We start from the raw sequence: 144,179 nt of genomic DNA on the forward strand, positions 1-144,179 counted from the left end.
GATGCCTGGTAAAGATCGACTAGGTGCCTTGGGGTACGGCAGGTACGAGACCAATGGCCCTTTCCACCACAACAGAAACACTTATCCTCTGTTGATTTATTCTGCCCGATATTTCTTTCTTTATCCCACTTCTGGTGAGATCCTTTCTTGTGAACATAATTTCTTTTCCTTCCATAATTTTTCTTGTTATTAAAACCTTGCCATTTACCTCTTATGGGGTAATTTGCCGCATTTACTTCAGGAAATGGGGCGGCGCCAGCTGGGCGCGCTTCATGATTTTTCAATAGCAATTCATTGTTGCGTTCAGCAACAAGAAGGCAAGAAATTAACTCAGAATATTTTTTATACCCTTTTTCTCGATACTGCTGCTGCAGGAGCACATTCGAGACATGGAAGGTTGAGAAAGTTTTCTCCAACATATCATGATCAGTTATCTTTTTCCCACATAATTTCATTCGTGAGGTGATTCGAAACATTGCAGAATTATATTCATTTATAGATTTAAAATCTTGTAGACGCAAGTGCGTCCATTCATATCGAGCTTGAGGAAGTATCACCGTTTTCTGATGATTATACCTTTCTTCAAGGTCTTTCCAAAGATCTGCAGGATCTTTTAATGTGAGATATTCATTTTTCAATCCCTCGTCAAGATGATGACGAAGAAAAATCATGGCTTTGGCTTTATCCTTCTGGGATGCATTATTTTTAGCCTTAATGGTATCTCCAAGATCCATTGAATCAAGATGGATTTCAACATCTAATATCCATGATAAATAATTGTTTCCAGATATATCAAGAGCATTGAATTCAAGATGAGAGAGTTTCGACATAATGAAAATTTGTTACCTGAGCCTTCCTAAAAAATTGATCAGAGTCTCGTGCTGATAACGTATTGTAAAATAAATAAAAGATATATTAAATATAAAATAAAGATGTATAAATAGAAGACTCTAGTATTAATATAATTAGTTCAATAATGATTTATATATATATAATAATATTATATGTTGTAATGTGTATATATATATAAAGATAGAAAGAAGTATTAAAAGTAAAAAGAGAGAGAATTGTATTTGTTTATTGTTACTGTTGTGTGTGTTCAGAGGCTAAAACCTCTCTCTATTTATACACATATGGAACACCTTTTTTCTACAACTTATTTATTGAAGAACAAAACAATTTCTTCATTGAGAAACTGAGCTGCCCATATATTAACGGGCATCCAACTCAGCTTCTTATCACAATAGGATTTACAATACTTATAGGCATATTTTTGTCAATTTAAAAATATGTTGTGTTTTTTTTTAAATAGAATATTTATAAAATAACTCTTATATCAATTTTTCATAATTTTTTATAAAGATATACAAATTTCTGTAATTTTATATAACTTTTATTAATTACTTCTTATTTATTACATATCTTAAAAAGAGTTGAATTTTAAAAATAATATCATTAATTAAATTTTGTTTAAAATTTTTTTATATTTTATTCGTAAACATTTTATATCATTAAGTCACAAAAATAATAATCCTAATAATAAAACATTTATTAAATATCATCTAAGTAAACAATAAACATATATAAATGTCCTAAAATTTTTACACCCGTGCTACTAATGTGTTTTTAAGGAGATAAATTTTGAATCTCCTATTGGAATTGTTTATGATAAGGTTCTGAAAATCGAATTGGTCATCCGAACTATTTTCATTATTAATTTATCGGTTTAGAATTCAACCGATTCAATTATGATTCAACCAGAATAACTAATTATAATAAAATAATGTATAAAATTATAAATGAATTCACAAAAACATGAATACAAATAATTAAATATATTCTTATGATATTATTTAGTATTTTATATTATAATCTTTAGTATAAGATTTTTATATTAACATCATATTATAATTATAATCAATTGGTTAAAATCATTTGATAGTTTATAATATTTTAATTTAGATTAAATTTATTAAAAATTTTAAAGTTTTAGTCTTTTCAAAGTTACTTTTTTTTCCGTTTAAATTAAAAAAAAAAAAGTCAAATATCAAAGCTCAATATAAATGTTTATATATGTATGAAATTTATGATATTACATATTACATGAGATATAAAAATTAAACACACAAAAATATTTATCCGTTTTTTATTTGAAATAAATTTAAAGTAAATTCTATACCGTTTAATATATATATTTTTTAAATTAAATGAATTATACCAGTATTTTTTTAAAATTAAATATACTGTATAATAAAAACAAAAAAATAAATATTAAATATTAAAAATAAAAGTCTTATATGTTTTCTTTTTTTTTTTCGGTAAAAAGAGGGGCATAAGCCCAAAAGAAAAATACAAAACAAGGTTTAACTAAAGAAGTACAAAGCGGGGCATTTGAACCCCTTTGGCATCATCATTCAGTTTGGAAACAAGTTCTTCAGGCGGCACATCAACAAATTGAAATCTTTGCTCACAATCAAGACTACGTTTAGCTAACCAATCTGCACATGTGTTAGCTTTTCTATATATGTGTTTGAATTTAACTTGCCAAGGCTTCAATTTCATTTTCTCTATATTTCTGATTAAAGCATTGTGACATTTGCAGGAAGGTCTGGACTTGGATATGCTCTTGAAGGAGATCTCGGAGTCTGTTTCCACTATCACACGGCGCATTCCCATCTGCCACACCATCTTAAGTCCATGAAGAATTCCCCATAGTTCAGCTTCATCGATGCTACATTGCCCCAAATTCACCATGAATCCCCCTATCCACTCTCCAAGGTATGTTCTGATTAATCCTCCATACCCCGTATTTCTTTTTGTATTTTGTTGTGCACCATCTATATTAAGTTTAACCCAATCTTTGGGAGGAGGTTCCCATTTAATTTGAATTTGAGTTCTTGTTTGTTTGTGCTGTATGAGCTTTTTCTTGTTGAATGCTTCTTTACTGTTTACAATATAGTCCCTGATGAGTGACACTGCATTGTTGGGTCTAGAGAAAGGGGGAGAGAAAAACTCTTTGCACCTCCATTTCCATATCCACCAGCAGGTGGTTAGAAATTCTTCTATCCAACTAATATTATTGGATTTTCCTAAATTATTTTTCAGATTTAGGCTTATCCAATCCTCAAATTGGATTCCAAAAAAAGAGGGGTAGAGCTGGGGTTTAAGATTTGTACCCAAATAGGAGCTGTTTTGGGACAATCCCTTAGAGCATGTAATATAATTTCAGAGTGATGTTGACAGTTTTTACATCTTGGGTCAGTTTTCATCAGATTGGCAGCTCTGTTTGCAGAGAGTAGTCTGCCATGTGCGAGTTGCCAAGCAAAGACTTTGATTCTTTCTTGTCCTGGCCATTTCCATATTATTTCCCATATATCATTTTCTCTTCTCTATTTTGATTCAGTACTTTGTATGCTGTAGATACAATAAACTCCCCATCTGTGGTATGGCTCCATTTGATAGTGTCCATCTCTGCTTCTCTAACAGGGGCTGGGATGGCTCTTATTTTATCTATCACTTCCTTCGCTAGAAAATGGGACATAGTCTCTAAATCCCATTCTCATTCACTCTTTGTATAGGCTGACACCTTCAAGTTTAGTTGCTCTTGTGGAGGATCTTGAGTAGCTATATTCAATAACGGGCCTATTCCGGTAACCTAGTTGTCTCTCCAAAATAAAACTTTTTCTCCATTTCTAATTAGCCAAGTTGTGTTTTCCTTAAATTTTTTCCAAAGCTTGGATAATTCTTTCCAAAATGGCGAATCTGGCCTTCTGCAATTGATTCCTTCCTTTAAGTCTTGATTTCGCCCATAGAGTTGTTGAAAGACTTGGGAGCATAGGGTTTCTGGTTCAAATATCATCTTCCAAATCACTTTAAGAAGAAATGCATCAATAACTGTGTTGAGTTTCCTGAAATCGAGGCCTCCGGCCTTCTTTGGAAGGCAGATTGTCTCCTAATTGATGTGATGCACTTTTTTTTTATCATCCATCTCCCCCCATATAAACCTGCGCTGTGCTTTTTCTATTTCACTGCATACTCCTTTAGGAATTCTTGTGTGTTGCATCTCGTAGTTGGCCATCAGAGCAATAGCAGTTTTAGCAAGGGTTATCCTACCTGCTAGGCTTAAGCATTGTCTCTTCCACTCACTTAATTTATTCTTCACCCTTTGTAGGATGGAAATGAACTTCTCCTTCCCTTTCCTCTGATTGGTGAAAGTAGCTCCTAGGTATCTCCCTAGGCAATGTTGTTCTTGATAGTTACATAAATCAATAATGACTTTTTTTTCTCTTGTGGGACATTTTTTGAGAAGAATATGTACGTTTTAGCTTCACTAACCTTTAAACCCGATGCTTGACAAAATTGCTTCAAAACCTCACAAACAATCCTAATTTGCTCTTTATTTGCTTCGGCAAAAACGAGTAGATCATCTGCAAATAGTAGATGTGAAATGGCCGGTCCCAACTGTCCCACCTTTATAGGCCTCCATTGTTGGTTTTCCACGCTGCTCTCTATTATTTGTGACAGTTTATCCATAGCTATCACAAATAAATAGGGAGAAATAGGATCCCCTTGCCTTAAACCTCTAGATGGGGAAAAATCCTCCGTTTTTCCTCCATTCCACAAAAGGTTATATGAGACTGAGGTCACACATTCCATTATAAGATTCACCATATTCTAATTGAGACCAAACTCAAGGAGGCATGATTTGAGATAGCTCCACCTTAGGCGATCATAGGCTTTTTCAAAGTCAAACTTGATTGCCATGAATCCGCTTCTTCCTCTTATTTTCTTCATTATATGGACCATCTCCTTTCCAATTAAGATATTATCTTGAATTTTTCTTCCAGGTATAAAACTTGATTGGCAAGATGAACCGTCAGTTGTCCAAACTCAAACAATCCTCGGCAACGGCACCAAAAACTTGGGGCACGAAATCGTGATCTATATGTGAAATTGTTGTTCGAAATTGATTCTCTGGCAATGGCTCCAAAAACGTGTGCACACTACCATGGCCCAAACATAACTTCACAACTTCGCGCAACTAACCAGCAAGTGCACTGGGTCGTCCAAGTAATACCTTACGTGAGTAAGGGTCGAATCCCACGGAGATTGTTGGCATGAAGCAAGCTATGGTCATCTTGTAAATCTCAGTCGGGCGGATTAAATTGTTTTAAGAAATTATAGTGGATGAAAATAAATAAAATATAAAATAGGATAGTGGTACTTATGTAATTCATTGGTGAGAATTTCAGATAAGCGTATAGAGATGCTTTCGTCCCTCTGAACCCCTGATTTTCTGCTGTCTTCATCCAATCCTTCCTACTCCTTTCCATGGCAAGCTTTATGTAGGGCATCACCGTTGTCAATGGCTACATCCCATCCTCTCTGTGAAAAAGGTCCAAATGCTCTGTCACGGCACGGCTAATCATCTGTCGGTTCTCGATCATACTGGAATAGGATCCATTGATCCTTTTGCGTCTGTCACTACGCCCAGCACTCGCGAGTTTGAAGCTCGTCACAGCCATCCCTTCCCAGATCCTACTCGGAATACCACAGACAAGGTTTAGACTTTTTGGATCTCAGGAATGGCCATCCATGGGTTCTAACTTATACCACGAAGACTCTAATATCTCAGACTCGGTCCCCTGTATTAGATATCCAAGAGATACTCATTCTAGCTTGATTGCATGTAGAACGGAAGTGTTTGTCAGGCACGCGTTCATAAGTGAGAATGATGATGAGCGTCACATAATCGTCACATTCATCATGTTCTTGGGTGCGAATGGATATCTTAGAAGCGGAATAATTTGAATTGAATAGAAAAACAGTAGTACTTTGCATTAATTCATGAGGAACAGCAGAGCTCCACACCTTAATCTATGGTGTGTAGAAATTCTACCGTTGAAAATACATAAGTGATGAAGTTCAGGCATGGCCGAATGGCCAGCCTCCAAACGTGATCAAAGGATCAAAAGGTAATCCAAAGATGAAAATACAATAGTAAAAAGTCCTATTTATACTAGACTAGCTACTAGGGTTTACAGAAGTAAGTAATTGATGCAGAAATCCACTTCTAGAGCCCACTTGGTGTGTGCTTGGGCTGAGCTTGAAGTTTACACATGGAGAGATCATTTTTGGAGTTGAACGCCAGTTTGTAACGTGTTTCTGGCGTTTGACTCCACTTTGCAACTTGTTTCTGGCGCTGAACGCCAGACTGCAACATGGAACTAGCGTTCAACGCCAGTTTGCGTCATCTAAACTCGGGAAAAGTATAGACTATTATACATTGTTGGAAAGCCCTGGATATCTACTTTCCAACGCAATTGGAAGCGTGCCATTTGGAGTTCTGTAGCTCCAGAAAATCCACTTTGAGTTCAGGGAGGTCAGAATCCAACAGCATCTGCAGTCCTTCTTCAACCTCTGAATCTAATTTTCGCTCAAGTCCCTCAATTTCAGCCAGAAATTACCTGAAATCACAGAAAAACACACAAACTCATAATAAAGTCCAGAAATGTGAATTTTAATTAAAAACTAATAAAAATATACTAAAAACTAACTAAATCATACTGAAAACTATGTAAAAACAGTGCCAAAAAGCGTATAAATTATCCGCTCATCACAACACCAAACTTAAATTATTACTTGTCCCCAAGCAACTGAAAATCAAATAGGATAAAAAGAAGAGAATATACTATAAATTCCAAACTATCAATGAAACATAGCTTCAATCATATGAGCGGGACTTGTAGCTTTTTGCCTCTTGAATAGTTTTGGCATCTCACTTTATCCATTGAAGTTCAGAATGATTAGCATCTATAGGAACTCAGAGTTCAGATAGTGTTATTGATTCTCCTAGTTCAGTATGTTGATTCTTGAACACAGCTACTTTATGAGTCTTGGTCGTGGCCCTAAGCACTTTGTTTTTCAGTATTACCACCGGATACATAAATGCCACAGACACATAACTGGGTGAACCTTTTCAGATTGTGACTCAGCTTTGCTAAAGTCCCCAATTAGAGGTGTCCAGGGTTCTTAAGCACACTCTTCTTTTTGCTTTGGACCTTGACTTTAACCGCTCAGTCTCAAGTTTTCACTTGACACCTTCACGCCACAAGCACATGGTTAGGGACAGCTTAGTTTAGCCGCTTAGGCCAGGATTCATTCCTTTAGGCCCTCCTATCCACTGATGCTCAAAGCCTTGGATCCTTCTTATTACCCTTTCCTTTTGGTTTTAAGGGCTACTGGCTTTTTTCTCTTGCCTTTTGGTTTTAAGAGCTTTTGGCTTTTTCTACTTGCTTGTTCTTTTTCTCTTTTTTTCGCTATTTTTTTTCTGCAAGCTTTGTATTCACTGCTTTTTCTTGCTTCAAGAATCATTTTTATGATTTTTCAGATTATCAAATAACATGTCTCCTTGTCATCATTCTTTCAAGAGCCAACATATTTAACATTCTTAAACATCAAATTCAAAAGACATATGCACTGTTCAAGCATTCATTCAGAAAACAAAAAGTATTGTCACCACATCAAAATAATTAAACTAGTTTCAAGGATGAATTTGAAACCATGTACTTCTTGTTCTTTTGTAATTAAAAAATTTTTCTATTTAAGAGAGGTGATGGATTCATATTCACTACTTTAAGGCATAGACACTTGAATACTAATGATCATGTAATAAGACACAAATATAGATAAACATTTAACATAAAAACGAAAAACAGAAAATTTAAGAACAATGAATGAGTCCACCTTAGTGATGGTGGCGTTTTCTTCTTGAAGAACCAATGATGTCCTTGAGCTCTTCTATGTCTCTTCCTTGTCTTTCTTGCTCCTCCCTCATTGCTCTTTGATCTTCTCTAATTTCATGGAGGATGATGGATTACTTTTGATGTTCCATCCTTAGTTGTTCCCAATAATTGTGTGGAGGAAAATGTATCCCCTGAGGTATCTCAGGGATCTCTTGATTTGTAGTCAAATATTCTACCACTGAGCTATAGACCCTCGAGATGAATCTCTCCATCTTCTATGACTCGAAGGTGAAAGCTTTTGTCTTCCCTTTCCTCTTTCTAGAGGTTTCTGTGGCCTTAGGTGCCATCAATGGTTATGGAAAAACAAAAAAGCTATGCTTTTACCACACCAAACTTAGAATATTGCTCGCCCTCGAGCAAAAGAAGAAAGAAAGGATGAGAAGAAGAAGAAATGGATGTGAGTCGTGAAGAGGTGATGGGGAAGAGAGATTGAGGTGATTGGTGAAGGGTTCTTGGAAAAAGGGTGATATAGGATTATGAGGAGGGAAGGTGAGTGGATGTATGTGGGGATCCTGTGAGGTCCACAGATCCTAAGGTGTCAAGGATTTACATCCCTGCACCAATGAGGCATGTAAAATGCCTTTGCATGCATTTCTGGCGTTTAAACGCCGAAGTGATGCTTGTTATGGGCGTTCAACGCCCATATGTAGCATATTTCTGGCGTTGAACGCCAGCTCCATGCTTGTTTCTGGCGTTCAGCGCCAGCTCCATGCTCTGTTCTGGCGTTGAACGCCAGCCAGATGCTCCTTACTGGCGTTTGAACGCCAGTGAGTGCTTTCTCCAGGGTGTGATTTTTCTTCTGCTGTTTTTTATTCTGTTTTTAATTTTTTTATATTTTGTGACTCCACATGATCATGAACCTAATAAAATATGAAAGAACAATAAAAATAAAAATTAGAATTAAATAAATAAAAATTGGGTTGCCTCCCAACAAGCGCTTCTTTAATGTCAATAGATTGACAGTGGGCTCTCACGGAGCCACACAGGTGATCAGGTCAATTTTATAGACTCCCAACACCAAACTTAGAGTTTGGATGTGGGGATTCAACACCAAACTTAGAGTTTGGCTGAGGCCTCCCAACACCAAACTTAGAGTTTGATTGTGGGGGCTTTGTTTGACTCTGTACTGAGAGAAGCTTTTCATGCTTCCTCTCCATTGTTACAGAAGGAGATCCTTGAGTTTTAAACACAAGGTTGTCCTCATTTAGTTGGAGGACCAACTCTCCTCTGTCCACATCAATCACAGCTCTTGTTGTGGCTAGGAAGGGTCTTCCAAGGATGATGGATTCATCCTCATCCTTTTCAGTGTCTAGGATTATGAAATCAGCAGGGATGTAAAGGCCTTCAACCTTTACTAGCACATCCTCTACTTGTCCATAAGCCATCTTCATGGATTTGTCTGCCATCTCTAATGAGAAATTGGCAGCCTGTACCTCAAGGATTCTCAGTTTCTCCATTACAGAGAGTGGCATGAGGTTTATCACTGACCCAAGGTCACATAGAGCCTTCTCAAAGGTCATGGTGCCTATGGTACAAGGTATTAGGTACTTTCCAGGATCCTGTTTATTCTGAGGTAATGTCAGTTGATCCAGATCACTCAGTTCATTGATGAGCAAGAGAGGTTCATCTTCCCAAGTCTCATTACCAAATAATTTGGCATTCAGCTTTATGATTGCACCAAGGTACTTGGCAACTTGCTCTTCAGTAACATCCTCATTCTCTTCAGAAGAAGAATACTCATCAGAGCTCATGAAGGGCATAAGGAGGTTCAATGGAATCTCTATGGTCTCTAGATGAGCCTCAGATTCCTTTGGTTCCTCAAGGGGAAACTCCTTGTTAATCACTAGACGTCCCAGGAGGTCTTCCTCACTGGGATTCACGTCATCTCCCTCCCTTGTGGGTTCGGCCATGATTCATATATCAATGGCCTTGCACTCTCTCTTTGGATTCTCTTCTGTATTGCTTGGGAGAGTACTAGGAGGTGTTTCAGTAATTTTCTTACTCAGCTGGCCCACTTGTGCCTCCAAATTTCTTATAGAGGACCTTGTTTCACTCATGAAACTTAGAGTAGCCTTGGACAGATCAGAGACTAAGTTTGCTAAATTAGAGGTATTTTGTTCAGAGTTCTCTGTCTGTTGTTGAGAAGATGATGGAAAAGGCTTGCTATTGCTAAACCTGTTTCTTCCACCATTATTAAAGCCTTGTTGAGGCTTTTGTTGATCCTTCCATGAGAGATTTGGATGATTTTTCCATGAGAGATTATAGGTGTTTCCATAAGGTTCACCCATGTAATTCACCTCTGCTATTGCAGGGTTCTCAGGATCATAAGCTTCTTCCTCAGAAGATGCCTCTTGAGTACTGTTGGATGATTCCTTCAATCCATTCAGACTTTGAGAGATCATATTGACTTGCTGAGTCAATATTTTATTCTGAGCCAATATGGCATTCAGAGTATCAATTTCAAGAACTCCCTTCTTCTGAGGCGTCCCATTATTCACGGAATTTCTCTCAGAAGTATACATGAATTGATTATTTGCAACCATGTCAATAAGTTCTTGAGCTTCTGTAGGCATTTTCTTTAGGTGAATGGATCCACCTGCAGAATGGTCCAGTGACATCTTGGAGAACTCAGACAGACCATAATAGAAGATATCCAGAATGGTCCATTCTGAAAGCATGTCAGGAGGACACCTTTTGGTCATCTGCTTGTATCTTTCCCAAGCTTCATAGAGGGATTCACCATCTTTTTGCTTGAAGGTCTGAACATCCACTCTAAGCTTGCTCAGCTTTTGAAGAGGAAAGAACTTAGCCAAGAAGGTCGTGACCAGCTTATCCCAGGAGTCCAGGCTATCCTTAGGTTGTGAGTCCAACCATGTTCTAGCTCTGTCTTTTACAGCAAAAGGGAAAAGCATGAGCCTGTAGACTTCAGGATCTACTCCATTAGTCTTAACAGTCTCACAGATCTGCAAGAACTCAGTTAAAAACTAATAGGGATCTTCTGATGGAAGTCCATAGAATTTGCAGTTCTGTTGCATTAGAGCAACTAATTGAGGTTTCAGCTCAAAATTGTTTGCTCTAATGGTAGGGATGGAGATGCTCCTTCCATCAAACTTGGAAGTAGGTGTAGAATAATCACCAAGTATCCTCCTTGCATTATTGTTGTTAGGTTCGGCTGCCATCTCCTTTTCTTGTTCAAATTTTTCAGTAAGGTTGTCTCTGGATTGTTGTAATTTAGCTTCTCTTAGTTTCCTTTTTAGAGTCCTTTCAGGTTCAGGATCTGCTTCAACAAGAATGTTCTTATCCTTGCTCCTGCTTATATGACAAAGAAGGGAATAACAAAGAAAATATGGAATCCTCTATGTCACAGTATAGGGATTCCTCATGCAAGTATGAGAAGAGAAGAATATAAGAAAGATGAGAGGAAAAATTCGAACACAGAGAGGGAGATGGGGTTCGAATTTTGGGTGGAAGAGAAGTGTTAGTAGATGAATAAATAAATAGAAGAAGATGAGAGAGGGGAAATTTCGAAAATTAATTAAAATAAAATTTAAAATTTTAAGGTTAAATTTCGAAAATTAAATTTGAAATTAAATTAAATTAAAATTAAAACAGTTAGTTAATTAAAAAGAAAATTTAAAAAAGAAGGAAGGGATTTTCGAAAATTAAAGGTAGAGAGTTAGTTGGGCAGTTTTAAAAAAGATATGATTAAAACAAAAAGATATGATTGATTAAAAGAGAATTGAAATTTGTTTTTGAAAAAGATATGATTGAAACAAAAAGATAAGATTGGTTGAAAAAGATTTGAAAATCAATTTTAAAAAGATAAGAAGATAAGAAGTTAGAAAAGATATTTTAAAATCAAATTTTTTAAAAAGATATGATTTAAAAAGATATGATAGAAAGATATGATTAAAATTAGTTTTGAAAAAGATTTGAATTTTAAAATCAAAATTAATGACTTGACTCACAAGTAATCACAAGATATGATTCTAGAACTTAAAGTTTGAATCTTTCTTAACAAGCAAGTAACAAACTTGAAGTTTTTCAATCAAAACATTAATTGTTGATAATATTTTCGAAAATTATGAGATAAAATTAAGAAAAATATTTTTGAAAAATATTTTTAAAATTTTCGAAAATAAATAAAAAATGAAAAAGATTTGATTTTTGAAAAAGATTTTGAAAAAAATAAGATTTTTAAATTGAAAATTTGATTTAACTCATAAGAAACAACTAGATTTTAAAAATTTTTGAAAAAGCCAACTCAAATTTTCGAAAATTTATGAGAGAAAAAGGGAAAGATATTTTTTTGATTTTTTTGAATTTTTAATGATGAGAGAGAAAAACATGAAAGAGACTCAATGCATGAAAATTTTGGATCAAAACATGTGATGCATGCAAGAACACCATGAATGTCAAGATGAACACCAAGAACACTTTGAATGTCAAGATGAACACCAAGAACTTATTTTTGAAAGATTTTCAAGAAAAGAAAACATGCAAGACACCAAACTTAAAGATTTTTAATTTTTAGACACTAAGAATTCAAGAATGCATATGAAAAACAACAAAAGACACAAAACAAGAAAATATGAAGATCAAACAAGAAGACTGGCCAAGAACAACTTGAAGATCATGAAGAATGCAATGCATGAAATTTTCGAAAATAATTTTTAGAAAATTAAAAAGGATGCAATTGACACCAAACTTAAAAGTTGACTCTAGACTCAAGCAAGAAACACAAAAAATATTTTTGATTTTATGATTTTGTAAAAAAAATTTGTATTTTTCGAAAATTAATTGGGAAAAACGAAAAAGAAGAAATATATATTTTCTTTGATTTTTTTTTTGAAAATAAAACTAAAAAGAAAATTACCTAATCTGAGCAACAAGATGAACCGTCAGTTGTCCAAACTCGAACAATCCCCGACAACGGCGCCAAAAACTTGGTGCACGAAATCGTGATCTAGATGTGAAATTGTTGTTCGAAATTGATTCCCTGGCAATGGCTCCAAAAACGTGTGCACACTACCATGGCCCAAACATAACTTCACAACTTCGCGCAACTAACCAGCAAGTGCACTGAGTCGTCCAAGTAATACCTTATGTGAGTAAGGGTCGAATCCCACGGAGATTGTTGGCATGAAGCAAGCTATGGTCATCTTGTAAATCTCAGTCGGGCAGATTAAATTGTTTTAAGAAATTATAGTGGATGAAAATAAATAAAATATAAAATAGGATAGTGGTACTTATGTAATTCATTGGTGAGAATTTCAGATAAGCGTATAGAGATGCTTTCGTCCCTCTAAACCCCTGCTTTCCTGCTGTCTTCATCCAATCCTTCCTACTCCTTTCCATGGCAAGCTTTATGTAGGACATCACCGTTGTCAATGGCTACATCCCATCCTCTCTGTGAAAAAGGTCCAAATGCTCTGTCACGGCACGGCTAATCATCTGTCGGTTCTCGATCATACTGGAATAGGATCCATTGATCCTTTTGCATCTGTCACTATGCCCAGCACTCGCGAGTTTGAAGCTCGTCACAGCCATCCCTTCCCAGATCCTACTCGGAATACCACAGACAAAGTTTAGACTTTCCGGATCTCAGGAATGGCCATCCATGGGTTCTAACTTATACCACGAAGACTCTAATATCTCAGACTCGGTCCCCTGTATTAGATATCCAAGAGATACTCATTCTAGCTTGATTGCATGTAGAACGGAAGTGTTTGTCAGGCACGCGTTCATAAGTGAGAATGATGATGAGCGTCACATAATCATCACATTCATCATGTTCTTGGGTGCGAATGGATATCTTAGAAGCGGAATAAGTTGAATTGAATAGAAAAACAGTAGTACTTTGCATTAATCCATCAGGAACAGCAGAGCTCCACACCTTAATCTATAGTGTGTAGAAACTCTACCGTTGAAAATACATAAGTGATGAAGTTCAGGCATGGCCAAATGGCCAACCCCCAAACATGATCAAAGGATCAAAAGGTAATCCAAAGATGAAAATACAATAGTAAAAAGTCCTATTTATACTAGACTAGCTACTAGGGTTTACAGAAGTAAGTAATTGATGCAGAAATCCACTTCTGGGGCCCACTTGGTGTGTGCTTGGGCTGAGCTTGAAGTTTACACATGGAGAGGTCATTTTTAGAGTTGAACGCCAGTTTGTAACGTGTTTCTGGCGTTTAACTCCACTTTGCAACTTGTTTCTAGTGCTGAACGCCAGACTGCAACATGGAACTGGCGTTCAACACCAGTTTGCGTTGTCTAAACTCGAGAAAAGTATGGACTATTATATATTGTTGGAAATCCCTGGATGTCTACTTTCCAACGCAATTGAAAGCGCGCCATTTGGAGTTCTTTAGCTCCAGAAAATCTACTTTGAGTTCAGGGAGGTCAGAATCCAACAGCATCTGCAGTCCTTCTTCAACCTCTGAATCTGATTTTTGCTCAAGTCCCTCAATTTCAGCCAGAAATTACCTGAAATCACAGAAAAACACACAAACTCATAGTAAAGTTCAGAAATGTGAATTTTAATTAAAAACTAATAAAAATATACTAAAAACTAACTAAATCATACTGAAAACTATGTAAAAACAATGTCAAAAAGCGTATAAATTATCCGCTCATCAAAGCGATTTCAGCCTTTCCACTATAATCTTAGTAACTCCCTTGTAATTGACATTGCACAGTGCTATAGGGCGAAATTGAGAGATAAATTCGGGAGCTTGAACCTTTGGAATGAGAGTTATTAGAGTTTGATTATAGTGTTTTCTAAGGCTTGGATTCTCCCAAATCTGATGCACAAATCTAATGCAGTTTTCCTGTATAATATCCCAGTTTTCTTTATAAAAAAGAGCCGGAAATCCGTCATATCCTGGGGCTTTTAGAGACCCAATGGAAAAGAACGCCTTTTTTATTTCCTCCTTGCTAGGCCTTTCATACATACGGGTTTGCTGGCTAATCTCCATCTCCTGGTACAAGCTTCTTCTGTAGTTGCTATCTGGATTTCTTTCTTCCTCATCGTAGAGCCATTTAAAAAAATTGACTGCAAGATGCTCCCGTTCTTCTTGATCTTCCTCCCATGTACCGTCTTCTCTTCTCAGCTTTAGGACCCTATTTTTCCTCCTTCGAATTATAGTTCTCGTATGGTAATATTTAGTATTACGATCTCCCTCCACAATCCAATTTTCTCTTGATTTTTGTAACCACAACACTTCTTCTTTTTCCATGATCTCCTCTAACTCTTTATTCAGCTGCTTCTCGAGATCCTCCAAGAACCGATTTCTTCCATAGCTTGGGCTCCTTTGGATTCCTTCAATTCTTCTCAACAATTCTCTTTTTCGTTTATGGATATTACCAAAAATATCTTTATTCCATCTCATCAGCACATTGGTGAGGGAAAATAAGGATGAGTGAAGATCAGTGTTCCCATTCCAATTCTCCTTGACGCAATCTTTGAATTCTGGGTGTAAATTCCACATAGCCTCAAAACAAAAAGGTCTTTGTCTGTTGTTGATGAGCTCTGGTTCTAGATTAATAAGCAAGGGGTGGTGATCCGAGTTAGATCTCACTAGAACCTCCACCTTTGCATTTGGGTACCTCATTCTCCATTCCACATTAGACAATGCTCTGTCCAATCTTTTAAAGACTCTATCAAGTCCCTCCTATTGCGGATCCTTCCAGGTGAATTTGGTACCTATGTAACCCAAATCAATGAGATTACATCTTTGGATCTAATCAGCAAATTTTCTGCACGCATTAACATCAACTTTGGCGCCGCCTTTCTTTTCCATAGGGTCAGCTATCTCATTGAAGTCCCCTACCATCATCCATTCCCCCCTAATCTCATTCGCCATTAATTGGAGTTCATCCCATAGTCTCTTTCGCTCTGCCTCTTGCGGGCTAGCATAGACAGTGGTTAAGAGCCAATTGCCTCTATTACTTTCCTTAACTTCCATATGCACGTATTGACTTTTCGATTTTATTATATTGATCCTTAGGTCAGGATCATTCCATAGAATCCAAATCCCACCACTAAAGCCTGATGCTTCCTCAATATGATGAAAATTCATACCAAAACTTCTAATAATATTAATTGCTTTATTACCACTACACCTTGTTTCCAACAACACCACTATATCTGCCTTAGTTTGTTTACAAAGTTCTCTTAGAGTACGACAAAACTTTCTACTTGCCGCTCCTCTACAATTCCATGATAAGACTATCATTTGAAAGGAATAATGAAAGACAAATACCTCAGTAAGTTGCCTTGTTCTGCTCCCCCTGAAGAAGTGCTTCATTCTCTATCATGTTATGATTCTCTATGCTCATGTGAACATCTTCACATTGCATGTTGCAAGCAATTGCATCCTCATGGCAATCTGTTTTCTCTTGGATTTCCTGCTCCTTTTCAAGCTCCATAGCTGCTTCTAGCATGATCTCTGTTTCAATAGAATGAAGGTCAGGTGGCTTGGGGTCAGGAGGGTGGTTTATCTCTTCTTCCATAGGTGTTGATATGGCGAGAAAAGAATCTTGTATGAAGGTATCTTGTATATCTATTTGGGTGTTGCTTTGAATGCATGTCCAATTTTCAGGATGGTGGCTATGTTGGTTTTTGACTATTTTTGTTTCAGAAGAGGCTATGTTATTTGGCTTGTTTGGTACTGGGTTAAAAGGGCTAGGTAGAGGTCCTGGGTTTGAACTGATAGGTTCATGAATTTTCTGGGTTGTTATTGGCTCATCTGAATTAGAGTTAAAGGTCTTTTTTGGTTTTGGGTTAGTTGGGTTAGGTTGGTCTCCAGGTCTTGGACTTGCTGGTTTAGAGGTTTGAGCATGATTTTGTGTTTTATGGGTCCTGTTGGAGGTGATCAGTTTATTCTCTTTGTTTAATGCCTCTGTTTCAACTTGAATTTGCTTTTATGGAATATTCTGTTGACCGTTACTTCCTTCTAGTTCAACCTCATCCTCCTGTGTTCTTAGCACTGCGTACCTGGTACCACTACCCCAGCCTTTTCCATTCGCTCCTTTTTCCATTCCTCCACTACCCCCTGTAGTATTGTCTTTTTTTGCCCCTTTTCTGCCACGTGTGGATCTCTGGACCAACATCCAGGGTCCATATGCTTCATTCCTTTCTTCAATAACCTGCTAACCCTTATCTTTTTTTGAAATATCCGGATTACCCTCCTCTACTCTGTCCACAGTGGTTGTCTTCTCTATTCCCTCTACACCCTCTTTTTCTTTCTCTGTCACCCTCACCTCTATTCCTTCTGAATTTTCTAGTATTGTCTTCGGGCAATTAGACTTCTCATGCCCTACTACCCCACAACTGAAACAGATGTTGTGGATTCCTTTATATTCCACCTTATATTTAACTCCATTAATGGCATATTGAGAGATTAGGGGGGCTATTAGATCCAATTCCACACAAAGTCTGGCAAATTTTTCTCTACTTTTATCTGCAATGTTTGTATCAACTTTCAAGGTGCGTCCAATCACGTCTCCTATTTTCTTCATCATGTTCTCTTCATAATATTCAATAGCCAAACCTGGGAGTCTAATCCAAGCTGCGATTTTGTCTATGGTGGCTTCAAGAGGATTGAAATCTGGTTGCCAAAAACGGATGGATAGATAGTGGTTTAGAATTTTCCAAGGACCCTCTGTAAGAGCAAAATCGAGATCCTCCTGAGAATAAAACTTGACAATGAAAAATTCATTGCCTAAGTCAATGACCTCAATGCTACCCATTTTTCCCCACATAGCCTCCAGTCTTCTAGTAAGGGCCAGTAAGGATATACGCCTCCCAAAAAGTTTAACAATAAGAGTATCCCACCATGGGTATCTAAGTTCCTTCATGGCTACTTCGTTAATCCTGAAATTGAAGATACCTTCAATCTTCTCTACTGTAATTTCTGGAATTTGGCTTCCTTCCATATTTACCTCTGATTCCCTCGAATTCCTGCGGTCCTCGTCCTCTTCCATTAGCTCCTTCCCAGAAGAAGAGATGTGGCTCACTTTTTCTGTATCCATCGACACTCTACCTTTTTTGACGGTGTCGCTGAAGGATCATTTGGGGTTGGTGGTGAAATTGCCTTCCTCTTCCCTTTCTAGCATCCACTCCTCCTCTCTAGGGGTAAGGTGAGAACTAGAGTCCCCAGTAAAAGCATGCCCTTCCAAATCAGTTCGGACCTTTTTTCCCGGATTGTGTGACCGGGAATGTCCTCCTCGGACATAGCCGCCTCTCATGAGGTCGGAATCAGCTAGTTCGCGATTGGAAAAGAAACAGAAAGAAATGATTGTTATATGTTTTCTATTTTGGATGGTTTGAGAAATTGTTAAAAGCATCAACTAGACAGGGTCACTTCAAAAACAGACTGCAGATAGTAAAAAAAAAAACTTGATTTAATGGGCTTAAAAACTTGGCCCATGCACCAAATGTAATTAACTAATTATAATTTAAAGTTGTGTGAGTGTGTAGTGCATGGATATAATGTCTAGGATTGGAGCTGTATTGGACAAAAAATAGATTGATAACCTAATAGCAACTAGCCGCATAGCAAAACATGATATGTTCCAACTTTTAATTCTTCCTCTCCCTCAACGTCTGATTTGTTCCAACGGCAGCAATAGCAGCCGTTGCCGCCGTTTTCTATCCCTCTCCCTTTCGTGTCTTTTTACAACCTTCTCTTTACTCATGTCTACCTCATTGTTTCTTCTTCTTTCCTCATTGTTTTGTTTAGATATGTTTCTACTTATGCCACAATCAATTTAGTATCTCTTTCCTCTTGCATTTGATAATCTACATTCCAATTTTTTTCGGAGGATGTCCCGAAATGAACTGTGAGATGGCAATGGGTTTTTTATTTTTTCCTATTTTTAAAATCGAAGGGTCCTTGGTTTGGTGCGATTGATCGATTTCTGGCCGATTTAGCGGTTCAACGACAGTTTCTCTCCAGGCAGTTTTGCATTGCAAACCGAATCGCATAAGCTAGCGATTCTCGGTCCGACCAGCTAGTGCAGTCCGATTTTCAGAATATTGGTGTATGGTGCTCATCTTAAAGAGGATAAGATTAAAATTTGGGAAGAATTTAAAGAGGTTAGAATAGAGGTTGGGGTCCCAATTATGCTGGGGTTGATTTCAATGAGATTCTGTGTTTTAAGGATTGACATGGATGTAATAGTCTAAGCCAAAGTAGCGAAGATTTTAACCATTGGGTAAACTCCATGGAATTGGTGGACTTACCTTTGTGTGGAAGGAGGTACACATGGTACAGAAGTAGATCGTGTAGTTGTACTGATAGAATTCTAGTAGATTTTGAATGGTTGCCAAATCCTTGCCTTCTCCTTGTTGGCACAGAGAAAGTGAATTGGGGTCCTAAGCCTTTTTGGTCCATGAATGTGTGATAATCTCATGGGAGCTTTAAATCTATGGTGAAGGAGGAGTGGTTGAAATTAGAGGGAATGTGTTAGATAAGATGAAGGCGCTAAGAAAATGGTTGAAAGTTTCGAACAAAGAAAAATTTGGATATATTGACAGAAACATTGACAAGCTAAAGAAAGAAATTAATGATATTTGATGAGAAGAGGGAGTTAGAAGACAATGATGAATATCTTATGGCTAGGTACACTTCTTTTATTGGTTCAAACAAGATCACATTCAATCTATGTAGAAAACAAAAATCATTAATATTAGGATAAATACCCTTTTTCGGCCCAAACAATTTTTCTATGAGACATAGTGCATTCTAATCATCGTTAAATCTTAGTTAGGTTCTCACCCATAAAGAAAATTAGACAAATCGACTCTGCTACTAATTACCAAAGAGTTGTCCACATGACATGTTAGATGGAGTCTAATGTGTCAAAGTGTCAGTGCCATGTGTCAGATCTTTTGGTTGGAGGAATTAAAAACTCCCTCTTGATATCTTCTCCTTCTTCTTCATCCTCCTTCTCTTCTCTTCCATTTTCTTCCTCTTCTTCAGAGCCATCATCAATGGCTACCCATAAATTAGAAAATAACCCCTAAAAACCCACACAAAACCACAAAATTCATACCTTTGTTCGGTGCCACTTCTTTTCTAATTGCACTACTCCTCCACAGCGGCCACCACCAATGTTAGAAGAAGCATCAGAGAGGGAACAACAACAATGACGAAGAATCACAAGTGGAATGTATCCACCCGCTTCGGGCACATCACGTCTTTAAGGAATTCGGCCAAGAGGCGCTCTCTCCTCCGCATCAAACTCGTTTTCTCCTTCCCCTCCTATCTCCACTCTGCCACCATCACCTCCTTCCACTGCCCCTTCTTCACATTCATTGTCATCTATGCCCTCCTCTTCCTATTCTCCCCCCTTCCTTCACGTTCTCGCCGCCCTCGTTGTCCCTTCCCCTGCCCTAGCTTTCCTCGTGCCGACTATGGCCTTATTTCTGGAGATATACTTGATGGCTATGATGCACGGACACTGACACGGACACGGGACACGACACGACACGGGACACGCCGACACGCGAATTTTAAAATCTTACATGACACGGGGACACGCATATATATAAAATATAAAGTATTTTTTAGATAATTATAATGATATTTTGATATTTTATTGATATTAAATTATAAATTAAAATTTTTAATTTTTTAATGTCTTATTTTAATTATATCAAGTATTTAAAATATTTTTTATTTTAATAAATAATAATATATACTATATCTAAATTTATTTTAAAAATATATGTTAAGAATAAGACTAGACACGCAGACACGTGATTGTATTTAGGTATGTCTAGAAGTGTTCGGAGAAGATTTTTTTTTATTAAGACACGGTTGGACACAGCAGACACGCGTGTCGGACGAGTGTCGGTGAGTGTCGTGTCCAAAATATGTCCGACACGCGGACACGATAACCCAGCGAAGTGTCCGTGCTTCATAGCTTGATGGCGATGCTAATCCTGGAGCTGGTGGTGTTCGTGGCGGTGGAGAGATTTGGATGGGTAGCGATTCGGATTGGGCATGACATCATGGTGAGGAGGAGGATGTGCACGTGGTTGCTGTCGAAGATGTTTGTGGCAGTTTTGGGGCTATTCGGTGGAAGGTGGTTTAGGGTGATGGTGGTGGTGGTTTAGGGCGAGAAAGAGAAGAGTGGGAGGAAGAGGAAACCACGGTGGTAGTGGTGAAGGTGAAACTCGATGATGATGGAGATGGAGATGAGAAGAGAAAGAAGAAGAAGAAAAGGAGGAAATGGAGGAGAAGAGGAGGAGGATAAAGAAGAAGAAGAGGAAGATGTCAAGAGGGGTTTTTAGTCCCTCTAACCAAAGGATTTGACACGTGGCACTAACACTTTAACACATTAAACTCCACCGGACACGTTATATAGGTAACCCTTTGGCAATTGGTAGTAGGGGTTGATTTGTCCAATTTCTTTTTATAGGCGGGACCTGATTGAGGTTTAATGATGATTAAAGTGTTATATATCTCACGGAAAAAAGGTCAAAGCCGAAAAGGATATTTACCCTTAATATTATTATTCCTTTCTCATCCTTTAAATTGTTCACTACTTAATCACACTAAAACTATTCAATTTTCTTCCACAATTTATATATTAATTTACTCTTAATTAATTAAAAATTGATATATTCCAAGATTATTGTGTAGTAATACGATAATAATTAATTAATTGAAGGGGCAAGTTCTGAAATTAGAGCTGAAACAGCAAGGGTGTTAGCAAAGAGAGGAGTAAGAGTAGTTATTGCAGCAAAAGAGTTAAAGAAAGCAAAAGATGTGATAGAGAATATCCGAAAGGAGACATCAAATGCTAAGGTTTTTCTGTTAGAGATTGATTTTAGCTCTTTTGCTTTTATTCATAGATTTTGTTTTGGGTTCTTAGCTTTGAAACTCTCTCTCTCTCCTTATTAAAATTCTATATTTAGGATGCAATGACTTTTGTTTTGACAGAAACAATATAAAAATATTCTCTCCAAACCTTGAATTCTCTGAAGATAAATTTAAAATGACATTTTCTACAAATTATTTAGGTACAATTTTCAATATTTATATATAATTACATTCTTCAATGATCGAATATACTAAAAAACAGAGATAGACTAATACGTTCAATTAACAATGTCTCAAATTAAGTAAACATGACAAAGATCTTAGTCTCTATCCCACCAAAAAAAACTAATATGTATTTGGATAATATATATTCATCTGCTTAAGGAAGTATCCAAAAGTTGAATTTCACTAAGTGAATACATAGCAATTACTCATCCGCTTAAAAAAGTATTAAGGAGGTTTAATTCCACCTAGTGGATATATAGCAATTCATTGACTACTAACAAATCATTAATAACAAACCCTTACATAAAATTATGATCTTTGAGAAATTAGTTATTGGTATATAAAATTAGAGAATACCGACATACAAAAAATAAATTTTTTGAATGATTTTTTACAATACACTTGATTAATGATTGTAATAGTTTTCTATTGTCAAACCGCCATAGTATAATTTATTTTATATAAAGAACATATTTAAAAAGTTATTATTTAATAAAGTTGTGCTATTATATTTTATGAATTAATGTATTTAAACATTTTGTAAAAATGGGCTATTAAATATCCTTGTTATTGGTCAATCTAATCTCCTATCTTCATTAATAATCAGTAGACACTTCTTAATTAGCTGAGAAAAGTTGATATCATATGAAGAAAAATGAGAAGCAACATCTAACATGTTTATATGTTTAAAGCCTTCTAAAATAAGAAAAGGAGCAATATTGTAAACAATACTTTTTTATGCAGGACCATCATTTTATTATGGAGCAAGCTTTGAAATACTTTAGCCTTCATTCAGGATGACAGGGTCCTCATATCTCGCATCTCTTGTTTGTTGATGATCTGTTTTTATTCATGGAAGCATCCCCAGAACAGATGAGAATTGCTATAGAGAGTTTGGAGGAATTTAAAAAGGCTTCGGGCTTTAAGGTAAATCCAATGAAAACTTCACTTTATTTCTCCAAGAATGTTGTTGTACGGACCAGACAAGAGATTGTTAGATTGAGTGGTTTTTCTGAAGTGGAAAGTCTAGGAAGGTATTTTGATGCCATATTTAATAATAAGAAAAAAGAGAAGGATAAATTTAAAAACATTATTGATAGAGTGGCTGGGAAGTTGAAAGGGTGAAAAGCAAAGTGTCTTTCGTTGGGAGCGAGAATTACTTTAGTGCAGTTTGCCATAAGTCCTTCAATTAACTTTGATATGATGTACACCTCCATACCAGAGGGAGTTTGTTTGGAAATTGAAAAAATGCAAAGAAAATTTATATAGGGAGAGGAGACTAATAAGAGAAGAATACACAATGTTAACTGGGAGGTTCTATGCAAACCAAAAATAATTAGAGGAATGGAGATCAAAAGGCTTGAGGCAATGAATGAAGTTTTTCTTGTTAAACTGTTATGGCATCTACTAAAGAATGAGAAGGCTTTGTGGTCTGAGGTTCTAAGAAGTAAGTACGGGAGAGGAAAAAATTTACTCCATGAACTTCAAATATGCTCATCAGATTCAACACTATGGAGAAGCTTGGCCAAAGTTTGGAATTGCTTGATCCAAAATACTTACATCTCTATTGGGGATGGAAGATCAACTAAGCTTTGGACTGATAAATGGATAAAGGGAGGCTCCCCTTTAATCCAATGCATTGCTGCGGGAGAGGAGGTGGATCTCAGTCTAACAGTGCATAATGCCATCACTGTAGCAGGGGAATGGAATGTAACTTATTTGCAGAATTTTCTGACTGAAGACATCTTAAGTACCATCAAAGCCATGCCGCCAGCGATGGACTCTATGGGACAGGACACGTTAACCTAAGAGCTCACAAATGACGGAGAATTCTCAGTATCTAGCGCCTATAGCGCACTAGCTCAGCATGAGGAAGAGCAAGACCAAGTTTGGACCCTGATATGGAGGTGGAAAGGACCTCACATAATAAAAATTTTTCTTTGGATGGTGGTTCATAAGAAAATACTCACATCAAAGAGAAGAGCAAGAATGTTCTTCTTTAGAGCTCCCTTCTATTCTTGAATTCGGTGGAATCTGACTGCGGATCAGACCAAAAGCGATTGGATGACGTAATTTTTTGTAACTTGTTGGTGGATATGGTAGTGGAGGAACAAATAAATCTTCACACTTCCTTTTTGTAGATCTCAAAATGCCGACCATCTTATTCAGAAATACATTAAGAATATAGAAGAAGTCTTTGAGAGGACCAAACCCTTGGAGAATCAGCAAACGCGGGAGGAGATACATATTGGCTGGTTGAAGCCACCAGAGGGATGGTCAAAGCTCAACTCAAACGGAGCTGTGAGCGGGAATCCAGGAAAGGCGAGATGTGGAGGCTTAATTAGAGATAAGAATGGAAGGTGGATCGCTGGGTATATATAGTGAACATAGGAACATGTACCTCAATTCAAGCCGAGTTGTGGGGAATATTCCATGGTATTAAAATTGCATGGAAGTTGGGCTTAAGATTTTTGGTAGTGGAGTCAGACTCCAAGGTAGTAGTGGATATGATCAACAAGGCAAAGGATTCAACACAACATCCAGTGCCTTTAATAAGAAGAATTGGTGATTATCTCAAAAGGAATTGGTGTATTCAAATCAAGCATATCTATCGAGCAGCAAACCAATGAGCGGACTCGCTTGACAAGGAGAGTTTTAAAATTAATCCTGGCTTTCTTTTTATAGATCAGTTCCCGACTAGATTAAGACTAATTTTTACTAATGATTGTAGAGGGATATCTTTTTCTCGAATAGTTGCTGCTTTATAATTTTTAGGCTTTGGCCACGTCACAATACAAAAAAAAAATACTTTAGCCTTCATTTTTTTTTTTTTTTGGTCATGCCTTCATTTTTAATAAACAAATATATCAATCACCGAGCAAGAGCAAGCATGCGCCATTTTTTAATTGATTCCAAATCAAAACAAACTACATGGCCCATTCCCATAATATAATACTTCTATTGATTATGTTTTGTTGTTCTCCTTATCTGAACCAAAGAATCGAAGACAACAAAAAGAGAGGGGGTAAAGAAAAATAATGAACAAACAGAAAAGGAGACATGATTAGAGGACACAATAAATAAAATACAACAAAATTCAAGATGGGTCGTAAAGAAAAAGAAAAGTCACATAATTCATTTGTTTACTATTTTCCAACTTTAATTGCAGGACATTTTTTGTTAACGAAGATTCTATTAGAGAAATTGATAGATACAGCAAAGAAGACAGGCATTGAAGGAAGAATAATAAACGTTTCCTCTGTCATCCAGAGGCTGTTTTCGCTTCAATGACATGGTCGCCGGAAAAAAGTACCACCATCACTTGCTTCTTATATGCTAAATTTTCAGAACATGTCTAACAATTGCACTAAATGATGGATACTAACCATTGTAATTCTCTTCCCCATGACAAATGCAGCTATAATGGCACACGCTTATATGCTCAGTCAAAATTGGCCAGCATTCTACATGTGAAGGAAATGGCTAGACAGCACAAGGTTAGAATGACATCATAATAACACACCTAAACTTTATGTTTCATTATGCTACGAAAGTTAAAACTTTGCATGTCCCTCTAAAATATTCTTGGAAATTGGGTGATAACACAGCCAAGGAATGCTAGAGTAACTATCAATGCAGTTCATCCAAGAATTATTAGAGCTCATCGGGGCTTAATTACGGGTAAGAACAAACGCTAATTATTTTGGCATCGGTATGGTTGTTTCACACTTTGATATAAGATTGAAGAAGTTACTCAACGTTCACATAACTTCCTTGCAGATTCCCTATTTTTCATCGCATCCAAGTTACTCAAATCAATATCGCAGGGTGCGGCAACCACATGTTATGTTGCTCTAAGTCCACAAGCAGAAAGGGCGAGTGAGAAATATTTCAGATTGCAACAAATGTAACTGCTCAAGAATAGAGTACACTTTATGTGACTGGCAATCATAATCACTAGGTGTCTAGGTCACATGGTAATTTTACAGCAACTTTCACACGCAAAAGCTTGATACATAATGGTTAACAATAAGAAAATTCACACAAAAGGGTAGCCAAAAAGAAAACACAAAAACCATGGAGATCTAACTGAATACACTGCTTCATTTACAAAGCCAATGCAAGATATTGGTACCATAAGTCCATAACGACGGATATCAAGGGAGGGAGAGGGGGATATAAAAAGAAGCAATTTCCACATAAGGAACACGGCTTTTCAAAAAAGCTACATTAAATTCCTGTTTCCCAATACATAATAAGATACAATATCCATTTTTTGGAGATCTCTAATCTGCTATATACAGACATCGAGAAGGTAAATAAATCTGAAGTGTCTGTTAGCTCTTAGCAACGTTAACCATAAGTCATGCCTATAAAGATCACTTCAGCAAACTCAGCATGCATCATAAAATGAGGAGGCAAGCATCCTCCATTTGGATTCATCTCGTGGCCTGCATATAAGGATATACCACACCAGTAACTGTCATATTCAGAGAGACATACCAGAACAACACAGTTTTCTAATGTAGAAAAGTTGCCACTAAAATGAATTTCTCATTAAACAGTGACAGAATCCCAGAACACTCCCCCCCCCCCCCCCCCCCCCAAAAAAAAAAAAAAAAAACCCTCCACATTTTACCCCAGGGTAGGTGGGGAATGGGAGGGGATGCAACATTGCCGAACTGAAGAATGGGTAAAGATATAACCTCAAACATATCGTGGCAGCATGTGTCTACATGCTTGCAATTGACAATATCAAATTCTGAAGACTTCTTTTCTGTGCTGGGAAGAGTTATATTTACATTTTAGTTATAATCTACTTGATTCTGACTTTTCATTTTGGTTTAGTATTGAGTTGAATTTTCTTATATTACAACAAAAAAATCAAAATGAAAATACTAATTAATGTTTTCTATTTTAGGCCATCGAATATGAAAACAGAGTCATAATCATACTCATACTGCTCTACTTTATTCAGGTTGAAATTTTTTCAACGTGGGACCATTTTACCTGTTTATCCATTGATAAATGAATCAAATATATACAACAACAATAAAGCCTTATCCCACTAGGTGGAATCGGCCACATGGATCAAACGACGCCATGTCCAGTAATTTATTATGCAAAACAAAATTTGAAAATCGATACAAACATACATTTTTAAAATCACTTTTCAAGTAATATATCCAAACACAACTAATTGCATCATACCTTCAAACGAGGAGACCGGCGAATGGATGATGCGGAACCAGGAGATAGAATTCCTGAATTTACCCTTCTTTGAATATGTTGTTTGTTAATATTTGAATTAACTTTGACAGGCTCAACATGATCATTGATTCCCTCAGCCGTAGTATCACTTCTAGCAGATGACATTGATAAAACTGGAGCAGATGCAGACATCAACATAGATTCTTCATGTTCAACTGTAGTCTGAACAAAACCCCCTGTTTTTTCATAATTTTAGAATATAACACTTATAAGAAGCCCTTTTTCATCAATGTTCCAAATACTATTTAACAAGTTGAGAGAAGGGTAACATGTCAGAGCTTGACAAAGATAGAACTGCAACAGACTAGGGTTCATAATATTATCTTAACAGACAAACAACAGAATATATTTGAAAAATAACATTCATATAATAAACAATAAGAATAGTAATGATAAACTGGACTAACAAATAAAACATCATTTGACCAAGATAAACATGATGAATAGCAATGACTCAGTTTGACAGAATACCATCTGGTTTACTCCTCATAAAGACAAATTCATGGTTTACATCAAATAATAATTAGATTGAACAAAAGGTCAGCTCAATTGTGATGTGATTGAAGTGGCCGTTCCAGACTTCCAGCCTCATAATATATAGGAACCCCATGGTCTTAATGGCTTAATGCACTCATATAAAAGACTAGAGATATGACTATACCTTGTGTCACTGCCTCCTGGAACTTTTTCCTCATTACTCTAGCAAATTTAAATAACCCATTTGTCTTGTTTAATTCATGGATCAGATCTTCTGTGTTTTCAAGGGAAGGTTCACAACTTAACACTGATACAAAAGACAAAATTCAGATTTCTTGAGCTAGTATATCAGTATACTTTTAAGATCATAGATGAAACCGGATATCCTGCTTACATGTGTAAGTATTGTTTTCATGGCGGATGGTAAAAGAATATTCCTCATTTGGGTTGTTCATGTTTATATTCTTGAATGTGAATTTTACTCCTGAAGAGCAGAAGAATTAGTGATAGTAAGTTTGAAAAGAATAATCCATGGACAAAAATATTGACATCAATTACCGTGTCCACCTTCAACATGAAAGCCAAGGACCCTATTGTACCAAGAGATGGCCTCCTGTGTTTCATCTTGTTCAATTCTTTCATTTGACCTCCCTTCAGATGCTGCTAAAGCTATTTACAGAAGAAAAAGGAAGCTAGGAGAGATGAGCTCAGAGTAGTTCATAATATCTCTTACATCACAGAATTTCAAACATCAGTAAGTCGGTCAATAAAGATAACGGAAAAGGGAAATAGAGACGACATAGTTACAAAACCATTGTAAATCATCCTTCAAAACTTCTTTCACAAGAGTTGCAACCAGAAATCATGTGTAAATAGAGAATATAGATTTCTTGATATTATAGTATGAAATTACTCAGTCTAAATGTTTAAACTAAAAAAGGGATGCATATGAATAATTATATTTTTAACATGTTTTTTAAATTTTCTTATACTATTTTTCTTTTTTTTTTCTTTTTTTTTTTTTTTTTAGAATAACAAATATTAAACTCTAGCTTTTTTTTAGTCATAAAAATTTTAATACTATGTCATAAAATCACTCAACCAAAAGATTAAATTGATAGGATATACATGAATGGAAGACCAGGATGAAAGCACTTTTGACTCGTGCTAAAAACATGATTAAAAATCAACATTCCAGAGATCAAAAGGATTAAGAGATGAAAAGGAAATTCGCACTATGCTGCATTCTGGCAAGTAATGATACTAAGGGATAACTATTTTTCTCTTTACAATGTTACTCATTTATAATATTTGCAGCTTGCTATAATGATTTCCAAGATGAATTGCAGATAGTTGGTGGCACCAACACCTTTAATTATAATGCACAATAATAATATAATATATAGTAGTAGCATAGTAGCCATTACAAAGATAGAGGCCAGAGGGATTTGTGTTGACAGATGCTAACTGCTACATTTTAAGTTGGTCATTATGGCTTATTACACTACACCAGTGCTAATATCTAATTATTATCTTTACCATGGAAAATGAAGGGCAATAATGCAAACTTAATCTTCGTATACTTCCCTTTGAAAGTGGTAGATGCTGTCTTTTCTTTTCTTTCTAATTTAGTACGTTTATAATTTTATGTTGAATTTCTTTAAGATTTTATTGTTTTTAATTTTACTTTGAATTTAATTTTTTATTTTCTATTTTATTAATATGTATGAAATATGGAATGATTGAATTTTATATTTGCTTGAAAATTTTAATTTTCCTGCGGATAGGGTAAGGTAGGATAGGATTGAGAACTTTATGGTGCAGGTAGAGTTACTCAACCCACGGGTAGGGTAGGATTGAGTTTTAAAAAAGTTTTCAACCTGCAGGTAAGATTAGGGTAGAGTCCAAACCCTACCCTACCCTATCCATTGCCAACCCTAAATCTAGCCTTATCCCACCATAACTTGGGTTTCTTTTTTCTTTTGTTTATTTGCTCAAACCTGTTTGTTTGAGTTTGAAACCATCTTTATTTTCATTTAAGTATTATTTGTTCCGAGTTGATTTTAATATCATATTTTGTTCCTTTTAATCCCGCCCCCTATGCATTATTTCTTTTTCTGATTCTATGACTTGTGTTTTTCACTTCTGCATATTTGAGCTTACTGCGGTTGAAAATTCCCCATATGTTCTTAAGTAATAGACCAGAGATTGCTGCACTAGCACTATGGCTAAAACCATAACTTCAAATACCTCTCACAAAATCTGGAACTGTACGCTCCCTTGAAATAAACAGCACTAACTTTCTCTATGTAATACTCACCACTGAGTATCCTCTTATGACAGAATAATGCAACAATAATGTTACAATCAAGACAACTTTTATTGGTCCCAATATCTAAGATATATCCATTTATCTGTCCACCCATGTAGTAGAGATTCAGAATGTATGTTGATGTTATGAGTAGCATCTTTTTATAAACGTAAGTTAAAGTAGCATCTTTGTCATTGGCCAGCCCACTTTGATCCATAACTCAATAATCAAGGATCCATAGAGTATCTTACATCAGGAATTTCAATAAAGAACTAAACCTCAAACATAAAATTCACACATTTTTCACAATATTTAAATCTTCCAGTGAATTATAGTTCAAGTCAGAAACCTTTCTGTACAAATTACATATAACAAAACTTTTGTAACAAAATCTTTGACAATTCTGCTATGTCGACCCAGCCAATGTATTATTTAGTATAACTTGATTCCATTCAACATATAATTTGTGAAAGTTTACACATAACTACATAAGTTTTAATCCATCACGTAAAATACAATCATACTAGATGTATACTAAAATCAGTCACCAAAATTAGCCAACAGTATAGAATATACATTGAAATACAAAATACACATTGAAAATGAGTTAAACTACATATATATTTATACAAAAGTACAAGGTGACTGATTTTGGTGTGCAAATAACATTTTTGCGTAAAATATGCCCACCAAAAACAACCAAGTACAAACACAAGAAAAATTATCTACAACCATGTGATTCAAATGTCAATGCCAGAACAACTGAAAATCTTTAAACAAATTACGTATTAGGTGTTAACAAGTTATAAAGCGGATGTTAACAACTTCCACTCTACTACAGAAACAAAACCAGAAACAGCTTATTTATTTAAATAGCTAGAAATAGTTGCAACCACATGCAAAAAAAAGGTAATTACCAAGAGACTGTCGAGCGAGAAATTCCGCAAACTCTTGTTTCTTTGTCTGCTGCTGCTGAATGCTTGCCTTAAGGCCTTCCACTCTAGCCTTTGCAGAGGCAATAGCATCCGACAAGGCCATTCGTTTGGCTTCTTTACGGGTCTTAACTGAACCATCAAAATAATATACAGCAGATCAATTTAATTTTAAAAAACAAAAAAAAAAAAACAAAACAAAAAAAAGGTTGCAGAGAGGTAACACTAAATTATCAATATGTTCCCAAAAGGTTACACGATGATTTATTGCAAACACGAAAACTAGATGAGCGATTTCAATTCTAACTAAAAACCACAAAAATAAAAATTTAAGAAGAAAATCTAGAATGAAAAATAAAAAAGGAAGTTGTAGAATAAAAAATGAGAAAAGAAAACCAGGAGTACCTGCAATTGCTTTGACCAAATCATCCTCGGCTTCCCTAACTTTACCTTTAGCCTCTTCCAATTTCCCTACAAAAAAAAGAATCAGTAAAGTACAAGAATAAAAACTTAACGACAGTAACATTTCTGATTTGTAGCCCAGAGTAAAGCATGAAGTAGAAACCCTAAGACCTTGAAGTTGAGCTGTTTCATGAGCGGTGGACTTGAGGGATTGGAGGGATTTGGAGGATGAAGCGACCAAGTCATCAATTTTGCGCAGTTGAAGAGGGATCTCTGAGTCACATATTGAGCTCACCGACAATTCCATCCTCTTGTTTCTTCTCTCTTTTTACTCTTCCCCACGAATGCTTTTCAGCAAGGCTGCGAGAAATAAAAAAAAATGACATAAACTATGCATTGAATAATAAACCACTCCAATTTCACAAAGTTACAAAAGTTTCCAAATTCAATTTCCATCATTCCCTCGAAAAGGTGGAATGCATCAAAAAAGCAGAACCGTGCAATCTAATAGCCAATGATAGTACAAGATTCAAACTTTAACCAATTCTAAGTTTCTAACAACAAGAAACCACACACAGACACGGAAGGACAAAAATAAACTGAAGAAGCAGTGCTTACGGGCGGCGAGGGAGAAATGGAGGTGACAGCGAGGAGAACACGGCCGAGCAGAGAGAGACACGTTCGCAGTGAACCGGTGAGACAGAGTGAGGTCGGAGAGAGAGAGAGAGAGAGATCGAAGAGAGAGCGCGCGCTTAAAGAAAATCAAACAAAGACGAGGAGAATAGGCTCGAAGAGAGAGAGCGCGCTTAAAAACCAAGGTTGTGACTTGTGAGAACCGAACTGGTCACTGATTCAGTAAAGTGACTAATTTAATGAAATTGGAATGCAATTTTAAATTAATAAATTTTAAAATTTTATTATTTTATATAATAATTTATTTATATTTTATCATTAAAAATTTATAATAAAATTTTTTTATTTAATTTTTAAACTAGAATCAAACTCAACCGCTTGACAATTAAGATAAGAAAAAATATAGGAAGACAATGAAAAATACTAAACAATGTGAATAATGAATATATCGGATATTTATTTTACTATGTGTGCGGATGGTTATTCTAATATTAAAATTTAGGTGGTTAATTTAAAAATATAATGTGTTTTGATTTGATTGGCAATTATTCATGTTATTCAAAAAAGTTATTTGTTGCCTAATATTACCCGAAAGATAAACACTCTAAGAAAAGAATTCTTGTAATATAAGAACTAAAGAAATGAATTCAGAAATTTAGAATGGAAAATATTATTAAGAATCAATACACACTAATCATATTATTTTGAGCTAAAAACTGAATCACACTTCTAAATACAAGATTTGCAATCTATGCTATATACATGAAAATTATTGACATGAAACAGAATAACTAACTAATCAAGATTTTATCTACTTTTCTTTCGCTCTTTTCTTGAACCGAATCTTGTTCTATTACATTTGTATCCTCAATATTAATCAAGTATTCAACAAAAACTCAGAATTTAAAAACTTCTCGGCATCCAAAGTCATCCAAAGCCAGAGAATCCAAAAACAAAAAATTAAACAAAGAATCTGTTATGCAGATTTTTAGCAAAATCTAGGTTGGTTCGATATCTAATGATTTATAAGTGAAACCTACTCCTCTTATGAGTACCAGTTTTCAAATTGTGCACCAAAAGATCCCAATTTTGGACGAATATAGAAGGAAAGGAAAAATTTGAAATGTAAAGGGAATTTAAATGACTTGAAATCAAAATTACAGAACAAAGTAAATGACTTGAAATTAAAATAAAGCAATAAAATACCTTTAACAAAGGTCAAAGGACTTTGAATTCGAAAGACAATACGGAAATGTTAAAGAAGAAAACAAAGACTTTGCAAAGGAAAGTAAATTTGCAGAAAGAGTAAAGATTACAAAAAATTTTAAAGAAATATAAAAGACATGAAAGAAATTTTACGAAAAAAAAAGCTCTTTGCAGACTCAGAAAGTCAATGAAGAATTGGAAATGTGAGTGTGCGAGAGTATTTTTCTAAAAACGAATTTCAACCCTTATTCCTTCCATTCTTCAACTATTTATAAGAATCATTGACCAATCAAACTTCAACATATTTTCCATGTGTAAAAATTCTTTGATAATTGTTCGCGCATTTGTAGATGATCATGTGACTGCTACTAGTTATCTTTACTTGTTAACCTCCTTACCATTTCAATTGTTTCACCTATTTTTTTTAAGAGTTAATCTGATTAAATCCATCTTTCTTGTCGATAAACTCTTCCTGATGAGATTCACAATCTTTGAAGATACCAAACGAGTCTCAAACTCGATTTTTAAAACTTGTTTAATTTTGACTAACAAACTCTCCTTTAGGATTGACGTTCATCGCAATCAAACTGGGAATATAATGTTTAATCCTATATGAACAAGACTCTTTAAATGTTATATTCAATTAATTAATCTAAACAAAGTCCATTAACTACCCATGCCTCCATAAATCCAATAATTATATCCATTACAGCACGTTTTTCCATTAATTACAGCTTCTCTCTTCTTTAGTTTTACTTTTCAAGAATTTTTTTTTCAAATTTGAAAAAACAAACCACAAAAACCCTTCACCTCCAATAAAGAAGAACTCTATTTTCCTTTCACCGTTCTCTTCGGCAACACCTCCTCAATCAACGATAACACAACAGTGACTTCCTTAATTTTCAGGTTCTTTCACTTATTCTTCTCCTCATTCTATCTAGTAATTGTTCTATCTCCAACTTCATCTTTTTTCTTTCCCTGATTTTATTCCCTTTTCTATAACAATGGCTTCATCTAAAGCTCCAGAAACTTCATCATCCAGAGATAAAGGGAAACAAATCTTAAATTGAAACTTTTGAACAACCCGATTTGAAAAAATGCAAGAAATAACAAAAATGAGATTGAAGAAAAAAATGATAAACCTGTACAAAAGTATGTGTTAATTTTCGGTGTATTTTGTCAATTTTATTATGTTTATTTGCATGATGATTGTTTGCTTTTTCAAGATACAGGAAAAAACTACATATATTCCAAAAAGTGGGCTCCACTTGACAAAAGCTCAATATGATTTTTCACAAATGTAAGATTCAATATCTGAAATTATTTCTTTGCCAAAATTTCCTAAAACCTTATGTAATTACTCTAGTTTTACTGAATAATATTTATTTTGTCCTTAGAAAGCCACATGTAAATTTGTCGAGTGAAAATGATTTTGTATTTCAAACACAGACATGCTGTCAGAGTTTTGTAAATCAGTCAAGTGATAACATGTAATTTCTATTTCTCTTACCATTTCCTTTATTTCTTATGCTACCATAATCTGCTTCTAATTTCATATCTGTTTTTTAGGATAAAAACCCCCTTTAAGATTTTATTCAAGAAAAAAAAAAGAAAAAACTACAAATATATAAGTTCTCATACAACAGAAGATGTATTTTTATTACTTGAGGTGTTGTGGTGAGATGATTTCGGTACATTACAAGTTCAACAAACAAGAAGAAACATTGCATGAAGTAAACCTTGTTCATGAAGCAAGAATAGAAAAAGAAATCTAATTGCAGGAAAGGATGAGTAGCACAACTATTGATATCGATAATGATCCTAAAGAACAAATGATTGTTCTTCGAAAACAAACTCATTCTCAATCTAAATCACTGGACATGTGAGTTTTCCAATTCACTTTCAATGTTCTAATCATTGAGTTAATCATTTGCACCTGAATGTTTACTGAATATTAACTTCTTCATTGTATGTCTTTATTAGAGTTCCACTTCAAGTATTTGCTCCTTCTTCGAAAACCCCTATCTCAAGTCTTTCGCAAACTCAACAACCTGCTGCAAAGTCTCCCATAAAGGAATATATAGAAGAAGAAGCCTATTAACGCGTAAGTATTAATTAAATTCTTTTTCTTATAGTTTCGGTGTATTTGGCTTGTCTTTCAATGTGTTTCACGTGATTTGAGGTGCATTTGGTGTTGTTTTTCTCTTTTAGTTGTAACTAGGCAACAGAATGTTATTATAGTGCTTCTGATATTTTTTTTGCATGTTTGAGTGATTTACATGAATTTTTGTCCATTTTTGAGGGATTTTGTTCAGGATTTGTGTAACTAGCCCATAGAAATTTGTTGTAGTGCTTCTGATGTCATTTTGTGCATGTTTGATTGAGTTGTATGTCTTTTTGAATTGACATTGTGTGATGCAATTGAGAAATAATAGCAGCGTATTTAGTTTGTATTTCGGTGTATTTCATGTAAATTGAGGTGCACTTAGTGTTGTTGCATTAATTAAATTCCTTTTCTAATATTTTTGCTGCATAATTCTTTTTGTGTAATCCTGCAATCCTCCACAACCTCAACAATTTGTTGCATTTGGTGTTGTTTTTCTCCCACTTTGGTGCACCATCATTTAGCTGTGCCTTTAGTCAATCAAGTAATGAAGCTACAATTACCCAAGAGGGTGAATCACCAGCTAAAATGAAAAATTCTCAAGACAGCCCAGAGCTGGTTGAAAAGTTAGAACAGTTGGTTGAGGTAATGAATACTGGGGTTGTAGCAGTATTGACATATGCTAAGGAGCAAAGTCCCCCACCAGAAAAGGTGCAGCCTACTTTGAGCTTTCTTGACAAGTTTAAAACTCCGGTAAAGTAAAAGGAAATACCAGAGGAACTTAAAGAGAAATACTATCACTGGGTCCCAAATATCAAGACTTATCAAGATGACAACACTAATGAGTGAAAAATGATATTCAGACTGAACCATGAATCTCAACTCGAGGCAACTAGAATGCACTTTGCATCTTTAAAAGCAAAATCATATATTGAAAATTTGGTAATCCTAGATTAACATTAATGATTTTCTTATGAGTTGTTGCGCCATATATGTAATAAGTTTGGATTTTTTTTTTGTTTTTGTAGGTGGTTTTTGCAATGTGTCTCAATTTTAACAGGAAAAAAATTGAAAGATTTGAAAAACTCATATACTGTCCCCTCTGATATTGTGGTAAGCTCTACAGCCTCTACTACTATTGAACTTTTAGTGTATTTTAAAAATATATTGTGTGCTGAAGCTGTTTCTTTCGGTATTATTCAAATTTTGCAGAATGCCATGTTGGAAAAACATAAGGACAACTACATCGATCCAAAAACTAACAAGCCTTTCCACATCGAAGAGATAAGGAGTATCTGCCATTTCTGAACAAAAAAAGCTTTCATCCCATCCATTTGTAAGTTTTATTTATAAAGTTTCTTAAATAATTCTTTTATTAGGTGCCAATTAGTTTAAAATATTGTTCTCTCTAGCCAAACTTTAGATATTTGTCCCATTTTGCTATACGGATCATTGGTGGCTATGGATTGCGGATGTTCCAAACAAAAATTTTCATGTCCTTAACCCATATCACAAAAAGTTCCCTTCAGAAGCTAGAACAAAAATTAATAAATTTGTTATAAATTATTTATGTGATACATATTTCCATTTTTTTTGTATAAATGCTCTTGCTTTTGTCTATTGTTATCATTATATAAATTTGATGCACTTTGGTTTGAAGCAAGGTGCACTGGTATTTGTTTGTGTGACGTTATCATTTATTCATTTTGGTGTAATTAGATGAATATACTATGTCCCACTTGATATTTGGCTTTCTTTGATTTTTAGGGCTTGATGATTTCACAAATGAAGGTGTTTGCTAGAGTAAAACCTTTAATAGATAACGATGAGGGAGTCGAAGCACCATACATTAACATCAGTGGGCAGCATACAACGTATCAATCTTTCTATCTAAGAAATTTTACTGTGTTTTTGTTACTATCCTATTTTAATGTGTTATTTCATTTTTGTCTTTAATGTTCTTTTTGTGTAATCCTGCAATCCTCTACAACCTCAACAATCTGTTGCGAAGTCTCCCACGGAGGAATATACGGAAGAACAACCTCAACAAAAAGCTCATGAGGAAGCTCTAAAAAAAAATCAGCATGTAGCTCCTCCTAATGTGTAAGCTCTACTTAATAAAATTCTTTTAAAATATTTTCTGTGCATTCTTAAATTATTTTATGTGTCACCATGTAGTCATCCACCCGCTCAAGACTTGAAAGCTGGGATAACGATAGTTGCTAATTAATGCTTTATTGAATGATGACTTTGGTGCACCATCATTTAGCCTTGCCTTTAGTCAATCAAGTAATGAAGCTACAATTACCCAAGAGGGTGAATCACCAGCTAAAATGAAAAATTCTCAAGACAGCCCAGAGCTAGTTGAAAAGTTGGAACAGTTGGTTGAGGTGATGAATACTGGGGTTACAGCAGTATTGACATATGCTAAGGAGCAAAGTCCCCCACCAGAAAAGGTGCAGCCTACTCTGAGCTTTCTTGACAAGTTTAAAACTCTGGTAAAGTAAAAGGAAATACCAGAGGAACTTAAAGAGAAATGCTATCACTGGGTCACAAATATCAAGACTTGTCAAGATGACAACACTAATGAGTGGAAAACGATATTCAGGCTGAACCATGAATCTCAACTCGAGGCAACTAGAATGCACTTTGCATCTTTAAAAGCTAACTCATATATTGAAAATTTGGTAATCCTAGATTAACATTAATGATTTTCTTATGAGTTGTTGTGCCATATATGTAATAAGTTTGGATTTTTTTTTTTGTTTTTTTAAGTGGTTTTCGTAATGTGTCTCATTTTGAACAGGAAAAAAATTGAAAGATTTGAAAAACTCATATACTATGTCCCTCTAATATTGTGGTAAGCTTTACTACTATTGAACTATCAGTGTATTTTAAAAATATATTGTGTGCTGAAGCTGTTTCTTTTGGTATTATTCAAATTTTGCAGAATGTCATGTCGGCGAAACATAAGGACAACTACATCGATCCAAAAACTAACAAGCCTTTCCGCATCGAAGAGTATAAGGAGTATCTGTCGTTTCTGTATTAAAAAAAATCTTGCATCCCATTCATTTGTAAGTTTTTATTTATAAAGTTTCTTAAATAATTCTTTTATTAGGTGCCAATTAGATTAAAATATTGTTCTCTCTAGCCAAACTTTAGATATTTGCCCCAGTTTGCTATACGGACCATTGGTGGCTATGGATTGCGGATGTTCCAAACAAAAAATTTCATGTCCTTAACCCATATCACAAAAAGTATCCTTCAGAAGCTAGAACAAATTATTTATGTGATACATATTTCCATTTTTTGTATAAATTCTCTTGTTTTTGTCTGTTGTTATCATTATATAAATTCGATGCACTTCGGTTTGAAATAAGGTGCACTGGTATTTGTTTGTGTGACGTTATCATTTATTCATTTTGGTGTAATTATATGAATATACTATGTCCCACCTGATATTTGGCTTTCTTTGATTTTTAGGGCTTGATGATTTCTGTAACGCCCTAATTATCCTAAGTCTTACCTCGTGTCATAAAGCAAAGGTTAATCAAAGGTTACGACAGTTCTAAGGCTTATACGTATTATATATAGAAGAAGTAGTATATTCTAGAAGCCCGATGAAGGATACAACTCAAAAACAGGATTTGAAAAGCTCAAAACGTACTCACGAAGCTACAAACTTAACGCACAAGATTTAGACATAATATAACAAAATATGAGAGTATAATAGTATGAAGATCTAGCCACAGCTCGCGGAGTTTAAGCCGGCTAGCTATATATACAGACCATACAGAAATCTGAAAGTTTAAAAATAGCTTATACAAGTTTTTCTCTCAAAGTAAGCCTCTAGGCAAAAGTAAATACAAAAGTGAGAGGTATAAACAAAATAAGTAAAAAGACTCCAAAATACATCCAAGATCCTCCACTCTGTCACCATCAGAACAACTCACCGAGGTGGGTTGTGACTTGTGACCTGTATATGAAAAACAACAACAGAGTATGGTATGAGAACCGGAGGTTCTCAGTATGGTAATAGTGCCCGATGATGTAAGATATAAGACTCCGGGACGCTAGAAGCAATCCTAGAACTTCATATCCATCACAAGATTCATCTTAAAGCATAATTAAAACAATAAAGCATAATGTAAACTTAACATAATAAAATCTTAGGGAATTTTTTTCTAATCTAACAGTTCTCCGCTGTCCCACAGCCTTCACCAATCTATCCTCCATGCGATCCCATCGCCACCGCCTTCCGAACCTCCTCAATCCCAGTAGAAAACATAATTAATATTAATGCAAGTAAAACACAAGTATAGGCATACATGGCAAGTAATTCAAGTAGGCAATTAGACATGTTATACAAATAGGCAAGCAATTTTAAGTCGGCAAAGCAAACAAACAGATAGAAGATGCACATGATGAATGCCTGTCCTATTGGCTGTGATATCACATTGTCGGTTCAATTGCCAACCCGATACATCTACATGGAGATGTCGCCCTTCAGAATCATAGTTGGGAACCCTCGAGATATGGTACTCGGAATACCATCTAGGATTTTGTGCATGCACACTCTAGTGATCCGAAGGGATGCAAACATGATACTCTTGCCACGGACCTCACATCTCAACGCAAGCGGGACGAACCACCGCCTTTACGCTGCTGCCGCTACCTCGACAAGCGGGATCCAACCGCCGTCCCTGCCGGGCACATAATGTCTCAATAATCTCAATTTGAAAATGGTACATCAGTGGTTTTGAAAAATTATTACTTCATTGTATCAATAATTCATCATTTCAAACTCCGAGTCCTCGACTCATCTCAACCATTGTCAATTCAACATTTCCTTTCCGAACTCATTAGTTCATCAATTTCTCAATTCATGTATCTTCCTTCTTTCTCACTCTACCAAACCCATCCTCAGTATACCAAAAACCTAAGCCTCCGTTCTCTACTTTTCTAGAAAAATACCAATTAATTCCACCTAAGACTTTTCTATATGTTTTAATATCCAAAATAAGCCAAAAAGTATTAAATAGGTGTCACAGAAGTTTACAAGCTTGTTAAAAAGGTGGAATAGTTAAAAACAAGAGTTTAGTTGAAAAATAGGGCATGTGCGTACGCACAGGGTGCGTACGCACAAGTGCAAAATTTTTCAATTCTGTTCGCTCGCACAAGGCGTGCGAACACCCTTAACAGAATGCACCTTCCAACGTGTGCGTGCGCACAGCTTGCAGAACTTCGTTGGTTGTGTGTGCGCACAGGTTCAAAAATTCACGGGTTCTGCGTGCGCACACAAACCAAAAATCATAAAATTCTGCAACATTGCAGAATTCAAATTTTGACACCAAATTTTCAACAATCATATCTTCTTCTACCAAATTCGGATTTCCACAAATTTAAACTATTTTAAAGCTTGTTCAATTATCTTTCATTTGATATAGAATGCATTGAATTTCAAACATGGTAGCTCAAGATATGATTTATTGAAGTTCATCAAACTTTCAGTTTTACCAAAAGTTCACAAATTCTCAATTTTCCCATTTCACAACCAAAGCTAAACCACCATCTTATCAGACTCCCAAAAATATCAAATTCACATTTTTCATACCTCAATTCACCACCAAACCTCATGAAATCATCAATCTCCATTATTAAATACATAATAATACATTCATGTCTCAACCAATACATTAATTCAATTATCTTTCCACCATTTCTAACATTCATCATAATCAATTTCAAATCTCAATCTCCAATACAATACTATCAATATCAATATTTCAATTTGTCAACATCCCAAATCATCAAATCATCATACAATAATTCCAACAACCAATTTAATTCAATCCTATCCTATGGGTCACTAGCTTAAGTGTCCAAAAATATTATATATTATATAGAGGAAACCGAAATCATACCTTGGCCGATTCTCAATATGCCAAAAACCCAAAAATTGAACTCCAATAAGCTCCAATTTACCAACAAGCCACCAACTCATATTCAAAGGCTCCCAAATGTCCAAAGCAATTTCAACAAGCTTCAATATTCAAACTAACATTATTCATTTCACATAAATCAAAATCTAACACTCAAAATTAATCAATGTACAAGGGTTCTTGAGAAACCTTACCTCATTCACTGAAATTTGGGATAGAACCCAACATTTTCTCACTAATGATTAGTACCTAAACAACCAAAACACAAATTTTTCTCAAGATCAACACTCACCAAACTCGAAATTCTTAGGGCAATAGGAAGAAGGGAAAAATTCAAAATCTTACCTATGAAAGTTAAATGAAAGTAACGGGCTCGACAAGAGCTTCGCGTAACCGCTGACGGCACGCAAATCGGAGCACTGTAGCTTGAGATATGATGGATTGAAGTTGTATTTGAATAGTAATTTTGGAAACCCTCACTCTCTTCTCACTTCAGCTGCTCTCCCTTTCTTGAATGTGTTTAATGAGCTGAAGTGGGTGCCTTCAAGTGCTTATATATGTTGGGCTTGGGCCTAACTTGGGCCCGATCCAATCCGTTAGCGTTTTTAGCCCGTTTGGCCTAACTTTGGGCCAAACCTTTAAAATTAATGCCTGGTTTTCGAATTTAAATATTTTCCTAAGATTTTCTACTATTTTTAATTTTTCTCGCATAGTACCGGACAGACTTAAATCGGTTCAACCGATTCAGCTGCCAGTTTGCGGTTTTACTCGATTTTTCGCATAAAATGTATTTTTCGGCTCAGAAAAATCTACTGAGTCTAAAAATCATATTTAAATCCTCTAATCCTCATTCTAAATTTTCGGATTCTATTTTGGGTAATATTAATTATTTAATTAGACGATTAATTAGTCTCGATTCTTACAATTTCACAAAATAAAAGTGTTTGCTAGAGTAAAACCTTTGATAGATAACGATGAGGGAGTCAAAGCACCATACATTAACATTAGTGGGCAGCATACAATGTATCAATCTTTCTATCTAAGAAATTTTACTGTGTTTTTTGTTACTATCCTATTTTAATGTGTTATTTCATTTTTTGTCTTTAGCTAGAATTGTGCAATATATGTGATGAAATAGCTGAAAATAATTTATCTGAAAAAAAAATCAAAAAGGAAAAATATGTATGGAGGAATTGGAAATAGGTAACTATCGTTAAAAATAGATAACTTTCTATTACTATATTAACAGAGTTTAATAAATAAATTTCTTTAAACTGTAGGAACAAGTTGATCATTTTAGAGTCGAACATGTTTCGCTCATTCTCTTTGACAAAATAAATCAACTGAGAGATAAAATCTTTCAAGAATCCGAATCCATCAGACTCTCCAAGCCATCTGTTGCATTATTAAGTCCTTATTGTAAATTTTCATAATGAGATATTGTTGGGAATAATACACCATTCCCCCTTGAGAAAACACCTTTGACAGAGAAATAAAATAGACACAATCACAACACAAGAATTTAACGTGAAAAACTCCAATTACCGGAGAAAAAACCACGGCCGTTGTCAAATGACAACCAGAGAATATCACTATGTAAAAATTGTTATAACACATAGACTTCTTTCTCTCACCGGCACCCCAGTACACCCACACTCTCTCAAAGCAAATATCTAACTACACCTCACAATACTCTCTAATAAAGAGTACAGAGAAAAAGAAAAATCAGATACAAGCTTAAAGTTTTCTGACTGGTGCAAAAACAAATGGAGAACTTAGCCTCATATTTATAGCCTAGGCCACCCACTCCATTTGCTATCCTGAGCAATGTGGGACTAATTCAACAAAATCCTAACAGATATTAATAGTAGATAGTTTGAATGTTGTAAATTGTTAAGAAATTTTATATTGGTTGTCTACTAAATTGTCTGTATAATGTATAGTTAAAACAAACACATATTTTGTATATTTGTAAATATTCAATCCAAGATTTTCATAAAATTTCTTTAAAAAATTAAACTTCTATGAACCTGTCTGTACTATATTGATATCATGTTAATATGAACGAATCCAGGTTCACAAAAATGCGAAAAAAGAAAAATAATTTCTATAATATATCGAATTGCTACACCAAATACATCGAAAGCTATTCAAATAAACACCGAAAATGCTTATAAATTTTTCTGTAGATTTTCATGGGAAGATATAGAAATTGTGTAGGTTGAATTTCTACATTGCTTAACTATTGAATTGTCTGTGTACTGTATATTTAAAACAAACAAATCCCTTGAAAAAATTGAAAAAACTAATTTCAAAACAAACAGTAATATGGTAAAATGGAATAAAATAAGAAAATATAAAAAGTAAACCTCATTTCCATAAAAAAAATATTATATAGATTACACTGAAACTGTTACAAAATACCGAAATGCCTTCAAATAAATACCGAGAAATATATCTTATTCTCTTGAATTTCTGAACTGATAATTCACAATATGTCCATGATAATGGCTAAAATTTGACTACACCACTAATCAACCATCTAAAAGGTTCAACTACAAAAAGTAAATCATATATTAGCACAACTATTAACATGCACAAACTCAATTTTTTCTATTTAAAGCACAACACTTTTACCTCACTTAGAGCTTTCTTTTTTTTTTTCTTTGAAGTTTTGCAATTTTTTTTTTCGTATTTGATTCCAATATATTTTTAGGATGGTCTCTTGTTGTCATGCGTGGAGGGTTTTGAAACTCGTTAATATCTTCCAACGAATCATCGTTGTGAGATAACAGACATTTTTCTTTGCTTTTGACTTTATATTCTTGCATCTCAACCATCGGATTATCATAAGCGCGGTGCAGAATCGCTGTTAACCCTCAGATTGTGATGCAAATTCACAAATATTTTGTGACCGAAATACCAAATCATCAAATCTTCTATTTCTTGGCTCCAATAAGGACTCGTCATGGCTATTCTTGATATGTGTGTGTGCCTCCTCTTTACGTTCTTACTTCGTCATTCTAATATATATCTTGGTGACACTTTATCTACTAGCTCAAAACTTAACGCGCTCAGAGAATGACGGTACAATATCCCTGTTGACTTGAATAATAAGCACTGGCATTTAACTTTAGCTGATATCCCATCATATGTAACTACTAACTTGTTGAATGTTGAGTTAGAAACCTGTTCTACAATTTCATATACCGTAAAATCTAGAGCGAACTACGTTGATCTTGTGATGTAATTCACCATTCCTCTAAATTGTGCATGGACTTCTCTAAACTTCTCGTGAGTATACATATACTGAAATTTAGCTTCTATTGATGATTTTGTTGCATACGGTATGATAGTATGAAAATCTGCAGCATCTGATTCTCTCTCTTTACTCTCTATTTCCTAGACAATTATCATACTATTTGACAAATTGGATAAATGAGCTATTGCGTGTAATAAACTTGTTAAAAAAAAGTATGCATGCTCTTGTTCCTTTGTGTGCTTCTCATTCCGATCCATAAGTGGTGATCAAGATAAAATAGGATCCATAAATGACGATTTTCAAAAAACTCTGAAAAAATGATAAAATACCTAAATCATAATCAAATATACCAAAAGATATATAGGTTGACACCTCTACTACACAAGCAAAACACATAAATATTCAGACACTAAAAGTAATAACATCAATTAATCCTAATAAATACATCATTACATGAAAGCCATTTATTATCGCCAACACCATACTTCATCAAAAAATCATTCAAATTCCTATCAAATGCTTCTTTTGTAAAAGAGTTCCAAACAACATGACCTATCTCGTGTTCAATTTCTTCGTGTCGCTTGTAGCCATTTAATTTATGTGGAATCTTCTTCATGATATGCAAATACACCATCTGTGAATTGTTGTGGGCATACAAGTTTCAATAGCCATTTGCATCGATGCACATTAATTAGTAAGAATGCCTTTTGGACCATTTTTTCTCATACAATAAAGCCAACATTCAAATAACCATTTGAATGATTGAATATTCTCGTTTTTCATCAAAGCACATCCCAAAAGTGTTGACTGACCGTGATGATTCGCACCAACAAAAGAACCAAAAACCAAATTATACCTGAAGACAACAACACATAAACAAATCATATATACACCGAAAAACGATATTATATACACCGAAAGTAGTTTCAAAAAACACATAAACTAAAACAACAAATTACTTATTTGTATTGTAATTGGTATCGAATGAAATAACATCTCCAAAATACTCACAAGCAGCCCTACTTCTTGCGTCGACCCAAAAAACAATCTTAATTTACCAATCAACCTCAAGTTCAAGCTCGAAAAAGAAATTCTTATTATTTTCTTTCATTCTTAATAAGTATTTTTCAAATTCTTTTTCATCCTCTAGTTCTGAAACATTACATACTTCTCTCGTAATGTAATTTCTCACATATTTTTAAATAAAACTTAATTTACGATGACTTCTTATTGATGTCACAAATGATTGATATGTTTTGCTTGGTCTGATTCCAATTTTGTCGTTATTCTCAATTGTACGGTGTACAGACATGCTTAATTATCTGTGCCATTTAAGCATCTCAGTTTGATTTGGACAGCACGAATGTGAATGATGCAACACAACTTTCAAAATGATCCAAACACCAACATCATTTAATATATGTATATAAATTCTTGTAGGACAATTTAATCCAGCTGAGGGATTTGTCTTCTGAGTTGGAGATAGTTCAATTTCCATTTTTCCTCTCTGCTATATGTAATCAGTTAGTTCTTATTTTCATTTGTCTTCTTATTTGTGTTCCGAATTTTTGTAGAGAAATATGCAAATTTACAATAATCTTTGTAAAATTTTTCAGCTTCTTCAAGCATGTTAAAAATCATCCCAACCTTTGGCACAAGCTGCTCATTAACATCACACATAAATTGAAAAACACCGAACGCATTTTCAAAAATAAACCAATTTATAATTCTAAATGCACTAAAACTGAAAACGAAATAAATTCATCAAAATAATAATTCAAATTCAGAACTCCTACATTATTACATTCAAATTCAAACTATCAACCATGAACAATAATTTCACAAACAAAAACAAAATTATTCAACTACAAAATTATAAACTACTAACAAACTATATAAACTAGATTCGAACCACACCTCAACTACTTGATTCAATTCAAAATAATAATCCAATTCGCCCTGGTTTAATTGACAGCCTGAACTTGGAAATACACCGAAAGCATTTCAAAAGTAAACCAAATTATAATTTCAAATGCACCAAAACTGAGAACAAAACAGATTCATCAAAATAATAATTCAAATTCAAACCATCAACCATGAACATCAATTTTCTCAAACAAAAACAAAATTATTTAACTACAGAATCATAAGCTACAAACGAATTACATTAACTAGATTCGAACCACACCTCAGCCACTTGATTCGATTCAAAACAATAATCCAATTCGTTTTGGTTCAATTGATAGTCTAAACTTGAATCATTCTCGAAAATGAAATACCTGTTCAAACCTGATTTCACTACTTGATTTCAAAAATTTGATCCAGGTCTTCAAATCAGATAAAAGAGTATTGATCTTGGACGAAGAAAACACAAAAAATGAAAATAACACATAAAAAAGAAGAGAACGCATAGAAGGAAGAGAACGTAGAGAATGCAGGAAATACTGAGAAAATTCAAAAAAGCAAACAAAATCCAGATGAAAAAGACAGTTATATATATTCGTGCGTTAAGTCAAAAATTTGTTAAAAGTAGTAGCGCGTGAAAGTGAATTAGGTTAAAACTACTTGGTTGGACTTAGTTGGTTAAATAACTTAATGTAGAGATTAATTGAATCTAATTTTCTTTCATTTTTTTCATAAAAATAAATTTAAAAAAATATATAATAATAAATATAATTATAAAAATTTGATTAAAATAATAAAAAATTATATCTCTTAATAATATTTTATATTTTTTGTCAAAAAATATAAAATACATTAATTTAATATTTATGAACATAATATTTCTATTTATATCTTAGTTTTTTAAAAGAGACATGCTATACATACAAGCATTTTTGGCTTACAAGCTATACAAGTTGGGAAGTCCAAGAGAAAAACACGCGCCCACTCCTTTAAATTGAGCGTCCAACGCACATGCCCTACAACACGTTCATTATGCCGCACTCTTCCTCTTCTTCCTCAATCAAAACGCAAACCATCAAGATTCAAGCGACATTCGAAACAAACTACGATTCTTCGAAGAGTAGAAGAAATCAAGAAGAAAAGATACAAATCTCCATAAAAAATCACCAAAAAAACGAAGAAACATTATTCAAGGTGCTGTTTTACTGTTCTTCTAGGTTTTTTTTCTAGATTGTCTCTGTCATGTGCCTCATCCTTAACCAGCAAAACATTAAAAGATTTCAAGAAGAAATATACTATCTCCTCTTGATATTGGGTGTATTTCTGTAATCGTTTGGTTTATTTCTGTAACCGTTTGGGTGTATTTCTGTAATTCTTTGAGTGTATTTCTATAATCCTTTGGGTGTATTTCTGAAATTCCATTATCTTCAAAACAATTTCAAAGTTTGATTTCAGAAATCATGAAAATCGAAAAAAATAGAAGGAGATCGAAGGCAAAGAGAGAACGCACGAAGGAGATCGAACAAATTTGGCAAAAAACTCAAAAAAAGAAACAGAATCTTTTGAAAAATGGAAGTTATATATTCATGCGTTAATTGATTTAGATTGATTTAAAAGTTCGATAAAGAAGCCTGTAACATAAGCAGCGCGTTTATGGAGTTTCGTTCTCTTCGGACTTGTAAAATTTGTAAACGCAAAACACTTGTATGGAGAGATTAATCTTTTTAAAAATACTAAAAAGCTAACAATTATATAATAAGATTAAAATTTTATTTTCAATCTCAAGCTAAATTCCGTGAGCATCCGACAGACGACATGTTAGTGTGTCTGTCTGTGTGAGAGAGGAGAAATTTGAAATGAATTGTTTACAATTTACATAGCTTGGACTTTGATTCACCAATCACGCGTTACTTCCAGTGCTCCATTATCAAAGCTCTTCCACAACAATTCAACCTTTCTTTTTTCTCTGGTAAGAATAATCACTCTCGTTCTTCATTATTTTATTTCAGAATCAGAATGTGAATCTAGCCAGTACTTTCGCTTTCGTGTTTTTTTATTTACTAATACTGGAATTTCCTCAGTTACTAGTAGTATTTCGTTGAGGACTTTTATCGAACACGTAGAGAAATGAAACTGAGTCCAAGAGAGATAGAAAAGCTAGAACTGCACAATGCTGGATTCCTTGCACAGAAACGCCTTGCTCGTGGTTTAAGACTCAATTATACCGAAGCTATTGCTCTTATAGCAACACAGGTAGTTTTGCTTGTCTGCTTTTTTTTTTAAATCTTTTTTGCATGAGAAGTTTTGTAATCTGTTAAGGATTCCACTGTCAATTGCATACAGAAGCCAAAATCTTAACCCTTTGAAGGTTGATATATTATATATGATATGGTTTAATTTAATTTGTCCAAATGGAGTTGGTTTAAGTGGTACATACTTAGGGTGCGTTGGTTTCTGATTTCATAAAGTAATTTTACAACTTGATTTCTTTCTCTTTTTCTTTCTTTAATCTTTTTTATTATTAGGTTATACATTATAATCAAATTCTTGAAGTTGATTTCTTTTTTCAGTAAAAATAAATAAATAAATAAGCACACTGAAACAAAGGCACCCTTAATTTCCTTAAACAAGGTCTCAAGTTATACATAAAATTCAAAGACGTGAAAGTTGTTTTCTTTTTTTCTGTAAGAAATTGCTGAAACGAACAAACCCTTAATTTAATTACTGCGGATTGAGTAAATCCCCACTAAGAGAGCTAGCTTTACCATGAAAAAGATTCTAAAGTTCAACATGATTGTCTCATGTTGAAGATACCTGTGATTTTGGGAAATATATAATTTAATTTTTGTTTTTCATATTCCATAGATTCTGGAATTTGTTCGCGATGGTGAGAAGACTGTGGCAGAACTAATGTGCATTGGGAGAGAACTCTTAGGAAGGTACTATGTCAATTTAGGTTATCTGGTGATGATTGCCTATGCTTGCTAATCATAATTATTATTACTAGTTTGAGATTTCATCTCTTTGAATTGATATTGTTCGGTAGTATCAGAAGAGGAATGAACCAGTTCTCTAGTCTTTAAAAATTTTGTCCTCACACCTTTTATTCAACAGGAGACAAGTTCTTCCTTCTGTTCCACATCTCTTGGATGCTGTTCAGGTAATGTGGCTATATTTTTAAAAGAGAAAAGCTTAAGGGCCAGCAGAATTTATTGGTTTTTATCAGCATGTTTAACCATTAGTCCAATTCCTTTAGTCTAGCAATCCAACAACATACTTTTAGGCCACACTTTTAAACATTGCCGGCTAACTGCTGGCTAAAAACAATAAATTATGCTGGTCCTCCGGCATTCCTCTTTTTAAAATTATTTTTGTTGTCAATTCAAAAGGTTAACTTGTTACTGTGAGATGTTGGAGAATATTTGAAAATGCCTGTAAACTAATCTAGAGCATATCCAAAGTATATTGTGGACTCAATTAATTCAATTAATCTTCTAATTGAGTAGGAAAATCTTAGAAATCATTAATGATGTTAGTGGAATTGGGCCTGTACTACTAATACTAGGTTACTAGTATTTGATCTATTCATTAGTTTAATTAAGAGGTATTAGGATTTGATTTTTGTATCCTGTCATCCATCAACAATGTATTCAGTGTTATATGTGTTTTATCTTTCTGTGTTTCCGTGACCCTAAATTCTTCACAATTCTTCAAGATTGGCAATCTTCATGTCTAGTGCCAAGAATACAACAATGACAACAATAACAACCAAGCATTGTAACTAGGCGGAATTTACCTTGTATATGTGATTTAAATCAGATTTGCGAACAAAATTCTTAATATATTTTGACCCCCGCTATTCTCGTTAATATGGCTCTTAAAACCTAAAAGGATAAAACTATACAAGTAGGTCAATCCTTTTGTAATGTGTTAGTACATTTTAGTCTCCCTCATCCTCCTGGTGTCATCTTATTCCATAAATTTGAATGTAGGTTGAAGCCACTTTTCGTGATGGGACTAAGTTAATCACTGTTCATGACCCAGTTGCTTGCGAGAATGGAAACCTTGAGAAAGCATTGTTTGGTTCTTTTCTTCCAGGTATGCCTTGTATATGATCTTAAAGATAGATGTTTCATTATATATCTACTTAATGCTTCCATTTCTAAGCATCTTTTTCTCTAATCAAATGTTGCATGTACCGTCTTTGCAGATTAACAAGATAGGAGTTTTACAAACTATTTCTTTTATAATTTTATTTGTACTTAACCCCTGATTAAAATTCTTATATAATTTTTAGTTGTTGATTAAGATCAATATTTCTAATTTTTTAGGCAAAGGAGAATTCTGTTGTCTTGTTTATATATAAATGTAGTGGGAGACAAAATTGTTATCAGCTAATTTGAAGCATTTTTTCCCCCGAAAAGATCATTGATTTGCCTAGAACTCCAATAGTGTGTGCTTTTAATTTAAATAGTGACTATATATTGTAAGGCAAGAAAACTTATATAGATAAGCCAATATATATTCCTGTCTCTCTATTGTGCACCCAAAATATCTTGCAATAGCATTATAGTGCTCAGACTGCAATTTTTGAATCACCTGTAATGCAGTTTGATATTGGAGAACTTTTTTTTTAGTTGAGTTACAAAACTGCAAAGCACAAATTGAAGCCTTACTTACATTAACATTTTCATTGATGCATGGAAACTGTGTTCACAGTACCTTCACTTGACAAGTTTCCCGATAATGAAGAAGATGATAGAATTCCAGGCGAAATAATATGTAGAGGTGGAAGCCTAGTTCTTAACCCTGGAAGGAAGGCTGTACTTCTCAAAGTTGTCAACAAGGGAGACAGGCCAATTCAGGTGTTTGCTTACAAATGACAAACATGTCTGATAAATTTATGCATCTTTGTTTATTTTTCTTGAGAATGGGAAATTTATTCATGCCATGTTAAAAATGTTTGGAGTATGCAATAATTTATCTTAGTGCCAACACTTCTAATTGCAGCAATATAAACTGTGCACAAATTGAATATCTTAAGTGTTTTCAATCAATGCTACTCGGTACTAGTTATGTAAAATGATTTTTGGATCTATTATCGAGGGATGTATGACAATATGTATTGTGAGCAAGTGCATCTTGTTGATCCCTCTGATCCAGCAATGTACCATCTTTTGGCTATACTTATTTCAAAAAGTAGAGGCTTTTGAGTTTTTCTTGTTAATTTTATATTTCAGTAAATAGTGAAGCTTGTCTAAATATCGTCCTAAAGAGCTTAGTTTCTGAAAAAGAATAATTGCTACATGGACATCAGAAATCAGCCACCCATTTAGGAATATAGAATAACTCTATATTCACATTTATGAAAAAAAGTGCATAAACAATATAATCAAACTAGATTTACATTTATAATTAAACTTTATAAACAATATAATCAAAATACAAATAAAATACAAAAATACAGTGATGGCTGATTGGTGGATGAGATACCTACTATTATTTCATGATCATTTCCTTATTTTAACTAGGATTAGGGTTTCACTTTCATTATTTACATAGATAGTATTCCTCTCTTGTAAACACATCCAATTCTATCAGAATAATAGCTAAAACTTAAAATCTCATTATCAACTACTTTATAACATTCTGAAAAATTTCAGGTTGGCAGTCACTACCATTTTATTGAAGTAAATCCCTACTTAACCTTTGATAGAAAGAAAGCATATGGCATGCGCCTCAATATAGCTGCAGGGACTGCAACACGCTTTGAGGTGGAATTCTAAATCATGATCAGTTTTCAAATTTGATATAGTAATTGGAATGCATATTTCTTTGAATTTCTTACTCTTTTGTACATTTGATAGCCCGGGGAATGTAAAAGTGTTGTACTTGTAAGCATTGGAGGTAACCAAGTCATCAGAGGAGGTAATAACATTGCTGATGGGCCAGTTACTGTTTCCAATTGTGTAGCAGCCATGGAGGCTGTGAAGACACGACAATTCGGGCATATGGAAGAGGAAAATGCAAGGTTTATGATTTGTTATTGATGCAGTTTATATAACTTTTCCTGCATCTTTGTCAAGAGTGAATGAAAATTTCTCAAATGTCAAATTTGAATTTCCCAGGGAAGGTATTACTGGGGAAGATGATTCACTTACTACAGAAATTCCTCTAGAGGAATATGCTAACAAGTATGGCCCTACTACTGGTGACAAAATCCGTCTTGGTGATACCGACTTGTTTGCGGAAATTGAAAATGATTTTACTGCCTATGGTGATGAATGTGTTTTCGGAGGGGGGAAAGTCATAAGAGATGGAATGGGTCAGTCATGCGGCCATCCATCTGCTCACTGCTTGGATACTGTTATAACAAATGCTATGATAATCGATTATACTGGAATTATCAAGGCAGATATTGGTATCAAAGATGGCCGAATCATCTTGATTGGAAAAACAGGAAATCCAGACATCATGAATGGAATACTTCCAAATAATATGATCATTGGGGTAACTTCCCTTAACGATATTGGACACAGCAAGTTGAATTGCTATGATACAATTTAAACTCACATCTTCTATTTTTAGGCTAACACTGAAGCTATTGCTGGAGAGGGTTTGATTGTAACAGCTGGGGCCGTAGATTGTCATGTGCATTTTATATGCCCTCAATTAGCATATGAAGCCATATCAAGTGGTGAGTTTCATAAGTGGAAATAACCTCTACTGAAAGTCGTGGTTACATGTATTTCCAATATTTAACATGTCCTAGTGTGCTGGGAGATACTTGTGATTGTTTCACCGTGCTTCAATATTTTTATCATATTTTGTATTGAAACTCTAGTCTCTATCTGATTTCTTATTAGTTTGGCAATTTTCTTTCTTTCACCAAATTATTAATTGGGATCCTTTTTCTACCTTGTGTATAGGTATCACTACATTAGTTGGAGGAGGAACAGGACCAGCTGATGGAACACGTGCTACTACTTGTACGCCGGCTCCAATTCAGATGAAAATGATGCTGCAATCAACGGATGACCTGCCTCTAAACTTTGGTTTCACAGGCAAAGTGTGTTTTCTTTTGTTTGATGTATAAAATTGTGCTTCTTTTTGAAGCACAAATTTTCTTGTTTTGTGAAGAATATAGAATCTCTTTCTACTTTCAAAATTCAATTAAAGTAAACCTTCTGTTTGTTGCTTCAGGGGAACAGTGCTAAGCCTGAGGACCTACATGACATAATCAGGGCAGGAGCTATGGGACTGAAGCTGCATGAGGATTGGGGAACTACACCTGCTGCAATAGATAGTTGTTTAACCATTGCGGAACAATATGATATCCAGGCACATCTCACTTATTATATTCACTTATTTACTATTGTATATTTGATTGATTTATTAACTTTTGTTATACCAGGTTAATATACATACTGACACGTTGAATGAATCTGGATTTGTGGAACATACAATTGATGCATTTAAAGGAAGAACTATTCATACTTATCACAGGTATAGACTATCTTTGAACTGCTTTTCTTTTTATTTTTTCCTAACAAAATAATTTTGTATAAAAGCAGAGACATGTATATGCTATAGAAAGAGGAATTAATGGAGATGATATATAATTTGACTGCAAAATCGGTGATTGGTCTAAACCTTTGCTTTTCCCATTATATAATACTAGTTCTATACTTGTCCTATGCCTTCACATATATTTATCTGTTTGTCTCTGAACCTCTTCTTTCTGGCCCACAGAAGTTGATGAGGGTGTGGTTTTCATTCTTTGTTTACCCAGGTTGATAGATCAATTCTTTAATTTTATCTGTTGTTTTCTTGGGCAGTGAAGGTGCAGGCGGTGGCCATGCTCCTGATATCATCAAAGTATGTGGTGTGAAGAATGTTTTGCCCTCATCAACAAACCCCACACGCCCCTATACGTCTAATACCATAGATGAGCATCTTGACATGTTGGTATGAACCTTGACATGTTGGTTTGAAGCAAAATTACCAAGAAGTAATGTAGCTTGTGCAATTTGCTTCTGAATTTAGAGTTCAATGATGTACAGATGGTATGTCATCATCTTGATAAGAATATTCCAGAGGATGTAGCTTTTGCCGAATCAAGGATCAGAGCCGAAACAATTGCTGCTGAAGATATTTTGCATGATATGGGGGCAATTAGCATAATATCTTCTGATTCACAGGCTATGGGTCGAATTGGCGAGGTCCTTCCTTTATTCAATTAGTCCATCAATTTAAGACATAACTCTAGACTCTTCCATCATGGAAAATAGAAATATAATGCTGGATAGTGCCGAATTAAATCTTTATATGAAATGATGTGTTCTTGTAGCATTTTTCTCAATTTCTTAAAATATCTCTATGCTATTATCTCATTTAAAAAATTGTGTGGAATACTAACTATGAATGTCTCAAATTTCTCCAGTAAAAATTACTCATGAAAATCAAGATTAATTTTTTGATCCTAGGGAATGTGATGTTGGATTGGTTTCTTCCTTAGGTTATTAGTAGAACATGGCAAACTGCCAGTAAGATGAAGTTGCAAAGAGGACCACTTAAACCTGGTGATTTGGACAATGACAATGACAACTGTCGGATCAAACGATATGTTGCAAAGTACACTATAAATCCAGCTATAGCAAATGGCTTCTCTCAACACATTGGTTCAGTTGAGGTATGATGTTTAAATGTTTAGTGCTTTATCAATCTAACCAAGAATTTTCCAGGGCAAAATACATGCAGAATTTGTGTCATTTCCCATGAAAAGACATGAATGCAAATGTCATGTTTGAGGATTGAGGTATTTAGTGGGTAGTGCCAGTTATACAGCACTAGTATTTAGTGGCTCTTACTGTAACTTTCTCTAAGTAGTTTGCCGCGTTTTTTTTTTTTTTTTTGGTGTTTAGTTTAACTTAATTGAGGTATTAAAAGTTGGGGTTAAAGCTGATGCTGATCCTTTTTTATTTTTTATATATTATTCCAAGTGCCACATTCATATCCAGTTTTGCAGGTGGGGAAGTTAGCTGATCTTGTGTTATGGAAGCCGTCATTTTTTGGAGCAAAACCAGAAATGGTAATCAAAGGTGGGGAGGTTGCATGGGCTAACATGGGTGACCCAAATGCGAGCATCCCAACCCCCGAACCGGTAAAATTTTTAAGTCTATTTTTTAAAGAGCGTTCCGCTTTGTTTAGGGTTGTAGTTGGTTAATGCTAAAAACTTACACATTAACTAGCCTGACATGAATTTTATTGAAATAATTCGGGGTTTGGAGGGGATGAAAGGAAACTGAAGGGCTTGAACTGTAAAGTGAAGTTCTTTTTACTCTTTAAACCCTTTTCTTTTATCCCTTCCCCGCCAAAACTCTAACTCGCAAATACGATCTTAGTCTACACTTCGTTACTTGTTTGTTTTCTCCATGGAACTAGTTCAAACTAAACTATGAAACGCAATTATGTAGGTCATAATGAGGCCTATGTTCGTAGCATTCGGCAAGGCTAGCAGTGCACACTCTATTGCTTTCGTGAGCAAGGTATGCAACCCCTCTTTTTCTCTATCTTTTGCAAGAGAATGGATCCCTCATTAAATTTTAAATGATTTTGTGACGCATAATTTTCACGATTAATTTAATTACTCTATTAGTCTCTGGGGTAATGCCCAATTTAGTTCCTATAAGATTAGTCATTTTGGTCCTTTACTTTTAATTGGATTAAATTAGTCCCCATAGATTACTAACGTGAAGCAAATCAGACTAGAATTCGTTATCACACCCTTAACACGTACTGACGTGGCATGTTTAGTGACATGGAGGAGTCTGCGCTAAACAAAAAATGCTAATTTAGTCCCTGTATGTAACACTGAATCATTTTGGTCATATACTTTTAATTGAACCAAATTAGTCCTTGTATGTTACCATTGGAATCAATTGGTCCTCTCTTCTCGGAAGCTAGCAATTGTTGTGTTGATTGCAAGTTTTAGGTTATTTTGTGCGCACAAAATGTTAATTTCAAGTAGGTTTTTATGGAAAAATATCTTTATTCCAAATTAAGTAATGACACCTTCGATATATGATTTATGTTAGCACAGTTCCAGTTTATGATTTATTAAATATGAATACAAGGCAAACTATAAACGAGTACAATTTTACACAAAAAAGACCATAACTTTTATAATCACCTGGACATAGTTTCCAAAAGGTCATCATATTAGATTATGAATTCTGTGTGTTTGTAAATTTTAATCATTTACAGCTTGATATTCATATTAATATATCAGAAATTGGCAATGCGGTAACATAAATCTCATCTATAAAAGGCTACTTGACATAAAAAATAACCCGAAACTTACAATCAACACAACAGCTGCTAGCTTTCAAGAGGAAGAGAGGACGAATTTGACTCCCTCGGTAACTTAGACTGCGGTTGATTCTGAAAACACAATAAGACAAGACACTGAAAATAAGACACAAAGGATAGAGACACAAATTTTAGTGTTCTTGTATTTTGTTTAGTAATAAACTAGAAAAAATTATGAAAGTCTAATTTATTCTCATTTTTTTTCATTCAAAATTTGAGAAAAAAATATAATTATGAAAAATTAACAAGAATATGAAAGAAAAAATAAAAAATAAGTTGTATCCCTTGTTAGTGTCTCTGTGTCCTTCCTGTTAGGATGGATACAAAATATACTAATTCAGTGTCTCTAGATACAATATTTCTATCCATGTTTCATCTCTCAAATATGATTTTGTGTTTTTGTATTCCTATCTCAATGTCCTGTACCTATAAACAAACGCAGCCTTACAAACTAATTTGGTTCACTTAAAAGTTAAAAGTACAAATGCCAAAATGACTCAATCTTGTTACACACAAGGACTAGATTGAGCATTTTTCATTTAGCACAGACTTCTATGCGGAAAATTTTCTGCCACATCAGCATGTGTATAATGGCAAGATCTCTAATTTTATTCGAGAGACTAATTTGATTCAAGTAAGATAAATAAAAAATAAAAAAATTATTCTCGTTCTTACTAAACTAACACAATAATCTTAAGAGTATTTGTTTTTTGGAATATTCTACTATTCATCGTAAACAAACACAAAAGCGACTATTCGGAGAATATTTCGCAATTTTTAATAAAAAATAGTAATTTAGGACCTAGTTGAAAATTTGTATCTAATATAGAGACTCAGATACAAATTTTTAAACTGTAAGGTCTTAATCCAAAATTTGGTAAAATTATAAAGATCGACTGAATAATTAAGCCATAATTTAAACTATATTACCCATATGTTACACATAAGAGAAATTAATGGATGAAGACACACGCAAGACAGTCATGTAAATTTCAAAATGAGAAGAGTTATTTCCCTAATTCCCTTTCTTAGATAGACGCATGCACAAAGAACATTTATGCTACGTGAACACCAAAATCAGTCATTAGTATAAAATACATGTTAGAATATAAATATATATTAAAAATAAATTAAATCACACATATATTTATGTATAAATATATTGGTGGTTAATTTTAGTGGCTGATTTTGCTGTACAAATAGCATTTTTGTACAAAAATTGTATGTTCCCAAAGCACATATATATCTACAAGCGCTTATTTTCATTTGTAAAATGAGTGAGAGTCCTAACTTATCTTTCTAATTATTCTCCTAATTTTTAAATAAAGTTTTTTTTTATGTTTTTAAAAAAATAACACATATTTGAATTTTTTAGTAGTTTAATTGTGAGCAAGCTTTAAATATACTCTAGAAACATAGAAGTATTTATCCAGTTGAGAACACACAAACACCCTGGACATCCACGTTTTTTTTTCCTCTCCAAAGGCAGACATTGACGCCACAATGTCGATTTGTTGGTATGTTTGCAAGCAGGCTGCTTCACGGAACAAAGTAAAAGACTTGTATGGACTTCACAAGAGAGTGGAAGCCGTTGAGAATGTGAGGAGGCTCACCAAACTTGACATGAAACTCAATGACTCTCTCCCGGAGATCACTGTCGACCCAGAATCATACACCGTTACAGCGGACGGAGAGGTTCTAACCTGCTCTCCGGCCACGACCATTCCCCTTTCTAGGAATTACTTCCTCTTTTGATCTCAAATTTCACATTTTGTTTATTCCGGTTTGTATGAACCTCTTGTGTAATAAACTTTTGGTCTTGGGATGTATCATTCGTCAAGCTGCACTGCCTTCAACATGATTGATGATGCACTTTTTTTCTTTCACAATCCCTTCGGTATGATTCATTTGAACTTAAATTACAGTACAGAAATGAAAAATGATGCATTAGATGCATCATGCAATTTCGAAATAATATAATATCGGGTTCTGCTATTTCAACATCAAGAACTATTTTACAACTACTACAAGAATACATAGAAAAAGGTGCGCAAAATACGTTAACTAAAATGTTAATTTGAAAAAAAAAAATACATATTGTTTTGTTGGATGCTGGATGCCTCTCTCTCTTACATTTGCATGGCGTGTGTACTCGCGGAAAAAATAGCATGGCCCTCCCCGCAGAAGTTTATAAGTTGTAAGTTGTTGATGAAAATTGTAATTAAATGCCTCGAAGTTTGTAAATGTTTTTTCAGTAAGTTAGGGAGATAAAAAAAATATTTTAATAAATATTAAATAAAGTAAATTTTTGTTTTTTAATCAATTATTTTTTGTTATAAAATATTTTTGATATTTTTTAGCATGTAACTTTTAAAAAACTATTTCATGTAATTCCAATAGCAAGTAGTTAAGAATGTGAGGTGATTTTGTGTTATATATATATATAGTGATAGTGTGAAATGTGTCAGAAATTAATTTGGTTATGGATAAAAGATTGGTAAAAAACCTGTATATGGATGCATGGTGTGTTGTCTACAAATGTGGAACTGCGTTGATCAGAAACCTATAAAACGCAGGTAATGTTTTGCAGGCGTTGAAATCAGAAAGTGTGAAGGAGCTTGTTGAAGAACAACAACTGCACGGGATAGGAAAAAAAAATGGTGCGTGACTATACAATACAAAACCGGAAGATTATATTATTGAGTATTTAGATCATCCTCAATTTGTAAGTAATTTTTTTTAATATTTAACAATAAATATATAAATTTATTCAAATTTTATTTATTTGTGTTGTAATTAGTGGTATTGGGGTTATTTATTTCTCATTACGGTTTAATTTTTTTAATACTGTTATTATATTATTATTGTTATTAATAGGCAAATTAATCTCTATATTATTAGTGACGTTATTATTGTTATTATTATTATTATTATTATTATTATTATTATTATAATAATAGTGGGTATGTTAATGAGAATAATTTATTAATAATTTTTAATAACAATAATGTGTAATAATTTATTATTATTTTTTAGTGATTTATTATTATTTTTTATGATAATAATAATAATAATCATACTGTTAACAGTAAACGGTTTTTTTAATAATGTTTAATTAAAAAAAATTATTATGTTTAATACTTTAGTAAAATTTTGTAATAATAATTAATACTGTATGTTAATAACAAACTGTTTAGGTTATAGATAATATAATAAATGGTTATTATTATTGTTATTATTGTTATATTTGAGTAATTATTATAATTAGAGTGTTATTATGATTATTTTATAATACTGGTTATGATAGTGAGAATAAGTTATTATTAGTTTTTAATAATTAATAATACTGTTTAATAAATAATAGACAAATATTTATTAATTTTTAATAATTTATTATTATGTTTTAAGATAATAATAATAATAATAATAATAATAATAATAATAATAATAATAATAATAATAATAATAATAATGTTTAGTTGTTGTTGCTAATTTTTTTTTGAACAAATTATTAACCGATATTATTTAGAATTTAATAATTACCATTTTTCTTTTTGCAGGCTATTAGAAATTTATTGCCCAGAAAATTAGATCCGCCAGATACCTTTAACGAGGTAGCTGCAGCGACATTGGCATTGACTGGGTTTCAACACGTTTCGCGAGTAGGCGAAATGAGAGGTCATTCTCCACTACTGAGTGCTTTGGTGGAACGATGGAGGCCGGAGACTCACACATTTCATCTTCCGGTCGGTGAAGTGACGGTGACGCTGGAAAATGTGAGCTATATTCTTGGTCTCCCGATTAATGGGGAGGCCGTTATAGGTAGATCAAATAGCAACCACCAGTTTTTGGTAGAGAACTGCATTGCGTGTTTTGGTCGGGAGCCCGGTTCGGACGATCACGTGTTCGGGAAGGTTAATATTACTTGGGTCCGGCGGTGCAGAGACACCGAGCCGTGTGATACTCAGGAGTCTCTCGAGCGGTACGTTCGGGCGCACATTTTCTGCGTGCTCGGAACAATTGTGTTTTCGGATAAGTCGACCGTTTCACTGAACTCGAAGTTTCTACCGCTACTTCGGAATTTTCATCGGATTTCAGGGTATAGTTGGGGAGCAGCCAGTCTGGCACACCTATACAGATCGTTGTGTCGTGCCTCACGATACAACTACAAGGAAATGAATGGCTCACTGATACTGCTTTTTGTTTGGGCGTGGGAGCGTATGCCGTTCCTGGCACCTATACCCCGCGATCAACTCGGCGATATTGGTATTCCACTAGCGCGACGGTATTGGCTTTTATCGTTATTGTTATTGTTATTATTATTATTATTATTATTATTATTATTATTATTATTATTATTATTAATTTGTTCTTCTTATTAATATTGTTATTCTGTTTTCGTTAGGTGGAGTCATTGGCGCCGACATACGAGATATATACGGCGGCCTACTGCGCATTTTAGGCGAGGACCACGCATCTCACGCGAATCCATCTCATTCAAGTAGCGGGTGGACTTCGGTCTTCCTTTCGTCGCGCGCCTCAATGTCCAGTTGGCGATCACCTTCGCTCCTTCGTATCTATCTCATGTAGATGGGTCACCCATCGGAACAAACTCGCCTCTGTACACCTTGCAAATTTCAGACATCTTGTACACATCGTGCACGTACACTTGCCAATCGAGACGCTGGTTGGCGCAACATGCAAGCACATGGCGACATGGAAGTCGCTCGACCTGAAAATGGCCACAGTCGCAGTGTCGTTGCGCAAGGTTGACAGTGTAAATGGTACCATTTTGCATTTCGCGAACCTCAAACATCTCGTTGCGCCTGTCGAACCGGTTGACCACAACGTTTCCTGCACGTCGGAAGCTTTCTTCAACTCTCTTCATTGCGAACTCTGAATACGTTAATTTGTTGCGGAGACGCTCATGAGCCTCGGTACTCTTCCGAGTGAACAACTCATTCAGCCGATAGAAAGTTGACCGGACCAGGGCAGTCACAGGAAGGTTGCGTGCACCCTTCAGGACAGAATTTATGCACTCTACTAAGTTTGTCGTCATATGTCCCCAACGATGACCACCATCGAATGCCAACACCCATCTCTCAACACTGATCTCATCGCACCATTGAGTATATGCCTCACCCCGCTCTTTAAGCCTTTCGTAGTTTTTGTTGTACTCCTGCTCCGTCTTAGAATAGCCTGTTGAGAAAAACCATTTAGTCATAAGCAGATGCCACAAATTTACTATGAATAGAACCATAACAGGGAGTTGAAATACCTGTGTTAACCACGAGTTTATGCAAATATGGAGCCTTGAACCTCCTTAAGAAGTTGGAGCCGATGTGCCTGATGCAGTACATGTGCCACGCCCTTGGTGGTGACCATGCACCGTTACTGCGAGCTATTGCAGCGTCGATGGAGGTATGGCGGTCAGAAATAATACCCACACCATCAATGGTAACAACATATCTCCGCAAATTCGTTAGAAAAAACTCCCATGCGTCTGCCGTCTCGCCCTCGACTATGGCAAATGCAATAGGCACAATGTTTTGATTCCCATCTTGTGCAACCGCTACCAGAAGTGCACCTTTATATTTTCCGTACAGGTGCGTGCCATCAACTTTCGCCAGTGGCTTGTAGTGTCTAAATGCTATAATACATGGATAGAAGCTCCAAAAAACGCGGTGCAGAACTCTTACACTTTGAACCTCCTGAGTCTCACGGTAAACGGGGAGCGTTTTGATTTGAACACGAGACCTTGGCATTTTAACCGTCATTGCTTTCAACCATTCTGGCAGAGTCTGGTAAGAAACTTCCCAATCACCGAAGACCTTGGCAACAGCTTTTTGCTTTGCCAACCAAGTCTTGCAGTAACTGACAGTGTAGTTGAATCGGAATTGAACTTCTGCAATTACAGACTTCACCTTTATCGAGGGGTCTGATTCGACCAACAGCCTAATGGCATCTGCAATTGTGTCCGAGTCCAACTTGGCATGATCTTGTGATATCGTTCCCACAGTGCACGTGTGCTTGCCATTCTATCTCCTGATCTCCCAACAAGCTTTCTTTCGAATCAAGCTAGCCCAGATAAGCCAATTGCACCCTGCACCATACCCCTTGTATTTCGCATAGAATGTCTGCGCCTCAGACTCGTACACAGTGTAATCAACTCCTCTAGAGATAGTGTAGCTTTTGATTGTAGATATCACCGACTCTCTCGAACCTAATTCCATTCCAACACTAAACTCGCCATCTTCCGTCGCCGCAGCGTTGCCTTCACCTACGACATGCGCACCACCATCAGTCAGACAAGGCAAATAAAATAAACACTGTAGGAAAATTTAGTTAATAATCATAACATACCCGTATTTGGATACTCACCGGGTCATGCATGGCTTTAAGATCTAGAGTCCGCATAAAAGACGGAACACCAAACGGGTGCTGGCTTACAATTGCATTCGCTTCATTTTGCACCTCCGGATTGTCTGCCAAGTCTCTGTCATCGTTTTCGTTATCGACTTCATAGTTAGCTTCGAACTCCTCTTCACTGTCATTATTATCTTCTTCCCAATCTATATCCCCGAGCTCATCAACATTGACCTCCTCGTCGACCGCGTCCGACCCTGACTGCTGTTCAAACTCAACGTACAATTCTATCATCGGCACGTGAAATCGGATTTGTTGATAAATACAAAACATCTGCTATATACTGGCATCGTCAGTGATGGGCATTAATTGAAACTGTATTAGCCCACCAAATACTTGCACAGGACTTCTGTATAAAAGGTTGCTCACCCTTTTCAAAATGTGGCTTTGAATGTTATTACAAAGCCCATTTTGCAACTCGACAAAACTCATGGTACATGGAATAGCAAATGACAACGGACATTCACAAACAAAAGTCACTCCTTCATGTGTGTTTGGTATAACTTCACCGTTATAATATACTCGCAAATTTGCAATATTTTCCATAACTTCAACCTCACCTACTCCAATTTTTTTGACACACCTAACTGCAAAAAAAAACTAAAAACTACAACATATGTATTCGAAAGAAGAGTATGATTAGTAGAATGGGAGTGAGGCCATTTGGGTGAGGAGTGCTTCATATTTATAGGCAGGCCTCTTCATTAAAATATTTTTTTCTCAACAAACGCAACCTGCGTTTTTTATTTTTCAAAAAAATAATCTGACAATGCGAAAAACGCAGCCTGTGTTTTACCTTTCCCCCCAAAAAAAAGCTGACACTTAGCACAAAACGCAATCTGCGTTTTGTTATTACGAAAAAAAATTTTAACCCATCACAAAACGCAGGCCGCGTTTGGGTTGAAACAAATAAAAAAAATTTTGAAAAGCCTTCAGAAAGCAAAACGCAGCCCACATTTGTTCCCTTTCCTGAAAAAAAAAAAAAAACAGGCCAAAAGTAAAACGCAGGTAGGGATGTCAACGGGGCAGGACGGGAGCGGGGGATGCCTCCCTGCTCCCCATCCCCGCCCTCAGATTTGCTCCCCATCACCGTCCCCATTCCCCACGGGGCTCCATTCCCCGCGGGGACCCCATTCCCCATCTACATAATAGTTCTAACTAATTATTAATTTCCATATGAATAGAGTTACAAGTATCTATCTTATACAAAAATTGCAAGATTTTATACAAAAGTCTAAATGACACGATGGTGACTTCTTTCGAAATGACGCAATGGGGGGACGCAACAACGAGCCAAAGGACAAAGCAGTGGACGAGGTGGGAGACGCGGCAACAGAGAGGAGAATAGACACGACGGCAGAGTTACGAAAAGGAACGCCACAAATAGAAATTACGACACGATAAGGGTGATGACACGGTGAGGTGTGACGATGCGGTGAAAAGGGTGGCGATGGGGTGGCTGCAGAGAGGTTGGATGGAGTATGGACAACGTTAGGGATCTCTGAATTGAAGAAGGTTATACAAATAAAAATTAGGAGTTTTGGGTTTCTATATATATGTGTGTGTGAGAAATGACTAAAAAACATATATGAGAAATAAAATATTAAGAATAATTCAGGAAATTCATAAATTTCGATGAATAGCGGGGACGGGGCGGGGATCCCCGCTCAGGTCCTCGCGCCTGCTTCGGGGGAATTTTGTCCCTCATCCCCATCCCCACAGAAAAAATTCTCCACAATTGGATCCCCATTCGGGGCAATCCATGCAGGGATCCCCGCGTCTCGGGGAGTTTTGCCATCCCTTTAACGTTTTACACCTAACACCATAGCAGAAAAAAAATTGTCCATGCGTCCATTACATTGAAGAACACCAAATTTTGTTCCATATAAAAAAAAATGAGCCGAAATGTGTTTGTGGACATAATACTAGAAAAAAATATTGAAAATTTTTTTTATTTAAAAGTTAGAAAAATAATTTAAAAAATAAGTTAGGACTCCTAATTATTTATTCTAAAAAGTTATTGATAAAAACAAAAATTATATGTCATGATTAAAAAATATTTGAAATAAATGGAAACTGTTGTATGTATTAAAAATTTAATTCTTGACTTAGATTAAGAAAATAAAGTAATATATATATATATATATTAAAAAATTGAAAATTCCAGTTAAGTACAATTACTTAGTGAAAAAATATTAATGAGACAAACACTCTTTTTAACCAATGAGGTCAAATGAATTAAACTGATTGTAACCTGTATTATCGACACATATATAGTGATAAAGAAATTAGAGAATGCACTTTTAATTTGTAGCTTGTCCCTACCAAAAAAAAAAAGGTAGCTTGTCAATAAATTTCTTTTTCATGCAATCTTCCACGGCTAGACTTTATGAAATCAATCATAATAAATCGGCACTAATAAGGGTGAAAATAGCTCAGGACAAGTTAGACTTCACTTTTAATAAATCAAGTTTGTAATCTATTTAATTGGTTTGAATTTAACCTGTAATTTGTTATAAACTTTATTTTAAGTACTAAACATTGTTATTGAACTTAGTCTAATCTAAAACCTAATAAAAAAGTTGATATATATAATTTTTTTATCAAAATAAAAAATAAAAATATTTAAAAAAATATTTTTTTTAAAATATTTATATGTAATATACTAAATTTAATCTTTAGAATAATATCAAAATTTTTAAAATATTTAAAATATAAAAAAATATTTATAATAAAATATAATAAATTTAAAATTTTTAATAACTATTTTAATTATAAATAATATTTTTATATTTTTTTATATTTTAATAGACTCAAACAGACCTGACAGACTTATTAGACTATTTTTTGAGTTTAAATTTGATCTATTAATAGAATTAAGTTTTTAAATTAACTTGAATTTAAAATTATTTTATAACAGGTCAGACCATATCAGTTTGCAGATCCCTAATAGACCACCTGACCTATTTTCATCCTTAAGCACTATCCTTTTAATTTGGTTGAACCGTTGATCCTCAAATTTATATTTTTGCAATCTATACATGTATTTGTCTCGGATTACAAGTATTAGAGCCGAAAGTTATAAGATATGTAATTTTTTAGTACATTTTATTTTACTGCATTCTTTCATAACTAGACTTATAAAATTAATCATAAATTAACCAAAACTACCCTTCCGACCTAGTTCAACATAGGTCTTATCTAAAATTGTATTTTCTATTATGAGACTTGCAAGATCTGCTGTCAGGTGATATTAAAAGACTTGTATAGACTTCAAAAGAGAGTGGAAGCCATTGAAAATGTGAGCAGGCTCATCAAACTTGATATAAAACTCAATGACTCTCTCCCAAAGATTATTGTCGATCCAGAATCATACACCGTTACAGCAGACGGAGAGGTTCTAGCCTGCTCTCCGATCACGACCACTCTGCTTTCTAGAAAGTAGAAACTACTTCCTCTTTTGATCTTAAATTTTTCACATTTTGTTTATTCTTGTTTGTATGAACATCTTGGGTAATAAAGTTTTGATCTTAGGATGTATCATTTTTGATGCCGCACTGCCTTCAACATGATTGATGATGTAATTTTCTTCCTTCATCAGCTTTTCCATCCCTTGGGGATGATTCATTTGAACTTAAATTACAGTACAGAAATAAAAATGAAAAACTAGGTGTATCATGTATCATGCAATCTGAAAATAATATAATCTAAGATTCTGCTATTTCAACATAAAAAAATTATTATGATGAAATAAATAGAAAAAGATAAGTAGAAAATACGTTAGCTAAAAAGTCAATTTTTTTTAATTTTCATTTTTTATATTGATATTGTCATCTAGATTTTCTTCCCCCATCCCAACTCTTCTTTCGTCATGTCACTCACGCCGTCATATTTACACCTAAAGTTTGCTCTCCTTCACTTCTATTTTATATTTTAAATTCTAAATCTACCTCTTAATCTTTATATTTATTTTAATTAAATATAATACTAAAATATAATTCAGTCGAATATTTTTCTTTTGCCAAAATAAAATTGCATTTTCTCAAATTAAACGGATTACATGAGTCTAATAAGACAAAAAAAAAAAACAATAGATGAGGATCTTACAACTTATTATGAAGTGAAAAGAAAAAGTAAAGAAGTAAATACTAAATCAGTATCTAAAAGATTCTAACACTGATAAAATAGTACCTGATCTTTGTTATTGACAAAATGATTCTCGAAAGATTTTAAAATTTGACAAAACTGACTAACCTTCAATTGAGTTACCTAGAGTTAACATTTAAGTGTGACATGTCAGTTAACAATTTTTATAATTAAAAAATTTATCACTTTTAACTTTTATAATTTTAAAAATACCCCAATTTTTATTTTTAAAAAACCTAATCCCTTTTTTCTGAAACTCTCATCTCTTCTAAATCATCATCATTTTCAAAAAATTCTAATATCTTTTTTTTTCTTCTCCTTTTTACTAGAGAGACCTCAAATAAGACAGCTAAAAAGGATGCATCAAATATTTTAGGCAAGATGCTTATGAAAATTGGGAGTGAGGGAAAGTTGACAGCGAAAATCTGATTTTTTTTCGGGTATATCAAGAGATTGAAAGTGAGTTGAACCACGCTATCAAGGCGTCAGTTTCCTTGGATAATAATGGTAATGAAAATGCGAACATTCTGAGTGAAAAATTGATGGGGTTTTGTTAGTTTTGCTACTACTATTTTTGCTAAAAATCCCTTACTGGACATATGTAAAACTGTCTTGATTGACAAAGAAGAAGAAGAAGAAGAAAAAGAAGAAGAAGAAGCGTTAAAGTGTTGGGGTTAAGTCTGAGAGAGGATGCCACTTCTTGGATGGCGTTCTCTTCAGCCTTGGAAGCGGCGAAGCCGCTACTACTGTTGTCGTTTCTATAACCACCCATTATGAGCTCAACAGCTATAGTAGCATCACAATCATTGGGTCAAGAAAAAAAAGAGAAATTAAAAAGGGGTTGAGTCTTGAGAAGAAGGAGTTGAGTCTCAGATAAGCATCTTTTGTTAGAAAAGAGAGAAGAAGGAGGAAGGAGGAAGGCGGCGCTGTTGTAGTAAGCTAGAGCCGGAGGTTGGTCGGAGGAAGAAGGAGGAGGAAGGTAGAGGCGGCGATGCACAAAAATGAAGATGATTTTATTGGGGAAGAAGAAGAAAATTGGAGGGGATGTTGAGGAAAAGGAAGAGACGAGGGTTCAGAAGAAAGGGGATTAGGGTTTTAAAAAATTGAAATTAGGGTGTTTTTAAAATTATAAAAATTAAAAGTGGTAAATTTTGTAATTATGAAAATGTTAACTGACACGTCACCCTTAAACCTTAACTCCAGGTAACTCAATTGAAGATTGGTCATTTTTGTCAAATTTTAAAATCTTTTGGGGATCATTTTGTCAATAACAAAGATTAAGTACCATTTTGTCAGCGTCAGAATCTTTCGAGTATCGATTTAGTATTTACCTCAAAAATAAATAAAGAATATTTATCCATTTTCATTCTCAAAAAGTTTTGGACCAAACACTTTAGTCCCTAACAAAAATTAATTACTTGATTAGTTCTCAACAGTTAACGCTGTCAGTCACTTTAGTCTTTAGTCCAGTTTGTTCCGTCAAATCTAGCTAAAAATATCTTACGTGTCGCGTTAACTTTTCACGCACATGTTTAGTGCCATGTGGAAAAAAGGGACAAAGTGGTCTCTGGCCCAAAATGTGCTTCCAATGCTTCTAGTCAGAAGATGAGTTAAGTCTCAAAGTGGTCCCTAAAGTTACACTCAAGACTCATAGTAGTCCTTTACCCATATTCATCCTTAAAGTAGCACTCCGGGACTCATATTCGTCCTTCCGACATATTCTGTCCATCTGGCACCACCAGAAAGATGGTTTGGATAAGTCCGTGACACATTGGCTAGGTAACGGCTAGCTGACGTGAATTAGTAAACTTTTATGGTGCAATTTGCCCCTAAATCAAAGTTAAAAAACCTTAATCCCCAAATTTGATCATCATTCTCTGCAATAACCCCTCTCTTCTCTTCTCTTCTCTTCTCCATCTTCAAATTAGATGAAATTGGATATATAGAAGACTATTCAAGAACAGATACTATAAATAATGCCGGTTGACAGGTAAATAGAAAGAAATTTGCCAAAATCATCTCTGCTGTACCCAAATGTCATTTGGATAAGGTCATTAGTTCCAAATGAAAAATTCTACTTTCTCTGCAATCTACATGAACATATAATAAAATTCTGAAGTGTGAGAAACCAAAAGCGAATAGCATGCCACTTTAATTGTTCCAGTCTAAGCAAAATGGTGGAGTCGATTGCCATTCTTTATGGCTTTATCATATTTGAAATTAGTAATATGCAAAGCTAGAATCTAAATGTGGTTCTTTGAGTTGATAAATAAGAGAGGATTTAAGTTATAACTCATCTGCAATCAGAGTAGCTCTAGGGACCTCGATCATGGTTCTTACTTTATAGCTTAGAGAGGAATCTATCTCAAAGAACACTTTCACAACAACATTTCTTATTAAACTCACTTGGTACTTCAACTTCTACCAAGGATAAAAAATGAAAGATTATAAATAACCAAGACAAGAAACTAATGTAGTTGTATTTAGTACATACTGTTTAGAAAAAAACTAAAAATACTACGGAGCCTTGGCTCAAAGAATGTATGGTAAAGCTATAACATAATTTTTATGATTAATGGTACATGTAGAGCAAAAAGTAAAGCAAAAAATTAACAAGGGAATAAATGAGGTTGAATAAAGATCATGCTTGAGGCGTACCGACAAGTGGAACCATTATTTTCGGCTGACCTTTAATGCCATGGTTACTCACTGAAACTGCAGCCTCAAAGATTGCACGAACTTGCATCTCAGTTAGTTTCAGGTATGATATTCCTAGCCTGTTGATAGAAAATTCACTAGTCAGATATGAATGCTATGAACCAATCCATAAATTAGGGGGGATGCAAACCTGCAACCTCGGCAACCAAGCATGGGATTCACTTATGATAGTTTTTCAATCCTAGAGAAGATTTTTTCTTTATTGATTCCTGTCTCCAAAGTTAGCTCCCTAACAATATGATGCAACTCACCCTCAGGAATAAACTCATGAAGTGGAGGATCCAAAAATCGGATTGTCACCAGGAGACCATCCATTGCGCGGAAGATCCCCTCGAAATCTAATCTCCGATAAGGTAGTGATGAGGGGAAATTGTCGGTTAAGAATTTTCACTAAATAATCACGTTGCAAGTATAGATGCAAACTAACAATTTATCCTCCAATCAAAGTGTAAAAAATTTGTCACAATACAAATCAAAATAATCGGGAGTATTAATTCCGGGTCGTTCTCCCTAGAAATTGCAATGAAGTTCTCAATTATTGGCTATGAGAGAAATTGGGGGTGAGATAGCAATTGACAAGAAATGTAAATAACAAGGTAAATGACAATTAACTAATAAAGAAAAGGAAATCAAATGGTAAAAAGGTCTTGACAATGGTTGATGGTTAAGGATCTCTATCCTTGTTACCAACCACAATATGATAATTGCAAGGATCAATTCCATTTAGTCATCCTCTAACAATTGGAGGAAGGTCAAATGAGCTTCATTAATCCTAACCCATAAGTCCTAGCCACTCACTAATTGAATTAGTGAAGACTAGTGTCAATGGACACCAATTATTAATCACTTAGACATTAGTAACTCAAGGTCACCCAAGTTACCATCCTAAGCCAAAAATAGGAAAAATCTACTCTATAGCTAAAAGAAATATTTCATCAAACACCTAGAATTCAATAAAAACAAACATCATAAAATGCAAGAATTAATAAAAGCTATAACTATCATAAGCAAGAAATTAATAATAGCAACTAAGGTAAACATGAAAAGACATGGAAGCATAAAATTGCATTAAAAGAGAATTAAAATTGACAAGAGAGTTCATAAACTAAATTGGCAAAATAAAAAAATTAACAAAAGAAGTAGATAAACTAAAGTGCTAGAACAAATAAAAGTAAAGGAGAACTAAATTGAAGCAAAAATAAAATCTAGATCTAAGAAGAAATTGAAATAAGAACCCTAAAATCTAGAGAGATGAGAGAGCCTCTCTCTAGAATTCTACATCTATCTAAAACTAAACTTAATCTAATGTGTGTAATGTGGAATCCCCATCCTCCTTCACTCCCCAGCCTCTAATCTACAGACTGGGCTCGAAACTGAGCCAAAATTGAGCTCTGAAATCGCCCCCAACGTGTTCTCTTTAGTGAGGCATGTGCCGCTTGTCACGCGTACGCGTCGGCCACGCGTACGCATCGTAGAGCTTTGAACAAGGTCACGCGTACGCATAGGTGGACGATGATCCTGGTCACGCGCACGCGTCAACCACGCATACGCGTCGGGACCAGCTTCTCAAATCTTTAATTCTTTGTGATCCTTCCACTTTTGCATAGTTCCTTTCCATCCTCTAAGCCATTATTACCCTATAATTCTGAAATCTTTTGACAAACATATCACGGCATCGAATGGTAATAAGAGAGGATTGGAAATTAGCAATTTTAAGGCCTAGGAAGCATGTTTTCATTCTTAAGTACAAATTAGGAAGGATTCATAAAACCATGCAATTTATATGGATAAGTGTAAAAATAGTTAACAAAATCCACTCAATTCAATTCAAAATAAACCATAAAATAGTGGTTTATCAATCTCCTCACACTTAAACCTTAGCATATCCTTATGCTAAGCTCAAGAAAAGCCATAAAGGGGTGAAGAGGAATGGTAGGATTTATTAAATGCAACCTATCTATATGAATGCAACTACATGCTAAATGCTTCTACCTACTTGGTTAAAAGTAAATCATCTCCAAGAACATATATGAGCAAGTAAGGCTAAGATAGCATGATGATCCATGAATTTCACTAATTCGATCTCAAAATGAAGCACAAATAGACTTGTAAGAAGAAAGCTCATGAAAGCCGGGAACAAGGAATTGAGTATCGAACCCTCACCGGAAGTGTTTACACTCTAATATCTCTAGTGTTTGAGGGTCGATTCTCTCAATTCTCTACTAATCTTGCTTTCTAAGGCTTGCTTTTCTTCTACCAATCAACATATGATCAATGCATGAATACACATATCAAGAGGTCTTTTCATGGGTTGTAATGGGGTTAGGGTCAAGGTAGGATTGTATTTGGCTAACTAGACTAAAATTTAAATCCTTGATTAACCTAAACTTCCCACCTAACCTAAGACAATCCATGTAATCAAAATACAAAACCTAACTACCCATTAACTATCTTTTTCACATATTCATGCATCCCAAATTTGAGTACAATACATATGCATTGCTACCACTATTTACTTTGGGGCATTTTGTCCCTTTTTATTTCTTTCTTTTTCTCTTTTTCTCTTTTTATTTTTCTTTTCTTCTTTTTTTTATTTTTTTATTTTTATTTTTTTTGTTTTTATGTATAAATAGTGGAATATATATATATATATATATATATATATGAGAGATTAATGCATATGATTAAAGTGTTGGATGCATGAGCATGTGCCAAAACTTTTTTTTTTTCACATTTTAACAAAAGAATCTAAAATACCCAATTTTCAAACCAAGTGTTCCCAAACCCAATTTTCCCACACTTAATTCATGCACACTCTCACTAGTCTAAGCTAACCAAAGATTCAAATTAAGGACATTCATTGTTTTCTGCTTAGAGTTAGTGATGTACTAAAATAAAGAACAAATGTGGTTAAATAGGCTCAACATTGGATTGCAAAGATTGATAACAAGGTAAGGCCATTTGGGTATGTGAGCTTAGTGAAATAAATGCCTCAATCACATAAATGCATTCATACATCAAACAATGAAAATATAGAATCAAGCAAGACAAAGATCACAATCTTAGAAAGAACAACACACACCAAAATAAAATATTGGTTGATAAGATGCAACCAATTAATTAGGCTCAAAATCTCACTAGACTTGTGTGTTCTAGCTCTAAAACCATGTTCCAAAATTAATTCCTTCAAGCAAGTTCAACAAAACTTTTTAATTCAATTTAGTGGAATGCCCTGAAACAGTTTCTTGAAAAAGAAATCATCACTTCAACCAAGTAGTCCTAACAAGAAAGAAGTGGTAGAATATGTACAAACTCTAACTATTATGCAATCTATCATGCAATACAACAACTAACTAACAAAGAAGATTAAGAATTGGTGTTGAAAAAGGGAGTAGTTACCCACGGAAGTCGGTCCCCGACCTCTCCACACTTAAAGATTGCACCATCCTCAGTGCATTCAAAGATGAGCAACGGGTGGGATGCTACCACTGATAAGTTTTTTCAAAAGATTATACGGAGGGACTTGTTTAGAAGCCTTTTTCTTTCCATTCTAGGTGGCCATCCTGAAAGAAGAGAAAAAGAAAGAAGATTAAACCCACAAACAAAGATATTAAAACAAATAGAATATAGGTAGGACTAATGCCAAATAAAAGTGGGGTTCTTAACTACATGGTAGCTACAACATGTAAGTAAGAAAGCAATATAAACGAAGAGCATATCAACTAACACTTGATGCAAGAGTAAAATCAAAGCATAAGTAAATGGCATGAAGAGCATTTGGGGCATCAAGTTTAAATAGGAAAGAGTGGGTCATGAAAGACATGCAAGTTCATATCAATGCACAAAGGATGCAAGACTCATCAAAGATTAAACATTGACCTAAAAATTTCATCACCTAATCAATATCAAATAAGTCAAGAAGCACCAAAATGATCCAAGAAATTCTCAACAGTTGCGTAGAAAAATTCAACACCAATGTTAAAATAACAAACTTAGAAAAGAAAATAAGAACAAGCAAAAAAGTTAAAATGTAATGAATAAAATTATGCAAATACAATAAGCAAAAGAGAATGAAAGAAGATAAAGATGAGAAGTAAAACTTTGAAAAGGGAGAGAAGAAGAAAGTAAGAAAGGAAAAAGAATGAGTAGGAAAGAAATAAAGAAAGAAGAAGTAGACTGAAGAATCAAGGTAGAAACAGGGCAGTTGAGGTCGCGAAGGCGACGCACACGCGTGGGTCATGCGTGTGCTCGACAAAGAGGAAAAGGCAGGTGACGCGTACGTGTGAGATGAAGAAAAAGAAACTGACGCGTACGCGTGAGAGCTTTTCATGTCAAGCGCACAACACCCGCATGGTTCTAGCACAACTCTCTGTTCGGAACCAGGCAGCAGCATCCTCCCCGAACCATTTCAGCATGGCGCTCGCATCACCAAAATTTGGGCGTCAATGCGCACGCGTCGGTCATGCCTACACGTGACATCCCCCCCCCCTTTTTTTAAAGAAAGCATAAAAACAGAACAAAATTATCTCAACCACTATATACATTCTTAAAACCAACCAAAATCAAAATTACCAAAATTCCTAACTTTTAAAAACCATTTTAACATGCAACTAACCAATTCAAACAAAAAATGCAATTCAAAACAAGGATACAATTCAAAACAACTAACCTACAAAGTAAAGCATAGAATTAACCAAACAAACTAACAACTAAGGTAATATATACAAGAGTGATATCAAAGTAAGAAACTACCTAACAATGGCAACTCAATTCATTCATTGATTATATCTACAAGAGCATGGAAAGAGGTTATCATGATGGAGTGTCTCCCACCTAGCACTTTTATTTATTGTCCTTAAGTTGGACAATTGATGGGGTCCTTGCTATGGTGGCTTATGCTTGAATTCTTCATTGAATCCCCACCAATGTTTGTATTTCCAATAGCCTCCAGGATCCCAAACTATGTATACCACTCTTCCAAGAAACCTCAAGCAAGTAGCAAGACCCCAAAATTGATTATTGTTGATGTGTATTACGGGATCCCATACTTTCTTTGTCAACACCCTTTCTTCTTGATGATCATGCTTCCAATTGGGTGACAAACTTCTTGAATTCTCCTTAGAACTCTTAATCTTCATCCTAAATCCTTTGAATTGAGTTCCACTCCACCTTTGAATCCTAAAGTTTGAGCTTCTTCCCACTATGCACCTTGATTCTAGTTGCCAACCAACATCCAACTCTTTTCTACTTTCTAACCCACAAATAGCTCTAAGTTGACCATCTGTTTCTAACAAAGCATATTGATAGGGGTTAAGGAAATTAAAGGATGAGATGATTACCCACTCAATTTAATTTGGATGGTGACTTAGCAAGGAAGGTATCCAATGGTTTTGATAATGTGAGCTTTACTCCTTTTGACTCCTCCTTTATGACTTCTACCTTTTGACAACTTTCTTCAACTTTCACTTGTTGTCAACTTCTTCCAACTCCTCCTCATCATCAATCAAATCAAATTTTGGAGGTTATATGAAGTCCACTTCAACCTCAATTTCACATCAAATGGAAGAAGCTTCAACAAGGTCACCAATGTCATTTGGTATAGAGTTGTCTTCAATGATGGAATTTGTCTCTTGTTCAACCTCTCCTAGATCTTCAACTATTCCTTAATCTTCAAGGATCTCTACTTCCTATATACAATAGCCAATAGCATAACACCATTGAAATTCCCCGGCAACGGAGCCAAAAACTTGAAAGAAGAACTTATGTTGATCTAGAATTTATCATTAAAAATGGGATTGTTTTGTTGCAAGCATGGTCTAGACCAACAACCACTCCTCAATCAAAGTTTAGAGTTTTGGTTGTCACAAGTCTAACTCAATAAAAGTAACCGAAGTATTTAAACCTCGGGTCGTCTTTTCAAGGAATTGTAGTGAGGTATGCATATTATTGGTTATGGTATTAAAGGGGGTTGGGTTGGTAAAAAGGGAAAGAAATTAAAGGACAACAAAAGTAAAGTAAGAAACTAAAGCAAACAATAACTAAAGAGAGACATTCATGGCAAGGATTAAGAATCTAAGCTTTCTATCCTAATCACTAATCATATTATAATAATTATCAAGAGCTTATCCTATTTAGTCATCTCCAACAATGGAAGAAGGTACAATGTTATCTTCACACGAGAGAAAGTCAAATAAGACTAGTTAATCTCAATTCAAAAGTCCTAATCAACTTACTAATTGAATTAGCAAAAGATTAGCGTCGATGGAAACAATATTAACTAACAACTCTAGATCACCAACATAAGTTGGGTATTCATAACTCAAGATTGCCTAATTCCTCTTTCCAAGCCAAGAATGCTCAAAAATCTACTCTAACATCCAACCAAGTATTTTGTCAAACACTTGGAAGGCATAAAAGGAAAGCATATTAAATTGCAAAAAATATAAAAACTAACAACTACCCAATGCAACGAATCAACAATAGCAACTCAAAACAACAATAAAAGAATATCAAACATTAAATTGCATTGAAAGAAAATCCAAATCCAACAAAAGTGCATCAACATAAAAGAAGTGTGAAAAGGGAAATTAACAAGAAAACTAAGAAGAACAAAGATGTAAGAACAAGAAATTGTAAAGGAAACAAGATGAAAACAAGAATTAAATCCTAGATCTAAAATGCAATTAACCTAAAAATCCTAATTCTAGAGAGAAGAGGGAGCTTCTCTCTCTAGAAAACTAAACTACATGATGCTAACCTAAAACTAATTACTCCCCCTTGATCCATCTGGAATTCTGCATGAAATAGTCTCAAGAACGAGTTGGATTTGGGCCTGTGCAGCTCAGAAAATCGCCCCCAGCGAATTCACTTTAATGAGGTCACGTGCTGGCTTTGATGTGTATGCATGGGTCACACGTACGCGTCGTCTGGCATTTTCCTTGTCACGCGTACGCGTCATGTCACGCGTACGCGTTGCCTGGACGATGCTCCTCTTCACGCATGCGCGTCGCTCTAAATGCTCCAAATCCTTACTTTTCCATGAATTCTCCACTTTGCATGCTTTTCTCTTTACTTCTTCCATCCAATACTTGCCTTATGAATCTGAAATCACTCAACAAACATATCAAGGCATTGAATGGAATTAAGGTGAATTAAATTTAGCTATTTTTAGGCCTAAAAAGCATGTTTTCACTCTTAAGCACAAATTTAGGGAGAATTACAAAACCATGCTATTTCATTGAATAAATGTGAGAAAAGTTGATAAAATTCTCTAAATTAAGTACAAGATAAACCACAAAATTGGGGTTTATCAAACCCAAACCTCCCCACACTTAAACCAAGCATGTCCTCATGCTAAACTCAAGAAAGAAACAAAGGGTATTAACATTTATTCAATGCAAACTACCTAAATACAACCTATCTACATACAATCTATCTAAATGAATGCATCTACTTAGTCAAAGTAAATCAATTTCCAAGTAAACATGATGAACATGAGGGCTAAGGCAATAGCAACCAAGTCAAATCTACAATTGAATTGAGTTATTGAAAAGATTTTAACAACTTGCAAGAAAAGAGATGATTATAGGTGAAAACATGTAATTAAGCAAGCGAACCTTATCGGATGTGTATCCGCTCTAGTCACTCAAGTGTATAGGGTTGATTCACTCAATTCTCCTCTAATCATGCTTTCTAAGATTTGTTTTTCATCTAACAATCAACAATTATTTTATGCATGCATACAAATATCATGAGGTCTTTTTATAGGTTGTAATGGGACTAAGGTCAAGGTAGGATGCATATGATCAAGTGAGCTTGAAATTTGAATCTTTGATTAACTTAAACTTCCCACCTAACCTATATAACAACTCATACAATTTCAAAGCTAACCTAACTACCCATTCTTCACTTTTTCACACACTCATGTATTCTATTTTTGATTCACATCTCATATGCATTGATTATTATTGAACTTCACTTTGAGACATTTTCCCCCTTTTTATTGCTTTTCTTTTCTTTTTCTATATATATATATATATTTTTTTTTTCTTTATCATTTTTTTACTAAAGTATATACAAACATATCATTGCATATGATTTTACATATTTAATGCATGAGTATGTACCCAATTCCCAATATTTTCAATAGAAATACAAAAACACTCTTTTATCCCAACCAATGTTTCCAACTCTCCCAAACTTGAATGATAAACACTCTCACTAGCCTAAGCTAATCAAAGATCCAAATTAAGGACATTTATTATTTTTCGCTTTAAGGCTTGTAATGTGCTAAAATTAAGAACAAATTGGTTTAGCATAGGCTCAAAGTTGGCTAACAATGGAAGATAGAAGGTAGGCTGATGTGTGAAATCGTGATCATTCCTTCCTTGGTAACGGCGCTAAAAACTCAATGCGCACGTTCATGTTCTTCATTCTGTTTCACAACTTTGTACAACTAACTAGCAAGTACACTGGGTCGTCCAAGTAATAAACCTTACGTGAGTAAGGGTCGATCCCACGAAGATTGTCGGCTTGAAGCAAGCTATGGTCACCTTGTAAATCTCAGTCAGGCGGATTCAAATGTATTAAGAGATTATAGTGTACTAAAAGATAATTAAAATAGGATAGAGATACTTATGTAATTCATTGGTGAGAATTTCAGATAAGTGTATAGAGATGCTTTCGTCCCTCTGAACCTCTGCTTTCCTGCTGTCTTCATCCAATCATTCCTACTCCTTTCCATGGCAAGCTGTATGTTGGGCATCACCGTTGTCAATGGCTACTTCCCGTCCTCTCAGTGAAAATGGTCCAAGATGCTCTGTCACGGCACGGCTATTCATCTGTCGGTTCTCGATCATACTGGAATAGGATCCATTGATCCTTTTGCGTCTGTCACTACGCCCAGCACTCGCGAGTTTTAAGCTCGTCACAGCCATCCCTTCCCAGATCCTACTCGGAATACCACAGACAAGGTTTAGACTTTTCGGATCTCAGGAATGGTCATCCATAGGTTCTAACTTATACCACGAAGACACTAATAACTCAGACTCGGTCCCCTGTATTAGATATCCAAGAGATATCCATTCAATCTAAGGTAGAACGGAAGTGGTTGTCAGGCACGCGTTCATAAGTTGAGAATGATGATGACTATCACGATCATCACATTCATCATATTGAAGTGCGAATGAATATCTTAGAAGCGGAATAAGCTGAATTGAATAGAAAAATAGTAGTACTTTGTATTAATTCATGAGGAACAGCAGAGCTCCACACCTTAATCTATGGTGTGTAGAAACTCTACCGTTGAAAATACATAAGTGATGAAGGTGCAGGCATGGCTGAATGGCCAGCCCTCAAAACGTGATCAAAGGATCAAAAAATAATCCAAAGATGATGTAAATACAATAGTAAAAAGTCCTATTTATACTAAACTAGTTACTAGGGTTTACAGAATGAGTAAATGATGCAGAAATCCACTTCCGGGGCCAACTTGGTGTGTGCTTGGGCTGAGCATTGAGTTTTACACGTGTAGAGGCCTCTCTTGGAGTTGAACGCCAGTTTATAACCTGTTTCTGGCGTTTAACTCCACTTTGTAACCTGTTTCTAGCGTTTGACTCCAGAATGCAGCATGGAACTGGCATTGAACGCCAGTTTACATTGTCTATCCTTATTCAAAGTATGGACTATTATATATTTCTGGAAATCCCTGGATGTCTACTTTCCAACGCAATTGAAAGCGCACCATTTGGAGTTCTGTAGCTCCAGAAAATTCACTTTGAGTGCAGGGAGGTCAGAATCCAACAACATCAGCAGTCCTTTTTCAGCCTGAATCAGATTTTTGCTCAAGTCCCTCAATTTCTGCCAGAAAATACCTGAAATCACAGAAAAACACAAAAACTTATAGTAAAGTCTAGAAATTTAAATTTTAATTAAAAACTAATAAAAATATACTAAAAACTAACTAAATCATACTGAAAACTATGTAAAAATAATGCCAAAAAGCGTATAAATTATCCGCTCATCACAACACCAAACTTAAATTGTTGCTTGTCCCCAAGAACTGAAAATCAAATAGGATAAAAAGAAGAGAATATACTATAGATTCCAAAATATCAATGAAACTTAGCTCCAATCAGATGAGCGGGATTTGTAGCTTTTTGCCTCTTGAATAGTTTTGGTATCTCACTTTATCCATTGAGGTTCAGAATGATTGGCATCTATAGGAACTTAGAATTCAGATAGTGTTATTGATTCTCCTAGTTCAGTATGTTGATTCTTGAACACAGCTACTTTATGAGTCTTGGCCGTGGCCATAAGCACTTTGTTTTCCAGTATTACTACCGGATACATGAATGCCACAGACACATAACTGGGTGAACCTTTTCAGATTGTGACTCAGCTTTGCTAGAGTCCCCAATTAGAGGTGTCCAGGGTTCTTAAGCACACTCCTTTTTTGCTTTGGACCTTGACTTTAATCGCTCAGTCTCAAGTTTTCACTTGACACCTTCACGCCACAAGCACATGGTTAGGGACAGCTTGGTTCAGCCGCTTAGGCCAGGATTTTATTCCTTTAGGCCCTCCTATCCACTGATGCTCAAAGCCTTGGATCCTTTTTATTTACCCTTGCCTTTTGGTTTTAAGGGTTATTGGCTTTTTGCTCTTGCCTTTTGGTTTAAAGAGCTTTTGGCTTTTTCTGCTTGCTTTTTCTTTTTCTATTTTTTTCGGCATTTTTTTTCTTTTCTCTCTTTTTTTTCTGCAAGCTTTTGTATTCACTGCTTTTTCTTGCTTCAAGAATCATTTTTATGATTTTTCAGATTATCAAATAACATTTATCCTTTTCATCATTCTTTCAAGAGCCAACATATTTAACATTCATAAACAACAACTTCAAAAGACATATGCACTGTTCAAGCATACATTCAGAAAACAAAAAGTATTGCCACCACATCAAAATAATTAAACTAGTTTCAAGGATGAATTCGAAACCATGTACTTCTTGTTCTTTTGTAATTAAAATATTTTTCATTCAAGAGAGGTGATGGATTCATATTCATAACTTTAAGGCATAGACACTTAGACACTAATGATCATGTATAAGACACAAATATAAATAAACATAAAGCTTAGAAATCGAAAAATAGGAAAATAAATAAACAAGGAGATTAAGGAATGAGTCCACCTTAGTGAGGGTGGCGTCTTCCTCTTCTTGAAGAACCAATGGTGCTCTTGAGCTCCTCTATGTCTCTTCCTTGTCTTTGTTGTTCCTCCCTCATAGCTCTTTGATCTTCTCTAATTTCATGGAGGATGATGGAGTGCTCTTGGTGCTCCATCCTTAGTTGTCCTATGTTGGAACTTAATTCTCCTAGGAAAGTGTTGATTTGCTCCCAATAATTCTGTGGAGGAAAGTGCATCCCCTGAGGCATCTCAGGGATTTCATGGTGAAGAATCTCCTCATGCTCATGTTGAGGTCCCTGATCTCTTGTTTGCTCCATCTTTTTCTTAGTGATGGGCTTATCCTCTTCAATGAGAATATCTCCCTCTATGTCAATTCCAGCTGAATTGCAGGGGTGGCAAATAAGGTGAGGAAAGGCTAACCTTGCCAAATTAAAGGACTTGTCAGCCACCTTGTAGAGTTCTTGAGGTATGATCTCATGAACTTCCACCACCTCCCCAATCATGATACTATAGATCATGATGGCCTGGTCTACAGTAACTTCAGACCGGTTACTAGTAGGAATGATTGAGCGTTGAATGAACTCCAACCATCCTCTAGCTACTGGTTTGAGGTCAAGCCTTCTTAGTTGAACCGGCTTGCCTTTTGAGTCAATTTTCCATTGAGCTCCTTCCACACATATGTCCATGAGGACTTGGTCCAACCTTTGATCAAAGTTGACTCTTCTACTGTAGGGGCGTGCGTTTTCTTCCATTATTGGTAAGTTAAACGCCAACCTTACATTTTCCGGATTGAAATCTAAGTAATTCCCCCAAACCATGGTGAGTCAATTCTTTGGATTCGGGTTCACACTTTGATCATGGTTCCTAGTGATCCATGCATTTGCATAGAACTCTTGAACCATTAGGATCCCAACTTGTTGGATGGGGTTGGTGAGAACTTCCCAACCTCTTCTTTGGATCTCAAGTCGGATCTCCGGATACTCATTCTTTTTGAGTTTGAAAGGAACCTCAGGGATCACTTTCTTCTTGGCCACAACTTCATAGAAGTGGTCTTGATGGACCTTAGAGATGAATCTCTCCATCTCCCATGACTCAGAGGTGGAAGCAATTACCTTCCCTTTCCTCTTTCTAGAGGTTTCTCTGGCCTTAGGTACCATGAATGGTTATGGAAAAACAAAAAGCTATGCTTTTACCACACCAAACATAAAATGGTTACTCGTCCCCGAGCAAAAGAAGAAAGAAAGAAGTAAAAGAAGAAGAAAAATGGGGGAGAGAGAGAGAGAGATGGTTTCGGCCAAGGGGAAGAAGAGAGGGTTTTGTTGTGTGAAAATGAAGAGGAAATGAGGGGTTTATATAGGAGTGGGGAGGGGTTTAGGGTTCGGCCATTTAGGGTTGGATTTGGGAGGGAAATTATTTTGAATTTAAAGGTAGGTGGGGTTTTTGGGGAAGAGAGGATGGATGTGATTGGTGAAGAGGTGATGGGGAAGAGTGATTGAGTTGATTGGTGAGGGGTATTTGGGAAAGAGAGTTATGGAAAGGTATGAAGAGGAGAAAAGAAGTAGGTGGGGATCCTGTGGGGTCCACAGATCCTGAGGTGTTTGAGGATTTCTCATCCCTTCACCTTTTAGGTGTGTAAAACGCCCTATATATGCAATCCTGGCGTTTAATGCCAGACTGCAGCATATTTATGGCGTTAAACGCCACTTCCATGCTTGTTTTGGGCGTTCAACGCCAGTCCATAGCATGTTTCTGGCGTTGAACGCCAATATGGTTCATGTTTCTGGCGTTAAACGCCAGTCTGATGCTTGTTTCTGGCGTTTAATGCCAGCTTTCCTCTGGGTGCAATCCTGGCGTTTAAACACCAGACTGCTGCTTGTTTCTGGCGTTTAACGCCAGTTTCATGCTCTGTTCTGGCGTTAAACGCCAGCCAGATGCTCCTTACTGGTGTTTAAACGCCAGTAAGCCCTTCCTCCAGGGTGTTCTATTTTCAATGCTGTTTTTCATTCTGTTTTCGATTTTTCAGTAGTTTTTATGACTCTACATGATCATCAACCTAATAAAACATGAAATAACAAAGAGAAAATAAAATAAAAGTGATTAATTAACATTGGGTTGCCTCCTAACAAGCGCTTCTTTAATGTCAATAGCTTGACAGTGAGCTCTCATGGAGTCTCACAGATAATCAGAGCAAGGTTGGGACCTCCCAACACCAAACTTAGAGTTTGGTTGTGAGGGTTCAACACCAAACTTAGAGTTTGGTTGTGGCCTCCCAACACCAAACTTAGAGTTTGACTGTGGGGGCTTTGGTTGACTCTGCAGTGAGAGAAGCTTTTCATGCTTCCTCTCCATGGTTACAGAAGGAGATCCTTGAGTTTTAAACACAAGGTAGTCCTCATTTAGTTGAAGGACCAACTCTCCTCTGTCCACATCAATCACAGCTCTTACTGTGGCTAGGAAGGGTCTTCCAAGGATGATGGATTCATCCTCATCCTTCCCAGTATCCAAGATTATGAAATTAGCAGGGATGTAAAGGCCTTCAACCTTTACTAGCACGTCCTCAACTTGTCTATAAGCTTGTTTTCTGGAGTTTTCTGCCATCTCTAATGAGATTCTGGCAGCTTGCACCTCAAAAATTCCCAGTTTCTCCATTACAGAGAGTGGCATGAGGTTTATCCCTGACCCAAGGTCACATAGAGCCTTCTCAAAGGTCATGGAGCCTATGGTACAAGGTATTAAGAACTTTCCAGGATCCTGTTTCTTCTGAGGCAATCTCAGTTGATCCAGATCACTCAGTTCATTGGTGAGCAAGAGAGGTTCATCTTCCCAAGTCTCATTACCAAATAATTTGGCATTCAGCTTCATGATTGCACCAAGGTACTTGGCAACTTGCTCTTCAGTGACATCTTCATTCTCTTCAGCAGAAGAATACTCATCAGAGCTCATGAATGGCATAAGGAGGTTCATTGGAATCTCTATGGTCTCTAGATGAGCCTCAGATTCCCTTGGTTCCTCAGAGAGAAACTCCTTATTGATCTCTGGACGTCCCAGGAGGTCTTCCTCATTGGGATTCACGTCCTCTTCCTCCTTTGTAGGTTCGGCCATATTGGTTATATCAATGGCCTTGCACTCTCTCTTTGGATTCTCTTCTGTATTGCTTGGGAGAGTACTAGGAGGTGTTTCAGTGATCTTCTTACTCATCTGGCCCACTTGTGCCTCCAAATTTCTTATGGAGGACCTTGTTTCACTCATGAAACTTAAAGTGGCCTTGGACAGATTAGAGACTAAGTTTCCTAAATTAGAGGTATTTTGTTCAGAATTCTCTGTCTGTTGCTGAGAAGATGATGGAAAAGGCTTGCTATTGCTGAGCGTATTTCTTCCACCATTATTAAAGCCTTGTTGAGGCTTTTGTTGATCCTTCCATGAGAAATTTGGATGATTTCTCTATGATGAATTATAGGTGTTTCCATAAGGTTCACCCATGTAATTCACCTCTGCTATTGCAGGGTTCTCAGGATCATAAGCTTCTTCTTCAGAAGATACCTCTTGAGTACTGTTGGATGTAGCTTGCATTCCATTTAGACTCTGAGAAATCATAGTGACTTGCTGAGTCAATATTTTGTTCTGAGCCAATATGGCATTCAGAGTATCAATTTCAAGAACCCCCTTCTTCATAGGCGTCCCATTACTCACAGGATTCCTTTCAGAAGTATACATGAACTGGTTATTTGCAACCATGTCAATGATTTCTTGAGCTTCTGAAGGCGTTTTCTTTAGGTGAATGGATCCACCTGCAGAATGGTCCAATGACATCTTTGATAGCTCAGACAGACCATCATAGAATATATCCAGGAAGGTCCATTCTGAAAGCATGTCAGAAGGACACTTTTTGGTCAGTTGCTTATATCTCTCCCAAGCTTCATAGAGGGATTCACCTTCTTTCTGTCTGAAGGTTTGAACATCCACTCTAAGCTTACTAAGCTTTTGAGGAGGAAAGAACTTGGCTAAGAAAGCCTTGACCAGCTTATCCCAAGAGTTCAGGCTATCCTTAGGTTGAGAGTCCAACCATACTCTAGCTCTGTCTCTTACAGCAAATGGGAAAAGCATAAGCCTGTAGACCTCGAAATCAACCCCATTGGTCTTAACAGTATCACAGATCTGCAATAATTCAGTTAAGAACTGAAAAGGATCTTCAGATGGAAGTCCATGAAACTTGCAGTTCTGTTGCATCAGAGAAACTAATTGAGGTTTAAGCTCAAAATTGTTTGCTCCAATGGCAGGGATTGAGATGCTTCTTCCATGTAAATTGGAATTAGGTGCAGTAAAGTCACCAAGCATCCTCCTTGCATTGTTATTATTTTCGGCCATATCTTCTTCTTTTTCGAAAATTTCTGTCAGATTTTCTCCAGAGAGTTGTGCTTTAGCTTCCCTTAGCTTCCTCTTCAAAGTCCTTTCAGGTTCAGGATCAGCTTCAACAAGAATGTTCTTATCATTGTTCCTGCTCATATGAAAAAGAAGAGAACAGAAAATAATAGGGATCCTCTTTGCCTCAGTAGAGAGAGGTTCCTTTATGTGAGTAGAAGAAGAGAAGAATATGAGAAGGAGAAGAGAAAAACTTGAACACAGAGAGGGAGATGGGGTTCGAATTTTGAGTGGAAGAGAAGTGTTAGTAGATGAATAAATAAATAGAAGGAGATTAGAGATAAGAAAGGAATTCGAAAATTAAACAAAATAAGATAAAAATATTTTAAAATTAAATTTAAAATTCAAAAGTTAAAATTGAAATTGAATTAAAATTAAAATTAAAAACAATTAGTTAATTAAAAAGGAATTTTGAAAAAGAGAGAAGGGATTTTTGAAAATTAGAGAGAGAGAGAGAGAGAGTTAGTTAGGTAGTTTTGAAAAAGATATGATTGATTAAAAGAGATTTGAAATTTGTTTTTGAAAAAGATATGATTGAAATTGAAAAAGATATGATTGAAACAAAAAGATAAGATTGATTGAAAAAGATTTGAAAATCAAATTAAAAAGATAAGTGGTTAGAAAAGATTTTGAAATTGATTTTGAAAAGATATGATTGAAAATTAATTTGAAAAAGAAATTTAAAAAGATTTGATTTTTGAAATCAAAGTTGATTACTTGACTAACAAGAAACTAAAAGATATGATTTTAAATTTAAAAGATTGAACTTTTCTTAATAGGCAAGTAACAACTTTGAAAAATTTTGAATCAAAACATTAAATGCTAATAAAATTTTCGAAAATTAAGAAATAAAATAAGAAAAAGATTTTGAAGATTAATTTGAATATTTTCAAAAAAATGAAAAAGATTTTGAAAAATTTTAAAAAGGAATTCAAAAATATGAAAAGAAAATTGAAAAAGATTTGATTTTGAAAAAGATAAGATTTTTAAATTGAAAATTTGATTTGACTTATAAAAATAACTAGATTTTAAAAAATTTTGAAAAAGTCAACTCAAATTTTCGAATTTGATGAGAAGAAAAAGGGAAAGATATTTTTTTTTTATTTTTGAATTTTTTAATGATGAAAGAGAAAAACAACAAAAAGACTCAAAACATGAAGATTATGGATCAAAACACATGATGCATGCAAGAACACTATGAATGTCAAGATGAACACCAAGAACACTTTGAATGTCAAGATGAACACCAAGAACTTATTTTTGAAAGATTTTCAAGAAAAGAAAACATGCAAGACACCAAACTTAAAGATTTTTAATTTTTAGACACTAAGAATTCAAGAATGCATATGAAAAACAAGAAAAGACACAAAATAAGAAAATATGAAGATCAAATAAAGAAGACTGGCCAAGAACAATTTGAAGATCATGAAGAATGCAATGCATGAAATTTTTGAAAATAATTTTTGGAAAATTAAAAAGATACAATTGACACCAAACTTAAAACTTGACTCTAGACTCAAACAAGAAACATAAAAATATTTTTGATTTTATGATTTTATAAATTTTTTTTTATTTTTTTCGAAATTTAATTAGGAAAAACGAAAGAGAAGAAAATTTTTTTTTTGTATTTTTCGAAAATAAGAAATAAAAAGCTTAAAATAAAAATAAAAATACCTAATCTGAGCAACGAGATGAACCGTCAGTTGTCCAAACTCAAAAAATCCCCGGCAACGGCGCCAAAAACTTGGTGTGCGAAATCGTGATCATTCCTTCCTTGGTAACGGCGCTAAAAACTCAATACGCACATTCATGTTCTTAATTCTGTTTCACAACTTCGTACAACTAACCAGCAAGTGCACTGGGTCGTCCAAGTAATAAACCTTATGTGAGTAAGGGTCGATCCCACGGAGATTGTTGGCTTGAAGCAGCTATGGTCACCTTGTAAATCTCAGTCATGCGGATTCAAATGTATTAAGAGATTATAGTGTACTAAAAGATAATTAAAATAGGATAGAGATACTTATGTAATTCATTGGTGAGAATTTCAGATAAGCGTATAGAGATGCTTTCGTCCCTCTGAACCTCTGCTTTCCTGCTGTCTTCATCCAATCATTCCTACTCCTTTCCATGGCAAGCTGTATGTTGGGCATCACCGTTGTCAATGGCTACTTCCCGTCCTCTTAGTGAAAATGGTCCAAGATGCTCTGTCACGGCACGGCTATTCATCTGTCGGTTCTCGATCATACTGGAATAGGATCCATTGATCCTTTTGCGTTTGTCACTACGCCCAGCACTCGCGAGTTTTATGCTCGTCACAGCCATCCCTTCCCAGATCCTACTCGGAATACCACAGACAAGGTTTAGACTTTCCGGATCTCAGGAATGGCCATCCATGGGTTCTAACTTATACCACAAAGACACTAATAACTCGGACTCAGTCCCCTGTATTAGATATCCAAGAGATATCCATTCAATCTAAGGTAGAACGGAAGTGGTTGTCAGGCACGCGTTCATAAGTTGAGAATGATGATGACTGTCACGATCATCACATTCATCAAATTGAAGTGCGAATGAATATCTTAGAAGCGGAATAAGCTGAATTGAATAGAAAAACAGTAGTACTTTGTATTAATTCATGAGGAACAGCAGAGCTCCACAGCTTAATCTATGGTGTGTAGAAACTCTACCGTTGAAAATACATAAATGATGAAGGTTCAGGCATGGCCGAATGGCCAGCCCCCAAAACGTGATCAAAGGATCAAAAAATAATCCAAAGATGATGTAAATACAATAGTAAAAAGTCCTATTTATACTAAACTAGTTACTAGGATTTACAGAATGAGTAAATGATGCAGAAATCCACTTCTGGGGCCCACTTAATGTGTGCTTGGGCTGAGCATTGAGCTTTACACGTGTAGAGGCTTCTCTTGGAGTTGAACGCCAGTTTGTAACTTGTTTCTGGCGTTTAACTCCACTTTGCAACCTGTTTCTGGCGTTTGACTCCAGAATGCAGCATGGAACTGGCGTTGAACGTCAGTTTACATTGTCTATCCTTATTCAAAGTATGGACTATTATACATTGCTGGAAAGCCCTAGATGTCTACTTTCTAACGCAATTGAGAGCGTGCCATTTAAAGTTCTGTAGCTCCAGAAAATCCACTTTGAGTGCAGGGAGGTCAGAATCCAACAGCATCAGCAGTCATTTTTCAGCCTGAATCAGATTTTTGCTCAAGTCCCTCAATTTCAGCCAGAAAATACCTGAAATCACAGAAAAACACACAAACTCATAGTAAAGTCCAGAAATGTGAATTTTAATTAAAAACTAATAAAAATATACTAAAAACTAACTAAATCATACTGAAAACTATGTAAAAACAATGCCAAAAAGCGTATAAATTATCCGCTCATCATAGGCTATTTTGGGTAAGTGAGCTATTTGAAACGATGGCCTCAATCATATAAGTGCATTCATACACAAAATAAATGGACATAAAGAATCAAACAAATCAAAGATTACAATCATAGAAAGAGAATAATACACACAAGAATGAAAATAAGTGGTTATATGATGTAACCACACAATAAGGCTCAAAACTCACATGCTTATGTGCTCTTAACTCAAAAATCATGTTCCACAATATATATAATTTAATCAAGTTCTAAATTTTTTTTTCTCAAATCAATTAGGGTGCCCTATAGATAAATTTCTTGGAAAATTTCATTATTTTGGCTAAGCTTATTATATATATGCAAAATAAGAAAATGCAACTAAAAATTCTAAAAGACCTAAAAAAAATAAATGTGAAAGTGTTGGGATTAGAAATTGTCACCCAAAACCGGCCGATCGGTTGGACGACCTCCACACACTTAAAAGTTTGCACCGTCCTCGGTGCATTCAAAGATGAGCAAGGGGGTACGACGACTTCCTGGATTGCCACCTTCAGCTGGTGGATCAACCGGCTGCTGCGTGTTCTTTTTCCCGCTTTCATCTTTGCTTATGAAAAATCATTTTGAGCAATAGAAAACAGGATAGTAAGAAAAGTAAATGAAAAAGCAAGGAAGCGTGGATTGTTGGAATGAGGTAAAAACCACTAGAACGGAGTGAGTAAATTAGTGTGACATTAGGCACCATTTGGTTGATGTCTATGTATGCCAAAGACAGGGACATAGTGGGACGTGTTCTTTGTTTGGCACGTGAGACACAAACTAAGAAAGACACGGTGACACAGAGATACCCACAAAAAACATGTATTTTGTGTCTTTCCAATTAGCTGAGACACTAATTTTTAAGTTGAGACACTGAAATTTTTTACCATTTTATCCCTTCAACCTAATTTTTTTTCTTCCATCATTCTTCATTTCCTCTCTCAGCCTCCATTGTTGTTGCCCGATTTGGGTTTCAATGGCGTCGCTTCCATCCTCTCTTTGGCAGCGCTGTTTTGTCTTCTGTCTTCTCCTTGCAGGTAGCGTCACATCAAATAAGAAAGTCTCTCTGCCTCCCCCTTCGATCAGCATCAACAACGAATATCGTAACAACAAAGACGCTCTCCCCCATTTGCATTTTGTTCTTCTTCTCTTTGGCAGCGAGAGCAACTACAAATCTACAGTAGAAGCAACCACAAATCTCGTTACAGATATGATATTTTCTCGTCAGTCCTGTCCTTTTTCCATCTTTCCTCATTTTCATCTTCTTTTCATTCTTCTCCACTTCTTTCTTTTTTTCCATTTACTCTGTTGCCTTATTCTACCTCAGATTCAATTTGTATTTGTTTTACAATTTTTTAATAAAATATTTGAATGTTTGTATTATTCAATTAGAATGTTATTGAAGCACTTTTGTTTATTTTATAAATATTAAATTTCAGATTAAAATTTATTTGTGGTGTTCTTTGCCATGGATGAGGTAATAACTTATTATGTATTTAGATTGATAGAGATTTGTGTTTGTTATGCTAATTTTTAGTAATTTCGGGTAAATTTTTTATGCTTATGAGGTTGATTTTATTTTGGATGAAGAATTACCAAAAATTAGAAAAAATCTGTGTTAGTCTTAAAGGTGATGATGCCATGGTAAATTGTGATAATTTTAAAGGAGTATGAAAAGACAGAAGTGGTGATGGTGATACTGGAATGAATGGGGTAAAATTGACTTTTTAATAAAATTGTGAGTGGTGTGTTCTATCCATGTCTTAATTATCAAACAGAATACAAAATTAATGTCTTCTTGTGTCTATGTACTCTTGTGTATTTGTGTCTATGTTTTCATAATTTTAAGACATAAACCAAACACAGCCTTAAGGAAGAATAGTGTGTGGGTTCTAAGTTGCGCGCGGTTTGGAACACACACACACTAGCATAAAAAGTAATGTCACAAGTACACAAAAGAAAGCATACACTTCACTTATTCTAGTGTGCTTGAAATACTTTAAAGAAAACTTGAAGGTTAAGACAACCAAACAAGGAATGAAGAAGCATAAAAGCATTCAAGTAAAAATCAGGCAATTACGAATTGGATAATGAATGGACATTGATTGATGTGTAAGTAAACTTAGTGAACCAAATTAAATATAAGCTCACACATCAAGCAATGACACATATTGAAATTTGGTTGCAACACCTAAGTGACATAGAGGTGGAACACATGGGTGCTATGGAACTTAGGAAAAAGAAGATAGAAGTAAAAATCAATCACATAGCACGCATGGTCCACAAAGCTTTACAAAGCTAAAAAATATATCACTAGGTAAGCTTTCGATCCAATTTCATAATTCCATAAATCTCAATGCATGAAATAGGTGATGTGAATAAGGGTCAAGCATCACCTTAAAAATTACATTGATAATACACTATTGCCTAATCATGGATGATGAATGCTTTAAATCACACGGTGGCCAAAACATGCAATTCAAAAGATTTAGAAAGCTTGAAGGCAATGTATAAGTACTTGGTATTCAAAAAGGTTAAGCATGAAAAGTTTAAAACCAAGTAACAAATATAACCTCAACAATGAATCCAACATTGAATATTAACAACAATGATGTTAAACTAACATCCTATTAATAATCAGCAGCAATAAATAGTAAACAAGATTAATAATCTAACACTTATAATGAAAAATAGAAAATTAAACTAACTAAATAACTAAAAGAAATGGTTATATATGGTAATTGGTAGGGTTGGATGATGGTTAAAGGAGGGAAAGCAAAGAAGAGAAGAGAGAAGAAGGAAATAAATGGAAAGAAGAGAAAAAAAGAAGAGTGGTGAAAGAGGGCAGTCCACGCGTACGCGTGGTGTGACGCGTAAGCGTGGTGGGATGAAATGGGCGCAACGCGTACGCGTGGGTCACACGTACGTGTGATGGACAAATCAGAGAGGCGACGCGTACGCGTGGGATGACGCGTACGCGTGGGTGGATTTTGTGCTAGAGGCACAACTCCAGCCCAAAACTCGCCAACTCCAGCCCAAAACACCATAAAACCTTATTTAACCTACTAGATTCCCAAATAAACTCAACTAACCAAACAAAACATGAAATTAAACTAATTTTATTAATATTTACAAAAGAAAAAAAAATGAAAAGATGTTACCTTGGTAGGGTGTCTCCCACCTAGTACTTTTATTTATTGTCCTTAAGTTGGACTTATGGGGAGCTCTTCATCAAGGTGGCTTGTGCTTGAATCCATCCTTGAACATCCACCAATGCTTAGTCTTCCATTGTGCTTCAAGATTTTCAATTTATTGCACCAAGTCTTGATGGAGTTCTTCACAAGCTCGGAGCTCCCAAGGTTGATCCTCATATTGTAATCCAGGATCCCAACCCTTGTTTTCACACCCGTCTTCAAGTTAATTATGGTGGTTTCCTTCGGGTGGTAAGCAAGTCGAATTCTCACTAAGGTACCAAACTATCCTCCTAGACCCATTCAACTGAGCACTAGTCAAACCTTTGCGTCTACGCCTTGAAGCTTCAACCATAATGAGCCTAGATTTACAACGCCAACCACTAAACATCCTCCTCTTACGCTTAATCCCGCAAAGCGCCCTAAGTTGGCCATCCGTTTCAAGCAATCCAAATTCAAGTGGGATAATAAAGCTAAGAGTTATGAGTTTTACCCACTCAAATGAAGGATTGGATAGTGAATTAGGTGGAGAAGTTCCCAACGATCTTGATAAGGCGCATTCCACTTCCATCCATCCTCTTCTATGAGCTTCTACCACTTGACAAGGTTCTTCAAGCTTTACCTCTTTCCAAGCTTCCTCCAGTTCACATTCTCCCTCACCAATTTCTTCTAACTCTTCCCCATCACTCAAGTCATAAATAGGAGGTTTAGTGAAGTCTACCTCAACATCAATTCCAAGTTTAGTGGGGAAGGATTTATCAAGCTCAAAAGGATCATATGTTGATGCGGAATCATCATAGATGGGAGGACTTGGTGCTTGCCCCATTTCTTCCAATTCTTCAATCACATTGTGCCTTAGAGGTTTTACACTATCCTCCTTGACATTACTTTCAAACTCCATGGAATAAGGCTCTTCAACTTGAGACTCCTCTTTGCACTCAACATCTAAGTCTTCAACCACTTCCTTTGGTTCAATTGTCTCTACTTCCTCCTTTTGTTGTATTTCTTGCCTCAACTCCTCTTCTTCACCTTGAAGCTCCAAATTCTTCTTCTCATTGTGCTCCTCAATTAATCCTCCACATTCAATAATGGGAGTGTCTTGGATACTTGAGCACAATGATACCATGTGGTTCATCACTTCGGTCAAGCTATCCACGAGTTCTCCTAGCATCTTTTACTCTTCTTCTTGCTTTTGACAACGAATCAGAAGTTCTTGTTGCTCTTGCATTAGGGGTTGGAGAGATTGGTCCAATGAAGGTACTGGTGGAAGAGAGGGTTCATTGTTTGAGGGAAGAGTGTCATAGTTGGAAGGTGGTTCATATTGGTGAAAGTCTTGAGGTGGTTGATAAACCACTATTTTATGGTTTATCTTGTGTTTAATTGAGTGTTTTCATCAAGTTTTCACCCACTTATTCATATGATTTGCATGATTTTACAATCCTTTCCTAGTTTTATTCTATGGTTGAAAACTTGCTTCCTAGAGATCTTTAATTTGTATATTTTAATTCTCTTTTATACCATTCGATGCCATGATCCGTGTGTTAAGTGTTTCAGGCTTTATAGGTCAGAAATTGCTTAGAGAATGGAGAGGAAGCTTGCAAAAATGGAAGGAACACAAGAAACTAAGGAGATGACCAGCGATCATCGACGCGCACGCATGGCTCACTCGTGCGCACGACATGGAGAAAATTGCAGCGACGCGTGCGCGTGCCTAATGCGTACGCGTGGATTGGAGTCTGCACAAAAGATGCACACGCGTGGATGACGCGTACGCGTGACAAGAAAATTCACCAAATGACGCGCACGCGTGACTAACGCGTACGCGTGACATGCGCAATCTACAAAAATAACAGAAAACGCCGGGGGCGATTTTGGGCCAAGTTTTGACCCAGTTTCTAGCCCAGAAACACAGACTAGAGCGAGGGAACGTGCAGAGACTCAACACACATTCTCATTAGCATAATTTTAGGTTTTTAGATCGAAATCTAGAGAGAAATTTACTCTTCCTCTAGGTTTTCTTTACATTCATAGTTTATTAGTTTTATGCTTTTGCTTTTGGATATTGAAGAGTCATCACCTCTATTGAAGATACTATTCTAGTTTGTTTTCTTACTCCCTATTTATTTATTCCATATTCTTAATTCTTGTTTAGAATGGTAATTGGATTATTTTGGATTTATTAATGCAAAGGATTACTTTTATTTTTAATTAATTCTCAATCTCTATTTTATCTAATTTATCATGTCTTCTTCTTATATTTTTATGAGCATTATATTCATGTCAATGGAGTAGATTTCCTACTTGACATGGGGGTTGATTAAGAGGAGACACTTGAGTTGGAATGCTCAAGTGATTAGTTAAATTAGAAGTTGTTGACTAATTCTGTATTTACTAACGCTAGACCTTCCCAAGGGAGAGGACTAGGATTTGCGAATAAGAGTTAGCTCAATCACTTGACTTTCTTTTATTTAGTAAGGGTTAACTAAGTGAAAATAACAACCTCTTTATACTACATTTAAGAGAATTCCAATAAGGATAGAACTTCCAATTAATCATTCCCCCAGTCAAGACTTTTTATTTAAAATAATATAAATTCCTTTTTAATTTTCATTGCACTTATTTACAATTGTTTATTTTCTGTCGATCAACTCTCAAAATCTCTCGAAAACTCCTGATTAATAAATTAGCACCTTTTTGGCAACTCGTTGGGAGACGACCTGGGACTCATACTCCCAGTATTTTTATTCTAATTTTTGTGACACCTTTCTAAATTGATGAGGCGGATTTCAGCTGGTTAAGAGCTATACTCGCAACGCTGTTTTCACATTGACTTCTTAATTGGCCGACTCCCGCCTTACCCATCAGTGGTGTATATGGAAATTATGGTTCTTGGGAGTATTGGTATTGGAATGGTGGTGGTTCTAGGTATGGTTCATATGGTGGCTAGTATGGTGGATAAGGATTATGGTCGTATGGGGTGTTTGGTGGTAGAGGACTTGTGAGTATGGTGGTTGAATTCTATGTTGAGGGAAAGAGTCATATGTATGTGGTGGTTGTAGTTGACAATCACAATGAGGGTCACCACACACATTACATTGGTATGCATCACGGTATGGCTCTTGATCATAATACATTGGTGGAGGTTGTTGCCATGAAGATTGATCATATGCTTGAGGCTCCTCCCACCTTTGGTTGCTCCATCCTTGATGCATGTTGTCATTGTAGTTTCCATTTCCTACAAAATAGTTTGAACCAAACTCATAGCCAAAGTGACGAGAATTCATAGTGACAAGAGAAAATAAAAATAAATACTAATAAAAACTAACTCCTAAAGCAAGCGAAAACTAACAAAGAAGCATATTCACAATATCAACATATATACAATAGCCAATAACATAACACCATTGCAATTTCCCGACAACGGCGCCAAAAACTTGAAAGAAGAATTTATGTTGATCTAGAATTTCTCATTAAAAATAGGATTATTTTGTTGCAAGCATAGTCTAGACCAATAACCACTCCTCAATCAAAGTTTAGAGTTTTGGTTATCACAAGTCCAACCCAATAAAAGTAACCGAAGTATTTAAACTTCGGGTCGTCTTCTCAAGGAATTGCAGTGAGGTATGCATATTATTGGTTATGGTATCAAAGGGGGTTGGGTTGATAAAAAGGGTAAGAAATTAAATGACAACAAAAGTAAAGCAAGCAACTAAAGGAAACAATAACTAAAGAGAGACATTTATGGTAAGGATTAAGAATCTAAGCTTTCTATCCTAATCACTAATCATATTACAATAATTATCAAGAGCTTATCCTATTTAGTCATCTCCAACAATGGAAGAAGGTACAACGTTATCTTCACACGAGAGAAAGTAAAATAAGACTAGTTAATCTCAATTCAAAAGTCCTAATCAACTTACTAATTGAATTAGCAAAAGATTAGCATCGATGAAAATAATATTAACTAACAACTCTAGATCACCAACATAAGTTGGGTATTCATGACTCAAGATTGCCTAATTCTTCTTTCCAAGCCAAGAATGCTCAAAAATCTACTCTAACATCCAACCAAACATTTTGTCAAACACTTGGAATGCATAAAAAGAAAGCATATTAAATTTCAAGAAATATAAAAACTAACAACTACACAATGCAAGGAATCAACAATAGCAACTCAAAACAACAATAAAAGAACATCAAACATTAAATTGCATTGAAAGAAATCCAAATCCAACAAAAGTGCATCAATATAAAAGAGACATGAAAAGGGAAATTAACAAGAAAACTAAGAAGAACAAAGATGTAAGAACAAGAAATTGTAAAGGAAACAAGATGAAAACAATAATTAAATCCTAGATCTAAAATGCAATTAACCTAAAAACCCTAATTCTAGAGGGAAGAGGGAGCTTCTCTCTCTAGAAAACTAAAATACATGATGCTAATCTAAAACTAATTGCTCCCCCCTTGACCTATCTAGAATTCTGCATGAAATAGTCTCAAGAATGAGTTGGATTTGGACCTGGGCAGCCTAGAAATCGCCCCAGCGAATTCACTTTAATGAGGCCACGTGCTGGCTGTAACGCGTATGTGTCGTCTGGCGTTTTCCTTGTCACGCGTATGCGTCATGTCACGCGTACGCATCGCCTGGACGATGCACCTCTTCACACGTGCGCGTCTGTCACACGTGTGCGTCGCTCTAAATGCTCCAAATCCTTGTTTTTCCATGAATTCTCTACTTTGCATGCTTTTCTCTTCACTTCTTCCATCCAATACTTGCCTTATGAATCTGAAATCACTCAACAAATATATCAAGGTATCGAATGGAATTAAGATAAATTAAATTTAGCTATTTTAAGACTTAAAAAGTATATTTTCACTCTTAAGCACAAATTTAGGGAGAATTACAAAACCATGCTATTTCATTGAATAAATGTGAGAAAAGTTGATAAAATCTCCTAAATTAAGCACAAGATAAACCACAAAATTGGAGTTTATCACCAGTCTTTAATTGGGGGAGAAAAATAGTCCAATGTAAAGGGTTAGGGTTATGGGAGATATGATGAAAATTAGGAGAATACATTGTCGTTTTTGCATAGAAAGGACCTTGGACTATTTTGTCTCTTTTATCCACGTAGGACATTTCTGGCTAGACTTGACGAAACAAACTTGGCTAAGGACTGATGGAGTTAACGATTGAAAACTAACTAAGTAGTTAATTAAATTGATCCCTGACTTTTTGGACCGTGGATATTTAAGTCCCTGAAGATTTAAAAATACATTTAAGTCCCTGACCTCTTTAAAATCTGGACATATAGATCCCTGAGTCTAATTTGTCAAATTTTAAAAACTCTCTCACGTGTGCATCCGTATCAACTAGGTCAGTACAACAGGAATCATGTTTGATTTTTTCGTTGAGTCTGACAGAACCAAATGAACATGAGGGATCGATATGTATAGGTTTTGAAAAGATCAAAGACTTAAATGTATTTTCTAATCCTCGATGACTTAAATCTCTGCAGATCAAAAGGTCAATGACCTATTTATCCTTTTCTCTAATTTTTATTGGGGACTAAAGTGTCTAATCCAAAATTATTTGGAACCAAGATAGATAAATACTCGTAAATAAACTTGAAAAAAGAAAGTAGCTTAGATCATGGTTCACTGTTTCTATTTCTCCTGAGTTCTTCGCAAAGTCTCATCATTGCGCCAATCACCTTTAAAATTCTGGTCTCCTTCTTCTCAAATATAAGTAAATTTTGAGCTTTCCACAAATTACACTAAATACAATACAAAAATTTTAGTCTATTTCTCAATCTCTCTCAATCTTCCCTCCAAGCACAGTCTCACAGTATGCTAATTTTAAAATATGATTCATTTTCATTTTTTACCTTCTAAAAAATTACCACGGAAGTAGTGGTGATGGTAAATATAATTCATCTCTTGTGTGAATTTTGTGGAGTTTGGGCTTCTTTTGTTGTAAATAACAAATTTCTTTTTGTTGGACATTTGCATGACCTATATACTCCCGGAAAAAAAATAGTAGAATTTTGCAAGTTGTAAGTTGTTGATGAAAATTATATTAAATGCCTCCCATGGTTTTTAGCATGTAACTTTCAAAAAACTATTTCGTGTAATTCTAGAGTTAAATCTCAATTTGGTTCCTAAAATTTGATCCGATGCTCAGAATGACCCTCATAATTTCTTTGGCCTCAATTAGAATCCTTAAATTTGCAATCATGGCTCCGCCCTACCCCTGCGATCATTTTTGTCACCGGAATGCTGATCTGGCGCAATTGCATGACATGATGGACACTACTTAAATAACGGCGCATTGGTTTCGCATCCAAACCCTTTGGAAACTACGTAGTGTAAGAGTTTTCTTGATGTTTTGCATCTTATGATCGTCGTAGTGGAAAGAAAGAGAGTTTTAACCAAAAAACAACTGAAACGGCGTGGTTTTCAAAGGGTTTGGGCGTGAAAACAATGCCCCATCGTTTAAGTAGTGTCCATCATGTCATATAATTGCATTAGATCAGCATTTCGGTGATGGAGATAATCGCAGGGGCAAGTCAGAGCCACAATTGCAAATTTGAGGGTTCTAATTGGGACCGTCGAAATTGTGAGGATCATTCTGAGTATCGGACTAAATTTCAGGGATCAAATTGAGATTTAACTCGTAATTCTAATATCAAGTGGTTAAGATTTAAGAATGTGAGGTGATATTGTGTTATTTGCCAGCACAACCTAGACCTAGACAGATGCCTAATTCTTTCGACAACCACGCCGCGGCGTTGCTGAATGCTTCCAATCCGCCGGCTTCACTGCTGCTTTCTGCTCCTCGCAAAGGAGACAGCATGACCACGCTTTGTTAGACTACCGCCGCAGCACGCCTCTCCGCTACAGCTCGCCATGCCAGTCGTTGCCGCGTTTTCTGATTCTGCTGATATCTCCGACCGCCGCTGTTGTGCTACACGTCCGTCCTTCAGTTCCGCAGCGATCTCTCCTTCTCCTCTCCTATCCTAGAATTCTCCTATTCGTCCCTCTGAAGCTTCGCGTGCACAACTCCAGGGATATTTTTAAAAATTCAAAAGAAATTTCTATATATAAGAGTAATTAATAATATTTTATTATATTTATATTTAATTGTAAAATAAATTAAATTCAATAATAATTTTAATTAAGGATATATTTGATATATCAAAATTTAGATTAAATAAAAAATTAAATTTAACCATAATAAACTAACCTATTTCAATCAATAATATTATGATATATAATAAGAGGTAATTTATCTTTTAAAATGAAGAAGATTAGGTAAAATTTATATTTATATGCAATTTTTTAGTTTATATTTAATAAATTTAGCCACTAATCTTTTAATTTGAATTATTAAAAGTATTTTTGACAAGTCATATAATATGTCCAAAGAAGTTAAACTCAACTAAACACAAAATAACTCGTTCGTTGGTATATTATACAATTTGCAAACCAAACCTGGGAATTATACATACAAGTTTAGCAATGTTATTCCTAATAATTATATTTTTAGTTATGGTATTCTTCGAATAAAAACTAATTTTTCAACCATTTCAACTACATACCTTAATTAAATGAGTAGTTTTTTAGATAAATTATTAAAATAATATTAAAAAATTTGTATTATTAAAAAAATAATCTTAAAAAATATAAAATTTATTTGTTATTTATAAAAAAATTAATTACTCTTTTGATCTTTATAATTTTATCAAATTTGTAATTATATATATATATATATATATATATATATATATATATATATATTAATTGAATATTCATACTACTTTTAACTTTGTAATTAGTTATTTTCATATCAAAAATATTAAAATTAATAAAATATTTCTTTCAAAAAATATGTGGTCAAAGATTTAGTATTTGTTTGGGTGAGCTTCTAAGAAAAAGATCTTTTTTCAAGTTATCTTTTTTCAAAAGATCTTATAAAAAAGTAAAAGTAATGTTATGTTTGGATATCTCATACAAAAAGATCTTTTTATTTATTAATTATACTTGGGTATTTTTTTTTGGTGACTTAAAAGAAAAATAAACAAAAACTAAGAAAGAAAAAAAAACAAGAAACTGCTTAATTATACTTGGGTATAACCATATAAAAGTATTTTTTGTTTATTTATTACGTGAAAAAATATCTTTTTTTAAAGAAAAAAATTTTTTTAAAAAAAGATGTAAATTGTAACTTCTTAAAAAAAGATGTTTTTTTTTAGTGGTTTTACTTTTACTACTAGAAATTTATCAAATATATTAAAAAAATAAAAAAAAGATCTTTTTTTATTAACTTAATGGCATCCAAACAATTACTTAATTAGATTCTTAATTATGTATATTTTTAATTTATGAAAAAATATTAAGATAATTTTAATATTTTTTGTACTAAAAAATATCTTATTATAAAATTAAAAACAGTATAAAAATTCAATTAAAAGAACCTAATAATAAATTTAATAAAATTATAAAAACCAACAAAATAATTAAATCTAAAAATATATTTTTTAGTTATTCTTTTCATGGTTTTAAATTTTTTGAAATTTATTCATGATCTGTATCTTTTGGAATTGTTTTTGTTAAGCATATCATTCGCAAGCACGTACTATGCCTAACTGAACTAACTTCCTTTAATACCAAAAATTCAAAAAAGAGAGTGGTTACGTGGACCAACTTTGGTCCATATGCTAGGCAGCTCGGATTCTGACTCTCCCCAACAACCGCACGTACGTTCACTTTAAAAATACAATTTAATTAAACTACTTTTAAAAAAATAATTTAAGTAGTAAATAATTATATTAAAAGTAATTTATAAATAAATTATTTTGTATTTAGATTTTTATAAAAGTGTTTATTTTATAAAAATGTGAGAAAAGATAGTAATATCATAAGAGAAGTAATTTTTTTTAACTTTTTTATTAATTTTTAAATAATTTTTTAAAAAATTACAATTTGATTTTGAAAATTAGATCAGACATTAATATTATTACTTTTTATAAGTTAAAAACTCACAAAAATTACTTTTAAAACTTCTCAAACGGCGGTAGTAATCATGTACATTTGATGGCGAACTCTTCAGCTTCGTCATTTCAGTATCTAATCTGTCTTCATTTCCGTTATTATTGCTCATTTAACTGTATTCGTGTGAGCTAAATGCTTATTATGAATTTTATAAATATTTGCTCATTGATTTGGATAAACCAAAGACACCTTTGTTGAAGTTGTTAGAAACATGTTCTCTTTCAGCTATGTCAAAATTTAGAACTTAAAATAAATCAATTTGCTTGCTGGGGTATGTCAGAATGTAAGTTTCCTTCTTATCATTGTTAACTCAATCTCAAGGTTACGCAAGAGTTTAATATGTATGTAATGTTTAGCATTCTTATCTCACAGTCCTATTTTAATTAATTAAATGTTATTTGCTAGTTTTGCTCTATAAATTTTGATTTGGTGCAGCATAGGTTGGTTAGATGTAGATGCCCAATACATGTTTGATATAATGTCTGAATCATAGCATATATGAACTGTTTTCATCGAGACTTATGAGGATATTATGAAGTGTTAGCACATTTCGTCTTTTCAATTGCTTTTATGTATTTTGTTCTTTTTTCATACCGAATTCATGTATTTTCACATATCTAGTTCTATTTTCATTCATTATTAGTATTATATATGTTTTTTAAGTTGAATTGCATTGCTTGTTCCTGAGCATCCTCTGGGAGGGCTGCCAGCAAGTGACATATATATACAACTTAAATATATAATGAGATGAACTTTTTCCTTTATCATGAATGGCCTGATCATAATTATTATGTTTTGTGATGGTAATTTGTGTACTGACTTTTTGCTTATTCATGAATCATGTTGTTTCGGATAGATTTTCAGCCTGAATCATCTCTTTCATCACAAACAATTGAGCGCGGCTTCCAACTTTTGGGTCATGGGGTTTCTAAGATTTATGAGAAGACATAATTACCCTTTCAAAAATAAAACTGGGAATCAAGCACACCTACTCCGGTGCATGCAAAGTAGAGGTTTCTCAAAGAATGAAGTTGTTGATGGCAATAATGCCGTGCTTCCTGTTCTAATCATTGGAGCAGGACCCGTAGGTCTTGTTCTCTCTATTCTTCTCACCAGATTAGGTAGACTTCAAATCTTGTTGATTAATGCTTATTTCTTGTTTGGATGTTGCAGATGTTGACATGAATGTTTTGTTGAAAACTTGTTAACCTATTATTGTTTCTGGCACTAGGTCCAAGGTTTTAACACTGGCTGTGGAGTTTCCTTGTGAAGCTAACACATGTCCGTGACATATGTTAATGCTAGAACATATGTCCTAAGATAAAATTTTATGATATAGGCACCTGCATGATGGATTGCAAATGCACAATAAATTACCCCCCTGATTTATCGTCATCACTTAAGATTGTGGACATTACCTTCTAAAATGCAAAATACATTTTACAGGGGCCAAATCCTATACTTTCATTCATGTTAATTTCAGTTCATGGTATATTCTCTTTTGTTATTGTCAGGAATTAAATGTGCTGTTTTAGAGAGAAACAAGACATTTTCTAAACATCCACAAGCACACTTCATCAACAATCGATCCATGGAGGTAAGAAACACTCCTTAATAAAATTACATTATTTCCAAAGAATCCACTGTTTTATGTTGATCTATGATGCCATTTTAGATATTTCGCAAAATTGATGGCCTTGCTGAGGAGATCCAAAGGTCTCAACCACCAATAGCTTTATGGAGGAAATTTATCTATTGCACTTCCCTCTCTGGTTCAGTTCTTGGATCTGTAGATCACATACAACCTCAAGGTGCTATTCCGTAGTCCGTGAGAGCATGTTCCCGTCTGATAGAAGTAGGAAGATCACTATTCTTAGTGTAGTTTGAAAATATTTACAGTATAGCCTTCAAAATTTTGCACTATCAACAAATAGATCACTTGGTATTATTCACTTTGTCAACATTAAGCTTCAGAAGATTCATATATCTTGTACTTGTTATCAGATCTTGAGCGTGTTGTCAGCCCGGTCTCTGTTGCACACTTCTCGCAGTACAAGCTAACTATGCTACTCCGAAAGCAGCTTGAAAATCTAGGCTTTAAAATATGTGCAGCTGAAAGCTCAGAAGGACATGAACATTTTTGTGAAAAGAAAATCATGATGGGTCATGAGTGTGTATCTATTGATGCCAGTAATAGTGACTTTCTCACCATCACTGCATCTACAATTGATAAAGGGAGGCGTGTAGAGTGGAATATCAATTGTAACATCCTCATTGGTGCAGATGGAGCAGGAAGTACTGTGAGAAAGCTTGTAGGAATAGAAATGAGAGGTGAGAAAGACTTGCAAAAGCTTGTTAGTGTCCATTTCTTTAGCAAAGGCCTTGGGCAGTTTCTGCTTCAGGAAAATCCCGGTATGCTATTTTTCATATTTAATACTGAAGCTATTGGCGTCCTTGTTGCTCATGACCTGAGGCAAGGGGAATTTGTATTGCAGGTATAACATGCTTTAGTAAGTGCGTAAAATCATCATAATGTTTAGCAAATAGAAACTAACTTATTGTGAATCAAATGTATGATTTTAGTTTTTTCATTGCAGATACCTTTTTATCCACCTCAGCAAACCATTCAGGATTTCAGCCCAAAGGTATCATCCATTCATAACAGATGGTCTATAGCTTTGTTTTAAAGAATAAATAAATAAACCTGTAATGAATGGTGGATAAAATATGTGTAGTAAAGTTGGAGTTTCCAGTGGTCAATCTTTTTGTATGGTGTAAACTAAATTGAATCATGACTGTTCACACTGATAAGGATATGGTTTTTAGTAGGCTTGTGAGAAGTTAATCATTAAACTTATTGGTCGCAAGTTCAGAGACATAGATGTAATTGACATAAAACCATGGATTATGCATGCTGAAGTTGCTGAAAGGCTTACATGTTGTGGCAACCGAATCCTGCTTGCCGGTGATGCCGCTCATCGGTTTCCTCCTGCCGGTGGTTTTGGTTAGATGTTCTATCTTAGATACTGTGCTACTAAAGTTCAACTATTATGTAACCGTATTGCTTTGTATTATGCAAAATATGGTTGATCTCAGTGCTTGTTAAAGTTTGTGTATATTTTTGAAAGAATGTCTGTTTTAAAAAATTTTGGGACTGTAGTTCCCTTAATCATTTCAAAATAACTGAACAAGAACTGGCTTGGAAGTTGGAACACAGACATTTGCACGACTTAAATAAATTTCTCCACTTCGTATCAATTCCAAGTCAGGATTGTACTGTTTTTGGTTTGTACTTTTCAATGAATACCACTGTTTTTGATGTAACATTTTAATGTGATATTACAGGAATGAATACTGGCATACAGGATGCTCATAATCTTTCCTGGAAAATTGCTTCTGTGATGAAGGGTATTGCTCCATTTTCGATGTTAAATACTTACGACATTGAACGTAGACCAGTAATTCTCTTGTCCTCTTCGACATTTTTTTAGTATAGGTTTATCTCGAAGTCAAATTAAACCATAGCATCTATTGCTGTCATTGTCAGATTGCTGTATGTAATACAGAATTAAGTCTAAAGAACTTTAGAGCTGCCATGTCTGTCCCTGCTGCACTTGGTCTTGACCCAACTGTTGCAAACACTGGTACAGAAAATTAGCATTGTGATTTTGTTTTATTTCCTCCATCATATGTATATTCTGACACAACTCATTCTTGCTAAAAATTTAACTGGTTTTTCTTCCTCTAATTGCAGTACATCAATTTATCATTAATGGGGTTGGTTCCATTTTACCATCTGGATTGCAGAAGGTAGCTTTGGATGGAATTTTTGCATTAGGCCGTGCCCAGCTCTCGAAATCTCTCCTGAATGAAAGTAACCCTCTTGGATCGTCAAGGTTGGCGAAGCTAAGACATATATTTGAAGAAGGAAAGAGCCTTCAACTCCAGTTTCCTGCTGAAGATCTTGGATTCAGGTATTACTGAATAATTCTTTTTCCCCCACATTTTGTATTTGCCTAACTAGATATTAGATATGACCATTTATCATATTTCTCTAATTCCGTCGGTTGCTTTGTTTTTAAACTCTACTGTTAGTTGGACCAAATTCATAAGGTGAGTTCTCTGGTGAAGGAGGAAAATTTTCTGCATCATACAGGATAACTTTAGAAAATTCTTAGGGTATCATTATGACTAATAGACTACAACAGTCTTTCTTCCTCTCATGATCATTTAGAACTAGAATCAGAAATTACAATGATAGAGAGGGTATTCGAGATGCATCTCAACTCTCCTAAGTCCTAACACTACAATTACTCAAATGACTAAACACACTACATTTTACATCTATCACTTCTACTAACTATTACTAATGACAACTAAATGTTACTAATGGAATCCTAACATGAGATATGCATCATGAGATGAATGAGCACATTAAAGGCACGCTCTAACACAAAATGGTTGATTTTAGGTACCTGCAAGGAGCATTGGTGCCAGAGAGTAATGATATTGATATTCCTGCTGAAGTTCCTACAGGTCATCGGAGGGACTATGTCCCTTCAGCGTCTCCTGGATCAAGACTTCCCCATATGTTTGTGAGACTAAACAGACTGACTGAGGTATGTAGTACTGTTAATATCAGTTATAATTATAAAAGCCAAAAAAATAGACTTTTGTGTTCCTTCTAATCAGTCACACTTTGATCACAATGTTACTAATTTTTTTACCTAATCAAAAGTAAGTATTTTTTTTCCCCCTGTGGGAGTTCATTTCATCATTGGTTTATGATATCAAGTTGTTCCTTCTTTGGTTGATTTTATAGGAGATTGTATCTACACTTGATCTTGTCTCTGGGGATAAAGTTGAGTTCGTTCTCATCATAGCACCTTTGGAGAAATCTTATCATCTTGCTCGTGAAGCATTCAAGGTTGCAGAGAAATTCCAAGTGTCTCTCAAAGTGTGTGTTTTATGGCCTACTGATTCTGTTGCAGAACTTGAGAATGGAAGCAAGGCTGCATTATCACCATGGAAGAATTATGCTGATGTATATGAAATCAAGAGATCAAAAAGATCAAATTGGTGGGATATGTGTAAAATGACAAACAGGGGAGCTATTTTAGTTAGACCTGACGAACATATTGCCTGGCGCACAACTTCTGAACTTGCTGGAGATCCAAGATTGGAGATGCAGAGGGTTTTTTCAGCTATATTGGGAGTAAACTAATAAATTACTGTCTTGATTATTTCAGGAATATCTTTTCTCATTTTCATAATAATGAGGGTAATTGAGAAAGATAACTTTCTCTTAATAGTATTCGTGTATTAAGATAATAATGGAACAAAATACAATGAAGCATCCATAGTGCATGTTAATTAGCATAATCCATAGTGCTAAACGTAAAGCAAAATAATGGCAGCAAATGCTCTAGACTTGTATAACAAAATACGAAATAAAAGTTTTGTTCATATAGTTGCTGACTGATTTTAACCTTTTTTGTTGGATGGGTTTGATTTTAACTCAAAATACAAAATACGGACACCAATAAGATATGTGCAGTTTATTTTTTTGTTTAGATGGATTGGACAACTCTAATCCCAAACGTCACAAATTCATACACACTATGCACTTACACACACATTTAATAGTTCTATTCTATCCACTACTTAGTGTGTGTTTGGATTACAGTTTGTAAACGAGAGTTTATATAGAATTGATTTTACAAACTTGATTTTGATGAAAAGTAAGTTTGTGTTAACGTGATTTATGTTTGGCAATCTTTATATTAAAATGGATTATAATAAAATAAATGTTGTTTGGATTATACTACTCAAAATCACTTTTAGAAAAAAAAAATTACTAAAAGAGACATCAATTAAATAATTTTTTATATTATCCTATCATTTTACTTTAGATATTTGAATAGATCTTAGTAAGTTATTTTATAATAAAAATATTTATCATATAAATAAACATTATTATTTTATAATAATAAAATAATATCTATCTTTAAAAAAAAATAAATACAATAAAAAATAAAATTATAAAAGAGAGTACATTCTATAATGTCAAACAAAAAAATGTTTTATAATCTTTTTAGTACGTTATTACTCTTTAATTTATATCATTTTGGAATATACATTTTTATTATTTATAACTCTTTTGTTACTTATAATTAGTATATAATAAAAACTAAAATAAAATACAGTAAAAAATACAATAAAAATAAAAAAAATTTCATATCAAACATAGTATATAATAATTAGAACCAACAACAGTATCATATGAACAAAAAAATTACAATAAGAAATAAATAAAATTCATATGAATAAAATAAAAAAATAAAAAAATTTATACATAACATAAATATAGTACAATAAAGGTTAAAAAAAAAGAATTTATATAAACAAAAAATAATAAAAATATCATAAAAATTAATAAAAATAAGAATTTATATCAACAATAGTTGTCATATGAATAAAAAAGTACCATAAAAATATAATAGAACACTAAAAAAATAACATCAAAATACTAAAAAAATACAATAAACAATATAAAAATCAAAATATGGAAGAGAGTACTAAAAATAATAAAAAAATTAAATTTTTTATTTTGGCAGTGATTGAAACAGATCTGAAAAATTTTGATAGAAAAAAAAAATTTAGAACAAAGAACATACACAGCAAATGAACGAAGAACTAGTGTGAAAATTATGGTTACTTGCATCCTTTTTATAGAAGAGAATGGAAGGTAGGATTGATAGAAAAGGAATAAATTTTTCACTTAATTCCTCCAACGATAATCAACTTTCTCAAACATAAAAATGGGACGTTCAAGACACTCAAACGGACTTCTCTCTTCTCCAACGTGAACCCCAAACACACCCTTAATCATTGTCAAGGACTCAAGGTTGAAGGTTCAAAACACGAATGTAATGTATTAAGAGGTACTATATATTGTCATTCAACCAAAGCAGTTCTAATAAACATGGTTAGTCATTTTTGGGTGTTCTTTGGGTTTGAGGCCCTAGATCCACTTTTTGGCTGACTTGTCAAACTTAGTGAGTATGAATTGCATGAATCCTAAGGTGGTTGCAGCATTTGTTACACTCATAGTTTTAACACACACATAAGAACACGAATTTGGGTATTTATTTTCTCTAATTTTATAGGTCCTCATAAGAAGATGAATGGAGAAGCTTTTCCAACATCACTGGAATTACATATAGTAAGGATGACAGTAGATGACAACCAGTACTAAAATAAATAAATCTATGATATAATTGATGAAACCAAACATGCTAAGAAGCAAGCACCCACAAATAAATGATTCCATAAGATAGACACCCTCCATTTTTTTTGTATGTCTGTCGCTTTTTGATATATCCTTAGTAATGAACAATGTATTATGATGAACAGATTGTAAAGTGAGAGAGAAAAAGGAACACGAGAAATATCAAATAGTGCGATCAGTACAATTCAATTTTTTATCACTACAATATCAGATTCTTTTTGACTGAACAAGACAGATGATTTTTTTTTTCATTTCTATAATAAAGTATGGACTAAAATTGCTTCTATTTAGGGATCCCGACAAACTGATAAAGGGATCCTCAATTTTTCACTACCAAGCCATTGTTATTAGACGACCCATAACCGCTGTTACAAGTCCCAGTATTCCACCAGCGACAACCTGCATTATGAACCAATAAGAGAAACAGACAAAACCAATATCAATATAAAACCTCAGCTCTTCTACAGAATTTAATTAAAGATATTTGAAGATTCACTTGTCCTTTGAAATCCCAAGGTGATTATAAAGTACTAGCTGGAATTTTATTTTATTTTTCAAGCAACCGAGTAAACATCTATTACTGATTATATATCATGAATTTTTTTTAATGCAAAAAATCATTCCCATAAATAATAAAGAGATGGGAATTATTGATAGAAACCAACTCCACAGCGTTCACTCAGCAAAACCATAATATATTACAAGGGGCGGTCTTATAATGTTAATATTTTAGTAACTATCGTATTAGAAACCAATGAAATTAGTGCATACGGGTTATAATAACTTAATATACAGCCCTCCAATTAAGGTTCCTTCCCCCACCCCCACACCAAAAAAATAAAAAAATAAAAACGAATGATCCCAAAATATTTAGACAAATGCACTTAGTACTACTGCCACTACATGACCAGAATATGGTACGATCCAGCTGAAACAATGCACATACCCAGGGGAAGTCCCAATCTTTATCATTTTAAAGAAAGTGTACTAACATGATAATATAGTTGAGCTTTGATGTTAAAAGGATAAATAACTTCGTCAAAATTTGCTCAAGCATCAAACCTAAACAAACAAATCTTGATTATATTTTGCCAAAGAATAATTTCATTCCTCACGCATTTTAAACAAGAAAACAATGCACTGTATTCTCTTAACTAAATTTAGATCCATCAATGAACTACAGTAAGCAATCAAGTGCAACGTGGTTAACCTGCGGGGGTGTATGCCCAAGAAGTTCACGAAGAGGTCTGCTTTCAGCCAGAGGATGTTCGGCAGGAAGTTCATAAACAATTTGGTTCAAAACCTGGAAAATTCCAGTATTCAAACTTAGTGAAATCCGTTTGGATGCAGCCCAAAAAAAAAACACAAAAGATGTGTTGCACTAAATACGTCAGAGCATAATGCGCAATTAATAAAATGACAAAAAGTCGATGAAACTAGTAGCAGAAGCAATCAAACCTCTGCTTGGCGCCCAGCTTGCATTCTTACGCCAGTAGCATCATACATTACCTGCCAGTAATATTCACATCAGAATTAGGCTTAACATATATTACAGGTTCCCGCAGATATAAAGAAACTAAGATGTGGATGTGTTGATTTATGATATTTATAAGAAAGAGGCTTATTTATTTCCCATCTCACCCTATCAAGTTTACTGAATAAGTATAAAGGAAAAAAAAAAACGAAACTTTTTTCTTTCTGTTTGCTTGAGATCCAGGTTAGATGCTGCTCCTACTTCGTTGTATATTGCTTCTCTTTTGGCTCATTAAATCGAGTGTGTTAAATACAAGTTTAACGGAATGATTTGTTTGCAAAAAATCAGAAAATTGACATATCATGCTAACAAATATGTCTAACAATATGGCTAACACCTTAATAAGGAAATTTGGACCTTCAAAGGTGAGAGATCAAAGAGCCAAATTTCCTTATTAGAGTGTTAGGCATCTTTGTTAGCATGGCATATCATTACTCCAGAATTGGTTTTAGCCTCCCATTTACATTTGAGTTGGTAACAGTCACTAAGTTAAAGAGAAAGAGAGAGAATCATACAATGCAAGCTAAAACCAACGCTGTAGCGAAAAGTGGTCCTCCAAAGCCATCCTGGAACCCAACGGCGGCTGCAAGAGCCGTCACAGTAGCCGAATGAGACGACGGCATTCCCCCAGATCCAACTAGTTGCTTGGGATCCCATCTCCTCTCTTTGTACCTGGTTATCTACCAAACATTAACACTCTTAGGCTGAACTAAACAAACATAATACACCAAATTCCACCTCAAAAAAGATCAAACTCAACATTCACATACAAAAAACTTCATAATCAACATTAACTTATCACACTAGCCAAATTAAAACCTAATAGCAACATTTTTCACTTTTCAACAAAATTCAATTAATGAAATATCCTTCAATAGCCATGTAAATTCACTGAGATTAAGTACAAACACTTTCTTTTTCTCTTCTTAAAAACAAAATTCAAGTTATTGTCAATTGTTTTTCTAAGCTTATTCGGATCCAAACTTAGCATTAGATTCGTTGAAATCGGAGAGAGAGAGAGAGAGAAATGGAAAACGAACCAGGTAGTGAAAAACTTGATGGATTGAGCTAAGGCGAAAGCAACGAATGCCGATATGAGAGGGAAATTCCTAAACATTGAAGACGACGTCGTAGCACCAAACCCTGACGCTTCATCCATCGGTTTTTTCTTTACTTTTTTGTTATTATTTTTACAATTTGGTTGAGTCAGTTCTGGATTCTTCTTTTCCTCTTCCGTTCAGAAGATCATGAACGCGGTGGGTGCAGTCAAACTCAGAAGTCAAGAACGAAAACTGAGCAGGGGCAGATATGCAAATTGCAGAGAGGGTCAGTTTCTTCTGAAATTGTTAAATGCTGTTAAGTGATAACTGATTGTCTTTGCTTTACTTAATTGCTTTGCTTTCTCAGCTCAACAAACATAACTTGCCTTCTTCAATTTATGTGATGTGCTTAGAATATGCTCTCATCTACTATTCCACTTGCTCCATTTTCTTTATTTTCTTTTATTTGTTATTTCTTTTTTTTTTTTTTTAAGATATCAATATGATATTTCTATTTTCTTTTAGAATTTTCAGGACATTCTTAGTAAAAGAAAAGGAAAAATAGTTGTGCGTTGACTTTGGACTGGAAATTTGGATATTCCTAATTGTATATTAATGACATGAAAGTGCTAATTTAGAGGGCAATTCACCTAAATAAAATAAATGGACTAAATATTTACTTAAATGTAACAATTAAAAATTAATTACTTAGTTGTCCTATTTTTTATTATATGTGAATGGTGAAACTCTTTTCATTTTTTACAAAAACATGTAAATTATGATACTCCGTCCACAATTTATGAAAAAAAAATGTGTGCACAAATCGTGATGCTTCTTTCGCGGTTTACAAAAAGAAATTTGTGTGTATAAAATGTTGTATCTCTTTCACGATTTATAAAAAAAAATGTGAGCACAAACCGTGGTACCCCTTCCACAATTTATGAAGAGCTATATATATACATAATCCGCGAGATCAAATGACGGATTATATTATTGGGTGTAAGAGTTGTTGGAGGTGAGAGCATTTGGGAGAGAGTCCGGAGACATCGAGACTCTAGCGTATTGGGGTCATGATGGAAAACCAAGATCGCATGTATCGATTGAACGGCGTTGCTCACGTGGCTGGAAACATCAACCAAGGGGTTAGTTTTTTATATGTTAAAATTTCATTAGTAAGGAGTTAATTTTTTTTGTTAATTTATTTGTTAGAATGTTATGTGTGCTTTGTGTAATTCGTAAATAATTTATAGTGTAGTGATTTGTACGTTAAATTTTGATTAGTATCAAATTAATTTTTTCGTTAATGAACCGTATCTTTTTAAAATTTGATATGTGTCAAATTAATTTTTTCGTTAATGAACCGTATATTTTTAAAATTTGACTAGTGTCGAAATAATTTTTTCTTCCACACGTTGCAGCCGACTAGGTGTATTTGTAGTGTTAGAAGACAACAAAATATGCCTCTACATGAACGGATCAGGTCGTACTTGGAAACTGCGGATTTGTATCACTTGGCTAGACTGAACAGTCATTAGTTCTGGGTTGATGAGCATCTGCTTAGCGCATTCATTGAGAGGCGACATCCTGAGACGCACGCACACCTTCCACATGTTGTTTGAAGAATGCACCATTACTCTACAAGATGTGGCGTATCAGCTGGATTTGTCCATTGATGGAGAGGCCGTTAGTGGGTGCCTCATTGACTTTGAGCAGTTCATGGACAATGGAAGACCAGCATGGGAGTGGTTTCAGGAATTATTCGGCGAGCTACCGCAACAGAATAAAGTCAAGCAGATAATGGTTCACTTCACATGGTTCCATGAGAGATTTCGGGTGCTCCCATCATATGCAAGTGAGGAGACAGTGCGTATATACGCGCGTGCTTACATTATGATGTTCACGATGGGCTTGCAATGTTGAAAGGTCTCGATGCAAGGTAAAAATGTCTAAAAAAGACGATAAAAGTAGACTGTAGATTTATCGACCTGATCCCCAACTCTAACCGGATAAGTCTTCAACACTGCAACCGTGCCGGCCATGGTGGACTGGACTCCAAACATCCAACATGGCAACTTGGCCTACGAGTCTTCCCAATCTCCATATATATGTGCTATTGCCTTCTATTTTGTCATCCAAACCTTCCTGTAACTAGGCTTGAACCCATAATTTGCTCCTGCAACACCTTTATTGTAACCGCAGCATCCGCTCTAACAAATGGATAAATCCTCGCACAGATAACGTCGTAATCAAACTGCCGGTGGTCGCTCGAAATTGAGGTAGCCAAGCAAGTGTGCGGACCATTATACCTTCTGGCCTCCCAAGTGCCCTTTCGTGCATGAAGCGAGATGCAAATCAACCAAGTGCATCTTTTGTCGAACTCCTTGCATTTCTCATGATATTTCAGATGATTTGACTCTAAGATCCTGTACTCAACACCTCGACGGATGCTATAATCCTTCACACTCAAAATAGCTTCTTCTGTATTCTGGAATGATTGCCCAATTTGAAATTTTGTAAAAGAACCCCCAACGGCAGCATCTTCGTTCGGCTGTTGCCCATAGCCTCTAAGTTTAGAGTTGAAAAGTGCGGAGGGTACTGATGTGTGCCGGAACTTGATGGGTCATGCTGTGTATGTGGATTGACACCTGTATCATCATCATTGTACCCAATTATATCAACAAGCTCCTGGTCTGAATCATCCTCCCACATTGCATTTTCAAATCGATCAGGTTCTCCCAACCCTACAACATCAGGAATAAGGCCAGGACCACTAGCCACCTCAACTGTCTGCTGCCGGACAGAACGGTTCTCAAATGTTACAGAACCAATTGCATTCGTACGGTCTAAATCAGCCGCAAAGGAAGGAGATGCAACAGCCAAACGAGCTGATGCAACCGCAGCCATCGAACTAGAAGCACCGCCCATGGCAGTCAACTGAGGATTCGGAGCTGATGCCTCAAAACTGTTGACACCGACCTCCAACTTCGCATACAGCTCGTGTATTCTGACCTTTGAAAAACTCCTACAACAATGAAACAGAACCCGAAGATCTTCATCGGACGCTATCACAAACGTATCATACTTCACACCGGTTGACACAATTGTGATAAGGATCTTATAAAATAACTTCTTCACCCACTTGCTCCCAAATACCCCAAGCTTCTGCAATATGCTGTTCTTTAGATCTAACAACGTATTCGATGAACTGATAAATATACTCAAGGGTTCTCTGTTAGTGAACTTCACACCGTATCTCTTGCTTCTATAAATTTTTCCAGAGCAATGCACTACCACTAGGAAACTCTCTTCCTCACTTGTCATTGTAAAAATGATACTCTTTTATACAATTGATTTCACTGAGTATATATTATTTCAACCTATTTTTTCATTAGTCATAAACACACACACACACACACACACACACACACACACACACACACACACACACACACACACACACACACACACACACACACACACACACACACACACACACACACACACACACACACATATATATATCTTTTGATATGAAACTATATCGAATCTTTTCTATCTTAAAAGGCATAATTTACGATCCTAATAAATTAGAATGCATAATCTCCTATCCTAGTAATAAATATACACAAAAGTACTCCTTAAGTACTATATCTATACTTAGTTATAGAAATATTATTGATATAATATTTCTATTAATACCCCCCTCAAGGTGGAACATGCAAGTCTTCAATGCCCAACTTAAAAACTTTTTGGCACCAAGAGCTTTAGTAAAAAGGTCGGCCAACTACTGAGTGTGAGTGGGAACATAAGATGGAAGAAGGCGTTGGTGCATGATCTCATCCCGAACAAGATGACAGTCCTTGCGAGTGAGTGGATAACTAGCACAATCGGAGTCACACCATCCATAGAGCTGCAAATCATTCTCTCGTGGGAGAAGAATTCCTTGCCTAGGGTGTCCCTTTAAATAGCGTACAACACGTAAAGCGGTTTGCCAATGTTCGATGCGTGGATTTTGCATGAACTGGAATAACATGTGAACACGGTAGGCTAGATCAGGCCGAGTAAAACACAAATAAATCAATCTTCCAACAAGCCGACGGTATATGCTAGGATCGGATAAAAGAGAACCTGTAGCTGACCCCAATCGATTAGCACCTAGAAATTCTGTTTCGGTGATTATGTCCAAAGCATATTTTCTTTGGCAAAGAAAAATTCCAGTTGAAAATCTGGCACCATTATTTCCTACAATTACAAGGTCATCAACATATACTAAAACTACCAATTGCACGCTATTGTGGCGAAGGCTAAACAAGGAATGGTCCTTTGGGAATTGCTTAAAACTATATCGAAGGAGGGCAGATGAAAATTTTGCAAACCAGCAATGTGGAGCTTGTCGCAGTGCGTAGAGAGACTTCTAAAGTTTACACGGTCCTTGCTGAGGCACTTGAAAACTAGGGGGAAGCTTCATGTAAACATCCTTATCAAGTTCTCCATGATGAAATGCATTGTGGACATCCATTTGGTGGAGTTTCTAATCCTAAGCTGCTATCACTGCGAGTGTTGTGCGAATTGTTACCATCTTTACTATTGGAGAAAATATTTCATTGTAATTCAAGCCTTTCACTTGATTATTTTCCAAAATTACCTGTCTTGCTTTGAACCTCTCTATTATCCCGTCAGAATTATATTTAATTTTATAAACCCACTTACATCCATGTGCTTTCTTTTCTGGGGGAGGGTTGTGAGCTTCCAAATGTCATTGAGTTGAAGTGCACGAATTTCTTAGAACATCGCTTCATGCCAATGCTCATCTCTAACTGCTCGAGAGAAAAATAGAGGCCCCTGTTCTGTCTGGAGAGAGAGAGGCAAGAAAACTGCGGTGTTGTTTGAAAAAAGAATTATAATTCACAAAATTTTGTATAGGATAGGACACACCTGAAGATTTTGATGGAGAAGGAGGTTAGTCGGTAGGGCTTATTGGTATCGTGGCAGCAAAGACAAAATTGCACAACCTGATATGCGGTGACCCCAACCAAGTAGAACGTCCATCATGACCAGTGGTAAATCGGAAGTCGGCATTGTTTCTGCTACACTTGATTCCGATGCATTGTCAGCGATGTACTCTTCAATCTCTTCATTAAGCTCATGTCCTCCTTGTTTGTCAATAGATGCTTCATTGAGGAAATTTCCAGCACAGTCATTTAAGTGTGGAGTACTGGGCCCAAGTATGGGTGCTGAACTTGACCCATTATGTGTGTCTTCTTCAACAATTGTTTTTGTCACAGGAGATCCAATATTTTCAATCCTTGGTTCCAAAGCTTGATCCACTTTAAAAGGGAACGTATCTTCAACAAAATGGACGTCATAAGAGACAAAAAAAATTTCTTTTTCCAAGTCAAATAGTTTCTATCCTTTTTGTCCAAAAGGATACCCGACAAACACACATTTTCGGCTACGGCTGGAAAATTTGTCCCATCGCCTATTCTGATTTTGAACATAACACAAAGAGTAAAAAATCCGCAAGTGCTCATAACTTGGAATTGTTCCATGGAAAACCTCATACGGAGTCCTGCCCTTCAGTATTAAGGATGGCATACGATTAATTAAATAGCCAACAGTTAAGACATATTATCCCCAAAAATGAATAGGAAGATTGCCTTGAAAACATAATGATCTAGCAACATTGAGAATATGTCGATGTTTGCGCTCCACTCGTTCATTTTGTTGCGGTGTATTAATACGTGACGATTGGTGAACAATACCTTGTTGTAGGAAGTATTGTTTTAAACACATGAATTCTGTTCCATTATCAGATCAAACCATTTTAACATACTTGTTATATTGGCGTTCAACGAAAGAGAAAAAAATTTTCAATGTGATTGATACCTCAGCCTTTTCTTTCAACAAATATATCCAAACCGTTCATGAACAATCATCCACAATAGTTAAGAAATATGAAGCATCACACAAGGAGGGAGTTCTATAGGGTCCCTACAAGTCACAATGGATTAAATAAAAAATATTGGAAGCTTGATAATCACTTGAAGAAAACTTATCTCTTGTTTGTTTGAATTTTTCACAAATTTCATTGCTTGTATATTTCTCACTTATATTACGGAGTATTTGCACAATTTTAAATGATGGATGCCCTAGTCTCTTATGCCAAAGCGCTAGTTGATTCTCTGTTCTGGCATGACAAGCTTGAATTTTGTGTACCCCACGATACCAATAAAGCCCATCCTTTCGCTCACCCGCTCTAATCAGCGTCGTCAAAGTGCGGTCCTATATGACACAAAATTTATCAGTGAATTGTACTGGACAGTGTTCTTCATTTGTTAATTGAGAAACTGAGAGTAAGTTGCATTTTAATTGAGATACATAGAGAATATTTTTCAATTCAAGTCCTCCTTCAAGTATCATTGTTCCTTGCTTGCACGCTATCACCTGCTCTCCATCCGGTAAACTTATTGGACACCTCTTGTCACACAAATTTTTCAGGGTTCCCGTCATGTAGTTGGAAGCTCCACTATCAATGATCCATAAATAAAAAACTCTCTTACTAGTCATTTTTTTCAGAGTCATTTGATTTTTGCTTGTTGATCATATCTACCAATACTTTTCATTGCTTATTAGTCAATCCTGACATCTCACGTCTCGTGTCTTCTGTGTTGATAGCATGGCTACCACTTCTATCAGTGTGTGTCACATGTGTACGTGCTGGAATTTTTCGAGTGCGCGTGTCTTGTTGTTCGTAGCCTTTGCCACCGTCTCTTCCTTTATTCATTGGTTGATCACCCCACCATTCTGCATACCCTACAATCTGAAAGCATCCTTTAACATCATGCCTACTTTTGTCACAGTTAGAGCATATTGTTGATTTTTTGCTAGGATCTCCTCGTCCTTTCGTCCTGTTCCCTGTCTGTATCGCGAGTCCCACCACTAACCCTCTCTCTTTTGATGCCTTAACCATCGTCTTTGCTCTCTCCTTTTGGACTAGCATTGCGTACACATGATTCAGCGATGGCAAATGATCTGTTGCCAACATATTTGACCGCACTGTTCCGTAACTCGCATCATCTAGGCCCATCAAAAATTGGTAGACCCTCTCTTCTTCCTTTCGCTTCTCAAGTTGAGATCCAATCCCGCACTTACATCCACCACACGTGCCTTTGGAAATTTTCTCGTACTATGCTAATTCATCCCACAGTACTTTCAATTTCCCATAATACGCCGTCATGAGCATTCCTTCCTATTTGCATCCCGTCAAATCTGACTTAAGTTGTTGTATTCGTGGTCCGTTCACAGCGGAAAATCGCTCTTTGATATCTTCCCACAGTATCCACGCGTTCTCAACATACGCAAAGATTTACCGTAGGCTTGGTTCGATCGTGTTCAAGATCTATGATACAATCATGGATTTGATTGTCCACCAATCCTCAAGATCCTTGTTCTGGTTCCGTGAGAGTTTCATCGATAAATCACCATTTTCTCCAAGTCCGAAGTGATATTTTCACAGGCCCATTCCTCACAATTTTCCTCCACGCAGCTGCACTTGCGTGATTACATTTTATGGGTTGTCATTCGCATTGAAGTCATATGGCGAGTAAGTTTTCTTAGTTCCTTTTTTTGAAGCCTCTGCTACATTTACAGAGTTCTTTTCTAGTTCTGCTGCCATGGTTATGCAGCCTAGGTTCTTTTTGTGTTTGTCGGTATTAGAGTATGCTCTGATACCATGTAAAAAATAAGTTGATTCAACCTGTTTTTCTATTAGTCATAAACACATATATATACATCTTTTGATATGAAACTATATCGAATCTTTTCTATCTTAAAAGGCATAATTTACAATCCTAATAAATTAGAATGCATAATGATTCGGGTGAGTTTCGTGAAAAATAGATTAAGTGAAAAATAATGGTTAAGATGAGAGATTCAGGGTAAGTATACTTGTGAGGAAAACACTTCTATTAATGACAAATAAGCAATACAAGAACTAATAATGAGGAATAGTGGTGGAGAACAAGTGTTGAGACCTCCATTAATGTCACAAGAGGATGAATGAGTTTTGTTTAAAGTGGACAGGGGTTGGTTAATGGTCGTCGAGTATTCTGGTGGAACACCCGAATGCTAGCTTTTACTCATGAAGGTGATGAATAAAATGAAGAACAAAGAGAGGAATTTTAGGGAGAGAAAAAGATGGGTTTTTGAGCTTCTTCCTTTTTAGAAAAAAGGTAAAGGTCAAGGTGCTTTAAAGAGGTGGCTTGAGGTCTTTTTATAGTGTGAAATCATTTTGAAAAGAAAATCTATTGTCCAATGGTTATAGTCTAATATTTGGTTTATCCCAAATATTTTTAGGTATTCTCGTCACTTCAAGTCTTTTCAACTGCTCAATGGAAGAAGTTGATTTTAACAAGTTAAACTAAAGCTTATGACATGTGACATTAGTGAAGGGACATCTAGTTTGATTTTCTTTCAACTAGATGACACTCTTTACACTCTAAATCTAACCAATCCACTTCCACCAATTTAGTTCCCACCAAAGAGAAATTCAACTCCTCAAGGTGTTCTTTTGGGTTCCATCCTTTTACCCAATACCTTTAAGAGGAACTTGACTCTTGTTTGGCCATGTTTGTAGGTCATTCTTAAAATTAGTTATGTACAAAAAATGTTTATATTTTTTATACATAATCATAAGCCCCCATGCAGTCTTTGAAGGTACAAAGTATTCCCTCAAGCTGCGTTGAACTTTTTTGTACTCAACAGAGCTATAATAATTCAAATTTTTTTAACATAATAACAAAAAATATATATATATATATTTTTAGCATATCATTACTATAAGAATAAATCTCCCATCTTTTATTCATTTTTTTATAATGATATATATATATATATATGTATATATATTTGTGTAATTTGAATATGATTATGTACTCATAAAAAAAAAAATAAAAGACTGCTTTTGTGAAAGAATTTTGAATGTTAATAGAAAACGTAAATAAATAAATGAATAGAAAAATAAATATATAAATAAGTAGATTCTTAAGAAAGGAGAATGGGAGAGTTACCCACTTAATCTGACGCATTTAAATTTTGGGTACCTGAGTTTGGAGAGAGGCATAAAGAGAGAGAACACCTGAAAGGATAGGGGAGAGCGTGTTTCTCATCATCTCTGTTAGGGAATTTTTTTTACAAAGCAGTATTTTCCAGTATCATCACTACTATCACCACCACCATCCAAACCCTCTATCTTCTTCAATAATTGGGAGTTTTCTTAAGGCAAAGGACACTCCCACATTCGTCCTCGCTCTGTCTTCTTACTCTGTCTTCTTACTTGGTAAGACTCTTTTTCTTTTTTTTCTTGCTTTTGTCTTCAGCATTGCTCCTTTTTTGTTGTCATATAATGTGTACTCTTATTTTCTTGTATGAGATTCTGGCATTTGAATATCTGCTATCGTATATTTGACATTTTTTTGTATTATTCTAAACTTTTGTTACTCTGAACTCGTGTCATTCTGAACTCTGATGATCATTCGTACTCTTATTACTTTGAATCCTTATTATTATGTTCTTTGTCTTCATTCTCATGTAACCCCTTCCAGCCCGCATATGTATTGGATTGCTAATTTTGGAATTAGCTATAGGGATTCTCCAATAAAGGTCTTTCACTTTACAACTTTAGATGTTATATCCTCATTTGTACATGTTCTCATTTGTATATGTTTCCAATGGCATCACAAAATAAAAGAAATTGAGTTAAAAATTATGAGCAATGTTCATTTGTAACTATAAAATAGATATTTAAAAATAAGAATTTTTTTTTTGTATAGTATAGTCATAACTCATAAGTAATTTGTTTATAAACTTTTTCAATTAGAGCAATTTACTAGTATTCAATATTCGTATTCTTTCAAAGCTATAAACGTATAACATCTTACAATGTTTTCATATACTTCACCAAATGAGAGAAGATATTGTGAAGATATGAGGAGTTAGTAGCTTTATCAAGTAAAGAATATGATGAATAATTTTCATACCTTTGCTTTTTTGTTTCATTTGAGAACTCCTTGGTTGTTTTCTTGACACGCGATGCTTCTTTGGCTTTTTCAGAATTTCTTGAGTGTCCTGCAATATTCTCCTTTATTTTTGAGTATTTTTGTCGTTAGTATTCATGTGATATTGATATTCACTCTATTTTGTTGTTGCTGTTCTCCTTCTTTCCCCTTTTTTTAGGAATTGTTTCTTTTTGTTGTCATGCCTCGTGTGAAACTTGTTGAGATAGTGGATAGTGACCCGGAGGACTCTAGTAATAGTTTGGATACTGTTCCGAGGGTTACCTGAAACTGTAGGCCGATCTCGGATGAGATCTTCTGTGTTGGTCGGAGATGACGTGTCCGGCTGGCTGGTGACGGCCGGAGCTGTTGTGTCCGACTTGTTGGACTGGCTTCACTTCTAATCCGTGATCACCGGAGGGTGGGGGTACCTGCAAGAGACTCCGATGCTTAAGTTAGCATGGGTATTAAGCATGTTTATTGTAGAATCAGAGTATGAGTTATACCTGGGTGCTCTAGTGTATTTATAATGGTGTGGAGTGACCTTTTTAGATAAGATAAGTTAGTTATCTTATCTTATCTTATCTTTGAGTTGAGGTCAGCTTATCTTTTAAGGGAACCGCCCTTATCTCTATAGGCTTGGACTTCCTTTGGATTTGGGTCGTGTTCTTCTATTTGGGCCCCTTACTGGGCTTTCTTGTCGATTCGTCCGACCTCTTTGAGAAGAGGTCGGATAGCCTGACCTGAAGAGGTCGGTCGCTTTATTACTGAACATCCCGGATCGAATAGCTCGACCCAGGGTATGAACAGTGCCCCTGCTTGAGCTCGGTCTTCTGTTTTGAGGTCGAGTCTTTGACTTCGAACTTTCTATAGTGAAGCCGAACTCGAGCATTTTGTCGACTCCTTTCTTTGTAGAACCTTTTTGAATGTGGAACGTTTTCCTCAAAAAGCGCGCGCTTTGCATTAGCGCTCTGTTCTTGGGAAGGCGCAAGGGTTTAATACCCTCATTTATTGGCTTTTAATGCCCCGTTCCCCTTTTTATTTTGCACTTTACGCATAGAAACGGTTTCTCTTCTCCGTTTTTACTTGTAACTTCCCTTTTCTTTCTCTCTTTCTGTTTTTCGCCTACATTTTACTTTTGCGGCGTCATTCAGTGATCCGGCGATTCCGTCTTTTCATCTTCAACCCTTCTGAAGCTCTGCTTTTTCCCAGGTTGGTTCCATTTGCAATTTCTTGTCGTCTTTGTTGCTTTGTCTTTAGTTTTGTGGTGAAGTTTTGATTTTGCTTGGAGAAAGTTTGGATCTTTCTTTTTTGTCGCGCCTGCTTGCTATTGTAATGTGTGTTCTGATAGTTTCTTCGTCCTTTGCATGAACCTTTTCGCCTTTCCTGTTGTCTGATGCCTCTAAGGCTTTGCATGTTCTACCGTCGCTTCTGATACCCAGAAAAATTGTGTCTTTACTTACTTAATCGAAGATTGCTCCTTGGTTTTTTGCCCTGTTTGATAGCTTTCCCTATTTGTTGCGATATTTGTTTTGGTTTTTGTTTGATTCTGAGAAAAGGTTGCGCCTTTGGCAATTTTCGCTTGGCGTGTTTGATGCTTTTTGCTGATAGACTGTAAAAAGATAGTGACTTTTTGTGTTCTGACTTTCTTTTCCGAAATGTCTGTTATTTGAAATATTTTCTTGTTTGAGAGATGCCGGAACGTAAGCTGTGAATTTTTCCTGAAACCTTACTTTGTTACTGCCTCCAAAGGATGCCCTAGGACTTTGGTTTCAGTCTTGGGGTTTTCCTTTGTTTGTTCTTCTGTATATTAGTCGAGTTATTTTGCCCCTTGTCCGAGATGTTTTTTAGTAATCCCATCTTCTTTTCTTATTGTAGGATTAGTTGGCCTCATGTCTTCTCGCAATAACATTGTAGAGATGTCTTCTAAAGTTCCCGAGGGGATGTCTGATTGGCTGGACTCCCTTGTCTTGATGTGTGTCTCTGTGGTGGACGCTAATTTTTGTGTAGATCTGAGGAAACGTCATAGGATTTGTGGTAGCAGCGCCCGGGAGAGGGATTATGAGCTTGTAGCGCCCGACTCTGACGAGAGGGTTTGTTTTCCTACTTCGGTCGAGGGGGAGCGTCTCTTTTTCTACGCCTATGAATATTTCTTCAGCCAGTTGCACATTATCTTTCCTTTTACTGCTTTCGAGACCGATTTGTTGTGGTCTTGTAATATTGCCCCATCCCAGCTTCATCCGAATTCCTGGGGTTTTATCAAGATTTTTCAGCTACTTTGCCAAGAGTTAGGCATAACACCTTCTCAGACTCTTTTCCTCTATCTTTTTGTTTCTGCCAAGCCCAGAGGGTCTTCCAAAAAGAAAGCTTCTTGGGTTTCTTTCAGGTCGGCCCAGGAGCATAAAGTTTTTGCCATGTATGATGAGTCTTTTAAAGATTTTAAGAATTATTTCTTCCGAGTCCGTGCTATTGAGGGGGCCCGCCCCTTTTTTCTTTATGAAAATGATGAGCCTGCCTTTCCTCTAGAATGGCAAAAGAATATGAGAGTGTCTCGCTATACATGGGAGATGCTTGATGAGGTTGAACGAGCTTTTATAGTTGTTCTTGAAGATTTATGGGGGAAACCACCCCATCTTGATACAAAAAAGTTTTTGAGTGACCCGTCTTTGATTCGAACTGCTTTGGGTACTGTCCGACTTGTTTCTATACTTGTTTCTTAGTTTTGCTTCTTCTGGATTGTAACTCATCACTATGGTTGATTCTGTATTTTCAGAGATGTCGAAAAAAAATGATTCCATGAAGGCCTACAAAAAGGCAAAGAAGGCTGCTGCTGCTCAAAATATTTCGGCCAAAGTGGCGGGAGAGGGATCTTCTCAAGTTCCAATGAAGCCGCCCGTGCCGAGTTCTCCTGGGCCGAAGAAGGTGATCCCCATTCTTCGAGTTCGTCTGGCTGACCCTCCACAGACTTCTGTCGCTACTTCTGGTGCTCCTCCCAACAAAAAACAAAAAACGATTGAGCCTTTCAATCTTGACGCTCCTGATTTTGATGCGGTAGAGTTTTTTGACCAACAGATCGGTCCTTATGGTGTCGTCCCTACTGTCGACGCCTCTCTCTTTCGCCATTTGGACTTCATAACTCGGAGTAGCATCAAGATGGCCCATGTGGGGGATGTCCTGTATCGGACTGCTCAAAATCTTCCTCTTCATGCCACCAAAGCTTTCATGGAGGAGGCCAAACAAGAGTTTGATCGGATGAAGGGCTTGAAGGAGGAGCTTGAGGTGAAAGTAGCTAAACTGGAGAAGGATCTGGAGAACGAGAAGGCTAGCTCTCTTGCCCTGGCAGCCTCTGTGAGGTTGGCCGAGGACACTGCGTTGAGGCATAAGGACAGTTACGTCACATCTTATCGGGAGGTAATACGTCTGAGGGAGGAGTTGGAGTCTGCCCGAGTTGACTACTCCAAGCTCCAAGGTCATCTTGTCGGCAGCGTAAATGCTGCTTATGATAATTTAAAGGAGCAGGTTCAAGTTCTTGCTCCTGAGGTTGACCTTACTCTCTTCAGTTTGGACAACGTTGTAAGGGATGGTAAGATTGTCCCGGACGACCAAGATGATGATGACGTCGGGCCTCCCCCTGTACCTGCTGCTAAAGTGTCGACTTCTACAGCTCCTCCTGCTGGGATCGTTCGTCCAAAATTGGATCCTGATTGTCAAATTCTGAATAGGAACGACGGTACAGTGGATGCAGCGCCTCTCCAGGCTCGTCCTCCTCCACCTCAGACTGATGCTGCCGAAAAGTCTTCTGATCTTAGCTGAATTTTCTTGGATATTTGTGTAGATAGCCCGACCTGTGGGCTTTTAAAACTCTTTATTTTGTAGTCTTTTATGATGACTGTTGATATTCCTTTTGGTTGCTTGTTTAGCAACTTTTGATTTGAAAAAACAACAAGTAGCTTTCAAGATTTTTGGGCCTGACCCTGAAGCTTGTTATAATATTATATATTATGCTTGTTTGCACTTGTCTTGATGCCTTTTTGGGTTTTGAGAGTGTTAGAGCCTTGCTGCTCGGCCTCTTCGGATTGCTCTGTACTTATTGCTTGTAGCTTGGATCCTTTGAGGTCGTGGATATTGTGGGTCCAATTTGTATTTCGGTTTTCTCGCTTTTATTTGCATTTATTACTCCGTAACCGATTTTGTCACGTTGGTCCGCTTTCCAGTTATTTTTGTAATCCTCTTTCTTGGACCCTTATCAGGTCTCTTTCAGGGACTACTTTTATAACTTGTTTTTTTGTAGGAGACCGACTTCGTCAGGTCGATCTCTTCTAAGTTATTTTTTAATGCTCTTTCTTGGACCTTTATCAGGTCTCTTTCAGGGATTACTTTTATAACTTGTTTGTAGGAGGTCGACTTCTTTACGTCGTCCTCTTCTAAGTTATTTTTTGTAATCCTCTTTCTTGGACCTTTGTCAGGTCTCTTTTAGGGATTACTTTTATAACTTGTTTGTAGGGGGTCGACTTCTTTACGTCGTCCTCTTCTAAGTTATTTTTTGTAATCCTCTTTCTTGAACCTTTGTCAGGTCTCTTTCAGGGATTACTTTTATAACTTGTTTGTAGGAGGTCGACTTCTTTACGTCGTCCTCTTCTAAGTTATTTTTTATAATCCTATTTCTTAGACCTTTGTCAGGTCTCTTCAGGGATTACTTTTATAACTTATTTTTCGTAGGAGACCGACTTATTTATGTCGATCTCTTCTAAGTTATAGCAATTCCTCTTTTATAGGGTTGGCCAGACCTCTTTCCAGGGATTTGCTGATAACTTGGGTTGACTTGGTCCAACTTCTCAACGTCGGCCAGTCTTTAAGTTATTATTTAGCAATCCATAAAACCTCATCAGGTTCTTTTTTCGGATCACTTTCGATAACTTCTTGCATTATTCTGTGTTCATATTTGCCGATTTGTAGAAGGTGGTTTCTGTCTTTCTTTGGTCGACCTTTAGATGAATCGCGTTTTCATCTTTATTGGTCTTTTATCGTGATCGTGCAGTGAATCTATTTTTCACTTTCTGCTGATCTGTTGCTTTATAATCGGATGATGAATGCTTCAGATTAATGCGTCTTGAGAATTTGTAGCATATCTAAGTTATATTTTATTCAAAAGAAAGTGCAAACATATACATGTTGGGGTTTTTCATCCTTTTAAGTCGGATAATATCTGGATCTCAACTTGGTTCCTCATTAAAAAACCTTTTTAGGAAAAAGAGTGCATCCTATGATGAGATCTTTTACCTTCTCTAGCTATAGTACCTTCTTAGGTTGCAAGCATGCCACGATCTGGGAAGCTCTCGTCCTTCGAGTTCGGACAGTCTGTAGTAGCCCTTCCCAAGTACTTCTATGACTCGGTAGGGTCCTTTCCAGTTTGCTGCCAACTTTCCTTCTCCGGGTCGAGTTGTTCCAATATCATTTCGGATTAGGATGAGATCATTCTCCGCGAAACCTCTTGGCACTACCTTTTGATTATATCTTGAAGCCATTCGGCGCTTTAGCGCTTCTTCCCTGATCCGAGCTCTTTCTTAGATTTCCAGAAGTAGGTCGAGTTCTTCTCTTTGAAGTTGGGAGTTGGCTTCTTCATTGTAGTGGACTACTTTAGGCGACCCTTCCTCGACCTCTACTGGAATTATTGCCTCTACTCCGTACGCTAATCGGAACGGTGATTCGTTTGTGGTGGAATGTGGCGTAGTTTGATATGCCCATAGGACCTGTGGAAGTTCTTCAGCCCAAGCTTCCTTCGCATCTTGCAGTCTCCGTTTTAACCCAGCCAATATGACTTTGTTGGCAGCTTCAGCTTGCCCATTGGCTTGAGGATGTTCGACGGAGGTGAACTGGTGCTTTATGTTCAAGTCGGCTACTAATTTCCTGAAGCCTGCATCTGTGAATTGAGTGCCATTGTCTGTGGTGATGGAGTATGGAACCCCGAACCTCGTGACAATGTTCCTATATAGGAATTTCCGGCTTCTTTGAGCAGTGGCATTGGCTAGGGGCTCTGCCTCAATCCACTTTGTGAAATAGTCTACTCCGACTATGAGAAATTTGACTTGTCCTGATCCCTGGGGAAAGGGTCCGAGAAGATCGAGTCCACATTTTGCAAATGGCCAAGGCAAAGTTACGCTGATGAGCTCTTCTGGCGGGGCGATGTGAAAGTTGGCATGTTTCTGGCATGGGAGACATGTCTTTACAAATTCTGTAGCTTCCTTTTGTAGAGTTGGCCAGTAAAATTCCGCCCGAAGTACTTTTTTAGTGAGAGCTTGTGTCCCGAGATGATTGCCACAAATGCCGCTGTGTACTTCCTCTAAAACATCCCTTGTGTTAGAGGTCGGCACACATTTTAACAATGGTATTGAAATCCCTCTTTTGTATAGGGTGTTGTTTATGATGGTGTAGTACTGAGCCTCCCATCTTAACCTCTTTGCTTCCTTCTCATTTGTGGGGAGTGTTTCTTTTTTGAGGTAATTAATTATGGGGGTCATCCATCCTTGATCTTGACTTGTTATAGCTAGGACTTTTTCTGCTTCCGAAATTGACGGGTTCTGTAGTATTTCCTGGATGAAGCTTCTATTATTGCCCCTTGGTTTGGTGCTGGCTAGCTTTGAGAGTGCATCAGCTCGGGCATTTTGTTCACGGGGTATGTGGCAGATCTTATATTCCACAAGTTGTCTGAGATGTTCCTTGGTTATATTCAAATACTTTTTCATGGTGGGATCTTTGGCTTGGTAACTGCCTGTTATCTGTGAAGTGAATACTTGTGAGTCACTGAAGATGTTGAGTTTTTGAGCTCCAACTTTCTTAGCCAGCTTCAAACTAGCTAGTAACGCTTCATATTCTGCCTGGTTGTTTGAGGCCGGGAACCCAAATTTGAGGGAAAGCTCAACTTGGGTTCCTTTGTTGCTTTCTATTATCACACCTGCGCCGCTTCCAGTCTTATTTGAAGACCCGTCTACGTAGAGATTCTATTCTGTGGGGTTTCCGGGGTATCTATGAATTCTGCAATAAAGTCGGCCAAGTATTATGATTTAATGGCTGTCCGAGCTTCATATTGGAGGTCGAACTCGGATAACTCGACTGCCCATTGTAAAATTCTGCCTGCTAGATCTGTTTTCTGCAGTATCCATTTTATGGGCTGGTCGGTCCGGACCTTAATGGTGTGAGCCTGGAAGTACGTGCGTAGTCGTCGAGATGTCAGTATGAGAGCATAGGCAAACTTTTCTATTTTTTGGTAGTTTAGCTCGGATCCCTGCAGTGCTTTACTAATGAAGTATACATGTTGTTGCCCTTTGTCGTCCTCTCGAACTAGTGCTGAGGCTACTGCCCGATTTCCCACCGCAAGGTACAATACGAGTGATTCTTCCTTTCGTGGTCGAGTTAGGATAGGTGGTCGTCTCAGGAAACTTTTGAAATCCTGGAAGGCTTGCTCACATTCCATTGTCCATTCGAAGTTCTTTCCTTTCCTTAGAGTGGCATAGAAAGGAAGGGATTTTATCACTGATCCCGCTAGGAACCTGGACAAGGCTGCCAACCTCCCATTGAGTTGTTGTATTTTTCTGACACAAGTTGGACTTTTCATGTTGAGTATGGCCTGGCATTTATCCGGATTTGCCTCAATTCCTCTTTGTGTGAGCATAAAACCCAAGAACTTGCCTGCTTCTACTGCAAAAGTGCATTTTGCGGGATTGAGGCGCATGTTATGCTTCCTTATAGTGTCGAACACTTGGGCCAGGTCAGACAATAATGTCTCTTCATTTTGTGTCTTTAATAACATGTCGTCCACGTAGACCTCCATGATCTTTCCGATATGATCTGAAAAGACTTTATTCATTAGCCTTTGATACGTAGCTCCCGCATTCTTGAGACCGAAAGGCATTACAATGTAGCAGTAGTTTGCTTTTGGCGTCAAAAAATGAGGTCTTTTCTTGATCTGGTGGATACATGGGAATTTGGTTGTATCCAGAATATGCATCCATAAACGAGAGGTATCTATATCCGGATGAAGCATCTACCAGGGCGTCGATACTTGGGAGTGGGTAAGGATCTTTTGGGCAGGCTTTGTTGAGGTCGGTGTAGTCGGTGCACATTCGCCATTTTCCATTTGATTTTTTCACCAAGATGACGTTAGCTAGCCATAGTGGGTACTTGACTTCTCTTATGAATCTTGCCTCCAGTAGTGCTTGTACCTGTTCTTCCGCAGCTTGGGATCATTCTGGCCCAAGTTTTCTTCGTCTCTGCTGTACCGGCCGAGATCCTGGATAGACCGCCAACTTGTGACTCATTAGCTTGGGGTCTATGCCTGGCATGTCTGCAGCTTTCCATGCAAAGAGATCGACATTATCTCGTAAGAACTGTACAGTAATTCTCTTGCGTCTCCCTTCAGGATCATGCCAATATTAGTTGTTTTGTCTGAGGTATCCCCAATCTGAACTTTCTCTATTTCTCCTTCGGGTTGTGGACGGAGTTCTTCACGTCTCTGAACTCCACCGAGCTCAATTGTATGGAACTCTTCTCCTCTGCCTCTAAGGTTTAGACTTTCGTTATAACAGTGGCGTACCATCTTTTGATCTGCTTTTATTGTAGCTATCCCTTCTGTAGTTGGGAATTTCATGCATAGATGTGGAGTTGAGACTATTGCGCCGAGTTGATTTAGTATTGTCCGACCTATTAGGGCATTGTAGGCTGAACTCACGTCGACCACGATGTAGTCTATCTTGAGTGTTATGGATTGGTTCCATTTTCCGAAGGTTGTATGTAGTGGCACGTATCCCAGCGGTTGTACTGGGGTATCTCCCAGTCCGAACAGGCTGTTAGGGTATGCTCTAAGTTCCTTTTCTTCTAAGCCGAGCTTGTCGAAGGCAGTTTTGAATAAGATGTCGGCGGAGCTCCCTTGGTCTATTAATGTGCGGTGGAGATTGGCGTTTGCCAGTATGATGGTGATGACCATGGGGTCGTCGTGTCCTGAGATGATACCGGATGCATCCTCTTTGGTGAATGTGATTGCAGGGATGTTGGGAGCTTCCTCCTTTCCTTCAACATGATATACTTCTTTGAGATATCTTTTGCGGGATGATTTGGAGATTCCTCCTCCTGCAAATCCTCCGTGTATCATATGGACATGTCTTTCTGGCGTACGAGGTGATCGCTCGATTCGTCCGATATCTTCATCCCTTCTTCTCTTTCTTTGATCATCATCTCGGGTGGCCAGAAACCGATCTAGTTTTCCTTTTTTTACTAATTTTTCTATGATGTTTTTTAAGTCGAAGCATTCGTTGGTGGAATGTCCTCGGACTCGGTGATATTCACAGTATTCGTTCCGATTTCCTCCTCCTCTTTTACCTTTGAGTGGTCGGGCTGGGGGTATCTTTTTTGTATGGCAGACTTCTTTGTAGACATCTACCAGGGATACCCTAAGAGGGGTGTAATTATGATATTTTTTAATTTTCTCCCCTTGTCAATCTTCCTTCTTTTTAGATTCTTTATCTTTGTCTCGGTAGGAGAATCCGGATTTTGAGGTTTCTCCCAACCGAGAGTTTTCTTCCATGTTGATATATTTTTCCGCTCGCTCCTGCACCTCATCCAGAGACGTGGGATATTTCTTCGATATAGATTGGCTGAAAGGTCCCTCTCGTAGGCCATTGATGAGGCCCATGATGGCGGCCTCTGTTGGCAAGCTTTGTATGTCTAGGCATGTTTTGTTGAACCTCTCCATGTATTTGCGAAGACTTTCCCGATCTCCTTGCCTGATTCCTAGTAGACTGGGGGCGTGCTTGGCCTTGTCTTTTTGGATGGAGAATCTGGCCAGGAATTTTTTAGCTAGGTCGTCAAAGCTTGAGATGGACTTAGGAGGTAAGTTGTCGAACCATCTACTTGCTGTCTTCGTGAGGGTCGTTGGAAAAGCTTTGCAACGAACTGCGTCCGAGGTGTCGGTGAGGTACATTTTGCTTCTGAAGTTGCTGAGGTGATGGTTGGGATCTGTAGTGCCATCATACAGAGTCATATCCAGGAGTTTGAAGTCCTTAGGAATTTTAGTTTTCATGATGTCCCTAGTGAATGGATCTTGATCTTTGCGATAATTGTCCTCAGGGGTGGTCCGGGTAGCCTTTGCTTTGAGATCGGCTTCGAGTTGTAGGATTTTATCTTCTAGCTCTCGACGTCTCCTTACCTCTCTTTGTAGATCCTTGCCAACTTCTCGTTGATGCTGGCTTTCTTTTTCAAGTTGCTTTAGACGATCTTGAAGCGCTTCTATTACTCCCGGATGTGATGAGTTTTTGTCTCTGTTAGATTCTGGAGTATCTTTTGGTGTAGCGTTCGCATTTTTGTGCGGCGTTCTGTCCTCTAGGTCTGAATCATGGTCGTTGTCATGGTCGTCTGCCATAATAATGGGATGACTTCCAGGTTCCCCGGCAACGGCGCCAATGTTCTGAGGGTTACCTGAAACTGTAGGCCGATCTCGGATGAAATCTTCTGTGTTGGTCGGAGATGACGTGTCCGGCTGGCTGGCGACGGCCGGAGCTGTTGTGTCCGACTTGTTGGACTGGCTTCACTTCTGATCCGTGATCATCGGAGGGTGGGCGGTACCTGCAAGAGACTCTGATGCTTAAGTTAGCACGGGTATTAAGCAGGTTTATTGTAGAATCAGAGTATGAGTTATACCTGGGTGCTCCAGTGTATTTATAATGGTGTGGAGTGACCTTTTTAGATAAGATAAGTTAGTTATCTTATCTTATCTTATCTTTGAGTTGAGGTCAGCTTATCTTTTAAGGGAATCGCCCTTATCTCTATAGGCTTGGACTGCCTTTGGATTTGGGTCGTGTTCTTCTATTTGGGCCCCTTACTGGGCTTTCCTGTCGATTCGTCCGACCTCTTTGAGAAGAGGTCGGATAGCCTCACCTGAAGAGGTCGGTCGCTTTATTACTGAACATCCCGGATCGGATAGCTCGACCCAGGATATGAACAGGTACCGACTCTTCTGTGGATGATATGGATGATGTTTCTCAAGAATATGCAATCGAGTTTTCTGAATCTCTCCCCCAACCTTGGGTTAAACCATTAGATAAGAGGGCTATTTTTGTGGATCCTCCTCTGATTAAGAAACCTTTTTTGGACTCTCCTTTCTCTGGCTCGTTATTCGGTATGGATAAAACTATGAAACCCGGCTTTGATTCTTCAGATGTAGAGTTTTGGGTAAATTTGTTGAGAAACATTCATATCAAGTGGGTCTTGCTCTACTTCGTTCTCAGTTGAAGTGCCAAGAATTTCCATGGACGTCTTTTAAATCTAAGGCAGCTACTCACATGAATAAGGTTTGGCAAAAGTGGGTATTTACAGTATTGTTTGAGGAGGGTGATAGTTTTATGAGGAGATTAAAATTTGCTGGTGTTGCTGAGGCTATCCGCACATCTGCAGGTTGGTTGTTCTCTACCATCTATCATCATAATTGGTTCTTATCATTTCTTTACTTTGTTGCTATATATTGAAGAAGCACTAATTGATTTCTTCTTAGCAGGCTTGGGTGTTCAACAAAATGGATATGATATGAGTTTACTTTGGCAGAGGTGGTATTCTCAAACTCATACTTTTATGACTTCTTGGTGTGAGTTTTCACCCACTTTGAAAGATGTTGTGGTTCTTCTTCAACTGCCGGTGTTTGGCAGTGTGGATCTCACTCTTCTTCGCCTAGATTCTGATCTACTTAAGCTTGCGAGACATCTTCAAATGAGTTTAAGTGATGCTGGTCGATATACAAAAGAGTTGTCCAAGACTAGGCGCGTTAAGAAATCTTCCTCCAAAGATAAGCATCCAAAAATTCGTGGGTTCTTGAAAGGAAAAGAGGTGGTTGGCGACAAGAAAGATTCCAAGAAGAAGAAGATTACTGTTAAGTATTCTTACTCTAATTGGTCTCGTTATTTCTTTGGTGATTTCCTCAATGGTGAGTTTGTCCCTGCTCCTGCTGTTCCTTCAGATCTTAGGAAAGCTGCTTTTGTCGCTTATTGGTTAAGTAAATATGTGTTTTTGGGACCGGCGGATGATTGTATGAGCCATGGGGTGTTTCTTTTAGCTTGCTTGATTGCTGGAGGAGAACGTCTGCCATTGGCTTTTCTGTACCTCGGCAGTTTATATATGCGGCTTGATCAAATTTTTGAGCAACTTAAGATTGCTCATGATCGCTTTCCAGTATTGGCTTTCATTGACGAAATATTTCTTCAACTCTTTCTTTTTGAGCGGTTCTCTCAGTTTGCTCCCATCCGTAAGCCCCCTACAATACTTCCAGATAAGAAGGCAAGTCCTCGTGCTTGGATTTGGGGCTCAGCTCATCCTTCCAAATCTTTGGAGGAATATTTTTGTTTTCGCCCGTACATAACCTCTTACTAGCCTAGTGCATCGGTTATTCATCGTATATATTCTGCTTGTCTTGAACATGACCGCAATGATATTTCCACTGGCAAGGAAGGGACTTATGACTTTTGGCTTCTGTGTACTTCTCCTACCCCCATTTCTGGTTTGATTGTTATGGACAGTGACTTCCATTGTGGAGCTTTGATCCGTCCAGTGATCTACCGTCCTGATAGGGTAAGTCGCCAACTAGGGTGGGACCAAGATCCAAAAAATGTGGAGCATATTTTTTTTCACCGAAAAATTTAATGAAAAAGGTTCTGTTTCAAAAAGAACTCTCGGAGTATAATCCTTGCTTGGTTGTTCCTCTTGATAGGGATGGGGAGTTACAATGGAGTATGTGGATTACCTCATGCGTATGAAGAAGCATATTAGGCAATATGAGGGTACCTTCGTTCCAAATGTCAGATCATTTGTTCCAGTTTTGATCAAGGATCCATATTTCATGACTGGCAACCTTTCTCCTTCAACCATTGCAAGTAATACTTGCTCTTTGCTGATTCTTGTTTTTTGTTTCCTCACTTCTTTTTTGTTTTTCTCTCCCCTTTTTTTGGGCTTTGTGTGTTTGACTGTTGTATCTTCTGTGCTGGTATTTTGTAGACTTGGACGCTAGGTGTTACAAACATCCACCTTCTTCAAAAAGAAAATTTGATGACTCGGTTGTTACTGCTGAAGTGGTCAAGCACAGTAAAGTGGAGAGTTCAAATCTTAAGGTTGCAAAGAGGTCTCTTAAAAAACCACCTAGGCCTTCCATTGATGCTACACCTTCACCAATTTCCACTGGCTCAGGAATTTCTCCTTCCTCGACAGCATAAGCTAAGGGTTCTTCTGTCACTGCTTGCTTTGTTAAATCATCATAGTCTCCTTCTAATCCGGTAAATGTAGGCGATGAGAGCTCCCAAGAAAGGGTCAGTGGGGACTCTCCTAATTCATTTGTTGTTGGCGATGTCCCTGACGAGGGTACTACCCAAGATGTTGTTCGAGGTGGCCCACAAGCAATAGCAAGTTCTAAAAGCAATGTTGACATTGAGCCGGGTGTTACCTGCTAAGGGGATCCTACTAGAAGCGATGTTACTCCCATCCAAACAATATGTCCTGGTGCAGGTACAAGTGTTGTTTCTGAGTCCACATTTCAAGCTTCGAGCACTTCTAATATCACAAAGGAACCCTCAGCTAGTGCTTCTTCCGGTGTGTTCCATTGTATTTCTTTTCATTTGTCAGGCGTGCCAGCATTTTACAAGTCCTTGATAGAAAAGGTGTTTTCTTACTTGTTTGTTTTGCTTTTCAGTTTCTGTCCGTGATGAGTTTGAGCATTTTGATGGCGATGCGAAGAATTTGTTATCAGAGATTGCATCCCGGGCTCCTTCCTTCCTGCTTCCAAATGACATAAACTGCCTTTTCAAGAAGCTTAGGTATCAAGCTTTCCTGGATGCATGGGATTTCTTTACTTCATACTCCCTTGCAGACTTGTGGGGTACTCATCGAAATATGGTAGAAAATCATCTAAATAACCTTAAGTTATTTAAATTTAGTGGTCGTTGGCTTGAGAATCTTTCTGCTAAATTGGAGCCTCCACCTGGGGTACTTGATCTTGCTAGAGAAGAATTATTGTCTAAAGAGTATCATGTCCTCTCTTCTGATGTTTCTATTCTTCAAAAAAAGGTTCGCAAACTTACATCTGAATTGAACACCATGAAGGCTAGGTTAGCCAATGTCAGCCAGGAGCGAGAGCAATTGGCCAAACATAAGGAGGCTACTTCTTCTGTAATTTCTTATAGTGATATTTTGTGGTTGTGATAGTTTTTCAACACTTTATTTTGTAAAATATGTAATACTTTGACAAAGTATATTTTTGTCATGCTGTTTCTATGACTTTCATTGTACACCTCTTTTTGGGTGTTATGCTTCCCCTCTTTTATATATATATATATATTGTGCATACTCCTCCAGGTGTTTTATTTTTCTGTACATGCTTGTGTGATCACTTTATTTTGGATACACACGCACCTTTTTTTTGCAGGGGGAGGGTATGATTCTAAGAAGAGCAGGATTATCTACTGCTTTTTTTTTCTCTACCTTTTTTTCAGGCCAAAAAAGGAAGGTACCTAGAACTTTCTTACCCTATTTATGCTCTCTCTTTTTTAGGAGCCTGGAGGGTGGGGCACTTCACTTTTTAGAAATATTTTGTACTACAGATTTCTTAAGATTCATCATTCACAACTTTTGAGTATATAATTGCTAATGTAATTTTTTCATGCATTGTAGGATGCTTGTAAAATAATATAACATAGACATTGGCTCTTGATAAAGAAGCCTTTTGGAATTGAAATTCAAACTACTAAAGCTGAAATTAGGCATAGTACTTCTTGGCATACTTGAAATTGATGGGGCCAGTGGTTGTTCCATGATCTGGGTCCAACAGGATGCAGTGTCAATTGTGGTGTACTTCAGAAACAATGTAAGGACCCTCCCATTTGGGAGCTCATTTTGGCAAAGACATCTTCCTCATTATTGCGTCTACTGATTTTAGTACCAGATCACCCTCTAGGAACACCCTGGGCCGAACATGCTTATCATAAGCTAATGCTAGTCTCCGGTGGTATTCTTCCATCTTGCTTCCCACGACTTCTCTTTTTTCTTCCAACTCTTGAAACTCAGCTTCATGATCCCTTGCTTCATCTAACAACATTCTGGCGGTGGGTACTTCAATCTCTGCTGGCAGTACAGCTTCAAGCCCATAAACCAATGAGAAGGGTGTTACTCCGGTTGTTCCATGTCTGGTTATTCTGTAAGCCCAAAGAGCAAGTGGTAGGTATTCACTCCAATCCTTATGGGCGTCGGTCACCATCTTTGTGAGTATTTTCAAAAGGCTCTTGTTAGTAGCCTCTGCCTGGCCATTGCCTTGCGGGTAGTAGGGGGAAGACTTGTGATGTTTGATTTGGTACTGTTCAAGAACACCCCCACACTCTTTGGTTAACAAAGTGGGTTCCATTGTCAGACACCAGAACGCTTGGCGGCCCGAACCTACATATTATATTTTCTTTGATAAATCTCACTACTGCTTCAGCATTTGCTTCCCTGACGGCCACAGCCTCCACCCACTTGGTGAAATTTTCTATTGCAACTAGAATCTATTCTTTCCCATTTATGGGGGGTTGATCGGTCCCACAAAATCTACCGCCTATGTTTGGAATAGGTATGGTGTTTTGAGGCTGTTCTTCTGCACGCTTGGTGCATGTATCAAGTTTGCATGCTTTTGGCATTGCAGACACCTCTTAGCCTAGTTGATTGCATCTTCCTTCATTTTTGGCCAGTAATAGCCGATCCGGATTAGTTCATACCACAACGCCCTTCCTCCTTGGTGTCTTCCATATACTCCTTGATCGACTTATTCCAAGACTTTATCTTTTTCTTCATCTCAAACGCATTTTAGCATCTCCCCGGTAAAACTCTTTTTGAACAACTCACCTTTCTGCAAGAAGTAGCGTTTTGATTTCTTCTTCAATCTCTCAGCTTCTATTTTTTCTCAAGGTAAAACTCCAACATCGAGGTACTCTATGATAGGTTATTGCCAATTGTGAACATTACATATCTGCGTACTTTCTTTTGTTTCTTGACAAGCCTTGCAGGAAGCTTGTAATTCATCACAATGAGACTTCATTTTCGTCCAATAAATACCCCACCTCTAGAGCCTTCGGTACAAACCAGGGCCCTCTTCTCCGCAAGTGGCTCCATGCAATTGTTCTGATTTTTCTTTCCCTTCCTCTTCTCCTACACATTTCATGAGGACTCCATCATTACTTTTTTTGAACATTTGACCATTGAGGAGGTAAAATCCTCTTGTTTCTTTGGTGATGTTGAGCATTCTGAGCCGTTCATGTATAGGCATTTTCCAATCATTGGTTTTTCCTTCCACGGATATCCTTTCTTTTTCTGGCAGAACTTTCAACTACCCCGTGTTCCAAATCATGTTATCCATTTTGAATAGTGACTCTACTCTCCAATGTTGCTAAAGCATCCGCATGCTTGTTTTCTATTTGGGGTACATGCTCAAATGAGATCTTATCAAATACCTTCATCATGCGCCACACTTGTTCTCTGTATAAGTCCAGACTTCTTTCCTTCGTGCTGTACCCTCCTTGGATCTGTTGTATTATTAGGTTGGAGTCTCCTTTGACATGGAGTTTCTTGATACCAACTTCTTGATCCATCTTTAGACCGAGCATTAGCGCTTCATACTCTGCCTCATTGTTTGTGCAAGAGAAATCCAATCGAAACATGAAGGACATATTTCTTTCATGGGAGTCTGTAAGGACAACCCCTGCCCCTCCTTGAGGATTCAAAGGTGTTCCATCAAACATGAGGGTCCATGTTTCCTCTTCATTGCAAGCATGAACAGTCTCTATTGTTCCTGGAATCTGATCCGGCAACTCTTCAATCATTGCTTTTTCAGGACATATCGACAAGAGGTCAGCTAAAGCTTGGCTCTAAATGGTGGTAGGTGTTACCAATTTCACATCATATTCACTTATTAGGAGTGCCCAACGACTCATTCTTCCAGTCAACATTGGCTTTTTGATTAAAAATCTGAGACCTTCATTTTTTGATACGACTTCTACTTGGTGTGCTTGAAAGTAGTGTCGGTATCTTTGTGAGATGTACACCAGAGCGAGACAATGTTTCTCTGGCGAGGAGTATCTTTGTTCTGGCCCTTTTATGGCTCTACTAACATAAGCAATGGGTTTCTCTTTGCCTTCACCTTCTTGTGCAATTAACCCACTAACTGCTTCTTCTTCTACTGCTAAGAATACCTTCAATGGTGCACCAGGTTGAGGGGAAGTCAAGGTGTGAGTGGATGTGAGAACGTCCTTGATCTTGTTCATTATAGCTTGGTGGCGTTGTTCCCACTTAAAGGTGTTCTTCTCTTTCAACAAAGGTCTTGGGGGTCCTAAGAGCTCCCATAATGCTGGTATGAACCTTCGAATGTACCCCAGCTTGCCTATGAACTTCTGAAGTCCCTTAATGTCTTTCGGGGGTTCTATATCTTGGACAGCTTTAACCTTATCCTCGTCAGCTGAAATGCCTCCCTTGTGGACTCTGAATCCTAAGAACCTTCCAGATGACACCCCGAAGGCACATTTCATGGGGTTCATCTTGAGTCTATACTTTCTGCATCTAGTGAACACAGCTCTGAGGTGTTCTGTGTGTTGCTTCTCGGATGTTGACTAGAAAACCAAATCGTCTACATAGTCTTCCACAAAGTCATGCATTATGTTGTGGAATATAGCAGTCATGGCTCTTTGGTAGGTTGCTCCAACATTCTTTAGGTCAAAAGGTATGACAGTATAGTAAAAATTACCTACGGGTGTTCGAAATGCTGTCTTTTCTTCATTTCCTGGAGCCATTCTAATTTGGTTGTACCCGCTAAATCCATCCATGAAGGAGAACCTTTCAAATCCTACAGCATCTACCATTCTATCAACATCTGGCAGAGGAAAATCATCCTTAGGGCAAGCTTTGTTTAGATCTCTAAAATCCATGCAGCACCGGATCTGCCCATTCTTCTTTTTCACTGGTACTATGTTGGCTAACCAAGAGGGGTGTTGTATCGGTTTGATGAATTTGGCTGCGAGTAACTTTTTGATTTCTTTCTTTACTTGAGCTTCTATTTCATTAGAGAATTTTCTAGGAGCTCGCTTGACAGGAATTGCTGCTTTCCTCACAGCTAAATTGTGGGTTACCAAGTTTGGGTCTAACCCCAGCATTTCATCATAGCTCCAAGCGAACACATCTCTGAACTCTGTTAATAGCACTATCAAATCCCTTTTCTCCTTCTCCCCTAGAGCTTTGCACATGAACAAAGGCCTAGAGTGTTCTTCAGTCCTTAAATTAATCTCTTCCAATTCTTCCTCCTTCTACTTTGCTTCATCTTGGAGTTGGAGAGGGGAATTTCCTATGTCGCTTTGAAGATGTTCTTTCTCTTGTACACTTAGGATGTCGGGGTCATGGGAGTTCTGGTAATTTTCCTCCGCTGGACCCCCGAGTTTCTATAGGATACACTACTGATGAGCGGATAATTTATACGCTTTTTGGCATTATTTTTACATAGTTTTTAGTATGATTTGATTAGTTTTTAATATATTTTTATTAGTTTTTAAATAAAAATCATATTTCTAGACTTTACTATGATTTTGTGTATTTTTCTGTGATTTCAGGTAATTTCTGGCTGAAATTGAGAGACTTGAGCAAAAATCTGATTCAGAGGCTGAAGAAGGACTACAGATGCTGTTGGATTCTGACCTCCATGCACTCAAAGTGGATTTTCTGGAGATACAGAAACCCAAATGGCGCGCTCTCAATTGCGTTAGAAAGTAGACATCCAGGGCTTTTCAGCAATATATAATAGTCCATACTTTACCCAAGCTTAGACAACACAAACTAGCATTTAACGCCAGCTTTCTGCCCTATTCTGGCATTAAACGCCAGAAACAAGTTGCAAAGCAGAATTAAACGCCAGAAACAAGTTACAAACTGGCGTTCAACTCCAAGGAAGACCTCTACACGTGAAAGCTTCAACGCTCAGCCCAAGCACACACCAAGTGGGCCCGGAAGTGGATTTCTGCATCATTTACTCATTTTTGAAAACCCTAGTAACTAGTTTAGTATAAATAGGACTTTTTACTATTGTATTTATATCTCTGGTTAGTCTTTGACTAATTAGATGCTCTGAGATCACGTTTAGGGGGCTGGTCATTCGGCCATGCCTGGACCTTGTTCTTATGTATTTTCAACGGTAGAGTTTCTACACACCATAGATTAAGGTGTGGAGCTCTGCTGTTCCTCATGAATTAATGCAAAGTACTATTGTTTTTCTATTCAACTCAAGCCTATTTCTTCTCTAAGATATTCATTCGCACACAAGAACATGATGAATGTGATGATTATGTGACGCTCATCATCATTCTCACTTATGAACGCGTGCCTGACAAACACTTCTGTTCTACATGAAAGCAAGCTTGAATGCATATCTCTTAGCCTCCTGATCTACGATCAGAGTCTTCGTGGTATAGGCTAGAATTATTGGCGGCCATTCTTGAGATCCGGAAAGTCTAAACCTTGTCTGTGGTATTCCGAGTAGGATCTGGGAAGGGATGGCTGTGACGAGCTTCAAACTCGCGAGTGCTGGGCGTAGTGATAGACGCAAAAGGATTACTGAATCCTATTCTGGCATGATCGAGAACCGACAGATGATTAGCCGTGCGGTGACAGCGCATTTGGACCATTTTCACTGAGAGGATGGGATATAGCCATTGACAACGGTGATGCCCAACATACAGCTTGCCATGGAAAGGAGTATGAATGATTGGATGAAAGCAGTAGGAAAGCAGAGGTTCATAAGGAATAAAAGCATCTCCATATGCTTATCTGAAATTCTCACCAATGAATTACGTAAATATTTCTATCCTATTTTATATTTTAATTATATTTTAATTATCAAATCTCCATAACCAATTGAATCTGCCTGACTGAGATTTGCAAGATGACCATAGCTTGCTTCAAGCTGACAATCTCCGTGGGATCGACCCTTACTCACGTAAGGTTTATTACTTGGACGACCCAGTGCACTTGTTGGTTAGTTGTGCGAAGTTGTGACAAAGAACTAAGATTATGAACGTGCGTATCAAGTTTTTGGCACCGTTAAAGGAATGAACAATCACGATTTCGTGCACAAAGTTTTTGGCGCCGTTGCCGGGGATTGTTCGAGTTTGGACAACTGACGGTTCATCTTGTTGCTCAGATTAGGTAATTTTATTTTAATTTTAAGTTTTTGTTTTTTTTTTATTTTGGAAAAATTTTCAAAAAATAAATAAATAAAAATTAAATTATTCTATGTTCTTCAGAATTTTTAAGAATGAATTCTAGAGTTTCATGATGATCTATTGAAGTCTGGCTGGCTATAAAGCCATGTCTAATCCTTTGGACCGAGGTTTCAACTATCATTAGAGAAGAGCTTCTTTGTCTTTCTCAGCAATTTAGCTTTTGTATGTAATGATCTGCTAAAGCTTGGCTGGTCATTGGCCATGTCTAGTGTTTTGGACCGGAGCTTTCACTGAAAGCTTGGCTGGCTAGTAAGCCATGTCTAATTCCTGGACCGGAGCTTTAGACTAACATTGCACGATTCATGGAATTCTCATTAGAAATTCTGAAATCCTTATTTTTCTTTTTCAAAATAATTTTCGAAAAATCCAAAAAAAATTTATAAAATCATAAAAACCAAAAAAATTTTGATGTTTCTTGTTTGAGTCTTGTATCAATTTTTAAGTTTGGTGTCAATTGCATCTTTTTAATTTCATTAAAATTTTCGAAAACTCATGCATGTGTTCTTCATGATCTTCAAGTTGTTCTTGATGATCTACTTTGTTTGATCTTTGCAATTTTATGTTTCATGTCTTTCCTTGTTTTTCATATGCAATTTCAATTTGTTAGTGTCTAAACATTGAAAATTTCTAAGTTTGGTGTCTTGCATGTCTTTCTTTTCTTAAAAATATTTTCGAAAACATGTTCTTGATGTTCATCTTGACATTCAAAGTGTTCTTGACATTAAAGAAGCGCTTGTTGGGAGGCAACCCAATGTTATTTAATTATATCTATTTATTTTCCATTGCTATTTTATGTTTTCTTTAGGTTGATGATCATGTGAAGTCACAAAAAACTACTGAAAAATCAAAAACAGAATGAAAAGCAGCATTAAAAATAGCTCACCCTGAAGGAAGAGCTTACTGGCGTTTAAACGCCAGTAAGAAGCATCAAACTGGCGTTTAACGCCAGAAAGAAGCATCAAGCTGGCGTTAAATGCCAGAAACAAGCACCAAACTAGCGTTTAACGCCCGAACAGAGCATGGAATTGGCGTTAAACGCCAAGAACAAGCAGCAAGCTGGCGTTTAACGCCAGACATGCATTCTAAGGGCGTTTTGCACGCCTACTTGGAGTAGGGATGCTAAGTCCTTGACCCCTCAGGATCTGTGGACCCCACAGGATCCCCACCTCTTCTTCTCTCCTCTTCGCACCTTTTCATACCTCTCTTCCCTAAATACCCTTAACCACTCACATCCATCCACTCTTCCCCATAAACCCCACCTACCTCCAAAATTCAAATTCTTTTCCCTCCCAAACCCAACCCTAATGGCGAAAACCTACCCTCCATCCCACCCCTATATAAACCCCTTAACACTACTCCATTTTCACACATCACAACCACTACTTCTCCCCCTTGGCCAAATACACTATCTCACTCCATCTCCTCTATTTTCTTCTTCTTCTACTACTTTCTTTCTTCTTTTTCTCGAGGACGAGCAAACCTTTTAAGTTTGGTGTGGTAAAAGCATTGCTTTTTGTTTTTCCATAACCATTAATGGCACCTAAGGCCAGAAAAACCTCAAGAAAGAGGAAAGGAAAGATAATTGCTTCCACCTCTGAGCCATGGGAGATGGAGAGATTCATCTCAAAGGTCCATCAAGACCACTTCTATGAAGTGTGGCCAAGAAAAAGGTGATCCCTGAGGTCCCTTTTAAGCTCAAAAAGAGCGAATATCCAGAGATCCGACAAGAGACTAGAAGAAAAGGATGGGAAGTTCTCTCTAATCCTATTCAACAAGTCAGAATCTTAATGGTTCAGGAGTTCTATGCAAACACATGGATCACTAGGAACCATGATCAAAGTATGAACCCAAACCCAAAGAATTGGCTTACAATGGTTCGGGAAAAATACTTAGATTTCAGTCCAGAAAATGTAAGGTTGGCGTTCAAATTGCCAATGATGCAAGAAAACGCACGCCCCTACACTAGAAGGGTCAACTTTGATCAAAGGTTGGACCAAGTCCTCATGGACATATGTGTGGAAGGAGCTCAATGGAAAGTTGACTCAAGAGGCAAGCCAGTTCAATTGAGAAGACCGGACCTTAAGCCTGTAGCTAGAGGATGGTTGGAGTTCATCCAACGCTCAATTATTCCTACTAGCAACCGGTCTGAAGTTACTGTAGACCGGGCCATCATGATCCATAGTATCATGATTGGGGAGGAAGTGGAAGTTCATGAGATTATACCTCAAGAACTCTACAAGGTGGCTGACAAGTCATCCACTTTGGCAAGGTTAGCCTTTCCTCACCTCATTTTCCACCTCTGCAATTCAGCTGGAATTGACATAGAGGGAGACATCCTCATTGATGAGGACAAGCCCATCACTAAGAAAAGGATGGAGCAAACAAGAGATCATGGACCTCAACAAGAGCATGAGAAAATTCCTCACCATGAAATCCCTGAGATGCCTCAAGGGATGCACTTTCCTCCACAAAACTATTGGGAGCAAATCAACACCTCCCTAAGAGAATTAAGTTCCAACATGGGACAACTAAGGATGGAACACCAAGAGCACTCCATCATTCTCCATGAGATTAGAGAAGATCAAAGAGCTATGAGGGAGGAGCAACAAAGACAAGGAAGAGACATAGAGGAGCTCAAGAGCACCATTGGTTCTTCAAGAAGAGGAAGACGCCACCCTCACTAAGGTGGACCCGTTCCTTAATCTCCT

The 144,179-nt window shown here is 36.1% G+C and overlaps 8 protein-coding genes, 2 non-coding genes and 2 pseudogenes across 17 annotated transcripts; 7 read left to right on the forward strand and 5 right to left on the reverse strand.

Moving 5' to 3' along the window:
- Positions 1-8,806: 8,806 nt before the first annotated feature.
- Positions 8,807-15,424, reverse strand: LOC148579207 (uncharacterized; annotated as a pseudogene).
- Positions 10,478-10,585, forward strand: LOC148579208 (small nucleolar RNA R71). The gene has a single exon (XR_015895614.1). It is a non-coding gene; the product is annotated as a small nucleolar RNA R71 (small nucleolar RNA).
- A 1,540-nt stretch (positions 15,425-16,964) lies between the features above and the next one.
- On the reverse strand, positions 16,965-17,846 carry LOC107620170 (uncharacterized). The gene has a single exon (XM_016322377.1). The coding sequence runs from the start codon at positions 17,844-17,846 to the stop codon at positions 16,965-16,967; it is 882 nt and encodes a 293-aa protein (XP_016177863.1).
- Positions 17,847-20,748: 2,902 nt separating this feature from the next.
- LOC107620171 (short-chain dehydrogenase TIC 32 B, chloroplastic-like) lies at positions 20,749-25,825 on the forward strand (annotated as a pseudogene).
- A 27-nt stretch (positions 25,826-25,852) lies between these two features.
- On the reverse strand, positions 25,853-32,118 carry LOC107623782 (kinetochore protein). 6 transcript variants are annotated; one of them, XR_015905439.1, is made up of 9 exons: positions 31,883-32,101; positions 31,436-31,624; positions 31,268-31,333; positions 30,848-30,994; positions 28,178-28,288; positions 28,014-28,103; positions 27,804-27,926; positions 26,497-27,318; positions 25,952-26,391 (listed from the first exon to the last, which is right to left on the reverse strand). XR_015905439.1 is itself a non-coding variant. In XM_016326153.3 (9 exons), the coding sequence occupies exons 2-9, from the start codon at positions 31,569-31,571 to the stop codon at positions 26,311-26,313; spliced, it is 921 nt and encodes a 306-aa protein (XP_016181639.2). In that variant the 5' UTR covers positions 31,572-31,624; positions 31,883-32,118; the 3' UTR covers positions 25,952-26,310. The 6 variants fall into 6 exon arrangements, 4 of the variants coding, with proteins under 4 accessions (XP_088362462.1, XP_016181639.2, XP_088362469.1 ...); XM_016326153.3 differs by having other exon boundaries at positions 25,952-26,322; positions 27,083-27,318; positions 31,883-32,118; XM_088506343.1 differs by having other exon boundaries at positions 25,952-26,322; positions 27,083-27,318; positions 28,187-28,288.
- A 15,982-nt stretch (positions 32,119-48,100) lies between these two features.
- On the forward strand, positions 48,101-58,662 carry URE (urease). The gene is made up of 19 exons (XM_016325214.3): positions 48,101-48,288; positions 48,401-48,572; positions 49,185-49,258; positions 49,434-49,479; positions 50,312-50,417; positions 51,039-51,184; positions 51,983-52,093; positions 52,187-52,350; positions 52,448-52,829; positions 52,908-53,016; positions 53,249-53,388; positions 53,523-53,660; positions 53,734-53,825; positions 54,158-54,287; positions 54,383-54,541; positions 54,838-55,011; positions 55,348-55,482; positions 55,796-55,867; positions 58,224-58,662. The coding sequence occupies exons 2-19, from the start codon at positions 48,447-48,449 to the stop codon at positions 58,443-58,445; spliced, it is 2,526 nt and encodes an 841-aa protein (XP_016180700.1). The 5' UTR covers positions 48,101-48,288; positions 48,401-48,446; the 3' UTR covers positions 58,446-58,662.
- Positions 58,663-60,361: 1,699 nt separating this feature from the next.
- Positions 60,362-61,195, forward strand: LOC107620172 (serine/threonine-protein phosphatase 7 long form homolog). The gene is made up of 2 exons (XM_016322378.2): positions 60,362-60,975; positions 61,096-61,195. Exons 1-2 carry the CDS (start codon positions 60,362-60,364, stop codon positions 61,193-61,195), a joined length of 714 nt encoding a protein of 237 aa, XP_016177864.2.
- Positions 61,196-61,272: 77 nt separating this feature from the next.
- On the reverse strand, positions 61,273-62,467 carry LOC148579209 (uncharacterized). Its single transcript, XM_088489196.1, has 2 exons — positions 61,969-62,467; positions 61,273-61,889 (listed from the first exon to the last, which is right to left on the reverse strand). Exons 1-2 carry the CDS (start codon positions 62,465-62,467, stop codon positions 61,273-61,275), a joined length of 1,116 nt encoding a protein of 371 aa, XP_088345322.1.
- Positions 62,468-85,019: 22,552 nt separating this feature from the next.
- Positions 85,020-85,127, forward strand: LOC148579210 (small nucleolar RNA R71). Its single transcript, XR_015896273.1, has one exon. It is a non-coding gene; the product is annotated as a small nucleolar RNA R71 (small nucleolar RNA).
- Positions 85,128-100,903: 15,776 nt separating this feature from the next.
- On the forward strand, positions 100,904-106,715 carry EMB2421 (FAD/NAD(P)-binding oxidoreductase family protein). 3 transcript variants are annotated; one of them, XM_088506352.1, is made up of 12 exons: positions 100,904-100,950; positions 102,102-102,366; positions 102,760-102,842; positions 102,921-103,056; positions 103,250-103,740; positions 103,843-103,890; positions 104,075-104,249; positions 104,591-104,703; positions 104,793-104,889; positions 105,000-105,219; positions 105,717-105,864; positions 106,068-106,715. In XM_088506352.1, the coding sequence occupies exons 1-12, from the start codon at positions 100,909-100,911 to the stop codon at positions 106,467-106,469; spliced, it is 2,220 nt and encodes a 739-aa protein (XP_088362478.1). In that variant the 5' UTR covers positions 100,904-100,908; the 3' UTR covers positions 106,470-106,715. The 3 variants fall into 3 exon arrangements, with proteins under 3 accessions (XP_088362478.1, XP_088362484.1, XP_088362486.1); XM_088506358.1 differs by having other exon boundaries at positions 104,114-104,249; XM_088506360.1 differs by lacking the exon at positions 100,904-100,950 and adding an exon at positions 101,242-101,528.
- A 1,854-nt stretch (positions 106,716-108,569) lies between these two features.
- Positions 108,570-111,578, reverse strand: LOC107622894 (uncharacterized). Its single transcript, XM_016324966.3, has 5 exons — positions 111,111-111,578; positions 110,586-110,742; positions 109,995-110,045; positions 109,747-109,839; positions 108,570-108,935 (listed from the first exon to the last, which is right to left on the reverse strand). Exons 1-5 carry the CDS (start codon positions 111,227-111,229, stop codon positions 108,867-108,869), a joined length of 489 nt encoding a protein of 162 aa, XP_016180452.1. The 5' UTR covers positions 111,230-111,578; the 3' UTR covers positions 108,570-108,866.
- A 12,836-nt stretch (positions 111,579-124,414) lies between these two features.
- Positions 124,415-124,975, forward strand: LOC148579211 (uncharacterized). The gene has a single exon (XM_088489197.1). It carries the CDS (start codon positions 124,415-124,417, stop codon positions 124,973-124,975), a length of 561 nt encoding a protein of 186 aa, XP_088345323.1.
- Positions 124,976-144,179: the final 19,204 nt, after the last annotated feature.

Source organism: Arachis ipaensis, chromosome B10, assembly GCF_059453495.1.
Source record: "Arachis ipaensis isolate K30076 ecotype BB chromosome B10, ASM5945349v1, whole genome shotgun sequence".
Taxonomy (NCBI): Eukaryota; Viridiplantae; Streptophyta; class Magnoliopsida; order Fabales; family Fabaceae; genus Arachis; species Arachis ipaensis.

What these genes read in the sequence shown, in the direction of transcription:
- LOC107620172 (XM_016322378.2), top strand. Translation starts at nt 60,362, where the DNA reads ATGAGAGGTCATTCTCCACTACTGAGTGCTTTGGTGGAACGATGGAGG. An exon ending in GGTATTCCACTAGCGCGACG is followed by an intron (nt 60,976 to 61,095) that starts GTATTGGCTTTT and finishes TGTTTTCGTTAG; the next exon opens with GTGGAGTCATTGGCGCCGAC.
- URE (XM_016325214.3), top strand. Translation starts at nt 48,447, where the DNA reads ATGAAACTGAGTCCAAGAGAGATAGAAAAGCTAGAACTGCACAATGCT. An exon ending in ATCTCTTGGATGCTGTTCAG is followed by an intron (nt 49,480 to 50,311) that starts GTAATGTGGCTA and finishes ATTTGAATGTAG; the next exon opens with GTTGAAGCCACTTTTCGTGA. An exon ending in ATATGAAGCCATATCAAGTG is followed by an intron (nt 53,017 to 53,248) that starts GTGAGTTTCATA and finishes CCTTGTGTATAG; the next exon opens with GTATCACTACATTAGTTGGA.
- LOC148579209 (XM_088489196.1), bottom strand. Translation starts at nt 62,467, where the DNA reads ATGACGGTTAAAATGCCAAGGTCTCGTGTTCAAATCAAAACGCTCCCC. An exon ending in TAAACTCGTGGTTAACACAG is followed by an intron (nt 61,890 to 61,968) that starts GTATTTCAACTC and finishes TTTTCTCAACAG; the next exon opens with GCTATTCTAAGACGGAGCAG.
- LOC107620170 (XM_016322377.1), bottom strand. Translation starts at nt 17,846, where the DNA reads ATGGATACAGAAAAAGTGAGCCACATCTCTTCTTCTGGGAAGGAGCTA.
- LOC107623782 (XM_088506330.1), bottom strand. Translation starts at nt 31,571, where the DNA reads ATGGAATTGTCGGTGAGCTCAATATGTGACTCAGAGATCCCTCTTCAA. An exon ending in TTTGGTCAAAGCAATTGCAG is followed by an intron (nt 30,995 to 31,267) that starts GTACTCCTGGTT and finishes TTGATGGTTCAG; the next exon opens with TTAAGACCCGTAAAGAAGCC. An exon ending in TGAAAACAATACTTACACAT is followed by an intron (nt 27,927 to 28,013) that starts GTAAGCAGGATA and finishes CTTTTGTATCAG; the next exon opens with TGTTAAGTTGTGAACCTTCC.
- LOC107622894 (XM_016324966.3), bottom strand. Translation starts at nt 111,229, where the DNA reads ATGGATGAAGCGTCAGGGTTTGGTGCTACGACGTCGTCTTCAATGTTT. An exon ending in AAGCTGGGCGCCAAGCAGAG is followed by an intron (nt 109,840 to 109,994) that starts GTTTGATTGCTT and finishes GGAATTTTCCAG; the next exon opens with GTTTTGAACCAAATTGTTTA. An exon ending in TTGGGCATACACCCCCGCAG is followed by an intron (nt 108,936 to 109,746) that starts GTTAACCACGTT and finishes TTCATAATGCAG; the next exon opens with GTTGTCGCTGGTGGAATACT.
- EMB2421 (XM_088506352.1), top strand. Translation starts at nt 100,909, where the DNA reads ATGCTAGGCAGCTCGGATTCTGACTCTCCCCAACAACCGCAC. An exon ending in TTCAGGATTTCAGCCCAAAG is followed by an intron (nt 103,891 to 104,074) that starts GTATCATCCATT and finishes GGTTTTTAGTAG; the next exon opens with GCTTGTGAGAAGTTAATCAT. An exon ending in GCTGAAGATCTTGGATTCAG is followed by an intron (nt 105,220 to 105,716) that starts GTATTACTGAAT and finishes GGTTGATTTTAG; the next exon opens with GTACCTGCAAGGAGCATTGG.
- LOC148579211 (XM_088489197.1), top strand. Translation starts at nt 124,415, where the DNA reads ATGAAGGGCTTGAAGGAGGAGCTTGAGGTGAAAGTAGCTAAACTGGAG.